A 144,179-nucleotide genomic window follows, 5' to 3' on the forward strand; every position below is an offset into this window, starting at 1 on the left:
AAAATACATACCTTGTCCTTATTTTCATTTTGTATTTTGAGAAGATGTTTTGTTATGTAGTCCAGGCAGGCCTCAAACTCATGATCCTCCTGCCTCAACCTCCCAAGTGTTAGAATTTCAGACGTGCCCACATCCAGCTCCCCAGATCTTCCTAGGCAGCACAAGTCAGTTGTTTAGAAGGAGGTCTCTTGATTTGGGTTTGTTTGGTGGTTTCACAAAATATGAAACCAGGCATGGTGGTGCATGCCCATAATCCCAGGAACACAGAGGTGGTGGGAGGAATTTAAAGCCAGCCTGGGGGCTGGTAATGTAGCTCAGTAGGAGAGCACCTGCCTAGCATGCCTGGAGTTCTGGGTTCAATTTCCAGCACCACAAAAAATAGATAAAAAAGAGATCTAAGTGTTTGCAATTAGAATGTGTCTTAAAGTTTTAAAGTGCTGGCCTTGTGCACAAAAGCTCAGGGACAGCACCAGGCCTCAAGTTCAAGCCCCACAACTGACTAAAAAATAAATAAAAACAAATCAAGCCAGCCTGGACTAACATTTCAATCCAGTTTCTATACCCCAGTTGGGACCAAAAGGTTTGTTGGGTTTTTTGTTTGTTTTCTTTGTTTGTTTGTCTTTGCCAGTCCTAGGGCTGGAACTCTGGACCTGAGTTCTGTCCATGAGCCTCTTTGTGCTCAAGGCTAACACTCTACCACTTGAGCCATAGCACCACTTCTGGCTTTTTCTGAGTGGTTTATTAGAGATAAGACTGTCAAGGACTTTCCTGCCCAAGCTGGCTTCCAAACATGATCCTCAGATCTCAGCCTCCTAGAGTAGCTAGGATTACAGGATTGAGCCACTGGCACCTGGATTCAAGGATTTTTTGTTTTGTTCAATGAGATTGCATAATATCCAGAGTGGTAGTACATGCCTGTAGTACCAGCAACTCAGGAGACCAAGGAATAGTAATATTTAAGCTCAAGAATTCCACGACCTAGCCTAGACAGCATAGGAAGACCCCTTCTCAAAAGAAAGAGCTTGTGCAGGGTGTACCCATGTCTGACACTGGGTGTGGAATGAGCCAGGCTGGTTAGCTGCATGGATGGTGTGTGCCTGCTCTTCTAGACTCACTGCCCCTTCCCCTTCATTTCATCCTGGAATGCAGGACAGCATCCAAAGAGGAGTTCCAAATGCTCAACATCAGAAAGTCCTTTTTTGTGCCAATCCTGGGGCTTGAACTCAGGGCCTGAGTGCTGTCTCTGAACATTTTTTTTTTTTTTGCTGGGGCGCTACCACTTCTGGCTTTTTGGTGGTTGATTGAAGGGAAGAGTCTCACTTTGGTGCCCCAGCTGGCTTCGGGCCATGATCCTCAGATCTCAGCCTCCAAAGTTGTTGGAATTCCAGGAGTGAGCCACCAGCTCCGGACTGAGACACTTCCTCTCCTAGGGGACTCCCTCACCAGATATTAGCTGTACCCCAAACCAAGCAAGCAACCCCCATTCATCCCCCTGTATGCGCCTCATAAAGATTTTAGGGAGCTGTTCAATTGCAGAACGATGCAGGCAATTAACCTCCATCCTGGTTTTATTAAGGGAAGATGTTGCAATTGCAAGAACAGAGCCAGCATCCTTGGTTCAGAAGGCAGGGCCACCGAGCCCAGGGGCCAGGCTGAATGGGTACACACAGGCCGGAGGCTCGTGGCTAATGGGCTGCTGGCATATGGCCCTCAGAAGGCTGGCACGCAGCCCTGGGGAAGGTTCTGGACAAGCTGGACTGAGCCAGCTCCCCATGTATGATGGGTGAAGGCGAGTTCACCCCGAGTGGGGTTTGAGTCATAAAAGTCTGCCTTGTTGCCTTTCTGGCATAAACTCGTCCTGGCACACATGGCTTCCACCCATGCACATGCAACTTCATGTCAGATGTATCTACAAGGAAGGGGAGGGAGAGGGAGAGAGAGGAGGGGGGAGAAAGGTGGAGAAGTGGAAGGAAGGAGGAGAGAGGAGAAGGGAGGGGAGGGAGAGGAGAGGAAGAGAGGAAAAAAGGGAGAGGGAGAAAGGAAAAGAGGGAGAGGGGAGAGAGGCAGAGGAGGGAGAGGGAAAAAGGAAAAGAGGGAGAGAGGGGAGAGAGGCAGAGGAGGGAGAGGGAAAAAGAAGGAGTGAGAAAGACAAGAGGGAGGGAGATAAAAAAGAAACAGAGAGAGGGCGAGGGAGATAGAGGAGAGGGAGAGAAGAGAGAGGGAAAGAGGGAGGGAGAAAGAAGAGAGAAAGGGAAAAAGAGAGGGAGAGAGGAAGAGAGAAGAGAGGGAGAGAGGAAAAGAGGGAGGGAGGAAGAGAGGGAGGGAGGGAGAGAGAGGGAGGGAGAGAGAGGGAGGGAGAGAGGGAGAGGGAGAGAACGGGAGAGGGAGGGAGAGGAGGGGGGAGGGACAGAGGGAGAGAAGGAGAGGGAGAGGAGGAGAGAGGGAGGAAGAGAGAGGTAGATGAGTCCCTGGAAAGCTGAGCTCTGACGTAGGCCAGCTGGGAACCCTGCCCCTCTAGCTGTAAATTGCATAGGTCTCCGGTTTCCTAGCAATGGTCTCTGATTGGCCCCAGCCCTGTCTGTCTGCCCACTGCCCGCCCCTTCCCTAGGGCGGGGCTAGTAAGGGTGATTGACACCGAAGCTGGGAGGCCCAACCCCGCCCCAGCGTCCTGGACGCAATTACCATGAATCCTGCCAATTCTGAAGGGTGCAGCACCTCCTCCCAGCTGCCTCCTTTTGGTGAAGCAAGGGTCTGGATGTGGGGGGAGGGAGGCGCCTCCCATCTAGCGGGGCCCAGGTTGGAGTGAGGCTGAGTTTGGGAGGCCCAGCAGGGAGGCTCGGCCAGGGAGGCCTGGTGAGGGGGAGGGGGGAGGAAGGGGAAGGGAAATTTGCTGGGGTTCCAGAGGGAGAAGTCCAGGGCTGGACTCCCACCACACCCCCGACCTGGGAGGAGCTTGTGAGGCAGTGACAAGCAGAACCAGGACCACCAGAACAGGGGCAGTGGACAAGGAAGGTCCATGTCAAAGCCCCTCTTGACCACCTCTTCCCATCAAGCCAAGGGCACGTTGGAAGTAAGGGTGGGAGCTCAGCATGAGACACTTCCCCCAGTCCAAGACAACTAGATGCCTATCTGCTATTAGAAGTGTGTGTGTGGGGGGGTGGAATTCCCGGGCCGAGCTTGGTAACACATGCATTTAATCCCAGTTACCATTGAAGAAAAGGGTCCTAAGGCTCCCCAGGAAAAAGCATGAGACCCTATCTGAGAAAGAATCTCAAATAAAAAAAGGGCTGGAAGCATGGCTCAAGTGGCAGAGCACCTGCCTAATAAGCAAGACATCCTGAGTTCAAACCAGCAAAGCAAAAAATAAAAGTCTTTCAAACATGCTCTCCTGGCTCCACTGACTTCTTACTCTGCCAACCCTTCCCTGATGCAGCTATATAGTCCTGCAGTCCAAGAACACAGCTTCAGCACCCAGAGCAGACACAAAGACACTGGCTGTGTTCAAGGCCAGCTGCCAGGTGCTCATCTAAATCCACAGTTTGGAAAGATGACCACAAGCCATCCTTCCTCCCCGAAAGTGGCTGTGGGGTTGCTGTCTGCTCAGAACTGTCTGCAGTTGAACAGACCCATGCCACACTTAAGACACAGACCACTGCTTTCCCTTCAGGACTTGCTGGCACCTGGCACTGCTTTTTATTTACCTTGTCCAGGACCCAAGTCCCAGGCTGGGAATTTAGTCTCTTCCCATCTCTTCCTCAAAAATTGGTCTGACCTGAAGCTTTGAAACTATTAGAGGAAACACTTCAAGACCACCAGGTAGGTGTGGTGGCTCCTGCCTGGAATCCTAGATACTTGGAGGCTACGAACAGGAGGACTAGACAGAAAAGTTCAAGATATCCTACCTTAACCCATAGCTGGGCACAGTGGCATATGCCTGTCATCTCAAGCTACATGAAAGGCTGAGATTGGGAGGATCATGGTTCCAGGCCAGCCAAGGCAAAAATAAATAAATAAATAATATAAATATCCTCAAAACTTCATCTGTACAGAGGGAAGTGGAATGGGGCAACCTGTTCTTGTGGTTCCAACAACAGAGCACCTAAAGCAGCCAGGACATGGGGAATGGAAAGCCTGCCCTAAAAACAATAAGCAAGGAATAAGGATGGAGGTGTAGCTCAGCAGTATTATGCCAGCTTAGTAAGTATGGGACCCTGAGCTCAAACACAAGCACAGAGGAGGAAGGGGAAGATGTAGGCACAGGCAATAATTTCCTAAGAAGGACTCTAATAGCTCAGGAAATAACTAGCAAGAACTAGCTAGGTACCCGGTGGCTCACACCTGTAATCCTAGCTACTCAGGAGGCTGAGATCTGAGGATCACGGTTCAAAGCCAGCCCAGGCAGGAAAGTCCCTGGGACTCTTATCTCCAACTAACCACCAGAAAACCAGAAGTGGTGCTGTGGCCCAAGTGGTAGAACGCTTGCCTTAAGCTGAAAAGCTCAGGGACTGTGCTCAGGCCCAGAGTTCAAGCCCCACCACCTACAGACCCCCCTTCCCCCAAAAAATCAAGGACTAACAATTGGGATTGCATCAAATTATGAAGCCATAGAGCTGGTTTGTTGTTGTACACCTGTAATCCCAGTACTCAGGAGATTAAGGAAGGATTGGGTAACCTAGTAAGATCCTGCCTCTAGAAAGAGGTAAACCTTCAGAGCAAGCAAGGCCTGCTGACACCTGGTTTGAACAAAGAATAAATCTCTGTTATTTAAAGTCACCAAGCCCATGAGAATTGGCTGTGGCAGGCTAGAAAAGTAGTACCATCCCCATACCGTCTCCCTCTCCTCAGGTGTCATGCCTTGGTTGATTCTCTGTGTCACCTTGACTGGGCCACAGGGTGCCCAGATATGTGGTTTCTGGCCTCCCTGTGAGTTTCTGGATGGCATTGGCATTTAACTTGGTGGGCAGAGTCCAGCCAGGTTGGGCTATGCAGGTGGACGTCATCCAACCCAAGAATAGAGCACAAAGGTGGAGGAAGCTTGATTCTCTCAGCCTGCCAGCTGGAGCTGACACCTTGCTCTTCTCCCCTTGGACTGGGACTGTCACCTCTGGCTCTTCCAAGTCTCAGAGAATCTGAACTCAGGCTGGAATTCACACTCTGCCTTTCCCAGGTCTCCAACTGACAGATGGCAGACTAGATTTCCATAACTCAGAAGCAAATTGCTGACGATAACTCTTACTATATACAGATGCTCCATGCACAGCCTAAGCCCCGACTTCCCATAGGGTTACATCCTAAGTCTCCTGTCAAACATTTTGACAGACTGTAAGTCAAAGATGCCCTTCATCCACCTACCCTCCCAGCCATTGTTGCTTAGCAACACAGCACACCACAGAGGGTCCCGGGGACGTGTAAGCTCACTGTCACCACACAATGTCATGGACATCACTAGCCAGGGGACCAAGCAAGACCTGCTGAAAGTGAACTGTTCTTGTGTTTGTCCCATGGTAGGATATGCCATTGAGAGTTCAGCCATCATAAATCAAGGACTGTCCACTCACCTACAGATCCATCCCTTGCATCACCAAGGAAGATGCCATAGATCTCATCTAAACAACAAACACAACTGCTCCAGCAGGGAGAGGGCCTGCTCTGTTCCCCAGGAGGATGGCTGTGGCGGAGCCAGTTCATGAGGGTAGAGGCAAATGAGAACTTGAGGGCCCCTGGAACAGAGGCCCATGCCATTACTTAAGGCTCCTCCTAGTGGCTCACTCCCTAATATCACCATTCTGGATTCAATGTCAACAGATAAATTGGGGGAAAGAGCATGTGGAGGCCCTGCCTGTGCCTGTCACACTAGCCAGTGGCTCTGAACACTGAGGTCAAGGTGGATCTGCAGACACCAGGAAGGTAGGGCTGGATGGAGGTGACCTAGAGCTACTTGCTCTTTGTATTTGAGGGACAGCTTATAGCCGAAGACCTGTGCTTTTATTATTGGTGTGTGTGTGTGTGTGTGTGTGTGTGTGTGTGTGTGTGTGTGTGTGTGTGTGTGTGTTTGTGTGTGTGTGTGTGATTAGTGCATGCACACACACTGGTTCCAGAAGCTTGAACTCAGGGCCCCACTCAGCTGCTTGGCTTTCTTGCTCAAGGCTGGCACTGTAGCACTTGGAACACACCAGGCCCACAGGCGACCCACCAGGCCACACATGGATGGATCCTTTTCCACTGCAGAGATGGGCCTGCGCAAGAGGCAGAGGCCCGTTTACTCCTTCACCCCAAGACAAGGAATGTCTGTTCTGTTTCTTGCACCAGTCACCTAAGACTTGAGGAACACAAAATTGCCTGTGGGGGCTATAAATCCTTTGATGTTCCTCTCCCATCAACATGTAGTGAGACAAGGCCCCTCCTCTTCTCTCTCTCTCTCTCCTCTCTCTCTCTCTGTCTCTCTGTCTCTCTGTCTCTCTCTCTCTCTCTCTCTCTCTCTCTCTCTCTCTCTCTCTCTCTCTCTCTCTCTCTCTCTCTCTCTCTCTCTCTCTCTCTCTCTCTGCCTCTCGGTCTCTCACTCTCTTTCTCTCTCTCTTGTTGGTCATGTGGCTTGAACTCAGGGCCTGGGCACTGTCCCTGACCTCTTGCTCAAGGCTACCACTCGGCCATTTTCAGCCACGAGATCCACTTACACTTTTCTGGTGGTTTATTGGAGATAAGATACAAAGGGACTTTCCTGTCCAGTCTGGCTTTGAACTGTGATCTTCAGATCCCAGCCTTCTGAGGATTACAGGTGTGAGCCAACTATACCCAGCTATGTCCCATCCTTTTGAGCCTAGGCTAGCTGCAGCGCCAGGTCTGTGCAGGGCAAAGCCATGCTGCGATGCACTGCTAACTCCAAGTCTCCTCAGAACATGCGTACTGCAGCCCTGTGCTGCCCTGAAGACCACGTGCTGGAAAGAAACACACACACACACACACACACACACACACACACACACACACACACACACACACACACACTGCGTATGACCTGAGCCAGCACAGCATGGCAGATGGCTCCAGCGGTTCCACATGCCTCCACCTCCACCCCCAGCCAGTTCCAGCCCCTTGGGGCCTGAAGCAGGTGGCAGAACTACGTGAAAAAGCACCTCTGGGATCCTGGCCCACACAAGTAAATTGGGGTTACACCACTCAAGTTTGGGGCTGCTCTATGGGAGCAATGATGCTCTCTTTGAGTTCCCTCAGTAATCAAAATTTCAACTTGACCTTCTCAGGGTCACAAGCAAGGCAGGAGTTTGCCTCTGGAAAATTCTAGAACCTTTTATATCATCATGGATCATGGGATCAATGGGACCATGTGACAGAGAGAGAGAGAGAGAGAGAGAGAGAGAGAGAGAGAGAGAGAGAGAGAGAGAGAGAGAGAGAGAGAGAGAGAGAGAGAGAGAGAGAGAGAACCAGTTAAACACAAAGAGAATAAAAAGAAGAGCCAGGCACTAGTGGCACATGCCTCTCATACTAGCTGCAACTCAGGAGGCTAAGATCTGAGGATCAAAGTTTGAAGCCAGCCAAGGCAGGAAAGTCCATGAGACTCTTATCTCCAATGAACCAACAAAAAATGGAAGTAAGGGATGTGACTCAAGTGGTAGAATAACAGTAGAATACCAGTGTAAAAGCTAAAAGACAGTGCCCAGGCCCTTAGTTCAAGCTCTAGGACTGACAAGAAGGGGTAAAAGTAAGAGGGAGAAGGAAGGAGAGGAGAGTGGAGGGGAGGGGAGGGGTGGAGGTGAGGAGGGGGAGGGAAGAGAAGGGAAGGGAAGGGAAGGGAAGCTGCAGCTCTGCGGGACAGGGGCAAATGCATCATGCTGACCACAAAGGGCAAGCCCTGGAGGCCAGAGGCAGCCAGAGAACTCTGTGAAGCCTGTCCCAGGAGGGAAGGAGAGGGGAAGGGAGGGAGGGGAAGGGAGGGAGAAAGGAGAGGAGGGGAGAGAAGGGAGAGGAGGAGAGAGGAGAAGAAAGGAAAAGAGAGAGGGGGAGGAAAGAAGGGGAAGAAGGAAGAAAAGGGAAGGGGAGAAAGAAGGGTTATAGGAGAGGAGAAGGGAGGAAAAGTGGGGAAGAGTGTAAAGGGGGAGCAAAAGGGAGAGAAGAAAAGAATGTAGGACAGAAGGACTGAGTGGCATGAAGGGAGCAGATAAGAGGAAGGAGAGGGTGGGGCTGCAATGATGGAGTCAGTGGCCTTAGAAGAAGAGACACAGTTCAGGCATGGTGGCTAGTACCTGTAATCACAGCTGTGTGAGAAGTGTAGGTTTAGAAGATCTCAATCAAGCAAAAGGGTGAAACACTATCGGAAAGAAAATAAGAAAGGAAGGAAGGCAGGAAGGAAGGAAGGAAGGAAGGAAGGAAGGAAGGAAGGAAGGAAGGAAGGAAGGAAGGAAAGAAGGAAGGAGAGAGAGAGAGAGAGAGAGTGGGAGGGAGGGAGGAAGGAAGGGAGGGAGGAAGGAAGGAAGGAAGGAAGAAAGAAAGAAAGAAAGAAAGAAAGAAAGAAAGAAAGAAAGAAAGAAAGAAAGAAAGAAAGAAAGAAAGAAAGAAAGAAAGAAAGAAAGAAAGAAAGAAAGAAAGAAAGAAAGAAAGAAAGAAAGAAAGAAAGAATATCCCCCTCCATCCATCTCCCCCATCACTGAGCCCTTCTTAAAGAAATCTCAGGCCCCAGGGTTGTGAGTTTCATCTGTAATTCCCGCTACTCCGGAGACTGAAATCTGAGGATAGATGTTGGAAGCCAGCTGAGGCAGGAAACGCAAGAGTTTCTTGTGTCCCATTATCTTAACAATAGAGCTCCATCCTTAAGCAGAAAAAACAGAGTTACAGGCCCTGAGTTCAAGCACCAGTATATACAAAAAAAAAAAATAAATGTGGTCTAGGCTAGCGAAAATCACAATCCTATCTCAAAAATAACTATAGCAAAAGTCAGTATACACTGTGGAAATTGAACTGTGTAACTTGCAGGCAGGCTGGGAGGGAGAAACTGAGGGAAAGCAAAGAAAGGATTGAAATGTATTCATTGCCTGACTTATGAAATAGTAACTTCTTTGTATAACACCTTAATAACTGAAAAAAATAACCACAAGCTGGGCACTGGTGCCTCATGCCTGTAATCCTAGCTACTCAGGAGGCTGAGATCTGTTGATCATGGTTCAAAGCCAGCCTGGGCAGGAAAGTTTGTGAGGCTCCTATCTCCAATTGACCACCAGAAACCCAAAGTGGCATTGTGGTCAAGTGGTAGAGCACTTGCCTTGAGCTGAAGATCTGAGGGACAGCACCCAGGCCCAGAGTTCAAACCTCACGAAGACCATCCCCCCCCCCAAAACAAAAAGGGTTTCCTAGGGGCAGGGAATGTAGCTCAGTGGTAAAGTGCTTGCCTAGCATGCATGGGGCCCTAGGTTCGATTCCTTGGTACCACATAAGATTAATGAAGAAAAAGAATCATTAAAAAATGTTTTTCCTAGAGTTACAAGGATTTTCTCTTATGTTTCTCTCTGGATATATGTATTTGATCCTAGGGCTTGAACTGGGCCTGAGTGCTGTCCCTGAGCTCCTTTTCTGCAAGGCTAACACTCTACACTTGAGCCACAGTGCCATCTCCAGCATTTACTGTGATAAATTGGAGGTAAGAGTCTTATCTCCAAAGTCCAGCTTGGCTTTGAACTGCAATCCTCAGCTCTCAGCCTCCTGAGTGGCTAGGATTACGGGAGTGAGCTACCAGCACCCGGTTATATTTTATTTTTAGTTTGCCTTTAATTCTGTGATCCATTTTAAGATCACTGGTCCAATTATGTAAGCTTGGTTACTGTTGTTGTTGATGATGATTAAGCAGATGTTTCAATGAAGTGTTTATCTTCTCTTCTGAATTTCCTCTGTCCCTACAGCCACACAGCTGTGCATTTATTTCTAATTTACTAACTTCTAATGCATGAACAGCAGGATAAAGATTTACCTGCTAAGAAGAAAGGAAGGAGAATTTAGATACAGAAAATTGTTGAATTTTTTAAACAAATATTCCTTGGGTGCCAGTGTCCAAAAAGAAATATAGTCATTACCTGACTTACATAACTGTGACCCCTCTGTACATCACCTTTATAATAATAGAACAATTTGTAGGCACCATGACTCATACCTGTAATCCTAGCTATTCAGGAGGCTAAGATCTCAGGATTGCAGTTCGAAGCTAGCCTGGGCAGGAAAGTCTGTGAGACCCTTATCTCTGATAAACTACTCAAAAAAAGCTAGAAGTGGAAGTGGCACTGTGGCTCAAGTGGTAGAGGTCTAGCTTTGAGCTCGAGCTGAGCAATAGTGCCCAGGCCCAGAATTCAAGCCCCACAACCAATAACAACAGCAACAAAAAATCCAATTGTAGACTCCTTATGGGCCTGAGACGGTGGCTCAGTGATAGAGTGTTTTGCCTTGCATGCTTGAGGCCCTGGGTTCAATTCTTCAGCACCAAATAAGCAGAAAAAGCTGAAAGGGTTCTATGGCTCAAGTGGTAGAGTGCCACCCTTGAGCTGAAGAGCTCAAGGGACAGTGCCCAGACCCAGAGTTCAGGCCCTAAAACTGACCAAAAAAAAAAAAAGCCAGAAGTGGCACAGTGGCTCAAGTGGTAGAATGCTCACCTTGAACAAAAGACACCTGGAGGCGACAGCACCCAGGGCTTGTCTCCAAGCCTGTGGGCAGACAAAAAAAAAGCAAAAGAGTAAAAAAGAATAATTTTTAAAATCCACGTATTTCAATCATGCTGCTATTGTGGTCATGGGACAGAGATAGGACATTTATCAAGAAATGCCCTCCAAACAAGTCCATGGAGAATTATTGAAAAAACTTGGCCAGATGCTGGTGGCTCACACCTGTAATCCTAACTACTCAGGAGGTTGAGATCTGAGGATCACACGTCAAAGACAGCTTAGGCAGAAAAACCCTGAAAGACACTTATCCACAATTAATCAGCAAACTACTGGAAGCAGAGCTGTGGATCAAGTGGTAGAGCAACAGCCTTGAGCAAAAAGGCTCAGTAAGACCACAAGGCCCCAAGTTAAAGGAGATGGAGGGAAAGAAGAAAGGAAGAAAGGTAGGAAGGAAGGAAGGAAGGAAGGAAGAAAGGAAGGAAGGAAGGAAGGAAAGAATGAAGGAAGGCAGGCTTATCAAATGTCTTCCTGAACAGAGAGCCAGGCAAGGTGGTGTGTGTCTGTAATCCCAGCAATCAGAAGGCAGGGGCAAGAGAATTATAAGTTCCAGGCCACCTGGAATGCCATAGCAAAACTTGTTTCAAAGAACAGGAGAGGAAGCCAAGTCCTGGTGGCTCCCATCTATAATCCTTGCTACTCAGGAGACTGAGATCTGAGGATCACAGTTCAAAGCCAGCCAAGGAACAAAAGTCTGTGACACTCATTTCCAATTAACCAAAAAGCCAAAATGGAGCTCAAGTTGTAAAGTAACAGCCTTGAGTGAAAAAACTCAGGGACAGCACCCACTCTCTGTTCAAGCCCCAGGACTGGCATGAGTGTGCGCATGCATGCACACATGCATGCATACACACACACACACCACCACCACCACCACCATGACTACTACCATCCAAGCTCCTCGCCAGGCAGACAATTCAGACAGCAAAATGAAGCGGCCATCACTATTGCTTTCTCTGAAATCCACATTGCTAAGTGGCTGGCTGTATTTTCCAAAGATGGCTAAAAGAATAGTTTCACCTATATACTTTTCCTTAGTTTGTTTTGATTTTGAAACAGTGTCTCACTATATAGCCCAGACTGGCCTGGAACTTCTGTTTCTCCTGATTGCCAGCACATACCACCATACTTGGCTTTGAATATTTTTTAACCAAGACCCATATTAAGAAATGGTTAGGCCAGGCACACACCTGTAATCTTAGCTACTCAAGAGGGTGAGATCTGAGGATCATGATTCAAAACCACCCCAGGCAAGGAAAGTCCAAGAGACTCTTATCTCCAATTAATCAGCAAAAAGCCAGAAGTGGCACTGTGGCCCAAATGGTAGAGAATTTGCCTTGAGCTGAAGAGCTCAGGGACAGAGTCCAGGCCCAGAGTTCAAGCCCCATGACCACCACCAACAAAAACACATTTAAGCTAGGCAATGGTGGCTCCCACCACCTATAATCCTAGTTACTCAGAAAACTAAGGATCTGAGGATTGGGGTTGGAAACCAGCCCAGGCATGAAAATCTATGAGACTCTTATCTCCAATTAACCACTAGAAAACTGGAAGTGGAGCTGTGGCTGACAAAAAAGAAAGAAAAAGAAAGATGGATGTTTAGGCCAGGTGCTGCTGGCTCACACCTGTAAATCCTAGCTACTTAGGAAGCTGAGGTCTGAGGATCATGGTTCAAAACCAGCCCTGGCAGACAAATCTGAGATTCTTCTTTCTTTCTTTCTTTCTTTCTTTCTTTCTTTCTTTCTTTCTTTCTTTCTTTCTTTCTTTCTTTCTTTCTTTCTTTCTTTCTTTCTTTCTTTCTTTTGCTGGTCAGGGGTCTTTCTTTCGTGTATGTGTGTGCATGTGTGTGTGTGCTGGTAATAGGACTTGAACTCAGAGAATGAGCTTTTGCTTGAATTTTCTGCTCAAGGCTGGTATAGCACAACTCAAGCCAGAGCTGTACTTCTGGCTTTTTGGTGATTAATTGGAGATAAATGTCTCAAGGCCTTTTCTTCCCTGGCTAGCTTGGAACTACGAGTCTTACTTCTTACCCTCCTGAGTAGCTCAGAAAACAGGCATGAGCCACAGGCACCCAACTAGCTCCATGATATATTTATCTATTTGGACAGTTTATGATGTTTCCAGGTTGGTTTTTGTTATTTTATTTTTTTGCCTTTTAAAAGAATCTGAAAGAGCACAGTTGTAGCTCAGTAATGAAAGCACATGTGATTCTTTCTACAGGGTGATTTCTTAGTGGTAGAATTTCTAGGCTAAAGGAGCAAATGCTTTTCTTTTTTTTTGGGGGGGGGGGCGTCCAGTCGTGGGCCTGAACTCTGGGCCTGGGCGCTGTCCCTCAGCTCTTCAGCTCAAGGCTAGCACTCTACCATTTGAGCCACAGTGCCACTTCCGGCTTTTTTCTTTTTGCTTATGTGGTGCTGAGGAATCGAAACGAGGGCCTCATGCATGCAAGGCAAGCGCTCTACCACTGAGCCACCTTCCCAGCCCCAGCAAATGCTTTTCTTAAACAAACAAACAAACTTATTTTCTGCCAGGCACCACTATAATCCTAGCTACTCAGGAGGCTGAGATCTGAGGATCACAGTTTGAAGCCAGCCAAAGCAAAAATGTCCGTGACTCTTGTCTCCAATTAACCACCAGAAAACCCGGAGTGGTGCTGTGGCTCAAGTGGTAGAGTGCTAGCCTTGAACTGAAGAGCTGAGGGACAGCACCCAGGCCCAGAGTTCAAGCCCCATGTCTGACAAAAAAATTAATAATTCTATACTCTTCAGAAACACACACATATACATATAACCTTACAATTTCAAAAGGGTGTTCTCATACTGTCAGTCACTAGTTCGTTCAATGCTCATGACTCCTCCAGAGGGAGGAGACCATTATGAATTGCAACTTTTCAGAGAAAGCAAAGAGGTTTCATTAAGTGAAGCCATTCGCTTAGTGTGACACACACAACCAGCCAGTGGCTGAACCTGCCTGCCCTTCATGTCACCTGTTCCACACCCCTCCATTCCACCACCTCATGTCCACTCCTCACTTCATAACATTCCTCTGATAGAGACCTTCTAGACCCTTCTAGATCCACAATGGATGGCTGACCTTGCCACCACCATGAATGAAGCAAGAACGGTTTCTGTAAGAGCAAGTGGATCTTGGCCAATTTAGTTTTGTAGGATGATGTTCAGGGGCTCCATTCAGCAAGAAGTAGATAATTTCTGGGGCACAGATGGTTCTAGCACTGCTTTCAAGGAGCCCAGAGAGATCCCTTTGGGCAATAGATACTTGTCAGTTCACTAGTATAAATTAAAAATTCCACCATAAGATTTATTTACTTATTTATTTATTTTTCCCCAAAGACAATCATTGTGATTCTGGTTAAAATGCAAACCTGCAAAAAAAGTCAGAGTCTGAACACTTGCTTACATGCCTCGATCTCCTAGCTGTCTTGGTTTCCTGACTGTCAATGCTACAGCATTGCAGTGCAGGTGTAGCCCTCAGCAAGGTGCTCACGACAGTCCCTAAGTGCTAAGTAAAACCAGGTCTTCTGGGTGCTGCTTGGTTTTGGTAGCTGCTGGGGAAAGGAGCTGCAGAGGGTCAGGACCGAAGAAATAGCAGTGCACCTGGGAGGAGCAGCTCATGGGCAGAGGAGGCCCTGGCCATGTGAGAAGGGATGTGGCCCTGGTGGGAGGTGGGGGCTGGTAGAGAGGATAGATGGATGGTTGAGAATTCCAAGTACTCTTGTCCTGTTGTCTGGGAAACCCATAAAGGTGACAGACCAAGGCTGCTTTCCTCTTTCCTTCCCATCTCAGCAGGTGGGGCCCACCCTGGGTGGCTGGGGAAGAGGGGGAGGAGGAGGAGGAGAAAGGCAATCAGGTTCTGGCTAAGGGTGGGTTCACACTCTCCAGGGAACTATAACATTGGCTCTAGAACAGTCTGGTTCAGAATTTGGAGCAATGTGGCCAGACGGGGCGCATGGCTGTGTATGATGGCAGGCGTGGGTGTTTTATGGCTGTGGTGATGCAGGTTTGCCGGTTTATATGACTTGCCTTTTAATGTTCTGCATCTCAGGCATTGTTTTTGCAGTGCTCTCTCTCTCTCTCTCTCTCTCTCTCTCTCTCTCTCTCTCTCTCTCTCTCTCTCTCTCCCTGCTCCTGTCATCTTTCCTTTGTTTCTGATCTTTTGCAGAGACATCACATAGAAGGGCAGAAGCAATGCAGTTCCTATGGCGTGCACCACACGTCTGTACACACAGGTGACCATTGTGGCCCACTTCATCCTGCAGCTCAAGGATATCCACACACATAGGACCAAGGATCAGGCTTTGTTAAAGCAGGAAGCAGGCAACTTGCAACTCAGACTTTGCCCTTCACCCTTCTCTCCACCAAAGATCTATTAAATGTGCAGACACAGAAATATGCTTATGCTGGCAATGAGGCTTGAACTCTGGACCTCATGCTCTTGCTTAGCATGTTTTGCTCCAGACTAGTGCTTTACACACCATTCGACTGACCTCTCCAATTTTGACCTTTTTCTGGTTAATTGGAGAGAAATTTTCCATGGATTTGTCTGCCCTGGCTGGTTTTCAACCTTGATCCTCAGATCTCAGCCTCTTGAGTGGCTAGGATTAGAGACATGAGCTATTAGCACTAATGTGAGAAAAAGTCTTTTCTATCAAAGGAGTTTTCTTCATTTTTGTTAATATTGAGAGATTTTCTTTTCTTTTTCCATTTTGTCCACTATGGGTCTTTAACTCTGAGCCTGGGAACTGTCTCTGAGCTCTTCAGCTCAAGGTGAGAGCTCTACCAATTGGGCCACAGTGCTTCTGGTTTTCTAGTGGTTTATTGGAGATAAAGAGTCTCATGGACTTTACTGCCCAGGCTGGCTTTGAACTGTGATCCTCAGATCTCAGCCTCCTGAGTAGCTAGGATTACAGGTGTGAGCCACCGGTGCCTGGTGAGAATTGTTTTTCTGAAGGGTTCCTGCTTTGGCCAGGTGGCTTGGCCCTCGTTAAGTACACTTTACTTACAAACTTCCTTTTCCTGAGCACCTGAGAAGCTCTTTGAATATTAATTACATCTACATCCCTTTCCACATTGTGAGCCTGAGCTCAGCCAATGGGAGCAGAGGGGTGGTGCCTGCTGGATCATGGATAGAAAGGGAACAGCCAGCCTGCCTGCTCTGTGTAGTTGCTTGCCAGCTTTTTGACTGATGGTGCATTCTTCTGTAGAAATAAACTTAGTCTTGATGAGTTCCGTTTGAGATACCCAGGAACTGAAAATCCACTTTACTGTACAAGTCCTTAACCTACACAACCTGGAAGTCTGCATGCATACAGAAGAGGTAGGGCTTGCTGCCTGTCCTGAGCACACCAAGGTTGCTCTATAATTGACCATAATGCACTTGTACTGAGACAGGAGACAGCATGGGCTAGACTAGAATCTCCATCAGCTCTGTGACCTTGTCTCTATCTCCTGGCTGTTCATTTGCCCATTCAAACAATGGAGTTCCTGCTTAGCAATCTCTATGTTCTTCTCCAGTCCCGTTGGCCTTGTCCTCTTGCTTTTCCCAGGCTCCTTCTTCTCTACTATATATTTAAGACATTTTTTTTTAAATTGTATTTTATTTTATTTGAGAACATACTGTACAGAGGGGTTACAATTACATGGGCAGGATAATGCATACATTTCTTACCAAGCATTGCAGCCTCCTCCTTTGTTTACCCTTCACTTCCCTTCCCCGCCTCCCCCCTCCCCCCACCCAATTTTACCCCCCTCCCCCCACCCAATCATACCCCCCTCCCCCCCCACACCGAAATTGTAAAGCTGGTTTTGACATGACATTTTGTACTTCTCATTGTTGCAACAGGTCCCCCTGAATCCTTAAACGACTTGTTTGTCCCCATCTCCTCCACATGTTATACTGACCTCAAATATAGTGAAAGCGGGGGTTACACTGTGGGGGAGGGACATACAAAGCAACAAAGAAATAATCTTATAAATGCATTAGAAACACATGCATGAAAGAAACAAAAACATTAAAATACATATTTAAGGGTTCATTTTCCTAACATCACAATATCTGGCCTTTTCCGCTTGACTCATACCTATACTAGATATTGCAAATAAGGGAAACCATGGGACCTATGCTTCTTTGGGCCTGGCTTACTTCACTTAATATAGTTTTTTCCAAACCTTTCCATTTCCTAACAAATTATTTAAGACATTTTTAAAATTTGTTTATTCCTGGTGCCAGTTATGGGACTTGAACTCAGGACCTGGGCACTGTCGTTTATCTTTTACTCACAAGGCTGGTGCTCTACCACTTGAGCCACAGCCTCACTTTTGGCCTTTTGTTACTCATTAATTGGAGATAAGAATTGCACAATCTTTTCTGTCCAGACTGGCTTTGGATAGCAAGCCTCAGGTCTCAGCCTCTTGAGTAGCTAGGATTACAGATATGAGGTATTAGTGCCCAACAACCAATTATATCTCTAAATGAAGTGAAACATACATAAAATATTAATTTCAATGTTGGACAATAAAGTGCTATAATGAATCCTCCATCTTAGACTGTCTCTTTGTCAATCATATAACTTTCTACTCTGTCAAGTCCCTTAATAATGGCAGCCCTTATGGCCAAATGGTTCCTAACAGGTGACAGCCCCCTCCCCACACACCAGGGAGGGACTCGAGGGAGACACATATTTTGTAAGACAGACATTCAGACAATGGCACTCAATCATCCCCCTAAATTCATGTCTTTTCTACTTTCAAAACACATTAACTCACCTGGCACCAGTGGCTCACACTTGTAATCTTAGCTGTTCAGAATGAGATCTGAGGTTCGTGGTTCAAAGCCAGCCCAGACAGGAAAGTCCATGAGACTCTTATCTCCAATTAACCACCAGAAAACCAAAAGTGGTGCTGTGGCTCAAGTGATAAAGTGCTTGCCTTGAGCTGAAGAGCTGAGGGACAGTGCCTGGACCTAGAGTTCATGTGCCATGACCACCAAAAACCCCCAAGAAAACAAAATAGACACATTAACTTCATCGTAGTATTCCCCATCCCTCCATCCACAAAAAAGTAAACTTTGTCATTTATTCCAGCATCAACTTTAAAGTCTAAAATCCCCAGTATGACCAAAGTCACATACAGACAGCTTTAAATAATGCTTCCTTCTGAGTTTGTACACCAGTGGAATCCAATGTATAGTTCTAAAACACAATGGCGAATTGGCATAGAATGGACATCCCCATTTCTAGAGGGCTACATAGAACAGAAGAAAGGAATAGCCATTAAGTCTCCCAAATCCAACAGAGTAAGCAACATTAAATCTCAAGGATGGAGATGTGTCATCTTAATGAAATTCCATTTCATGGACACTTAAGGCCTCAGGAAGACTTTCCTAGGTGATGCTCAAGTTTCTGCTCATGCTGAAATTTCATGCCTATGACTTCTTTAGGTTGAGGCTGTACATTGTGGCTTTGTGCTTGTGTGTGTGTGTGTGTGTGTGTGTGTGTGTGTGTGTGTGTGTGTGTGTGTGTGTGTGTGTGTGTGTGTATAGCCTGGTCTTCCATCAGTCCTCTCAATATTGTCGTAGCAGAGATCTTGATAAGACTCCAGTGTCACAGCCTGCTCTCTATAGCAGTTCTATGATAAAGTGCTTGCCTTCAGCTGAAGAGCTAAGGGACAGTGTCTGGACCTAGAGTTCAAGCCCCATGACCACAAAAAACCCCCAAGAAAACAAAATAGACACATTAACTTCATCCTAGTATTCCCCATCCCTGCACCCACAAAAAAGTCAACTTTGCCACTTATTCCAGCATCAACTTTGTCTAAAATCCCCATTGTGACCTAAGTCACATACAGACCAGTTTTAAATCATGCTTCCTTTTGAGGCTGTATGCCAGCAGAACCCAATGTATAGTTATAAAATACAATGGCAGACTGGCATAGAATGCACATCCTCAGGCTGGGAAGGTGGTTCAGTGGTAGAGAGCTTGCCTTGCATGCCTGAGGCCCTGGGTTTGATTCCTTAGGACTACAAAAGCAAAAAGAAAAAAGCCAGAAGTGGCACTGTGGCTCAAGTGGTAGAGCACTAGCCTTGAGCTGAAGAGCTGAGGGACAGCACCCAGGCCCAGAGTTCAGGCCCCATAAATGGACCCCCCCCAAAAAATAATGCACATCCTCATTTCTAGAGGGTTACATAGAACAGAAGAAAGGAATAGCCATTAAGTCTCCAAAATCCAACAGAGTAAGCAACATTAAATCTCAAGGCTGGAGATGGGTCATCTTTATGAGATTCCATTTCGTGGACACTCAAGGCCTCAGGAAGACTTTCCTAGGTGATGCTCAAGGTTTCGCTCATGCTGAAATTTCATGCCTATGACTTGTTTAGGCTGAGGCTGTACATTGTAGCTCTGTGCTTGTGTGTGTGTGTGTGTGTGTGTGTGTGTGTGTGTGTGTGTGTGTGTGTGTGTGTGTGTGTGTGTAGCCAGGTCTTGTCTTCCATCAGTCCTTTCAATATTGTCGTAGCAGAGATCTTGATAAGACTCCAGTGTCACAGCCTGCTCTCTATAGCAGCTCTGTCCCTGAAGTAGGACCCTGCCTGGTCATCAAGGCTTTTGCAAGCATCCTTTGAAATCTGGCAGGAGGAAGCCATGCCTCCATAACTCCCACCTTCAAATTGCCTGTGGAATTCACTGTATGTGGACACTATACAAACAAGGCTTGCATTGTGCTGGCCTGAGGCAAATCTTGGCCCTTGGAGCCACAGCTGGGGGTGTGGCAGAGGAGTGCTGTGGTAGAATGTAGGGATCAGACACAAGAACACCTCTGGGCAAGGAGCCCCGTAGGTCCCACAGGTACTCTGGGCCTGTGAGGGGATGGGTAACCCTAGAAATCTCAGACATGCCTTCTAGAAGCTTCTTTCTAGCCTTTGCTAATCTCCATATGATTACTTGTTCACAACTTTGCTTTTCTGTCCTCAGCACACTTTGTGTATGTGTGTGTATGTGTTTGTGTGTACGTGCACACTTACTTGTATGCATGCATGTGTGCATCCTGGTCTTGGGGTTTGAACTCAAGACTTTGTGCTCTCCCTTAGCTATTTTGCTCAAGGCTGGTGCACTGGAGCCACACCTCCATTTTTGGCTCTTTGCATGGGTACTAGGACTTGAACTGAGGACTTTGAACTCTTGCTTAGCTTTTATGCTCAGGGCTGGTGCTCTAACACTTGGGCCACATCTCCACTTCTGGCTTTGCTTTTTGGCTTATTAGATGAAGATAAGAGTCTCATAGATTTGTATATAACCAGCCTTGCTTTGAATCGTGATCCTCAGATCTCAGCCTCCCTGAGTAGCTAGGATTACAGGTATGAGCCACTAGTGCTCAGCTTGAACATTCTTTTTTGACTCTTTATAGACCGTCTCAGAACTTTCCAGATCTTTCCATGCTCATTCCCTCCTGAGTGTAAATACTGGGCTTCAGATCATTTGATAATTCCTCTTTTCTTGCATTTTACAAGAAGCTATTCAGAGAAGCCACATAGATTCATGAACCTTTGCTGCCTGGAGAGATTTCTCCTGCCTGATTCCAGAGCATCACCCCACACATTCTGCCTTCTATAGCTTCTGAGGAGAGGGACAGAATTCACCCAGCATCTTTGCAAGGTCACAGCAAGGCTGGCCTTTCCTCTTGTTTCTTTCTCACACTTTGCTCAGCACGTCTAACTGAGGGTCCATTTCAGCTGATTCTAAGTCCTGACTGCAACTGCTGAGAACACAGTTGTTTTCCCTCCCTACCACTTTATTCTCACAGAACCCATTGCCTAATGCTTCCTTTACAAAAAAGCAAGACTCCTCATGGCATTCATCTCCAAACCCTTCTAGCTTGGGCCCTGTATCCAGCTCCAAACCCACTTCCACATTGTTAGATATTTAGGAGAGCCACCACAGTGTACCCCATGGCTCTGGGCTCCATCTTTTGTTGTTTTAGTCCATTGTTATGACTATAACAAAATACCAGAGGCTATTAACAAGAGAAACTTGTGTTTTATTGCCTTGAAAATGGAGACAAGTTCATGGCCCAGCTGTCAGAGGCTCAATTGTCAGATGATGCTACACTTGGCTTCCAACATGGTGCTTGGAACACAGCATCTTTGGATGGGGACAGACACATGCTGAACATGGACACCAACGGTCAGACTCCCCTTAGATTCCTTTCTGCTAGCATTAATCTCTCCACAAGGTCAGAGCCTTCCTGGCCTAAACACCTTCCCAAGTCACCACCTTCTAACACTGAGAGAATGGGGATTAATTGTTCAGCATGTGAACTCGTGTGTGTGTGTGTGTGTGTGTGTGTGTGTGTGTGTGTGTGTGTGTATGTGTGTGTGTGTATGTGTGTGCACTCAGATCACAGTGATCTCACTTTCTGCATCTCTGATATAAAACATTCTGAGTGCTAAACAAGTATATTCAGGACTTCCATGTGAAATCATATGAGCACCAGGAAACATGCCAGGAACTTTAGATAGAGGGAGAAGGGATGATGGTTAGGATTTTTTTTTTTTTGCCAGTCATGGGGCCTGAACTCTGGGCTTGGGCGTTGTCCTTGTACTTTTCAACTCAAGGCTAGTGCTCTACCACTTGAGCCACAGCACCACTTCCTGTTTTTCTAGTAGTTTTTTGGAGACAAGACTCTCACAGACTTTCCAGCCTGGGCTTGTTTTGAATCGTGATCCTCAGATCTCAGCCTCCTGAGTATCTAGGGTTACAGAAGTGAGCCACCAGCGCCCGCCTTTTCTAGGATTTTTATCCCTTTTTGCTGAATAGAATTAAACACACTGTGAACAAAAGTGTCAGTTTGTCCTCTGTATCTTGGTATTATTTCCAGGCCACCATTGTGATTTCTGAGAACTGGGATAAAAAGATTCATGAAGCCAGCTTTCCAAATATATAGCTTGGAGCTATATTTGGTGATGTCCATTCAAACAGCATAAGCTCGTTTATGAATTCTAATTTGTATTTCACTCAGGAATCACATAGAATTAGACACCAGACTAAGGTGAGCTATATGGAAATGAAATGGACAGAACTCGAGACTTCAAAATTCTGTTGGTCAGCCAGGCCCTGGGGGCTTATGCTTGTAATCCTAGCTACTGAGGGGGCTGAGATCTGAGGATTGCAGTTCAAAGCCAGCCCTGGTAAGAAAGTCGATGAGACTCATGAACCACCACAAAACTGGAAGTGGTGCTGTGGCACAAAGTGGTAGAGCACTAGCCTTGAGCAAAAAGAGCTCAGAGACAGCATCTAGTCCCTGAGTTCAAGCTCCACAATAGACCAAAAAGAAAAGAAAAAAAAAACAAGACCAAGGATACTAGCCAGGCCCTGAGTTCAAGCCCCAGGACAAGCACAAAATAATAATAAAAATAGATGCAATCATGGTTCTAATGTCTGAATTAGCTCTTACTTGTTTGAATTCTCTTTATGAAGGGATTGAGCTACTAGGGGATACTGTGAGGAGGTGAGGAGTACAGAAGTCAGGCCATTCTCAACGTTTTTGTGTGACCCAACACTCAGTTCCATAACCTTGATGGCTGAGTTGTGGGGTGAGTTTTATAGTCCTTGCCTTCCCTCTCAGGGGTGCAAAGCATTCATTGAGTTCTTCAGGTAATGATGGTAGTGTGCATGCTCTTAGGAGGTCTCCTCATCTCTATCATCATGTGAATTCGAAATGGGGTTTACACAGCCATGCAAAACCACCTCCACCAGCACATTGACCCTATGGGAAGGTAAATATATGGGCATACTAACACTCAGGCTGAGTCTGAAGCAGTGAGACAGATGGCTTGCACCATGAACAGCTCCTCTAGGGTGGAAACCTGCAAGCTGGATTTCTATCTCTATCAACAAAATACTTGACGTCCTACAGGGTCTTCTCATGACAGACAGGGTTGCACCTGGCACCTGTAGGATCACAGATCAGCTCCACAACACTGATTTATGGTTTATAGTGGGTCTAGTAAAAAAAAGAAAAAAAGGAGACAAAGCATTCTCCTCCCTTTCTTCCTTTCTTCCATTTCTCCCTTCCCCTTTCATCGCTCCCTCCCTTCCTCTTTCTTCCTTCCTTTCCTCCCTCCCTCCCTTCCTAGCTTTTCTCCCTTCCCTTCCCTCCCTTCTGCTATCCCTCCTTCATTCTTTCCTTCCTTCTTTGTTTTTCCTCTTCCTCCTCCTCCTTCCTCTTCCTGTTTCCTTTCTCTTTTTCCTTATTTCTCCTTCCTCCTTCTTCCTTCTCCTCCTCCTTCTTTCTCCTCCTCCCACCTTTCTCTCCTTCCTCTTCTCTCTTACTCCCTGCTCCTTCTTCCCCTCTTTTGTCTTCTCCTCCTCCTCTTCCTCCTCATTTTCTTCTCCTTCTCTTGTTCTTCCTCGTCATCTTTCTTTCTGTGTGCCAGTCTCAAGGCTTGAACTCAAAACCTGGGCCTTGTCCCTTCATTTTTTTTAACTCAAGGCTAGTGCTTGCCACAGCTCCCCTTCTTGTCTTTTGGGTTGTTAATCTGTGATAAGTGAGTCTCACAAACTTTCTTGCCAGAACTAGCTTGGAACCATGATCCTCAGGTCTCAGTCTCCTGAGTAGCTAGGATTACAGGTGTGAGCCACCAGTGCCTAATTCTCACATTAACTTTTAGCCCACTTAAAAAAAATTGAATAAAGAATTTGGAATTCTCTCACATCTATTTTCCCCCTCTGTTTTCTCCCAACAGTGGCAGCTATGTGCTGCCTTAAATCAACGCCTTGTTACAGAGTCCTGGGAGAGAAGATGAGGCAACCTCCTGCCTGCTTCTATGCCTCTGGTCTCCATGCACCTTCCAGTCATAAGCTGAGCATGATTGCCAGACTCCAGTTTCTACAGCTCCCTCCCATCCTTCCTCCAAAGTATTCAATAACTCCCTATTGCCAGAATGAAGAGTGAACTGCAAAGGAAGTGCATGCCAGGTTCCAATGTCTATCTCTAATTTTCAATTTTTCATCTATCTATTTATCTATCTATCTATCTATCTATCTATCTATCTATCTATCTATCTATCTATCTATCTATCTATCTATCTATCTATCTATCTATCTATCTATCTATCTATCTATCTAATCTATCTATCTATATTGGTTCTGGTATGAGGACTTGAACTCACGCCCTAGACACTGACTCTGAGCTTTTTCCCTCAAGACTTGCATTCTACCACTTGAACCACAGTTCCACTTCTGGCTCTTTTGGTGGTTCAATGGAGATAAGAATCTCACAGACTTTCCTGCCTGGTCTGGTTTTGAACCAGGATCCTCAGACCTCATCTTCCTGAGTATCTAGGATGACAGACATAAGCCACGGTTCCCAGTAGATAGTATTCATTTCCATTCTTACCTATAAATAGATTTATTGACTGTAAGATGGGACATAGAGCATTGTCTTCAGAGTAATGGCTTTGCCAAGATCTAGGAAATGATGGAAGCATGGCCTCTGCTAGCCAGCCTCTAAAGAAAGCCCTTCTTCTGGCTTGCTCACACTAGAGATGAGAGTAGAGGAGCTCGGAATGCTGCTCCAGGAAGGACGCCATCATGTTCTTCTGTGAGGGGAGAGATGTGGCCCTCCATTGGGCTGTGTCTTCATGGGAGGAGAAGATTGTCTGGCCCAAAGCCCAGGTAAACATCTACTTCTCCCACCATGCATCATTCTTGACTGACAGCAGCTTTTATGAGTGAATAGCTAGGCGTGGTGATAGTCATGGGAAAGCCTGGGAGAGCAAGTGAGGGCCTTTGGCCTTGTGTAGTCTAACCCCCATCCCCTTCTGATGGGGAAACTGAGCTCCTGAGAGGTGCCTCTGTTCTCTCATCTTCTCTTTTCTTAATCTGAGGCACTGAGGGGTTGAGATCACCTTGAAAAAGCAGAGGGCTGTGTTGATCTGCTCAGCCAGGGGCAGAGAACATTCCAGATATACTCCTAAATCCAAGGAGAGCAGAGGCAGAGAAGAGAATAGGAGAGGAGAGAATAGACATGCCTCTGTTTCAGAGAAATAGAATGCAATCCCAGAGCAGAGACAAGAACAGGAGAGACTTCAGAACCTATGTGGAAACTTCCTCGCTTGCTTGCTTGCTTCCTTGCTTTCCTTCCTTCCTTCCTTCCTTCCTCCCTCCCACCCTCCCTCCCTCCCTCCCTTCCGTTCCCTACCTTTCCCTTCCTTTCTGTTCCTTTCACTCCCTTCCTTCCTTCCTTCAATTTCTTTCTTTCTTTCTTTCTTTCTTTCTTTCTTTCTTTCTTTCTTTCTTTCTTTCTTTCTTTCTTTCTTTCTTTCTTTCTTTCTTTCTTTCTTTCTTTCTTTCTTTCTTTCTTTCTTTCTTTCTTTCTTTCTTTCTTTCTTTCTCTTTTTCTCTTTCTTCTTTTTTTTTTGGGTCAGTGATGGGGCTTGAACTCAAGGCCCAGGCTCTGTCTCTAAACTCTTTTGTTCAAGGCTAATTAGCACTCTACCACTTAGAGCCACAGCACCACTCTGGTTTTTTGCTGGTTCATTGAAGATAAGAGTCTCAAGGACTTTCCTTCCCTGGCTGGTTCTAAACCACAATTCTCATATCTCAGCCTCCTGAGTAGCTAGGATTACAGGTGTGAGCTGCCAGCGTCCAGCTTAGAATTTCTTACTATAAGAACAGAGTCAGTGGCTGGGAAGGTGGCTCAGTGGTAGAGCGCTTGCCTTGCATGCATGAAGCCCTGGGTTCAATTCCTCAGCACCACATAAGCAAAAAGAAAAAAGATGGAAGTGGCGCTGTGGCTCAAGTGGTAGAGCGCTAACCTTGAGCTGAAGAGCTGAGGGACAGCACAAAGGCCCAGAGTTCAGGCCCCACAGCCAGACCCACCCCAAAAAAAAGAGAAAAAAGAAAAGACCAGAGTCAGGGGCTGGGAAGGTGGCTCAGTGGTAGAGTGCTTGCCTTGCATGCATGAGGCCCTGGGTTCAATTCCTCAGTGCCACATAAGCAAAAAGAAAAAAGCTGGAAGTGGCACTGTGGCTCAAGTGTTAGTGTTAGCCTTGAGCTGAGGGACAGCATCCAGCCCAGAGTTCAGGACCCACAAGCGGACCCCCACACACAAAAAAGAAAAACAGAGTCAAGCACCAGTAGCTCACACCTGTAATCCTAGCTGTTCAGGAGACTGAGATTTGATGATCATAGTTTGAAAACATCCCAGGCAGGAAAGTCCATGAGACTCTTTTCTCTAATGAATCAGAAGAAAACTGGTTGTGGAGATTTAGCTCAAATGTTAGCATGCCAACTTTGAACAACAACAACATAGAACTCCTCAGATACAGTGCTCAAGTTTCAAGTTCAAGCCCCAATAGTTGCACACACAAATGAAAAAAAAAAGAATATATTAAGAAGCAGTGATTGCTTTCTACCGAAAACCTGAAAAGGATGAAGAGGTGAACCTGTTAGGAATCTGTGTACCAGAGCTGGAAGTGTGGCTCTAGTGATACAGTACCTGCCTGTCAAATGTAAGACCCTGAGTTCAAATCTCAGTTCTGCCAAAAAAAAAAAAAAATCTAAGCATTTCTATGGGCAGTATTAAGTTGATCAGAGTGTTTGTCAAGGGGAGTGTTTGTGCCTTGAATCACAATGGGGGCAGGCATTCTCTGTCATTAAAATTTGAAGATAGATAAACAGTAAATATTGCTGGGGGTAATTCTTGCAGTGAGGAAAGACATGGAAGTTCCAACTCTGGCTGGCCCAAAGCCATAGTGCCAGGGGTATTTATCTAAAGCTTAACCAAACCATCTGAGCTGCAGAGGTGAGGTACAATTTGGAAGGCACTCTTTTTACACAGTTATGTTTGAGAGGTGTAATAATAACAGTTTGGCTGGATGCTTGTGTCTCATGCTTATCATCCTAGCTACTCAGAAGCCTGAGATCTGAGAATCGAGGTTCAAAGACAGCCCAGGCAAGATAGCCCGTAAGACTCTTATCTCCAATGAACCACCAGCAAAAGGAAGTGTATCTGTGGCTTAAAGCGGTAGAGTACTAACCTTGACCTAAAGAGCTCAAGGGCAGCACCTAGGCCCTTAGTTTAAGCCCTGAGACTGACAAAAGAAAAGAGAAAGTGGGGGAAGGGAGAAAGAAAGGAAAAAAGGAAGGAAGGAAGGAAGGAAGGAAGGAAGGAAGGAAGGAAGGAAGGAAGGAAGGAAGGGAGGAAGGGAGGGAGGGAGGGAGGAAGAAAGGAAGAAAGAAAGGAAGGAAGGAAGAGAGGAAGGAAAGGAGGAAGAAAGGAAGGGAGGAAAGAAAGAAGGAAGAGAACTATAAGAAGAGTTATTTTCATTCATGGAGGAAAGTGGCTTGAATGACAGAATGCTCATCGGATGCAGTCTTAACCACTGACTTTGGGAAATTACTTAATATCTCTGACTTTGAACGTCACCTTTACAGTGTGTGAATGAGCCTGGTGCATATCAGGATCATTGTGTGGATGGGCAGCACACAGTAGGATTTCAGTTGATGGCTGTTCCTCCTCTCCAAGTATCTGTTGTCCACAACATTCCACCAGAACCTCTCTGAGATGTCTGTCTGTTGAGGAGCTGGCAGAGAGGCCTCTCTGCCAACTTCCACAATGCTATATTATGGGATGCAGAAACAGCTTTCTGCCATTAAACCTGTGAGGAATGAACATTTGCTCATTAGAACTGCTCAGTGTGACTCTCCCAAAGGTCATCTCAGTTCTGCAATCCAGACTTGTAGGTTCTTGACATAGACCACTTTGTGCCTCTTGACCTATATAAATGAAAACCTGATACAAACATCTAAATCGAGATCATGGCTGCAGAAGTAATTTTCCTTTCTGGATGGATGGCACAGTCCCAGGTCTTTTGCAATTACAAACAAATGGAAAGCAGCAGGATTAATCAAGAATGGGGAACTTTTAAACCCACAGAAGTTAAAAGCAGGGGAAGTTGACTGACACATGTAATGATAAGATCTAGACTATTTTGGCTTCAAGTATGGCTTGATCCAGGTACTCAATATCATGATTTCTTAGCATTAAAAGTCTTATTGTACTTTTGATCACCCAAGGTAAATACAACTACTGGAATTGACCCATGAGTTATTAGGCTGTTGAAATTCTTCTGTGACCACCTGCCTAGATGATCATTGTCTTCCTAATTGATGGCTTTGATGAGACCGCCTCCAGGTCTCATTAGAATTTTAGAGGAATCTCACTGTACAGAACCATTAAAGAATATGATACTAGGGTAGAAAAATGTCAGTGTACTACACACCCCCACTCCAAACTCCAATGGTTTCATAGAGGATTAAATCGAGACTTAAAAAGTAGTGATTGCCTCTCCCACCCAAATATACAGAAATTCTATGACATATCTGGTGTTGTAATGTAGATTTCTTGATCTTAATGGAATCAGCTTTTTTTTACTTCTATATTTTTGCTGCAACTGGGGTGGAAATAGGGTTGATAATAATAGCCTCTTGAAGATGAAACTAGCTGTCTTTTTTTTTTGCCAGTTTTGGGGCTTGAACTTAGGGCCTGGGAGCTGTCTTTGAACCTGTGTGTGCTCAAGGCTAGTGCTCTACCACTTGAGCCACAGCTCTACATCTGAGCATTTTTTGGAGTAGTTTATTGGAGATAAGAATCTCATGGGCTTTCCTGCCCAGGATTGGCTTCAAACTGAGATCCTCACATCTCAGCCTCCTGAGTTGCTAGGAATACAGACTAGCTGTCCCATTCGGTTCCTTTGCTGAGAATTAGGACTCTTCTGGAAACTCTCAGCAAACAGGAGTCAGCTGTGGAGGGTAGTGTTGGCAGATGGCAGCAGGTGGATGTCAAGCTGCAGAGCACAGGGCCCTGTCCATGTTTGCTGACCCCTCTCCCCTGTGAGCCAGAGGCTCCTGGATCTGGTGTGACTTGTTCCTACTTACACTCTCCAACACGTCTTCCATTAAATGATAACATTGTCCCCACATCATCCACGGTGGTTTTGAACACTCAGATCTCGGTTCTGCTGTGCAGAAAGACCTACTGGGCTAGAATCTCAAATGTTGCTTCCATCTTTGTTTTGTTAGCATCAGGACTGAACCTCTTTGAGGGCTCACTTGGTCCTTTTAAGGGATCTTTTAATCAACATCACCAGACAAGTGAGACAGACCTTCCTTCCTTCTTTCAATAAATTATCTTCCAGCCTTCCTTATCTTCTTGGGGCTCACACCTGTCATCCTAGCTACTCAGGAATCTGAGACTTGAGGATCATGGTTTCCAAACCAGCTTGGGCAGAAAAGTCCGTAAGACTCATCTCCAATAAACCACTCAAAAGCTAGCAGTGGAGGTGTGTCTCAAGCAGTAGAATGACAGCCTGGAGCAAAACAGCCAAATGAGAGTTTGAGGTCTTGAGTTCAAGCCCCATTACTGGCACATACACACAAGAAAATTTGTCTTGTAGACTTGGCCACATATGTCTGAAAATTGGTTCTTCATGGGAACCTAGTGTCAAGTCTGTCTAGCCTTGGGTTTGCCTCAGGTTTGGCCTTTTGTTTTCAACATTTTGACTCTTAGATCTTAGATCTGTCATTCCTTCAGAGAGAGAGAGATCGTATTCCATTCCATTGCAACCTCTAAAATACTACACAGAATGCCACATTCATCTCAGTCACAACATCTTATCACATCTTCACAGGAAAAATGACTTCATGAAGTCTAATTTGCTTCAAGTTCTATTTGAACTGTGTGTGTTTGTGTGTATGACTCCTGGGGCTTGAACTAAGGGCCTAGGCACTGTCCCTTAGCTTTTTCACTCAAAGCTCAGTACTCTACAACTTGAGCCATATGCCTCACATCTGCAGGAGTATTTTGGAGTATTTTTGGTGATTCATTGAGAAATAAAATTCTTACAGACTCTCCTACCTGGGCTGGCTTTGAACTGTGATCTTCAGATCTAAGCCTCCTGAGTAGCTAGGATTACAGGTGTGAGCCACTAGCACCTGGCTCTGGCCCCATTTGAACTAATTCTGTCTAAGAGAGAGAGAGAGAGAGAGAGAGAGAGAGAGAGAGAGAGAGAGACAGAGACAGAGACAGAGACAGAGACAGAGACAGAGACAGAGACAGAGAGACAGAGAGACAGAGAGACAGAGAGAGACAGAGAGAGACAGAGAGAGACAGAGAGACAGAGAGAGGGACGGACAGACAGACAGACAGACAGACAGACAGAGATAGAAGGAAAGACAGAGATAGAGACAAAGATAAAGAGAGAGAGAATGACTTCTCTTTGGCTCCACTGAGCCTTCTTGGGTTAGAAGCAAAGTTTTCCCTTTTTGTTTTGATTTTGGTTTCTGAGGAGTTAGCAGTAGGTCTAATTAATGTCATCAAAAGGAGAGCATTTAATTAACTAAATAACATATTGAGTCTAATGAGAACATACTTCAGCACCCACTAGGTGGTAATGGTCTCTGAGACTAATTCCCAGGAGGCCTGTGATTGGATACAGAGAAATCTCTGTCCACCAGTGTCAGCGATCCCCCTAGAGTTGCCAGAAATGGGGCAGCCATGGTGCCATGCAGGCAGAAGAGGTCTTGGCTTTGCAGTCTCCATCTGGAGAGGGCAGTAGGGGTGATGGTGGCTTCACTTGGAACCCCACAGGCATGTGAAAATGAGCTTTGCTTTTCAAAAGCTCTTTCTATTCCTTGGTGTTTTCCAGTCCCCACTGAAGTCTGACCATGACCTGGTAAGGATGGGGCTGTCTGTCTGAAAGCTGTGATTGCCCACTTCATTCCCTTTGTTGCTGCTGAGTGTGTGGATGTGGGTGCCCTCTGCTGGACACTAGCGGATCAACACCCACGTTTCTTCAGACCCCAAAGCCCTTTTACCAGCTGGGATTAAACCTTCTGAATGAGAACTTTTAGGGGGCTTAAATAGGAACTACCATGATTCATTCATTAAAAGAAAAAAAAGAACAAATGATAAGGAACCTCAGATCTTTTCAGTCACAAACAGACCCCCTGAAAGGATATCCCAAAGAAATGAACTCTGTGTCTGGGGAATGATATGCATCTGTTCTCCCTGCGTTCACGTGTTTACTGAGAACTCCATCTTGGTCTCTCATTTTGTTTCCCCACAGATGTGAGAATATTTTCCTATAAAGTGATCCTGACCCATACTTTGGAGTCCTGGGTCCTGGGTTTGACTTTGTTATGTAAAAGCTGTGTATAGGGTTGTTGTTGTTACTATTATTTGCAAAAGAAGAAAGGGGTTTGTTTGGGATCTTCAGAATTGCAATTCAGGACACTAACATCTGCATATCTCTACAGCCATTTTCTGCAGAAAGCAGGAATGTGGGGGTGGAGCCTCTATTGAGCAGCTGGTGTTGGTTTCTTGCTAGGTGAGGGAAGCTGGTTCATGGGAAATCTTCTATAGGAGTTGGGTGGAGAGACTGTGTGACAGGAGCCATATTACTAATTGGAAGGAAACTCAAGAATGCAGATACATAGTCCAAGGGCCAGAAAAGTACGTAAAAAGAAAGCCTTGGAAGGCATTTTGAGTCATCTTGGCAGCCAGTCTTGTTCTAGATGAGAACGCAGAGGTGGCCCGAATTTACCTTCCCATCAGTGGCTGGTGTTCTGCCTAAGACCTGCTTCACAATGGTCTCCTGATTCCCTTTGGGAAAATCCTCTTCCAATGACATCTTCTCCATGAGCCCATGACTCGTGTCTGTCATCTGAGCTACTCAGGAGGCTGAGATGTGAGGATTGTAGTTCAAAGCCAGTGTAGGGCAAGAAAGTCTGAGAGACTTAAAAATCTCTAATGAATCACCCAGAAAGCCAGAAGTGGAGCTGTGTGGCTCGTGGAGCTAGTGGTAGAGCACAAGCTTTGAGTGAAAAAGCTGAGACACAACATCCAGGTCCTGAGTTCAAGCCTCAGTACTGACACCAAAAAAATTTTAAGGTGATTTTATCATGATTTTTTTCCTATTTTCCTCAAATTGAAGCATCTCTCTGAACACCTGTTTCCTTTTCTCAAGTGTCTCATGGGAGGAACTCTGCTGATGATTTACTTTTCCCAGATTTCCCCGTTATGATGGTGCCATAAAAGCAGCCTTGGTGCTAGCCATCTTCTCAAGCATCTCACATCGAATAGTTCACTGTTGTTATCTCAGGCCCAACTTCTAGCCAATGTGAGGTGGAGGAGCAGAGGGAGGAAAGCCAGGGCTCTCCACCTGTCTGTGTCAGTGTCTTTGGTTGACAACATGCTGGTTTGAGAGATCTCAAGCATTTGAAGTAGGGAAAAAGTTCAGCATCATGTCTGACTGATAGAAGGTGCTCAGTCAGTAAAATGTCTTATTCCTTCTAGGACTGGCCATGTGGATTCACTGGAAGGCATTGCCAGCGGTTCTGTCAAGAGTTCTAGAATAAAGTTCATTTTCAACAGTGTCTTGCACAAATAGACACTGTAGAACATCCAAAGTCTTCTAATTAAATATGGAAGTGTGCCCTCCTTCCAGGGAAGGGGATTCTGAGTGAGAGGGAGGGGTGCAGAGAGTTCTGGGAGATTGTTTGAGTGACTGATGCTTAGGCTTCAAGCTATGGCACACAGGTGGCAAGGAGTCTGGTGCTAGCAGATGGGCAGCTTTCAGTGCAGGGTGTAGCTGATTCCTGCATGGACTGAGGGGGCCCTGACTGGATACAGAACGAGGCCATTTTCTCCTTCCAGTTCTCTGTATGGCGTGTTTCTTTATAACTGGGATGCAAAGGCTGACAATTCTGCCCGCCCCACCAGTGATAGCTGTTCCTAGCATGCATGTGCACACAGACATGCCCACCGTCAACATTTTCAGTATTCCATTCACCTTAGTATTGTCACCAGGGAACACAGTGTGGCTCCCAGCCATGGCAAAAATGAACATTGAGGGCTGGGAAGGTGGCTCAGTGATAGAGTGCTTGCCTGAGGCCCTGGGTTTGATTCCTCAGCACCACATAAGCAAAAAGAAAAAAGCTGGAAGTGGTGCTGTGGGGCAAGTGGTAAAGTGCTAGCCTTGAGCTGAAGAGCTAAGGGACAGTGCCCAGGCCCAGAGTTCAGGTCCCACGACAGGACTTCCCCCCCCTAAAAAATGAACATTGAGCCTGGTTGTCAGGGTCGCCTGGAGGAGGGGTGTGTGGCTTTTAAATGGAAGGTTGGGGTGGGGGAAATCACTTGGGGAAAAAATGGCAAGATGTTGGTTATGGGGACTGAAAGGAGGTACCCATCGCCTGGACAGGGGGGATGGGGAAAGAGAGCTACCTCTCCACATCAGGGAATTGTCTGTGGGCAAGGAAAGCTTCTGTCCCTTCTGCTCCCTGAGGGTACAAAGAGGCTCCCGATGACTTCCCTCTTCCTCCTTTTGTGGGTGCCCCAGTATTGGGGCTTGAACTCAGTGCCTAGGTGTTATCCTTTAGATTTTCCTGTGCTCCAGGCAGCTGGTGCCTTACCATTTGAGCCAAAGCTCCGCTTTCAGATATATATATACACATATGTATTTATATCTGTATATATGTGTATATACATATGTACAAATACATGTATATGTATATATACAGATATATATTCAAATATATATTATGAAAACTTTATTTATTTAATATATTTTTGTAAAGATACTGTACAGAGGGTTACAGTTACATGAGTAAGGTAATGAGTACATTTCCCATGGAAGCATTGTTACTTCCTCCTCTGTTTTTCCCATACCATCCCTTCCCTCCCTACCGGCCCACTCCTCCCACCCCCCCCAGAAGTTGTAAACTTCATTTTCAACACAATTTCTTGTACACCTCATTGTCACAATGGGTCAACCTGTATCTTTATTTCAGCATTTTGTTATTTCCCTTCCCTTCCCCAAATTAGAAAATTGTATATACAAGATGCAGGGCACTACAATCAATGAACCAGGGGTTATACCAATGGGGAAAGAACAGACAAAACAAACAAAAAAATCACATAGTACATTATACATACATTAAAATAACAGCAAGAAAGATAAAACCTCTTGTTTCCCTATCTTGGGGGGGGGGAGGCGGAGTTAATTTCACTTAGCATCATATTATATGGTCATATGACAGGCTTTTTTCTAACCTGGGCTTTGAACTAAGATCATCAGATCTCAGCTCAGATTAAAAGTGTGAGCCACCCATGCTTGGCTTTGCTCAGAATTTTTATCCCAAGGGTCTTCTGCCAGCTCTCATTTGTCTGGGGGAGGAGGAGACACCAGTGGGAAAAGGAATGTGAGCTTTTGGTGGAGGGGGCTAGTGAAGCTAGAACTTTCTGGAAGATGGAGTTCTTTATCTCCATCAGGGCTTCAATGCTTTGGACTTCCAGTATCCACAATCACTTTTTGGGGGGGCTGTAAGTGGGGATTGAACTCAGGGCCTGGATATTGATCTTTAGGCTAGCACTCTACTACATGAGCCATAGCTCCACTCCCATCATTTTGGTGTAAATTGGAGATAAGAGTCTTATAAATTTTCCTGCTTAGGCTAGCTTTGAACCTTGAGCCTCAGATCTCAGTTTCCTGAGTAGCTTGGATTACAGGCCTGAGCCACCAGTGCCCAGCTTACAATGACTGTTTAGTGAGAGGTAGCTATAGGCAGCCTGTAGGTAGATGACTTGTTAGATGGGTTTGGTTTAGTACCAGCGAATTGTTCCTGGAACTTAAGCTTGGAGCTTGGGTGCTGTCCCTGAGTTTTTGTGCTCCGGGCTGCTGCTCTATCACTTGAGCCTCAAGTCTACCTCCAGCCTTTTGGTTAATTGGAGATGAGAGTCTCATGAATTTTCAGGATGGCTTTGAATCATGGTCCTCAGATCTCAGCCTCCTGAGTAGCTAGGATTACAGGCATGAGCCACTGGTGCCTGACTTAAAAATGAGATATTTTCACATGCAATTCACATGTGTTTCTGGCTCCTCTGGGACACCAGATTTTTTTGATAACATTGGTCTTTTTTTGCCAGTCCTGGGGCTTGAACTTAGGACACTGTCCCTGAGCTTCTTTTGATCAAGGCTAGCATGCTACCACTTGAGCCATGGCACCACTTCCGGCTTTTCTATTTATGTGGTACTGAGGAATTGAACCCAGGACTTCATGCATGATAGGCAAGCACTCTATCATTAAGTCACATTTCAAGCCAATATTGATCCTTATACGTCTTCAGTAGTATACTATGAGAAATTGGTTTGTGTGTGTGTGTGTTTGTGCATGCATGCATGTGTGTGCATATGTGTGTGTACATATGAATGAGTATACACCTTGCTTTGCACTTGCCCAGAGCTCTCTAGTTCCAGACCTCTTGACCTGTCTAGCCATTTTAATACTTGATGGCCCAATCATTTATGACACCTGATCCAGGCAATCATTTAACCTTAGAAGTAAGTACATGAGGCCCAGATAAGGTGTGTGACTTTATCAGAGTCACACAGCCTCCTCCACAGACAGAGTAGGCATTGTTTACATAATATGAAGTGGCCCTGTGGCTCAAGTGGTAGAGTGCCAACTTTGAGCAAAAGAAACAAAAAGTGCAAGATCCTGAGTTCAAATCCTAGTACTGACACAAAAGACAAGGCTTTCTCTGCATCTCTATGTTATGGCATCTCATTTACCTCAGAGATGATCGTTGTTAAGATTCCTGAGTGCTTACTTCAACATTTTATTTGGATGAATCTAATAAATTCTTTCTCCCCCAGTATTTTAACACAACAGTAATTAGGCCACTCATGGTGTGTGCAGACCTCTTCAATTTTTGCTTAACATTTTTGCTTTCATTTCAGCACACAGGACTCTTTCATTTATCTCTTTTTTTGGCCGGTTGTGGGGCTTGAACTCTGGGCCTGAACACTGTCCCTCAGCATTTCAGCTCAAGCCAAGTGCTCTACCACTTGAGCCACAGTGCCACTTCTGGTTTTCTGGTGGTTTATGGAAGATATGCCAGCCTAGGCTGGCTCTGAACTGTGACCCTCAGATCTCAGCTTCCTGAGTAGCTAGGATTACAGGTGTGAGGCACTGGCACCTGGCTTTATTTATCTTTGATGGTTGCTTATGACAGATGAACGTAGGCTATTAGTCAGGACCAACAAAGTTAATCCACTAAGAAGCACAGACAAGAAACTTCTTAGATTTTGTGGATCCTAGGATCTCTGGACCTACTCTTCTTCCTTCCTCTTCTTTTGAACACTGCTTTAACAATGCAAGGATTATCACTAGCTCACACCAACAGTCTGATGGGGCTACTACCTCTGGTCTCAAATCACAGCTCATTTACTCAGGCCTAAGGTAGAAAAAACAAAATGTATCTACCAGACACTTTGGGGACACATTTCAAGCAAAATCGTGACCAGTCTTGCCTCAACCTTTGCATCTATGAGTAAGAGAAGAAATCATGTGGAGACAGTGATTCACAGACTCCGGGCTATTCAGTGGGTACAGCAGAGCTGCTGGAAGCTCTTCAGTCATTCCTTCAGAGAGCTCTGTCCATTGTGATGAAGATTTGTCCCCTGCTAGAGGCTTACCTGGAACTTGTCTTGGAATACAAAATTGGAAAGACTCACCATTTTCTCAATTTGAGAGAGAGGCTCAGAGCATAGCCGCACCCCTCCCCCCAATGCTGCTTTATCACTTTCCTCCTTTTTTTTTTTTTGGTACCACTTCTGTTGTTCACAGTCTTTGGTGATAGCCCTGCTACCCACACTTTTAGGGCCAGTGAGTGGATCCATGTGGAATGGAGGGGAAAGGAGTTGTTTCATCACTTTGGAGGCTTCTGGCTACCATGAACAGAACCCTGTGGCACAAATGAATTTAAATAAACAACATCAGATATATACCACGTGCAGGTACAGAAGGAGGGATGTGTCAAGATAAGACGCAGACAGTAGCTGGGTGGGGATGCATCATGGTTTATTTTGGCATATCTATTCAACATATTAAGTCCATCTTTGGGAATAAGATGGTGGCCTTGCTCTAGGAGACATTGTCTGCTGTTGCTTCACAGAGACAGGAAACTTCTCCCCTCCTCCCTTACACCCTTGACATGCATTCCCTCATTCGCCAGAACTGCATCACCTGGCCAATTGCTGAGCCAATCATTGATAAGAGGAATTTAGAAAACAAGCCCTGGCTGAGAAAAATTCTCTGGGGTTGAACAGATAGCTGTTTGGGCTGCCACTGCCCTTTTTAAAAATTCACTGTGTATTTTTGTTTGTCAAGCAGATCACATCTGGGACACTGGCAGAGAGGAAAGTGGGTAGAACTTTTCTTCTTCAGGGGAGAGATAGGGAGAGTTCTTTCTCTGCAAATCCCTTATCTGAGCAAACCTAGGTCCTGGGAATGAATGGACTCGGAGGAAGGCATTAGAGTGACAGGGAGGAAGAGGAAGAGGTGTAGCTTCAGAGTGAAGCCCGCCTCCTACTTCCTTTTCCATCTTTCTTTACTTTTTCTTCTTCTAAAGTTTCTGTTCTCTGCAGAGACCCAAGCATCCAGAATAGAAGCTCCCAATAGATTTATCTACTCATTTATCCTTCTCTGGGAACAATTGCTTTGTTAGCAGTGAAAAGATTTTTTCACCCAATCTTTGTTTTCACCCTTGTGGGCTTTCTGCTTATTATTGGTTGTTTTTTTTGTTGTTTTGTTTTGTTTTCTTGCTTTTCCTTTTTGTACCAGTCCTGGACACTGTCTCTGAATTATTTTTTGCTCAAGGCTGGCACTCTACCACTTGAGTCACAGCTCCAATTCTGGTGGTTTCTTTTGTTAAATTTTTTGGGGGGGTCCGGTCATGGGGCCTGAACTCTGGGCCTGGGTGCTGTCCCTCAGCTCTTCAGCTCAAGGCTAGCGCTCTACCACTTGAGCCACAGTGCCACTTTCTGGCTTTTTTTCTTTTTGCTTATGTTGTGCTTAGGAATTGAACCCAGAGCCTCAGGCATGCAAGGCAAGCGCTCTACCACTGAACCACCTTCCCAGCCCTGGTGGTTTCTTTTGGTAGTTAATTAAAAAAGAAGAGTCTCACAGGCTTTCCTACCCAAGCTGGCTTTGAACTGCGATCCTTAGATCTCAGCCTCCTGAGTAGTTAGGATGACAGCGGTGAGCCACAGGCTCCTGGCTCTGCTGATTATATTTTAAGCTTAAAATGGAAAAGCTTCTCTTTGAAATCTTCGCTTATGTGTCAAATGTCACTGGAGAGTTGGAACCAATTTACCATGTGTTTATATCATTTCATTCATTCCCTAATGCATTAATTCATTCATAATCCTGTAATATCATAAGCACAAGTCCAATGCTGGCCCTTCTTTCTTGCCATAGGGGGGATTTGGGCATGCCCTTTGAGGCCAGACTCCCAGGAGAGTCAAATGAAGAAATACCAAGGACTGAGGCAAGTACTGAGAAATATAGTCCCCAAATTCCTTCCATGGAATTTTGCTCCAGAATCCATGCTGCCTAAATCCTGGAATAGGTCACCTGCCTAATCTTGTTTCACAGACAAAGTTGGCACAAGTCAGCTGATGCTTTCTGTTGATCTCTCCTCCACATCTTCAGGAAGGAGACCACATAATTACATGACCAGAAGATCATGTGACCGTGTGACCACACGTCTCTTTCGCTGCTCCAAAGATAGCAGACACGTGGGATGGGGAACCACATTGGTTTCTGCATCAGGCTGACTCATTCCTTCTGTCTCTACTCCTTTCCAGCATCACAAATCTTGAGATAATGTTTGCTTGTTCTTCAGTTTTCTGGTCTACCTAATGGGAACAAAGATAATGTTTACCTCACAGGGTGATTGCAAAGCTAACTCATGGGAAGTCTCTGGTCTAGGCCCTGCCTCTAACAGTGCTCAATACACTGTATTCTTTTTCCTATCTGAAAGTGTATTTTGGTCCCAAACAGTACTATTTTCATAAGCAGAGAAGCATGATCATATGCTGTTGCTGTTCAGAAGGAGGTCATCAGCAAAAGGTTGTTGCTCAGACTGGGTCTCTCTCCTGCTTGGGGGCTCGAGTTGTTTGGTCACCCCATGCCTGTCGCTCCCTCAACATGTTAGAATTGAGCTGCATGTCTCACTTTGAACTATGATTATTGCCAGTAAACACTGGGCATAAACTGCATTGGAAATGATTCTTGAAGAGTTTAGTGGGACAGAAAATACACAAATGCAGAACATAGGCAACTAGACTAAGAGCCTTGACCATTGCCAAATGTAGAGTAGCAAAGAGATCAAGGAGAAAACTCCATGATTATTTCATCCACATGAGTCTCTCTGCCTTCGCTTGTGTGTGTGTGTGTGTGTGTGTGTGTGTGTGTGTGTGTGTGTGTGTGTGTGTTTAAAAGAGACAATATTATGATGATATTATATTGTGCTATAGATCCCCCAGATTAGTACCCACAGACGGTTTTGCTTGACCCACAGAAGATTTTAGACTTTCAAATTAGTTTGTCAGGTCTGGTGCCTGTGGCTCACACATGTCATCCCAGATACTCAAGAGGCTGAGATCTGAGGATCAAGGTTCAAAGCAAGCCTGAGCAGACCAACTGGAGAGGCTCTTATCTCCAATTAATCAGCAAAAAAGACAGAGGAAGAGGTGTGGTTCAAGTTGGTAGAGCACCAATCTTGAATTTTTTAAAAAGCTAAATCAGAGCATGAAAACCTGAGTTCAAGTTTCAGTGCCCACTACCACACACAAATTAGTTTTCAACATTTAAAGAATAGATGGTTTCATTCTGCATCTGGAGGAATAGATAGCTGGAGTTGAAAATTGCTACCATTAAAAAATGTCATTCTAGCTGGGAGCTGGTGGCTCACATCTGTAATCCTAGCTACTCAGGGGGCTGAGATCTGAGGATCTCGGTTCAAAGCAAGCCGGGGCAGGAAAGTCTGTGAGACTCCTATCTCCAATAAACCACCCGAAAACCGGAAGTGGCGCTGTAGCTCAAGTGGTAGAGCGCTAGCCTTGAGCTGAAGAGCTGAGGGACAGCGCCCAGGCCCAGAGTTCAAGCCCCATGACTGACAAAAAAAGAAAAAACATCCTTGTAATTATAAAATAAATGATGCACAGAGGGGTTACAGTTCCATAAGTCAAGTCATGAGGACAATTCTTCTTAGCCAGTGGTCACCCCTTCCCATGCTCTCTTGCAGTGTTTCCTCCACTCCCATCTCCACCAGTAAGTTGGATAGTTCATTTAAAAGTGTCCATTGAGTACTGTTACAGCATTGGTTCACCCTTTGTCCCTCCATTTCTATGCCTCCAACTTCCCACCATTTGAAAGGCCAGAAAGGTGATTGGGGGGGGCAGGGGAAAGGGGGCGCTACATTTCCTGGAACTTCATCTCCACTCACCCATATGGCTCAGTGGAGTTTGCTGCCTGCATCCCTGAGCAGATCATCTGCTTAGCATGATCCAGATTCTTCTGAGGGTTCTAACTACAGCAAGGCTTGCTCCATTCTTCCAGCCAAAAGGGGAAATAAAGGCAGATTGATATTTTCCTGTCTGTCTGACATTTCACCCCCTGTCCCAGAAAGAATGTGTATCATTAACTTTATTGATCATAACAGCCATTATTTAGTAGAATTTAGGATGATTTCAGCACCTTCTCTCAATGGATTCTTTTGAATTGTAGGCATTAACTTCTCCCACTTGGTAGAAGAGGAGACAGAAGTTCAAAGAAGCTAAGGAATTTACTGGGCCAACCTCTGATGCAGATTGACTGACAAAACACAACCCCCTGCCCTGGAACATTAAGTAAATATGATAAACTGTACTTCTCTTCTGTTCTTTATCATATCTAAACTGCTACAGGCAAAAGAAATAATAATCCTTGGAGAAGTATAAGATGTTATAGTTGTCTAAAATGGTTCTCATATGGGGCTGGGAAGGTGGCTCAGTGGTAGAGTGCTTGCCTGCATGCATGAGACCCTGTGTTCTATTCCTCAGCACCACATAAGCAAAAAGAAAAAAATCTGGAAGTGGTGCTGTGGCTTAAGTGGTAGAGCGCTATCCTTGAGCTGAAGAGCTGAGGGACAGCGCCCCGGCCCAGAGTTCAGGCCCAACGACCAGACCCAAAATTTAAAAAAATGGTTCTCATACAACAAAAAGAGATGACTATAAGGTCAACAATTAAATTAAAACAATCCTTTGAAAGACTCATATTACTTAAAGAATAACCTAGATAATCATGTATTTACTACTGAAATTAAGTTTTGAATGTATAAAAATGGCACTGAAGCAATAGAGAATGGCCCTAGTTCTCTCTAACCAAATAGACTTAGGGTCCCATATGCAGTTCCCCCAAGAGATAGACAATAACGAATAAACAAACATGCAGAGAATCACAGGAATTTGCACACACAAAGATGGAAAATCTCAAAGTCCACCCCCTGACCCCTCATGGCAGTGCTGTTAAGCATTGAAAGGGGCCCACTGCTTGTGTCTTCAGGAACACCAGCCAATCTCAAAAGGCAGACACAGAAAACTCCCATAGCACTGGACACAGACCGGGCAGAGACCAAGACCAGAGACCAGGCACAGCAACACCCAGTCAGAGACAGCTCCCACTGCCCCACTGCTCAGCCCACAATTGATATGAAGGAACATAGTGGCCTACCAACCTGAAATCTGCAACAATAGATACAGAAATCTGCCACAGCACTGACAGTCATCCAAAACCAGTTCTAGGATCAGTAAGTATCAGGCTGGAGCCACTCACCCCACACAGGAGACCAGTACTGCAGCACTGGTTAGTGACCCACAGAGGTTGATCTGGACCTCTCTCCCTGCTAAGAAGGAACAACACACTTGAAGCACACAAAGAGGCCTGAGCCCTTCCATATTCCCACCACCCCAACTGCTGGCTTCCAGTGGAAGGCTACAGGAACTCCAACTAGACAGGTGCTAGGACCCTGTATCCCCCATAGCACTGGCTATCCAGAGAAAGGTCAGTGTGAGAACCAACGTTCACTCACCCACAGGGACATGCCCCCTCATCCCAGAGTAGTCCAAATCTCGGCCCTCCCTAACAGACAAGTCAGGCACTGGTAGAGGGCTCTCCTGTCAGAAAACACAAACATGTGTGCTAACCAGCCACCTGTAGAGCATTTCCACCAGGAACAGCCAAGTGAATGCATGCACCAGCCCTATACAGGAGTGCAAGCTGCCTAGGTGCCAAACCCTGACGAGAACTGCAGGCCCATTAAACATTTGCAGGTCAAATCACAGGTACATGCTGTCCACCAACAGAGCACACCCTTGTTGGTAGCTGCAGCACTGAACCCTGCCAGGACCCACTGGTCCCTGTCTGGAACTGCAAAAAGAGTAAATGTATGAGTAACAGGCAGAGCACATGTAAACACATACAAGATGCACCAGACCAACTGCTGGTCACTTGTTGGAAGAGAACCAACCCAGGGCCAAGGCACAAAAAAAGCCCTGTGCACAGTGAGGACCCCAATCCTTCTGAAGCCAATGCCTAACCCAGACTCCTGAAGCTAACTTCAGTCCCCGCTGCAGACCAGACCAAGCTCCTTTCAGTTATCCCAGGGCTGATTATGCACACAGGTGCTAGCCAGCTTGGGGACCCTGCTTCAGTTACCCTACCCAGTGTAAACCAGCCCAGGCAAAGTGAAGGCTGTTGGTACCTGACAGGCAAAAATTGGGCCAACAGACAAAGATTAGACTACAGCACCGACAATCCCTGAACCCAAATGCATATACCAAAAGGAAAGATTACAAGAGTCATGGACAGTCAAGAAAACAAACCAAATCCAAAAGCCAGCAGCAATCCAGGAAAGAACTACAGTAACAAGGAAGAAGAAATGGAGGACAAAGGAACCAGTAAAGAAATGATGGCCAAATTGGCCAATGAAATAAAAGGGAAGATGGAAAAGCAATTTCAAGAACACAAAAAGAAATATCAAAGAAATTCCAACACTTCAAAAAAGATACAGACAAAAATAGACACAGTATATACCTCATTAAAAGATAGAATTAACAATGAGACCTGATATAGGAACCATAAGTTGTCAATTTCCACAATGCAAACCATAATGGAAGCTATAGGTAACATAATAAGTGAGATGGAAAATAGAATATCAGGAGTTGAGGATAAAACAGAGAATCTGGAACAGCAATTAATAGGTATGGAAAAAAGAACTCAAAAATTACCAAAAGGAAATCCAAGAATTGGCAGAAAAAGCCAAGAACTCAAATCAACATATAAACTGGGATAGGTGAGATGGAAAAATTTCAAAAGAGTAATGGAACACCTATTCAATAAGATCATTACAGAAAATTTCCCCAATCTTAAGAGAGAAAATCTCACCTGCATAACAGAAGCATATAGAACACCTAGTAGACACGATCCTAGAACACTTCTATACATATCATAGTAAAACCATTAGACCTGAGTAGCAAGGAACTGATTTTAAATGCCACAAAATCAAAGAAGGAATTACATTACAATGGAAAAATCAAAATCGCTGAGGACCTTTCCACATAAACCCTCAATGCAAAGAGCCTGATAATGTAGTTTCCAACAACTGCCTACTCAAATTGGTGTACCCAGAGAAGCTATCGAAATGAAAACCTTTCATGACAAAAATTAAAGAAATTCATGAACACTAAACCCACACTGCAAAAAATAATAAAAGAAGAATAAAATCTGAAGAAAACAATTAAGATCAGGGAATCATATCAGACAGAAATCACTAGAAGATCAATTTAGTAAGTGCAGGGAAAGGAAAGAAGCAACAAGAAAACAAGAAAATGGCAGATAACATAACACATCTCTCTCTAATAATCCTAAACATTAACACACTCAAATTCTCCAATCAAAAGAAAAAGAACTACAGACTGGCTCAGAAAAGAAGATCCATGGGGGAGTTAGGGGGTGAGGGGAGATGGGAAGGAATGGGAAGGGATGGGAAGGGGAAACAAAGGAGGAGGCAACAATACTTGATAATAAATGTACTCATTACTTTGCCCATGTAATTGTAACCCCTCTGTACAGTATTTTCACAATATAAATAAATAAATAGCAAAAAAAGAAAGAAAACAAGATCTATTAATTTATTGTCTCCAAGAGACCCATCTCACAGCCAAAGTAAAAACAAACTCCAAGTCATGTTATGGAAAAGATCTTCCACCCAAATGTACCCTGTAAGAAGGCAGTAGTCACCATATGGATATCTGATAAAAAACAGACTTCTCATTAAAATCAGTACAAAAAGACAATGTAGGTCCCTACATATTAATAAAGGGAATGATCCATAAAGAGAAAATCATAGTGGTCAATGTCTGTGCACCAAACAATAGCGCATCTAAATGTGTTAAACAAAAACTCTTGGATTTACAGAACAAGAAAGACCCAAACAAAATAATAGTGGGAGAGTTTCACACTCCATTCTCACCAAAGGACAGGTCAATCAAACAAAACAAGCCAAGAAGCCTCTGAACTAAATGACACCATAACCTCTTCTCAGTAGCTTGTGGAACATTCTCCAAAATAGATAATTTTATAGTTCACATAAAGAACCTAAACAAATAAAGAGAATTGACATAATCCCTTGCATCCTATTAGACCATAGTGGAATTAAACTAGTTTGTAAGAACAAAGCATACTGTAGAAATTAGTCAAATACAGGGAGGCTGAACAGCACACTACTGAGTAAGACCTGGGTCACAGAAGAAATTAGAAAGTTCTTCCAATTCAATGAAAATGGAAACACATCACAACAGCACCTCTGGGATACAGCAATAACAGTGCTGAAGGGAAAGACCTAAGCATAAAGAAAACAGAAGCAGCTCAAGTAAATAATCTCATGATATAATTAAAATTGCTAGAAAAGGAAGAAAAAAGTTAAATCTAAAGGGAGAGAGATGTTAAAAAAGGTTATGGCAGAAATCGAGATAGAAATTTTTTAAATATACCTGAAATTAATACAACAAAAAGCTTCTTCTTTAAAAAGTGATTAAATTGACAGACCACTTGTGAGGTTACCAAAAATGAAGAAGGAGGAGGAGGAGGAGGAGGAGGAGGAGGAGGAGGAGGAGGAGGAGGAGGAGGAGGAGGAGGAGGAGGAGGAGGAGGAGGAGGAGGAGGAGGAGGAGGAGACAAAACAACAAGATCTGGGATGCCACATGAAAAATTACAAAGTAGGCTTCATCCCACAGATGCAAGAAACATACACAAGATATATACATACATACCTACATGCCACATATGCAAATCCATAAATGCAATTCAGCACATCAACAGAGCCAAGATCAAGAACCACATGATCATCTCAACCGATGTACAAACAGCCTTTGACAAAATCCATCCACTCCTATTCAAAGAATATAAGGCACTTATATTCAAAGAACAGAAGGAAAATTCTTTAAAGCAACAAAAGTAATATATCATAGACCAACAGCCAAAAGAATACTACATGGGGAAAAACTAAAACCATTTTCCCTAAAATCAGAAACAATGCATAGATGCCCACTTTCTCCATTCTGCTTCAATATGGTTACAGGATCCTTAGCCAGAGAAGTAAGGCAAGAAAAGCACATTCAAGGGATCCACATAAGGACAGAAGAAATGAAACTATCCTTATTTGCAGATGACATGCTGTTATACCTGAAGGACCCCAAATACTCCACTCCCAAACTCATAATAGACCACTTCAGCAAAGTAGCAGGATACAAAATTAATCCACAAAAATGAGCAACCTTTGTGTATGCCAACAATGCTCAAGCAGAAAGGGAAATCATGAAAACAACACAATTTGCAATAGCCTCAAATATATATATATATATATAGGAATTAACCTAACCAAAGATGTAAAAGATCTATTTAGTAAAAACTATATACATCTAAAAAAGAAATCAGACACTAGGAAAGTGAAAGACCTCTCATGTTCTTGGAGAGGTACAATCAATATTGTGAAAAAGGCTATACTGCCAAGCACCAGTAGCTCACACTTGTAATCCTAGCTACTCAGGAGGCTGAGATCTGAGGATCACAGTTCAAAGCCAGCTCAGGCAGGACCAAGGCCCCGAGTTCAAGCCCCATGACCAACCAAAAAAAAAATGAAAAAAAAATGGCCCAATAATATAAACATTCAATGAAATCCCCACCAAAATCCCAATGGTGTTCTTTACTGAAATAGAGAAAACAAATAAAAAAATTCATGTGGAACAACAAAAGACCTAAAATAGGCAAAGAAATTCAAGTTCTACAAGGAGCCATGGTAATAAAAACAGCTTGGTATTAGTACCAAAATAGAACCAAAGACCAATGAGATTAGAAGACCTAGAAATAACACCACATACTTTCAGTTATCTGATATTCAACAATGGATCCAAATACATACAGTAGGGAAAACATAGCCTCTTCAACTATTGGTGCTGGAAAAACCAGGAAGCCACATGCATGTTTGTCAACATGCACTAACATCAATTCAAAATGGATTAAAGACCTCAACCTCAGACTCAAAACTCTGAAACTACTGTAAGACAGTGTAGGAGAGACTTTAGAACTTATAGGCTCAGGCAGGAATTTCCTAAATCAAATCCCAGGGGAACTACAGATTGGAGAAAGACTGGACAAATGAAAAGACATAGGTACTAAACAAGGAAGACAGCCAATCAATTGGGAAAAATCTCTACCAGCAATACATCAGACAAGGCCTAATATTCCATATAAACAGGGAACTCAAGAAACTAAGCCCCTCCCAAGTCTAATAAACCAATCACTAAATGGGCAATGGACCTCAAAGGAGGTTTCTTAGAATACAAGGTAAAAATGGCAAAGAAACTGTCATCCCTGGCCATAAAGGAAATTTAAATCAAAACAGTCCTGAGATACCATCTCACCCCAGTTAGACTGGTCAATATTCTGAATTCAGACAAAAACAAATGCTGGCGGGGATGTGGAGAAAAAGGAACCTATTGCACTACTGGAGGGTGTAAACTAATACAACCACTCTGGAAAGCAGTCTGGAGGTTCCTCAAAAAACTAAACATAGACCTTCCCAAAATCCAGCCATACCACTCCTAGGCATTTACTCTGAGCATCATGAACCAGAATATGAACAGGATACCTGCACATCCAAATTCATTGCTGCAATATTCACAACCTCCCACAAGAAGCACTCAGATGTCCCACAACAGATGAATGGATACAAAAAATGTGGTACCTATAGCCAATGGAATTTTAAACAGCCATTACAAAGGATATAATGGCATTTGTAGGGGAATGGATGTAACTAGAACAAATCATGTTGAGCAAGGTAAGCCAAGATTATGGAGACAAAAGGTGCATGAGCTGGGCGTCAGTGGCTCACGCCTGTAATCCTAGCTACTCAGGAGGATCACAGTTCAAAGCCAGCCCGGGCAGGAAAGACTGTGAGACTCCTATCTCCAATAAACCACTAGAAAAATGGAAGTGGCGCTGTAGCTCAAGTGGTAGAGCACTCGCCTTGAGCTGAAGAGCTGAGGGACAGCGACCAAGCCCAAAGTTCAAGCCTCATGACCAACAACAGCAACAAAAAAGGTGCATGTTCTCTCTGATATGCAGATGTTAGATTTAAAGCACAACAAGATATGATCAAGTATACAGGGTTCTAGACACAGATATATAGTGAGACCAAAAGAGGATAGCCTTAGGAGAAAAGCACCAAAATGTAATACACAAGCAGCTCTTCATATATATATATATATATATATATATATATATATATATATATATATATATATATATGTATATATATATAAATCATAGACATATATATAAAATCATACACATATTGAAAAGAACTCCAAAGAAAACAAAGGACCTTTTCTTAATTTGTCTTATCATTTTTAGATGACTCTATTTTTTTACCTCATATATGGTGTATTCACATGCATATGTGAAAGAAGGTGGGGACAGAGCACAGAATCAGTGGAAGACAAGTAAAAATAGATAGCAGTGGGGCTCATCAACTGCATTGGACATTGATGTAAGTGAACCAAGCAACTAGTGGAGGAGATGGAAAGAAAGGCAAGAGAGAATGAGGGAACAGATGATACTAAGGAAAAGGAAAGAAATGTACTTATCACCTGACATATGTAAATGTAACCTCACTGTATATCACATCTAAAACATCAATAAAGTAATTTTTTAAAGCTATGTATAATGGGGAATGGTAATACTCAGCACTGTGGAGGCAGAAGCAAGGGGACTGCAAGTTCAAAGCCATCTCTACAGTAAAATTTTTTGTCTCAAAAAAACAAAAAAAGGATATGGATGTTACAGGTCTTGATAGACCATGTGAGGTTCTGGGTTAGATCTCTAGCACAAAACAAAACAAAACAACAACAACAAGAACTAGTCTTTGTATAATTAATTTACAGTGATAATTACTGAAAGAAATGGCCTATATAGGGCTGGGAAGGTGGCTCAGTGGTAGAGCGCTTGCCTTGCATGCATGAGGCCCTGGTTTCGATTCCTCAGCACCACATAAGCAAAAAGAAAAAAAACCCGGAAGTGGCACTGTGGCTCAAGTGGTAGAGTGCTAGCCTTGAGCTGAAGAGCTGAGGGACAGCGCCCAGGCCCAGAGTTCAGGCCCCACGACTGGACCCAAAAATAAATAAATTAATTAAAATGCCAAAAAATATTAAAAAAAAAGAAATGGCCTATATAAATAAAAACCAAGAAAGAAACCAACTAAAATGGTGCACAATAGAATCTGGCAGGGGGGAAAACTACAAAGGAAACATCACATCTGCAAAATCTGGTTTCAAGAAACATTAGTATGTATAAAAATCTTCAATATATAATTAATTTTTTAAAAAAGTTTTTAATTCCTCCTAAAACCTCTAGACCAAATTTTTTTTTCACTGAAGAATTCTGTCAGGTGATTTTGACACAGTAAATAATTTTACAATAAATGATGTCCTAGGAGTTGGCACTTGTAGTTATAAAATGTGGCATGGGAAAATTGGGAGGGAGCAGAGGAAGGGGTGATATTGTCCAAAAGAAATGGACTCATTAATTGCCTTATGAAATTGTAACCATTCTGTACATCAACTATATAATTATAAAAATATTTTTAAATATGCCAAGTTAAAAAAAAAACCTCATAGGTCTAAACATAACCCACAAACTACAACACTTTAAATGAAAGCACATGAAACTTCATGTATTTGTGTTGCTTTGAAAATGACCTCTGTGTACACTTTAGTGGGGTTTTTTGTTTGTGGTTTTAGTTTTGTCTTTGGATTGTTGTTCTTCATCACTGATGTCATGAAGCTTGGACTCAGCCTGGGTGCTGTCACTGAGCTCTTTAGTTCGAGGATAGTGGTCTACCATTTTGAGCCACATCTCTAATTTCAGGTTTTGAGGACTGTTCATGAGTGCGCCACTAGCACCCGGCTACACTTCGGATTTTATTATTTTTTGTCGGTTGTGGGCCTTGAACTTTGGGCTTGGGTGTTGTCTCTTCAAAATTCTACCACTAGAAACAGGGTCAATTCCGGTCTTCTGAAGATTATAGTCTTACGGACTTTCTTGCTGGCCAATACTAATACTGTGTCTTTGAGAAATCATTAACGACAGCCCGAGATTTCTATAGGTAACAAAGGCCTGGATATTTTTTCATGACAAGTTGATTAAAGACAAAGCATTGGGGAAGCTTTACAGATATTTAAGAAAAGGACACAAAACACCATCTCTAGAAAGATGGCTTACATTTACATTTTCATTCTAAGAAGGCACCCTCTAAAACTTCCTTTCTATTCATAAAGTACAAGTAATTCCATCAAAAGATAGCAGCAGCACATAAATAGTCTGCAATATGATACAAAAACAGCAAAGATGTAAGCCATAACATATTATGTAAAGAACTGAAAATATTCAAACAAGACCAAGAAAAATGATCCCATTTACACTATGTATCTCCTATAAGCTTACTTATAGTACAGCATTATATGGGCCAACCTTGTCTATCTGCTTGTTTTCATTGCCAATTAGGCAGAAAATAGCCACAAGTGAAGGTGTGATACAAGAGGTAGACCTCAAGCCTTTAACAAAAAGCCAAGTAAGAAAAGCAAGTTCCTGACTTCAAACCCCAGTACTAGCACAAAAAATAAAATAAAACTATTATTATCTCGATGAAAATAATAGGGAAGGTAGTGCCATTACATCAGCATTTTAGAGCTTAAATATAAATAAATTGATGTTATTTAAATGAAATTATGAATGTATATGGAGGAAACAGAGATTATGTTTTCTAACTGTGGAGTCAGGGAGGAACTTTAAAGCAAAATGTAAATATCAGAAACAAGAAAAAAAGATGGACTAATTTTGGCATAAAATAGTATGTTGGTATATATCACTAACAAAAACTAGAATAACATATTTGAAAAAAAATAATCTGCAACATATTTGATAGGTAATATATGTTGTAAAAATATTTTTAAGCTTTCAGATGCAGAGTGGTAGCTCAACAAAATGAAGCTGGAAATTGAAATATAACAGGGGAAAGTAAAGGGGAGGAGTGTAAATGAATGAAGAGTGGGTAGTAATGGCAGTATGCAGTGATAATATTCAATGCATATCCTATGAAATGAGGAAAGTTGAAGAAATGGCTTGGGTTGGTGAGAGGGAGGTGGTAGAATGATGATAGGATTGATATTGAGTAAGATACTTTGTACTTATAAACTGGTACATTGACAGATAAACCCTTTGTACAACTACTTGAAGATAATCAAAATATAAAAAACAAAAAAAATTTAGCTGGGTGCCAGTGGCTACAACTGTAACTCTAGCTTCTTAGGAGGATTTGAGTATTGAAGCCAATCTGGGCAGGAAAATCCATGAGATTTTCACCTCTAATTAATCACCAAAATGTCAGAAATAAAAGTTCTGGCTCAAGTGGTAGAGCACTAGCCCCAAGCAAAAAGAGTTCAAAAATAGTGCCCAGACCCCATTGTTCAAGCCCTGTACCAACAGACACACACACACACACACACACACACACACACACACACACACACACACACACACACACACACACACACACACACACACAAATGTCTCAAAACTCACTAAAAAGAAATCTTCCTAGGCTGGTAGTAGTGACTCACACCTCTAATCCGAGCTACTCAGCTTGATATCTGAGGCACTTAGTTCAAAGACAATCCAAGCAAGAAGATCCTTGAGCCTTATATGTAAATAAATAATAAAAAACCAGAAGAGGGGCTGTGGCAATACACAATACAGGCACAAAAGGCAAAACAAAACTTGTTTCAGTCAAATAACATCATATATTATACTCAGAGTAATATAAATTGTCAAAAAGACCTTTTGAAAATATATACAAAAAGCACTAAAAGTACTAGTACCCTTTAACCCACTGGCTGTAACAAAACAATAAAAGAGAGGCAATTGATAAGCTAAGATGATGTTTACCATGCTAATTCATAACTTAAAAAGTGAAGAAACATATAAACTAGCTAGTAGGTGATTGAATAATACAATACTTTTTATCATGACATTCAGACATACAATGTTAGTCTACGTATATATTTATGTAGATAGATGATAAATAGCTAGATAGGTAGATATATGAGCAGAAATATATTTGCTGCTAATTATTCAATATTAAAAGCCTCCACAAGCATTTATATATTCCTATTCTAAGTTCTTGTCTCCTGCCTCAACATAAAAGGAAAATAAACATCCATAACTAGCATTTTACTTTTACAGGAACTGAGCACAATCTTCTCAAACAGGTCACTCCATCTTTCACCACACAGTCAAGCCCTCTACTTTTTAAATTTACATATCTCCTTTTTAAATTTGAGGCTAGAATTCTTACACTTCTCCCCCCTCCTCTCTCGTGACAACTAAAAGTGTAAATGGTCATCATGTTTTTTAAATACGCTCATTGAAGCCAGGACCCAATCACCTTCTTAGTCTTACTTTATTTCCATTCTTTTTGTTGTTGTTGTTGGTCATGGGGCTTGGATGCTGTCCCTCAGCTCTTCAGTTCAAGGTTAGCACTCTTAACACTTGATGCACAGTGCCACTTCCAGTTTTCTGAGTGGTTTATTGGAGATAAGAGTCTTATGGCCTTTCCTGCCTGGGTTGGCTTTGAACCGTGATCCTCAGATCTCAGCCTCCTGAGTAACTAGGATTACAGGTGTGAGCCACCAGTGCCCAGCCTCACTTTATTTCCAAAAGAAAGCGTCCAGCTCTCAAAGCAGAGCCTTATACAAAACATGTACCAAATAAATTTATTCCATTAACATTTTCTATGTACTTACTGCATGACAGCAGGACAATACAATACTGTGTTTGGATCTCAAAAATCATGAAATATGTTCATGTATAAATATGACTAGTGCTTGGGAAAATTGGGAAGTGGAGTAGAAGTATCAATAGGTTATTGATATATTATTATCCTCACAATAGTATGTATATTAGCTCAAATTCCCAAAAATAGCTCAACAATGTCTTATGCATGTTTTAAATATTTGATAACAATATGTCTATATAAATATATCAAGTATCAATAGATATTTGGGAATAAGAGAGGTAAAATAGAGAAAAAAGGCTTTGATTAACCTAGACATAAACAATAAACAAGTACTACTATACTGAAGCCTGTATCTTGAGAGGTGGAGATTAACACTGTCAAATTCAGATTCACCATACATCTTCCAAGAATACAATTCTGAAGATATATAAGCAAAAGTTATGGTTATAGTTTGGAAAGAATCCAATGATAGATCTGAAGTTTGTCTTCCTTTCTTAGGGAAATAGAAATGTAAGAGGAAGATATCAAAACATTCCCAACACAACAGTTGATTTCCTCCTGGTATCATTTAGTGCATTTTTAATCTAACTTGACTCATTTTCTAAATTGTTACAGTTCCTCAAACTATGGTGCAGAATGACAATATGAAAAGAATGCAAATGCAGTGAGACAAAGGTAATCTCTACAAATTAGTTCATTTAAACTTGCTTGCTATTTTCTCATTCAAAAATGCTATACTGATGCATTTCACTCAAAGTGGATTTCACTCAGTATTCTTTTGCTTGCTTGCATTTTGAGTTCTGCTGCCTACTTTGTTAGCATAGGGTTGAGTAAGGGCAGTTCATGCTGCAAAACACAAGAAAAAAAACAGAATGTCTGTAATCTTAATGCAAAATGTTGCCATCTATTGTTATAGGAAATGATATTGAAATTTCAAAACCTAAATGAGTAAGATGAATCAGTAACTGAATAGAATTTGTCACATAATGTTTCCAATGGGAATAATAAAACAGTACAATCATCAAGGCATTTTTAAAAAGAAAAGAAAAGGTAGGCATGGTGATTCACATCTGCAATCCCTACTCATTAGACTGAGGAAGATCATTGTTCAAGGTCAATATGAGACAAAACTTTACAAGACCCTATTCTCAACCAGAAAGAGTGTAGAGGTGTACACCTATCATCTCAGCTAGGGCACGTAGACACAAACACACACACACACACACACACACACACACATACACACACACACACACACACACACACACACACACACACACACACACACACACACAAGAACAAGAGGATTACAGCCTATGCTGGCTCATGCCAAAACCAGAGATTTTTATCTCAAAACTCACAAGCACTTCTGTGCTCATAAGAGAGTAATTGAGGGGGCTGGGAAGGTGGCTCAGTGGTAAAGCGCTTGCCTTGCATGCCTGAGGCCCTGGGTTCGATTCCTCAGCACCACATAAGCAAAAAGAAAAAAATCCGGAAGTGGCACTGTGGCTCAAGTGGTAAAGCGCTAGCCTTGAGCTGAAGAGCTGAGGAACAGCTCCCAGGCCCAGAGTTCAGGCCGCACAACCGGACCAAAAAAAAAAAGAGAGAGTAATTGACTACCATGTCAAAGACTTGATTTCAAATCCTAGTATTTCCAGAGAAAAAATACTTTAAATGATGATAATATAGCAACTTTCAATTGACTATCCTTTGAAAAAGGGGACTTAAAGATAGATATTTGAGGCATCTGAACACTGGTTTTAAGGTGAAAGTTTCCAAGAGTTGGCTGGGAAGGAATTCTGGACATGGGTTCTCTGCAGTTTTTCAGTGCATGAAAATACCATGGCAATTCAGAAAATTTCGGCATGAGCCAAGGAGACCTAGGGTTTCTCCTATTCCATCCTGTAATGTTTTCGGAGTGTCTGCTTTGACTTCGAGGTCTTTGATCCATTTGGAATTGATTCTGGTGTAGGGTGATATATAAGGATCTTGCTTTAGTTTTCTACAAGTAGTTAACCAATTTTGCCAGCAACATTTACTGAAGAGGCTGTCTTTCTTCCATTCTATTTTTTTAGCTCCCTTTTCAAAGATTAGATGGCTATAGGTCTGTAGGTTCATTTCTGGGTTTTCAATTCTATTTTATTGGTCCTGAGGTCTGTTCTTATGCCAATACCAAGCTGTTTTGATTACTATGTCTTTATAGTAGAGTTTGAAATTTAGTATTGATATTCCTCCAGCAGTGTTCTTTCCGTTGAGGAGCGTTTTTGCTATTCGGGGTCTTTTATTGTTCCATATGAATTTTTGGATTGCCTCTTCTATTTCCTTGAAGAAAGCAGGCCAAAATTTTCTGAATAGAGACCTGGAAACACAACAAATCAAAGAAAGTTTGGACAAATGGGATTGCATGAAGTTGCAGAGCTTCTGCATGGCAAAGGACATAGCTAGCAAGATCAATAGAAAGCCCACCGATTGGGAGAAGGTCTTCACTAGCCATACAACAGACAAGGGTCTCATATCTAAAATATACTTGGAACTCAACAAATTAAACCCCCACAACAAATCCTCAAAGAAACAACTGTCCAATAAATAAGTGGGCTAAAGACTTAAAGAGAAACTTCTCTGAAGAAGAAAGAAGGATGGCCAATAGACACATGAAGAAATGCTCAACATCCCTAGCCATAAAAGAAATGCACATCAAACAACATTGAGATACCACCTCACTCCAGTTAGAATGGCAAAAATCAAGAACTCTAACAACAACAGATGCTAGAAGGGATGTGGACAGAAGGGATCCTTACTTCATTGTTGGTGGGAATGTAAACTTGTTCAACCACTTTGGAAAGCAGTATGGAGGTTCCTCAAAAGACTTCACATAGAGCTCCCCTATGATCCAGCAATCCCACTTTTGGGCATTTACCCAAATGTTTACAAACAAGACCACACTAAAGCTACCAGCACAACTATGTTTATTGCAGCATTATTTACCATAGCTCAGATATGGAACCAACCCAGATGTCTCTCAGTAGATGAAAAGATCAAGAAAATGTGGTATATATAAACAATGGAATTCTATGCCTCCATCAGAAAGAATGACATTGCCCCATTTGTTAGGAAATGGAAAAACTTGGGAAAATTATATTAAGTGAAGCAAGCCAGGTACAAAGAAACATAGGTCCCATGGTTTCCCTTATTTGCAATATCTAGTATATATATGAGTCAAGCGGAAAAGGTCAGATAATGTGATGTTAGGAAAATGAACCCTTAGATATGTATTTTAATGTTTTTTTTCTTTCATGCATTTGTTTCTAATGCATTTGTAAGATTATTTCTTTGTTGCTTTGTATGTCCCTCCCCCACAGGATAACCCCTGCTTTCACTATATTTGATGTCAGTATAACTTGTGGAGGAGATGGAGAAAAACAAGTCGTTTAAGGATACAGGTGGACCTGTTGCAACAATGAGAAGTACAAGTTGTCATGTCGAAAATGAGCTTTACAACGTTGGTGTGGGGGTGGGAGGTGGGAGGATTGGGTTGGAGGGTGGGGAGGAGGCTGGGAAGGGATGTGAAGTGTAAACAAAGGAGGAGGCTGCAATGCTTGATAAGAAATGCACGAATTATCCTGCGCATGTAATTGTAACCCCTCTGTACAGTATGTTCACAAAAATAAAAAAAAAAAAAATAAAATACCATGGCAAGGGCACTGAAAACCAGTGAAATAGAAATCTCCCTTTTATTTTACTGCAAGTCTTCAGAAATACAAGAGAAGCCTCATTGGTCTAAAGACTGTAACAAGAGTATTGTTTCATTAGGAGATAATGGTGTTTTTCAGCCACTGTCTTCTTCTAATACATGGAACAGATTTTAGTAAATATTGCGCAATTGATTCTGTACAACTTAAAATTTTGAGGCATGGAGTAAAACCAGATCTTTGGAATCAAGAATCAAAAATAGAGCAGTATAACTTGGCAGAGTTAAAGAGGGAACAAGAAACAAAGGAAGTAAACAAGAACGAATAAGGGAAGGGCTAAGAAAATATTATAAGTAAAAGAATCAACACATTAAAAAACTGAAGCCTATCAAAATACATCGAAGTATCCTATTGACTTGGTCAACCCTTCTACATTTAGTTCTATCCTAGTTATTATGGCTGCTCAGTCTCTGAAAGCTCAGATCTACAATGTTTAGAATTAAGAAGTAAATTGATACAATATAAAAAATAGGAAAGTAGCACATTTTTTTTCATTTGCAACTTATTCACATCCTTCAAATTTAAAATACATAATGGGAAAATACAGTTAAATAATTACCTGGTAGAGCCAATAAAATTTGACTCAGTTTGGGGGAAAAGATTAAGGTGGTTATGGATTTAGAATTTCTTACAATGACATTATGTACAAGACATTATGTCGAAAAATGAATCTTACAACTTTGGCGGGGGTGCGAGAGCACGGGATGGGAGGGCAGGGATGGTAAGGTGGAGGCAACAATGCTTAATAAGAATTGTACTCATGGGCTGAGAAGGTGGCTTAGTGGTAGAGAGCTTGCCTTGCATGCATGAGGCCCTGGGTTTGATTACTCAGCACCACATAAACAAAAAGAATAAAGCCGGAAGTGGTGCTGTGGCTCAAGTGGTAGAGCACTAGCTGTGAGCTGAAGAGCTGAGGGACAGTGCCAGGCCCAGAGTTCAGGCCCCATGACCGGACCACCCACCCAAAAAAAAGAATTGTACTCATTACCTTGCTCATGTAATTGTAACCCCTCTGTATGGTATTTTCACAATAATAAAAACTTATTACTAGTAAGTTTTAGCAATGTTTATCTTACATCTCTAATTTTGATGATCATCAAAAGAAGTCTGACTCTTAAAAGAACTTATGTTCTTATACAAATAGAATATTTATCTGAAAAGTAAAGCTTTCCTTTAAATGCTAATTTCTTCAATTGGCTACTTCATCATGAGATTTGAAGTTTATTGTCTTTCTTCTAGAGTTGATTTTTTGTTATCAGCAGTTATAAGAATAAGTCAAATGCATGATTTCAAAAGAACATCTGGATAGTAGAACATTTGCCTAGCACAAGTGAGAGGTCCTGAGTTTGATCCTCAGTAGCCCAAGAGAAGGTGGAGGAGGAAGATGTAGGCAGAAAGGGTGTAATGGGTGTGCAGAAGGATAAAAAGGAAGAGAAAGCAGAAGTAAAGCATCATATTATTCACTGTGAAACTGGTAGAAAAGCATGACCTTATTCTGTTATTTCTGCTGACACTATAAGCAGGAGGATTCATAGATTTCTCATAAGGAACAAAAGTGCTGAGCCATACCCAGGATTGGAAAAAGCAATTGTTCCTGTTTCCATCATGTTAAATGTTTGTATGTTGGTTACCCTGAGGATAATTTCTTTCAAAATTATCTCTATTTTTCCTGCAATTAACTTCATGTCTACGTATCTATAGGTTTAACTTACCTAGGTTTTAGTTTGATGTGTTTTCTCTCTTGAGTTGAAGAGGTAACTGTGAAGAGTATGGGGCTCTGAAATGGAATTAACTTTGTCCAGAATGTTATCTTGTGCTGTCAAAATAGTTACAATAAATATTTAAAGATCTGTGATGTATCATGCATCATATAGCAAGCAGCTAATGTATTAATGACATACTTCTGGTGTACATTAATGACTGAGATTTCTGATGTACTTATTAGTAAAGTTTTTTAATCTCTCTTGTGTACTTACTTGTAAAGTTTTTTTTACTGTCTTCAAGTATAGCTACATATGCATTTGTCTGACCATATATCATTGCAAGTATGGCTAATTTCTTAGGGTTCCTCATTACATGGTCATTTTATGGTACCTCCAAATTTTTTGGTTGTCAGAGCCAAGGGTGTTTTATTTCCCGTCTAACTGCCATGAATTCCCACAATGATGAAAACTCATTGGGTGGTTAGTTGAGATCCTCAGTAATCCGTGGCTTATATTTACATTTTTCTCTTAAGAAGAATTTTTTATTAATATCAGAACTTAATATTAATATTACAATATAATATAATCATATTATAATAACATTATTAGTATTGAGGCTTTTCTTGGCCATTCCTTGAGGATTTTCCTTGGAAATCTATTGTCTTTTTCTAGGTATAATTGTGTATCCTACCCCCAAGGATTTTGAGATCCAAGGTTTCAGAGATCCAAATTTCAAGCAAATCATTCAGAACTCTGTTTATATTGCCTACTTTTATATTAATTTACAGCACTATGCCTTCAAAATACTTTATAAATTTGCCCATTCTTCTGTCCTCAAGAATTTGGACAGGCTTTTAAACAATATCTTAGAAATCTATTCTCTTGGTGCTTTATGTACTACTTCACTTACCTTATTAGGATCTGTTAACCATAATCTTCTGGTACTATTGCTCTTATCTTTTTTCTAATCTTCTCTGTGGGGTATCATGTATCCCCTGAGGTGAGACCAATTTTAGGCCATATATGGTTCCCTCATCTGTCTCATCTTTCTTCCCAGACATAAGTATTAAGAACTAACTTAGCTAGTTTTCTTGCTCACCTGAATGATTTCTCAGTACAATGTAATTCAATAGTACATCTTACAGATGAATAATCAGAGATGTGTGATCTTAGATTTCCTTTTCTTCTTTCTGTTAAGTCAAATATATGCCTTCCCAGTTCTCCAAACCTCAAAACAATCTGTATAAAAAAATAAGGCATCAAAGGTATATGATAATTGGTTATTATTTTTCATGAAGTTTTTTTTTAATGACTGGTAGACAGGACAGACAGAAATGGCTGCCTTGCTTTTGAAGTTTTTTTTTTTTTTTTAATGACTGGTAGACAGGACAGACAGAAATGGCTGCCTTGCTTTCCCTTCATCTGGTTCACCTAATTCCATTTTGGACATTTTGAGATGTGTTATCACCTCAACCTACAGCTACATTCAGAAATCACTAATCATGGAAGTTATTTTGCTACTCTTATTCTGAATGATTATTCAATTATTTTACTGAATATCAATATAAGTTATGATATGCCACTTTCAAAATAAAGAACAGAAAACAATTATCACTCATACAATGCTATTCATTCATTAATCATTTAACAAATATATTTTGAACAGTTTTGTGTGTTGGGGGACATGGGTATATCTGCTGTACTGGAGCTTGAATTCCAGGCCTGGGTGCTGTCCCTGAGCTATTTTGCTTAAAGCTAAAGCTCTACTACTTGAGCCACTTCTGACTTTTACATAAGTTAATTAGATATAAGGGTCTCACAGGCTTTCCTGCTCAGTCTGGCTTTAAATTGTAATTCTCGGATCTCAGACTCCAGAGTGGCTAGGATTGCAAGAATGAACTATTGGGCCGAGCTGAGAGCTAGAGATATAGTGTTGAGCAAAAACATTATATCTAGTCTTATAAACTGTAAGTCTTCTACAGAAAAGGGTCATTAGACAATTACCACACAAAACAAGTAAAGAATAGCATTAATTCCACAAGGTGCAAAGCAATTGTACTCACCTATTCAAGTCCACAATTGAAGGGCAAGCTGATACAAAAAGTTTTCCCAACAGACAAGGAAAGTTTACAGGAACCCAGGAAGCCTGTGAATAACAACTTCCTTTAGATAGGTAGAGTTGAATATCAGCACTTTCCTGTTTCCTCTAAAGATGCTTTTGGTCTAAACCCTTTATCTCTGAGGAGTTAGGTGAGTCACAAAGGAATGGATTGGTCTCAGAGAGCCTTGTTTCCTAGTAGTGATCAAGAACCCTGAGTATCCCATGTTATAACCTCAGGTGAGGGATGTCTTTTTTATACTGTCCTGGAGCAGCTGGAGGTCTATAGACATAATGAGATAAGACAATATTCAGTAAGCTAGAAGACATTTATCTGCACTTGCTGTTAGCAAGGAAGCTTCTCCCCATAGTTTTCAAAGGTCTAGCCTCTCTAGAGTAGGTTCAGTTTTGGACAAGTGGGTGGAAGAGCCATGAAACCGGAGAATCAGCAGGAATTTTGCCAAAAAGAAATTGCCCATTCACTTTAGGGTGAAAAATGTATTTTAGTAAGACTTAGAAGAGTGTGGCTTCTCATCAGTGGCACAAGCTCAGCAGCATCATGGGACAAGCCACTGATACATGCTGCACTGCAGGAACTCCAAAACATGACAAGAAATGTTACAAATGCTATCATACATCATATCTTTTTTGTAATGTGTACAGAAAAGCTATATGCATATATAGAACCAGTAAGTAGTCTCTCTTGGGGCCAAGTATCAGAATGGGGTTTGCCACATTGACCCCAAGATGGGATGCATCATAATTGCATGGGGTATGGCATGGTAGGGTATGTCTGTAATCTAGGCTATTAAAAAATTAGAGGCAGAAAGAATTACTTGAGCCCAGGAACATAAGCCTAGCCAAATATAACATAAGCCAGACAAACAGCAAACAAAAAAGCATTAGTAGCTCCCCAACTGGCAGGGTAAAGAGGCTTCATGGAGGCAGTACAGGTACCAGTCCTTGTCTTTAATTGTTCCAGTCCAGGGACCACACATGAGAGTAATGAAGCCTTTCGATCTGTGAAGATTTGGCCTGAATTATCACAGCATGTAGCACCTAAAATGCATGACCAGTAATAAAACTGCACCATTATATACATCTAATCCAGATAAGCTTTCAGAGAGCAAAAATATTTTTAAAAATACAGAAAAGAAATTCAAATAAACACATGCTCCACTTTTGTATTCTTATTTATTATCTCAGTAGCAAGTTCATAAATAGATGAGGGAGCCATCTGGGGTAGAAATGATAAAGGAATGAAATAGAAGGAAAAAGTTGTTTTTTCTGACTACATTGCCTTATATTTTGTAACGAAAGATCTTCTCAGTCTATGTACTCTCTCAGAAGTTCGTATACAGAACCTTCTATAGAGGAGAAAGAAGATCAACTGACTTGTCTGGATGGGATCCTTACAGATCCCATTTCTCCTAAGCTGGTGGGTCTTAGGATTCTTGCACTGCATATGGAAAAGTCAGACCCATAAAAATACATACTTATATCTATTTTTTTCCAAAAACTTCCATGTATTTATTACTCAGTTCATTCTTAGAGCAAAGTAAAAGAAAAAGGGAAATCAGACTTTTAATTTAAACTACAAATATTTCTGGGTAGTATTAAATATTTCAGTCTGAATTATGTAGAGCATAAATATTTATGAATTATCTTGATTCTTCTCCAATGTAGGAGTTGTGCATAACTTTGTTATGAGCTTTGTATTTTTTTTCTAAAACCATTGGAAAATGGGCCATGTTTGCTTTTGTTTCTTGAATGACTACACTCACTTCATCCTGACAGTCTTTGTAAAAAGACCTGGTAAACAGCCCTTTTAAATATATACATCATGTTGAACGCATAGAAAAACATATCTATTGAAAGTTAAAAATCCATTGTTGTTCTATGTTAAGCAAATCAAACAAATTTGTCACACAATACCCAGTCTTTATAAATTGGTTCTAAATTGATACACTAAAAAAAATCTAGTGATTTTTCATTGTTTATATGGTGAATTTGTCTAAGTTGTCAAATCCCTTTGATTTCTTTTAATTTTATGTCCAAGACTGGAACTCTAAATCAGTATATTCTGCTTTCGCTCATTGGCTCTACCAACTAATCCAAGCTTCCAACCTCAATTTAATCCCCTTTAAAATAAGAATAACTGATTTAGGAGTTACTCTTTTGCTTACTTCTGTTTTTTTCTATAATGTTAAATAATTTTTGATGCAGTTAAATCATATTTCCATTGTTAAAAATGTTTTAGGATGTTGTTCCATTACATAATCCCTGTACTTGGTTTTCTAGAATGATTCTTAAATAACTCTAGTCATTTTAGTTGGACAGAAAGCTCTACAAACTGAGATTTTAACATATATCAAGTATGACTCTATAATCCACAAATCAAACTAATAGATTGAAAGCCAATAAGAGTCAAATTGTAGGTTACTGTCTAAGAACTTGGAAAAATCACCAGGATTGTTATGATGTTGAAAAGATTACGTTACTGCATTGTTGGTGGGATTGTAAACTTGTTCAACCACTTTGGCAAGTAGTATGGAGGTTCCTCAAAAGACTCCACATAGAGCTCCCCTATGACCCAGCAATCTCACTTTTGGGCATTTAACCAAATGTTTACAAACAAGACCACACTAAAGCTACCAGCACAACTATGTTTATTGCAGCATTATTTACTATAGCTAAGATATGGAACCAACCCAGATGCACCACAGTAGATGAATGGATCAAGAAAATGTGGTATATATACACAATGGAATTCTATGCCTCCAGCAGAAAGAACAACATTGCCCCATTTGTTAGGAAATGGAAAAACTTGGAAAAAAATTATATTATGTGAAGTAAGCCAGGCCCAAAGAAACATAGGTCCCATGGTATCCCTTATTTGCAATACCTAGTATATGTCTGAGTCACGCAGAAAAGGTCGATTAAGGTGATGTTAGGGAAATGAACCCTAAGATATGTATTCAAATGTTTTTTTTCTTTCATGCGATTGTTTCTAACACATTTATAAGATTATTTCTTTGTTGCTTTGTATGTCCCCCTCCCCCATAGTATAACCCCTGCTTTCACTGTATTTGATGTCGGTATAATTTGTGGAGGGAAAGGATAAAAACAAATCATTTAAATAGGGATACAGGTGGACCCATTGCAACAGTGAGATGTACAAGTAATTATGTCGAAAAGGAACTTTACAACTTTGGTGCAGGGGGGTAGCAGGGAGCATTGGGTGGGGGATGGGGGGAGGATGGGAAGGGATGGGAAGGGGAAACAAAGGAGGAGGCTACAATACTTGATAAGAAATGTACTCATTGTCTTGCCCATGTAATTGTATCCCCTCTGTACAGTATTTTCACAGTAAAAAGAAAAGATTAGATGATAAAAATGTATTTCAAGTTGTTTAGCATGATTTGTCTAGGCACCAGAGTTCTGTGAGGGGGAAAAAAGGAAATCTATGTTGAAGTTCACATAGATATATAAAAAGTGCTTCAAGTTTATTAGGCATAAAGCCAATAGGCCCCAAAATAAAGTTTAATTATAAAGCCAAGCTGGATATGAAAAACAATGAGGTAAAGTAGAAAATTCTTGAAGGAAATTAATATATAACTGAAATGGCTTCTGGAGCTTTTAAAAAATTATAACTGGCAGACTAAACTAGAAATCAATCATCTTATAAATATGTTAGAAACAATAGCAAGAAAGAAAAACAATTTAAGTCCTTATCTTGAGGTAAATGCTTGATAAGAAATGTACTCATTACCATGCTCATGTAATTGTAACCCCTCTGGTATGGTATTTTCACAGTAAAAACAAAACTTATTAATAAAAAATCAATCAATTGCCTTTAAATCAAACATTGGTTATTCTTCATCAGAAGTTCTTAAAACATGACTGGTGCATATTGTAGAAGGCATGAAATTTTTGTTTTGCTGTTTTCTGGCCCTTCTATACCATTAGGGATACTGTATTATTCTTTGTGTAATCACCTCAAATCCAGATTACTTTAGAATTATTCAACTTGGAAGTTCCTTTGCTATACTCATATCCTGACACACTCTTTAACTATTCTATACTGAGTATTGATATAGTGAAAAATATTCCAGTGTTAAAATAATAAAACAAATAAGCTACCACTAAATGAGAGCTATTCATTCACAATTCAATTAACAAATTATTTTAGGCAGTTTTATATACATAGCCTCTGCTAAGGGCTAAAGAAACAATGATGACCAAGACAAAGGTTATTTCTAGTCTTGTGAGCTGTAAAGTTTTGTATGGAAAAGAGACACTATGCTGGTAGCTCATGCCTATGGTCCTAGCTACTCAAAGCCTCATGTGGTAGAGAACTAGACATCACACACACACACACACACACACACACACACACACACACACACACACACACACACACACACACACACACACAACAACCTCAGGGACACTTTTCCAATCCTTAGTTCAAGCCCCAATAATGGTACTAAAGAAAGAAAGAAATAAGAGGCACAAAAAAATATCACACAACCCACATGACTGACATTGTTACACAGCAAGGAAGGAAAAGAAGGTACTCACCTATTCAGATCCACAGTCTAAGAACAAGTTGGTGAAAAAGTGTTCCCAGAAGACCAAACAGGAGACCCAAGAAACTTCCCAATAGCAACCTCTTATGGGTAGGCACAGTTAAGTATCACATCTTCCTTCTTGCTCTGAAGAATGCTATGACTAATTACAGAAAACCTAATGGGTTAGGTGATTCACAAAGGAATAGAATGTTCACAGATACCTTCTATAGTTTTCCAGTAGTGTTATCAAGTACCTTGAATAGGTCTGGGAAGTTGACTCAGTGGTAGAGTGTTTGCCTTGCATGCATGAGTCCCTGGTTTCATCTCATCAGCACCACATAAGCAGAAAAAAGCTGGAAGTGGTGCTGTGGCTCAAGCCACTCAAGCTGAAGAGCTGAAGGACAACACCCAGGCCCAGAGTTCAGGCCCCACAACCAACAACAAATAAAAAAGAAACGTCAGTAGTCCAATGTAATACCTTCAGATCAGAAATATCTTTTTCAGTTATCCTCAACACTGAACAACTCTACAGCCAGGGAATGTGTGGAGGCTGAGCAGGCAGTATTTGAAGGAGGAAGGACCATGCCTCCTGCATCTTTTACAGCAATTATATTCAAAACATAATAAAACTTCAGTAACAAAAAAAGAAATACCTTTTCTCATGATACTTGCATAGCTGGAGGACAGCTACACAAAATCCAACACAAAACATAAGTAAGAAATCCTTTCCTTGTTGTGCTTCACTATCCAGGCTTCTCTAAGGTGAACTCAGTTTTGCCTATTCCCCAGTCGATAGAGAAGCCATGAGTCAGGAGCAAGGGCACGACTTTTGCCAGAAAAAGGACTGCCAGTTTCCTTTAAGGAGAGAGGACAAAATAGGTCAGAGGAAAAGTGTGTTAAGAAATAATGTGAAGTCCCATGGTTTCCCTTATTTGCAATATATAATATATATATGAGTCAAGCAGAAAAGATCAGATAAAGTGATGTTAGGAAAATGAACCCTTAGATATGTATTTTAATGTTTTTTTTCTTTCATGCATGTGTTTCTAACGCATTTATAATATTATTTCCTTGTTGCTTTGTATGTCCCTCCCCCACAGTATAACCCCTGCTTTCACTATATTTGATGTCAGTATAACTTGTGAAGGAGATGGGGAAAAACAAGTCGTTTAAGGATACAGGTGGACCTGTTGCAACAATGAGAAGTACAAATTGTCATGTCGAAAATGAGCTTTACAATGTCGGTGCAGGGGTGGGGGGAGGGGAGGGGAAGAATTGGGAATGGGGGGAGGGGGAGGCTGGGAAGGGATGTGAAGGGTAAACAAAGGAGGAGGCTGCAATGCTTGGTAAGAAATGTGCGCATTATCCTGCCCATGTAATTGTAACCCCTCTGTATAGTATGTTCACAAATAAAATTAAATTAAATTAAAAAAAAAAGAAATAAGGTGAAGACTGGTTTCTCATCAGTGGAATGTGTTTACAGCCATGAAGTACAACCCTGTATAAATGCTGTACTATGGAGGAACCAATAGACAGCTGTCTATTTGCCTATGTGCAAATGGGGATTGGCTACAATGAACATAAGATCATATTATAGAATGATTAAAAAGAATTCTTTTATTAATTTTTTTTTGTCAGTCGTGGGGCTTGAACTCTGGGCCTGGGCGCTGTCCCTCAGCTCTTCAGCTCAAGGCGAGCACTCTACCACTTGAGCTACAGAGCCACTTCTGGTTTTCTGGTGGTTTATTGGAGATAGGAGTCTCACGGTCCCTCTTGCCCGGGCTGGCTTTGAACCGCGATCCTCAGATCTCAGCCTCCTGAGTAGCTAGGATTACAGGTCTGAGCCACCAGCACCCGGCTATTAATAAGTTTTTTTTTGTGAAAATACTGTACAGAGGGGTTACAATTACATGAGCAAGGTAAAGGTAATGAGTATGTTTCTTATCAAGCATTGTTGCCTCCTCCTTTGTTTCCCCTTACCATCCTTGCCCTCCTACTCCCCTGCCTCACCCCACTCTACACCCCCTTCCACTAATGCCCCACACAAACATGCCAAAGGGAACCAGGCACCAGTAGCTCAAACTTGTAATCTTAGCTACTTAGGAGACTGAAATCTAAGGATCAACATTCTAAACCAGCCCAGTCTGTAAGAACCTGATCTCCAATTAACCACCAAATGGCTGGATGTAGAGCTGTGATTCAAGTGGTAGAGCACTAGTCCTGACCAAAATAGTTGAGGGACAGTGCCCAAGGTCTGAGATTAATCTCTAAGACCAACATACCCACACACACACACACACACACACACACACACACACACACACACACACACACACACACACACACACACACACAAACACATAAACACACACACACACACACACCAAAAAACTGGATTGAGCCTAACATGGTAGGGGTGTTCCTATAGTCCCAGGTGCACAAAAAGCTGAGAAACTAGAAATAATTGAGACCTTGTACTAAAATGAACAGCAAACAAAAGGCATTAGTTGTTCCCCACCTCAGCTGGAGGGCCCCTATGGTAATAGTTTAGATAAAAGAATGATCTCTGTCTAGTTCAGCACAGATACTACACAGTGAGTAAATAAGTCTTTAGATGATTACACATAGGGCTTTCAGTCATCACAGTGTGTATCAGCCAGCATTAGTGATCCAGAACCTCAAACGCTCCATTATGTACATCTATGCTGACAAAGCTTTCAGATGATGTAGCCCAGAAAATATCTGATAGCCATTGTCTAGAAACTCACTAAAGTATTAAATAATACCTGTCTTGAATTTCTGATTCATAAAATTATGAGCAAATAGTTGTTTTAAACTGCTAGGATTTGGGTAATTTGTTACATGGCAGAAGCCAGGTGAAGGGAAGTGATAGGGTAGAGAGGAAGGTTAACCAAGAGTTAAGTCCTAAAAGATAGTTAAGTCTTCATGTTAGCTGAGAGATGTGGTTCATTATACTACTTCACTACTTCTGTTAATACCTTAATTTTGGCTTTGTAAAACACACTGACATAACCATATTATATACAGCATATTACAATATAGTACAAAATTATAATCACCCCATTTTGTTTATAATCAAAACTATTATCAGCCTATATTAGAATGTTGCAAATTCTACCAACATTTCACAGATTTTTTCAAGTAAAAGATTTTAAAAAGGGGGATTGTCCCCCAACAAAAAATCTTCAAAGAAACAACTGTCCAATAAATAAGTGGGCTAAAGATTTAAAGAGAGATGTTAAGGGAAGATGGCGGAGGAGAAGCTGGAATCTGAACAAGCTCTCGCATAGAAAGGAGTTTTAGAGTTCCAGTGAACAGTCCTAAGCCAGAGAATCACACCAAGTGTGTCATCACAGGACAGAGAGTTAGACAAGAGAGGGGAAACCAAGGAAACGCAGCAGCTGCCGCTCCGGCGGCGGGGCCGCGGCACCAAGGAAACGCAGCAGCTGCCGCTCCGGCGGCGGCGCCGCGGCGGCGGCGACCACCGCCGCGGAGACATACCTGAGACACAGAGAGTCGGGGACGAAGGAGCCAGACGCAGCGGACGAGCAGATTCTACTCAACACCAACAAGAACCGACAAGGAGCGAACATCTTCATCCTGCTGTTTGCAGACCAGAGACGACCCAGGATCCAAGACTCGGCGTGAGTACAAGCCCGACATCCTCACTCCTCAGGGAGCAGAGGAGGGAAGGCCACCCCTCCCCCCCCAGCACCGGTGATCTGCATCTTGGATACCGACAAAGTTCGGAGGAGCTGCTAGCTCCACCTCAGGCCTTGGAATAAAATGAGTCATTTAGCAGGTCACAAGAACTTAACGGCGAAGTGACCTGCCAGACTCAGCTCCATCCAGGGAAAAGTCACCCAGCTCAGGCTCCAGCCATCGGAGTGCCTTGCTTCACTGGGTAACCAGAGCCAGAGGCTGCCCCTCCCTCTAGCAGCCTCGACAATCAATTGAAAAACAGAAACCCTGAGAATGGCTCCAGGCTGGGCGCTGTGAGCTTTATCACAAAATAGCCCCAGGGAAAAGCTACTGTATATTGAAAGGCCTCAACTCTACCCAGAACCTAGCCTCATCACCACATCCCCCTCTTTTGTGACTCTCAAAGCAGACCACCCTCCCAGAAAACTAACCTGGGAGGGGGATCTCAAAATCTTGGGTAAAGCAGAGCATTTTTCTGCCTCTTCCAACCAACCGACTTAAGAAACCAATCAAGCCACAGGACCTCAAGCTGACCAGAGACTCCAACAAGAGACTGGTTGCAGACAAAAGGGAGATACAGGATTCTTCCCACTCCTCCCCCCCCAAAAAAAAAAATCAAAAGACTTTTTTTTCTTTTTCTTTTTCTTTTTTTTTTCTTTTTCTTTCTTTTTTCTTTTTTTCTTCTTCTTCTTCTTTTCTTTTTTTTTTTGCTTGTTTTTTGTTTTTTGTTACCATATATATATATATATATATATATAAATTTTTTTCCCTTCTAAAACTTTTATTAATCTTTAATCTTTGCCTCTTCTGAAAAAATAATTGTTTTCCAGTAACCTTTTTTTTTTTCTCATCTTATAATTTTTATTTTAGGAATACGTGAATAAGAGTTTTCCTTTCTTTTCTTGTCTTCTTTCTCTTTTTCTTTCTTTCTTAATTATCTTTTTGTTTTTTATCTAGCTCTACTGAACTTCTGATATATTCTTCTCCCGTTCCCATCCTTAAAGCTTTTCACAACTCCTCTATGTCCCTCCCCTTCTCTGAACATATTCACATTCCTCTCTAAATAGACGGTCTTTTAACCTCTATAATAACATTAATTTTTACATTTCTATTCTTTTTCTAGTCTCTCTTTATTCCCCTTTCCGTCTCTTCTTTTTCTCTCTCTCTCTACTTGCATCCTACCCAACTCATTTCCTGCACTGTGATTAGGACATAGTTAACTCTCCCTGTGCCTCCCCACACCAATCTATTCCTATTTTTTACCCACATCTCTCCCTAATCCTAATAATTTCTGGTTTTCCAAATTCTTTTCTGCGGTTCGAAGTCCTTTAACATATAGTCGTTTGATGTTGAATAGATGTATCTGTTGAACTAGATTGTATCTGTAGACTATTGACTGTACAAATGCAAACTTTGGTTGATGGTTGCCTTAAGATAGTGTTCTAGCACAAAACTGGTGCAATCTTTATCTCAAATGGGCCGAGTAAGCCGGAAAAACACAAGAAAAATGGCAAATTCGGGTATCTCAATTCCCAACCTTGATAATCAGGGATTAGAACAGATAAAGAATAATCCAGAGGAGAGTTCCCAAATAGCTCTACAAACACTAAGAGCAAACATGATAAATGAGAAGTTTGACAATGTACAAAGGACTCTGTATGAGCGTGATAGGGAGAGAGAGGAGGCATCCCAGAAGATTATACAGGAATATCATAAGCGTGAGGAAGCTTCTCAAAAACTGATACAGGATTTGCGTGAACAACTTGAGAATACTCAAAGAGAAAGGGAGGAATGGCGTGAGCAGGCAGAGAACACTCAAAGAGAACTGCAGGAATCCCACAGAAGGGAGGAAACTAATCAAAGAGTAATTCACGAATTAAGAGACCAGGTAGAGAATACACAAAGATCACTAAAGACATTCATGGAATCCATTAACAAAGAGCTGAAGGAAGTCAGGGAGACCACAAAGGGAATGCTGAATGGAACCCAACAGAAGGAATGGGAGTCCAAAGAAACCATAACCAATCAACTAAGTGATTTGAGAACAAACACTGAACACCAAATTAAGGAAGTAAAGAAATTCATACAAGACCTAAAACAGAGCTTCAACAAAGAACTTGAAGCCATCAAAGCTGACCAATTAGAAGGAAAAGAGATAAAAAACAAAGTAGAGAGTCTTGACAACAGGTTAGACCATGCACAAGATCGAATCTCAGGGATTGAAGACAGCCTAGATATTATAGAGAAAGAACATACAACCATCCAAGACAAGTCCAAGAAATATGATAGGTCTATCCAACACCTGGAAGACACCATCAGGAGGCCCAATCTAAGGATAATGGGTGTAGAGGAGCACCTAGAAACAGAAGTTAATGGTCTAGGAAATTTGTTTAACAGGATCCTAGCAGAGAACTTCCCAAACATACAAAAAGAGAGGCCTATTCAGATACAAGAAGCTTTTAGAACCCCAAATAGACCAGACCAGAATAGGACATCCCACCGTCACATTATAATCCACACAGGATCAACCCAGACCAAGGAAAAGATCCTTAAAGCTGTCAAGGAGAAAAGGTTAATCACCTATAAAGGGAAACGAATTAGAATTACCTCAGATTTCTCAGCAGAGACAATCAAAGCAAGAAGAGCCTGGAATGACGTATGCCATGCCCTAAAAACAAACAACTATCAACCAAGAATACTGTACCCAGCTAAACTCTCCTTCATAACTGAAGGCCAAATAAAAACCTTCCATAGCAAAGAAAAATTGAAACAATACATCTCCACCAAACCAGCCCTGCAAAAGATTCTTAAAGATGTCCTACACATAGAAAACCAACAAGAACGCAACAAAGGCCAAGAAACTGCACCCAAACTGAGAATCCAAGAACCTTAGGAAGAACCCAGATTTCACAGCCCCCAAGAAGGTGGATAACATGGCAGGAACTCCCAAATACCTCTCAGTCCTATCTCTTCACGTTAACGGACTGAACTCTCCAATTAAGCGACATAGACTGTCTAGTTGGATTAAAAAACAAGACCCTTCTATCTGCTGCCTGCAGGAGTCACATCTTGCCCGTAAAAACAAACACATTTTCAAGGTTAAAGGCTGGAACAAAATCTACCAAGCAAACGGCCCTCATAAACAGGCGGGAGTTGCAATCCTAATATCAGATAAAATAGACTTCAAATTAAAATTCGTGAGAAGAGATAAAGAAGGTCGCTACATACTAATTAAAGGATCTCTCCTTCAGGAGGATATTACAATTCTAAATATCTATTCGCCAAACAATGGAGCACCCAAATTTATCAAAGAAACACTACTTTCCCTCAAATCCAATATAGATCCAAAGACATTAATTGTTGGGGATTTTAACACACCACTCTCCCCACTAGATAGATCAACTCGGCAAAAACTCAACAGAGAAACCGCAGATCTAAACAGCTGCATAGATCAACTAGACTTAACAGACATTTACCGAACATTTCACCCAGCAGCATCAGAATACACGTTCTTCTCAGCAGCACATGGAACGTTTTCTAAAATAGATCACATTTTAGGCCACAAAGCAAACTTGTCTAAATTCAGAAACATTGAAGTTATACCTTGCATTCTCTCTGACCACAAGGGAATAAAATTAGAACTCAACACCAAAAGCCACCAAAGAAAGTCCGGTATCACATGGAGGCTGATCAACACACAGCTGAATCATGAGTGGGTCATGGAAGAGATTAGAAAGGAAATTCAAATGTTCATGCTATTCAACAAAAATGAACACACAAATTACCAGCTCCTCTGGGACACAGCAAAGGCAGTACTCAGAGGCAAGTTTATAGCTCTGAGCTCCTACATCAACAAATTGGAGAGATCGGAAACTAACAATTTAATGACACATCTAAACCTCCTTGAAAAAGAGCAGCAAGATAAACCCCAATCCAGTAGACGGAAAGAAATAATCAAAATTAAATCAGAATTAAATGAATTAGAATCCAAAAAAACTATAGAAAGAATCAACAAAACAAAGAGTTGGTTCTTCGAAAAACTTAACAAAATTGATAGACCCTTAGCAAACCTTATCAGAAAAAGGAGAGAACACACCCAAATTAATAAACTCAGAGATGAGAATGGAAACATCACCACGGAAACAACCAAGATTCAGAACATTATAAGGGAATACTTCTCAAAACTTTATGCTAATAAGTTTGAGAACTTGACAGAAATGGACCTTTTCCTAGCAAATATTGACATGCCAAAACTAAACCAAGATGAGTTAAACCAGCTTAACAGGCCCATATCAAGCATTGAAATAGAAACAGCAATAAGAGACCTCCCAGCTAAGAAAAGTCCAGGACCAGATGGTTTTACAGCGGAATTTTACAAGGCCTTCAAAGCAGAGCTCACACCAATACTCCTCCAACTCTTCAATGAAATTGAAAGAGAAAGCTCACTACCGAACACATTCTATGAAGCCATCATAACCCTCATCCCAAAACCAGGCAGGGACTCATCAAAGAAAGAGAACTATAGATCCATTTCTTTGATGAACATTGATGCAAAACTTCTCAACAAAATTTTGGCCAATCGACTTCAACAATTCATCCAAAAAATCATACACCATGATCAAACAGGATTCATTTCAGGGATGCAAAGCTGGTTCAATATATGCAAATCAATTAATATTATTCATCACATCAACAGGAGCAAGAATAAGAACCACATGGTTATCTCAATAGATGCAGAAAAAGCATTTGACAAGATCCAACACCCCTTTATGATGAAGGTTCTGGAAAAATTAGGAATCCATGGAACATTCCTCAATACAATAAAGGCTGTATATGACAAACCTACAGCCAGCATTATACTCAATGGTGAAAAACTAAAGCCATTTCCTCTTAACTCAGGAACAAGACAAGGATGCCCACTCTCTCCACTTCTCTTCAATCTAGTATTAGAATGCCTAGCTACAGCAATAAGACAAGATGCAGACATAAAGGGGATCCAAATAGGGAAAGAAGAAATAAAACTCTCCCTCTTTGCATATGACATGATCTTGTATTTAAAGAATCCCATAGACTCCACTCCCAAATTACTCAAGCTGATTCAAAACTTTGGCAAAGTAGCAGGTTATAAAATTAACCCCCCAAAATCAATGGCTTTTCTATATGCCAACAATGAGAAAAGTGTGGCTGAAATTAGGAAAGCAACTCCATTTGTAATAGCCCCACAAAAAATAAAATACCTAGGAATTAACTTAACCAAAGAAGTGAAGGACCTCTATGATGAAAACTTTAAAATCTTGAAAAAGGAAATCAACACAGAACTTAAAAAATGGCAAAACCTCCCATGCTCCTGGATTGGCAAGATTAACATCGTGAAAATGGCAATACTTCCCAAGGCTATCTACAAATTCAATGCGATACCTATCAAAATTACACCCTCATTCTTCAAGGAAATAGAGGAGGCAATCCAAAAATTCATATGGAACAATAAAAGACCCCGAATAGCAAAAACGCTCCTCAACGGAAAGAACACTGCTGGAGGAATATCAATACCAAATTTCAAACTCTACTATAAAGCCATAGTAATCAAAACAGCTTGGTATTGGCATAAGAACAGACCTCAGGACCAATGGAATAGAATTGAAAACCCAGAAATGAACCTACAGACCTATAGCCATCTAATCTTCGATAAGGAAGCTAAAACAATAGAATGGAAGAAAGACAGCCTCTTCAGTAAATGGTGCTGGCAAAATTGGTTAACTACATGTAGAAAACTAAAGCTAGATCCTTATATATCACCCTGCACCAGAATCAACTCCAAATGGATCAAAGACCTTGAACTCAAAGCAGACACTCTGAAAACATTACAGGATGGAATAGGAGAAACCTTAGGTCTCCTTGGCTCAGGCCGAAATTTTCTGAATAGAGACCCGGAAGCACAACAAATCAAAGAAAGATTGGACAAATGGGATTGTATACGGTTGCAGAGCTTCTGCAGGGCAAATGACATAGCTAGCAAGATCAATAGAAAGCCCACCGTTTGGGAGAAGATCTTTACTAGCCATACAACGGACAAGGGTCTCATATCTAAAATATACTTGGAACTCAAAAAATTAAACCACCCAACAACAAATCCTCAAAGAAACAACTGCCCAATAAATAAGTGGGCGAAAGACTTAAAGAGAAGCTTCTCTGAAGAAGAAACAAGGATGGCCAATAGACACATGAAGAAATGTTCAACATCCCTAGCCATAAAAGAAATGCAAATCAAAACAACATTGAGATATCACCTCACTCCAGTTAGAACAGCAAAAATCAAGAACTCTAACAACAACAGATGCTGGAGGGGATGTGGACAGAAAGGAACCTTACTTCATTGTTGGTGGGAATGTAAACTTGTTCAACCACTTTGGAAAGCAGTATGGAGGTTCCTCAAAAGACTTCACATAGATCTCCCCTATGATCCAGCAATCCCACTTTTGGGCATTTACCCAAATGTTTACAAACAAGACCACACTAAAGCTACCAGCACAACTATGTTTATTGCAGCATTATTTACCATAGCTAAGTTATGGAACCAACCCAGATGCCCCTCAGTAGATGAATGGATCAAGAAAATGTGGTATATATACACAATGGAATTTTTCTATGCCTCCATCAGAAAGAATGACATTTCCCCATTTGTTAGGAAATTGAAAGGTTTGGAAAAAATTATATTAAGTGAAGTAAGCCAGGCCCAAAAAAGCATAGGTCCCATGGTTTCCCTTATTTGCAATATCTAGTATAGGTATGAGTCAAGCGGAAAAGGTCAGATAATGTGATGTTAGGAAAATGAACCCTTAAATATGTATTTTAATGTTTTCGTTTCTTTCATGCATGTGTTTCTAACGCATTTATAAGATTATTTCTTTGTTGCTTTGTATGTCCCTCCCCCACAGTGTAACCCCCGCTTTCACTATATTTGATGTCAGTATAACATGTGGAGGAGATGGGGACAAACAAGTCGTTTAAGGATTCAGGTGGACCTGTTGCAACAATGAGAAGTACAAAATGTCATGTCAAAACCAGCTTTACAATGTCGGTGTGGGGGGGAGGGGGGTATAATTGGGTGGGGGGAGGGGGGTATAATTGGGTGGGGGGAGGGGGGAGGCGGGGAAGGGAGGTGAAGGGTAAACAAAGGAGGAGGCTGCAATGCTTGGTAAGAAATGTATGCATTATCCTGCCCATGTAATTGTAGCCCCTCTGTACAGTATGTTCTCAAATAAAATAAAATAAAAATAAAAATAAAAAGAGAAGAAACAGGAACTAAGTGACATAGGGTTGACTGTATTGGTTTATAGAATATGCAAAGTGAGAACTTCACATAAACAGAGGAAAGAGTTTCCATCCAGATATATCTTTGTCAGCTGGAGACTTGACAGGTTAAGATAAACTTAACAGATCAATGTCTCTTCATCCTAATTGGAACTGAAAAAAAACCCAGTAATAAATGTTTACCTATCTACCAGGTCAGCACAGGCTACACACAGGAACTCAGAGTCGCCTATATCATAAAACAGTGAAAAAGCTATTTACTACAGTTTGGGGAGGTCCTTTATCAATTTTATGCTATTCTAGTAATGGCTTAATCTTTTAGCTTTGCATAAAAGATTTAAAACTGCCTTTTGAATGACCATCTATTTCACAAAGATTCCAGAGTTTAAACTTTTCACCTCTGGCTGCACAGAATGAATCAGTAGTACCTGAAATTTACTAACCACTTATAAACTAGGTATATGGAATGAAAGGGTACAGAATGTAATGCAACACAGGCAGGTTTCAGCAGCTCAGCGTGACATTTAGCCAGTGATACAAATTAAACAGCTAGGTGACATGGAAAGACCTAAACGAATCTAGCAAGGTGCTTATTCTTAAACCAAACAGAAGGAAGTTTGTCAGGTGAACGAACACAGCAACACTGTTATTTCAGAGGTCAGAAGGCTTGCTGTCCAAGCACCAGCTATGTCTGTACTTTCTAACATGCTTAATGCATGATACACACCACTATGTGCACAAGTACACACACTTACACACACACACATTGAAAAACCAGTTGCTTTCATTCTAGTAATTTTTATCTTTAGATGTTCTCTCACTTATTCAGAGTATTCTGAACTGTAAGAGACTTGAAAGCTACTATATTATCTAACAGAAGAAAGAAGAAAACTAAATTCCCATATCTTGGTTCTTTCACTATATTCTCAGAAGGGGATTTCGATATATATAAACATAAACTGCAGACTGTGAGTGTCCTGTAAATGTACAAGTCATTTTTACTTTCTTTCTTTTTTTTTTGGTCGGTCGTGGGGCTTGAACTCTGGGCCTGGGCATTGTCCCTCAGCTCTTCAGCTCAAGGATAGCACTCTACCACTTGAGCTACAGCACCACTTCCATATATATACATACATATACATATACATGTATACATATACAACATATGCATGTATATACATGTTATATATTATGTATGTATATCTACATATATGTTGCATGTGTTATATACATGTATATATGTTATACATACATGGATATATGTTATATACATATATACATGCATGCATAAACGTGTGTATATGTGCATACATACATAAACATGTGTGTATATACACATATATACATGTATACACACATATATACATATACATATATTCATACATCTATATCTTCTCCTGAAGTTGCTTTTTAATCAAAAAAAATGTTTAGACTTCAATTTTGTTAATTTTTTTGAAGAACCAACTCTTTGTTTTGTTGATTCTTTCTATAGTTTTTTTGGATTCTAATTCATTTAATTCTAATTTAATTTTAATTATTTCTTTCTGTCTACTGGATTGGGGATTATCTTGCTGCTCTTTTTCAAGGAGGTTCAGATGTCTCATTAAATTGTTGGTTTCAGATCTCTCCAATTTGTTGATGTAGGAACTCAGAGCTATAAACTTGCCTCTGAGTACTGCCTTTCCTGTGTCCCAGAAGAGCTGGTAATTTGTGTGCTCATTTTTGTTGAATAGCATTAACCTGTGAATTTCCTTTCTAATCTCTTCCATGACCCACTCATGATTCAGCAGTGTGTTGTTCAACATCCATGTGTTACCGGACTTTCTTTGGTGGCTTTTGGTGTTGAGTTCTAATTTTATTCCCTTGTGGTCTGAGAGAATGCAAGGAATAACTTCAATGTTTCTGAATTTAGACAAGTTTGCTTTGTAGCCTAAAATGTGGTCTATTTTAGAAAACGTTCCATGTGCTGCTGAGAAAAACGTGTATTCTGATGCGGTTGGGTGAAATATTTGTTAGATGTCTGTTAAATCTAGTTGATCTATGCAGTTGTTTAGATCTGTGGTTTCTCTGTTGAGTGTTTGCCAAGTTGATCTATCTAGTGAGGAGAGTGGTGTGTTAAAATCCCCAACAATTAATGTCTTTGGATCTATGTGGGATTTGAGGGAAAGTAGTGTTTCTTGGATAAATTTGGGTGCTCCGTTGTTTGGCATATAGATATTTAAAATTGTAATATCCTCCTGAAGGAGAGATCCCTTAATTAGTATGTGGCAACCTTCTTTATCTCTTCTCACAAATTTTAATTTTAAGTCTATTTTATCTGATATTAGGATTGCAACTCCCGCCTGTTTATGGGGGCCGTTTGCTTGGTAGATTTTTCTCCAGCCTTTAACATTGAAAATGTGTTTGTTTTTATGGGCAAGATGTGACTCCTGAAGGCAGCAGATAGAAGGATCTTGTTTTTTAATCCAACTAGACAGTCTATGTCACTTAATTGGATCGTTAAGTCCGTTAATGTTGATAGATAGGACTGAGAGGTATTTGGGAGTTCCTGCCATGTTATCCACCTTCTTGGGGGCTGCAAAAACTGGGTTCTTCCTATGGTTCTTGGATTCTCAGTTTGGGTGCAATGTCTTGGCCTTTTTTGTGGTCTTGCTGGTTTTCTCCTCACTCCAGTTAAAATGGCAAAAATCAAGAACTCTAACAACAACAGATGCTAGAGGGGATGTGGACAGAAGCGAACCATACTGCATTGTTGGTGGGAGTGTAAGCTTGTTCAACCACTTTGAAAAGCAGTATGGAGGTTCCTCAAAAGACTTCACATAGAGCTCCCCTATGACCCAGCAATCCCACATTTGGGCATTTACCCAAATGCTCACAAACAAGACCACACTAAAGCTACCAGCACAACTATGTTTATTGCAACATTATTTACCATAGCTAAGATATGGAACCAACCCAGATGCCCCTCAGCAGAGGAATGGATCAAGAAAATGTGGTATATATACACAATGGAATTCTATGCCTCCATCGGAAAGAATGGCATTGCCCCATTTGTTAGGAAATGGAAAGACTTGGAAAAAACTTATATTAAGTGAAGTAAGCCAAGCCCAAAAAAACATAGGTCCCATGGTTTCCCTTATTTGTAATATCTAGTATATGTATGAGTGAAGCAGAAAAGGTCAGATAATATGATGTGAGGAAAATGAACCCTTAGATATGTATTTTAATGTTTTTTTCTTTCATCCATTTGTTTCTAATGCATATATAAGATTATTTCTTTGTTGCTTTGTATGTCCCTCCCCCACAGTATAAACCCTGCTTTCACTGTATTTGATGTCGGTATAGTTTGTGGAGGGGAAGGGGAAAAACAAGTTGTTTAAATAAGGATACAGGTGGACCTGTTGCAACAATGAGAAGTACAAGTCGTCATGTAGAAAACGAACTTTACAACTTGGGGGGGGGGAGAATTGGGGGGAGAGAGAGGATGGGTATGGATGGGAAAGGTAAACAAAGGAGGAGGCTACAATGATTGATAAGAAATGTACTCACTATCTTACCCATGTAATTGTAACCCCTCTGTACAGTATTTTCACAATAAAAAAATTAAAAAAAAATTTGGACTTCAAAGATTGCAGAGGCGCACCTAGGAGCTAACTGAGATATCATGAAGAAACCAGTTTTAGTGTTCCAGTGAAAAATCCAAGGCTCAGAGTCACCCAAGTGAGCCATCATAGTACAGAGAGTTTGGCCAGAGAGGAAAATTTCAGGCAGCCTGTTTAAGGAGGCAGATTTGAGCATACACCAGTGACCGAGGTGGCAGTGGCTGTGGCTGCCAACATAACAGTAGACCGAGCCTGAGGAAAAGGTGACAGAAACAGAGTGCAAGCAGCTTCTATTCACTACCAGTCTGAATTTACCAGGAGCAAAAATCTTCATCCTGCTGACCACAGATGGATGCAGATCACAGATAGCCTGAAAAACCAAGGGAAGGTAAGTACCCAAAAAGGCATTCCCATTCCTTCTCACAAAACAGAGTTTGGAAGGTAGCTCTTCCCCTATCATCCCAGAAGAATGTCATCTTTCATATTGGCAAAGACGGAGCCAGGGCAGCCAGTAGATACCTCAGGCCTTAGAATTAGACACTGCTGAGCCATTCAACAGTGCAAAGCAACCCAACCACTGGCACTCAGCTCCATACTGGGGAAAGTTGACCTTTCCAGATGGGGGAAGGACCATCCAAGGCAGGGCAACTTTCTTCACAGAGTAAACAGAGCCAGAGGTGGCCCCACCCTCTGCGGCATGGCAGCAGCAGCTCTCCATGCTGCAGGATGTTAAAAATAAATAAATTCAAAACTGGAGAGTAAGAGAAAAGTCCAGGACTAGATGCATTCACAGCTGAATTCTACAAGGCCTTTGAAGCAGAACTCAATTGATACTACTCCAACTCTTCAATGCAAATGAAAGTTCACTACTAATCTCATTCTAGGAAGCCTGCACAACCCTCATCCTCAAAACAGACAGGGAATCATCAAAGAAACAGAACTCAAGACCCATTTCTCAGATGACCATTAATGCAAAACTACAAAATCCTGGCCAATCAACTTCAACAATTCATCAAAAAAATCATACACTATGATCAAACAGGATTCATTCCATGGATGCAAAGTTGGTTCAATATACACAAAACAATAAATGTAATACATCACATCAACAGGAGCAAGGATAAGAATTACATAGTAATCTCAATAGATGCAGAAAAAAGATTTGACAAGATCCAACACCACTTTATTAAGAAAGCTCTGCAGAAACTAGGAATCCATGGAATGAACATTCCTCAATATAAGAAAAGCTGTGTATGACAAACTTACATTATAACTTATACTATAACTAGTATTATACTTAATGGCAAAAGTAAAGCCATTTCCTCAAATTTCAGGAAGGAGACAGATTGTCCACTCTCTCCATTCCTCTTCAGTATAATATTAGAATACCTAGCTAGAACAATAAAACAAGATGCAAACTTTAAGGGGATCTAAATAGAAAAACTCTTCCTCTTAGTAGATGACATGATCTTGTATTTAAATAATCCCCTAGACTCCACCCTCAAGTTATTCGAGCTGATCTGAAACTTTGGCAAAATGGAAAGGTATATAAATTAACCCTCAAAATTCCGTGGCTTTTCTGTATGCCAACAATGAGAGTAACCCTATATCCTCAAATAGTTATACTTTCTTTCTGTTAAAGCAATCAAACTCCTCTCATTGCTCTTTTGGAAACATGTATATATTTCCGTAGTCAGTCTACCATGAACACTACAAGTTACTTCTACTGAATTATAACTCTCTACATACGGAGCAATATTTTTCCATCTCTCCATTCCCATTCCTAACTTCTATTTCTTATAAAATCACTGTTCTATTCTCAATTTCTGAACATTTAAGTCCTACCACGAGTGAGATTATGCAGCATTTGCTTTTTTGTTCTTGCCTTACCTCACTTAACATGATTTCCAAAGGTCACAGTAATGTCAGCATCAAAGGCCAACACTGTTCCAACCACAATAGAAAACAGTTCTATTCGACGTTCTAAGTAGGTGAGTGACTAGTGTCCCTCCATAGAAAACAGTCACAGCTTCTGGTTCTAAACCTTTGAAAGGCAACTGTAGCCAGAGAATAGGATGAATTAAGCAGTTAATAAAATTTAAAATCCCTACCTAAGTCCTAAGTAACATATTAACCTCAGATTCCTAATTAGAAAATGCATGGCTTGCAATAAAAGCATTTGCTATTAATGAATGTAAATTAATGCAACCAGTTTAATAATGTTTAACTATTGAAACTAATATTGAAACATTTGTTTGCCCTCTTTCTTCACAAGTTAATAAAAAACCAAGTAAATTAGAGCACTGTGACATATCTCAATTGAAGAAAGAAAATCCTTCCTTTTAGAATGACGGATTAATGAAACGAATTAAAATCAACCTCAAAGAAATTATGAGTGAAGGGGCTGGGAAGGTGGCTCAGTGGTAGAGCACTTGCCTTGCATTCATGAGGCCCTGTGTTCGATTCCTCAGCACCACATAAGCAAAAAGAAAAAAGCCGGAAGTGGCACTGTGGCTCAAGTGGTAGAGCAGTAGCCTTGAGCTGAAGAGTTGAGGGACAGTGTCCAGGCCCAGAGTTCAGGTCCCATGACCGGACCCTCTCCTCCCCCCCAAAAGAAATTATGAGTGAAAACTATTGTCTACACTACTCTAGAAGACAAAGCCAATTTCAGTGTAGAACTTTTCTGGCATACAAGAAATTCTTACAGTCTCACTGAATTATTTCACTACTATAATATCCTAGGTGTTACATATAGAAGGCACATAGGATGCGTATACAAATAAGAGATGGTGTTAATAGTCCTGTAGTTAGACTTTTCTTCATGTATCCCATTTCAAACACATCTATCCTCAAAACCTTACCCATGGCTGCACATTGGTGGATATCCATAAAGTAGGCAAATAGCTCTCAAGAAAATTCCACAGCAAGGTCAGACTATGCTCAAGAAAACTCTTAAAACTCATTTTAATAATATTTTGTTTCATTTCTCCTCAGTACTATTTCCAAGTTCCTTCCAAAATTTTCCCTTGTCCTTTGATTGTCACCTAATTAAAACTATTAGTTAATGCACCTAATTCTACGTTTACGAGCCTATAATCATAAATTTAGAAGAGATGTTATAGATGTTCAATACATTTTCCTAAAATTGAACTACACACTATGGAAGCAATAATATCAGGGAAATCTCTAATCTTTTGCCAACCTAATTACTTCCTCAATGTTCTAGTGTCAGACTATTTTGAAAGAGCTATATAATCCATTCCCTGAGAGCTTCTATCTACTGATTGAATCTTGCCATTTGAAGCATATATCGTGTTCTATAACTTTGTTTTCCTAGAGTTTCAGAAAACATAAAATTTTAGCTTCGTTTCCTATAGCACAATAGGAAATTTCTTCCTATCTTGATTTCATTCCTCTGAATATTCTGAGACAACCTTATACTTCTTCACTAAAAGCTATTGTTGGGTTGAACCTGATGCCATCCCTTTCACCTATTAGACTCATTTTTGTAACTTGAGTGCACATTTACTGTATGGGTAAGCCCAGGATATTTTTGATACTTGGTGCTAAGTAAAATTATTCTGCTCCACAGTGAGTGAGATAGTTAACAGTTCTAAATAGAGAATATAACATTTACCTCTACAAAATTTAGTCATTTCATCCTGTTCAAATTTCTTGAAATTCAAATTCCGTAATCCAGCATTAAAAATATAAGTAAGTCACTATTTAAACTTACGGAGTTAGATTTGCATAAATAGGTAAAACATTCGTGTGTGTGTGTGTGTGTGTGTGTGTGTGTGTGTGTGTGTGTTTTAGAAAACATTGGTTTTCTGTGGTTTTTGCCTTTTCTAAAAGTCCATTATATATGTCTAAAAATACTATTTTTAAAAATACAATAATAAGTAGCTTTCAACTGCTATGGATCTTAATATTAAGACTCTATTAGCCTTTGAAATTCTAAATTTAGTCACATATTGTTAATCTAACAAAACTATGTACACCTTCTTTGGAATTAATCTATGAATTAGCAGAGTATGTCAACATATATAGAAATAAAATTAGTTCTATTATTAACTTCATCATGTAAATCATATTAATGATTACAATGTCATGTTCAATTTCAGAAGACACATATGATTTTTGGTAAGATTCTAGAAGTCGTTGATAAATACTCAACAACCAGCATAAAGTCTTCATGCTCTGTGCCAAGCAAGTAAGGTCTAGTTAAAGTGTGATGGGAAGAGTCAGAGTACAATATATCCTAAAGCCATCCACAGCAATTCAGAGCCAGTAAGTCCCCCAAGATTATTCATTTTTTTTGGTGGGGGGAATCCGGTCATGGGGCCTGAACTCTAGGCCTGGGCACGGTCCCTCAGCTCTTCAGCTCAAGGCTAGCACTCTACCACTTGAGCCACAGCGCCACTTCTGTCTTTTTTCTTTTTGCTTATGTAGTGCTGAGGAATCGAACCCAGGGCCTCATGCATGCAAGGCAAGTGCTCTACCACTGAGCCACCTTCCCAGCCCAAGAATATTCATTTTTTATGTCTTAAAAATAACCTGAATTTCAATGGCTTTGCAGTATCCCACTGTATTTGATTTCAACTAGAATTTATGCCTGAAAACTCTTAACTTCTAATGTTAAAACATGTTAGTTTTATGTACCCAAACATTTTCTTAGTGCTCCAAATGAGGAGTTCTGGTCCTCTGACCTACCCCATGAAAAACATTGTGTGGTCAAATAAGCAGAAAATCTATTCCTTTTGGGTATCTATAATCCTCTTTGTCTATAATCCTCATTAGCTTTCTGTTTAAGATGGGTAGAACATTCCTTAACTCACCTAACCATATTAACTTTCCACAGGCTACCCTCAACATTTATTAACATTTCACTGACCTACAGAAACGTGGGGAAATTTTTACTTCTTTTCTTTAGTTATACATTTATCCCAGTAATATTCCATAGAGCTTTGTATTTCGTATTTTAAATTTGTCCAGATTTGTGAAGAAATCCCTCCTATTCCTTTAAGACCCTCTAAAGGTTAGATGCACATACTATTTCTTTTCTAAAAGAAGTTGGCAATATAGGTGGGAAAAAGAAAGTTTAGTGATAATCCTTATCATCTGAGACACTGAAGATCTTTAATTACTTGGATCTTTCTAACATATTCAGAGAGACTCAGAAAAGACATCAAAACGAAGAGGAGTCACCAATACTTTCTGGAAGTCCCTTAAAAGCACTAAAACCCTCATTTCTGTTTGGCTAAGAAAAATTCCCTTTCTCATTACCTAAAATGCTTGACCAACCTTACCTCTCTGAAATGAGGTTCCCCCCCCCTTTTATTAAAAAAAAAACAGTCTGTTACAGATTATTTTGTTTTATTATTTGTAGTTTTTTCCTAGCTGTTCTGAAAGAAAAGGAATTTCTAAAACCATAGAGAGCTAATGCTATTTTTTCAGAAGTACACAGCAAAGAAAAATGAGTTTATAAATAAAAAAAATGTTTTGACAGGACATGTAACTTCAAATTCCAGACTTGTTTAGAGCTTGTACAAAGTTTTTGATAGACTGATAGAATCAAAAGATGGTAAAATTCTTTAAATGACTCTATGTGTGAAAGGATCCATTTGAGAAAATAATCATAGGTTAGCTGAAGAGGGGGGGAAGGAACAAATATCGAGAGTTCTTTTGGACTTTACCCTGAAGCAAGCCAAGTAAAACGAAATGTTTAATGAAATCTGTCTAAATCCAACCAACACATGCAGAAAAATGCCAAGAGGTCACTCACCCGGAGATACTACTAATGGTGGGACAAGTAAAGCAAAGGATGGACTTAATTCTGGGGTGATTTGAATCATAGCCACAATTAAAGCTTCAGTACCATGTCAAATACATTTCAACACTTTAAAATCCTTTGCTTGCATAAAGGTTTTCAAGTCAACTAATGACTAATGACTACGTGGAACAAAAGCAATGTATGAGAATTGCAATTATCACCACAACAAAGGAAAGAAAGCATAGGTGATATTAATGACCCACTGTACAGAACTCACATTAATTTATCTCCATGAGTAAATGAAATAACTCCTTAAATGTGACTCCCTGCCAACATTCAAGCTCAATGCAATCGATCTTTCACACTGTAACCAGGGGAACCTTACAAACCTCATCATGGTTATTTCCCTACCTAAATAATGTCACTAGCATCCTGCTTCTCCAGAACTAAACTACAAATCACTGGTTTAACCTGAAAATCCTTCCCAGTTTCCCTTTGTCCCACCCTCTTCAGCTACATCATTTGCCCTAACTTCTCCATCCTCACCCCATTTCCACAATTTATCCAGAGCTCCACACATAATACACTTCTTAAATTTTTCATACCTGAACCATTTCATCAGCTTTCTCTCTTCTTGGATTGCCTTCCCTTCATTGCATCCCTTAGGAAATGATCTGTTGATCAAATTTATGTTCAAAGATCATTATCTCTTTAGAGGTCTTCTTTGCTCCCCTAGGTCAAATTAATGTTGATCTTCTTGTACCCACAGGAACCCCTTACAATAGATAATAAATTCTAACACATTAACATTATTAAGAAATGATTTTCTAGACATAGTTTTACTCAATTAAATCCTAACAATAACCTCATGAGGCTGGTACTATGATTATTATAATCAATTTTCAAATAAGACAGTCTGAGATATACAGACACTGAGTGTTCTAGATGAGGTCATTCAAGCATTCGCTGACAAACACAAATTTGGATACAGTTGGTCTGTCCCATTTAAAGATTATCCCACAGTTCCATCGCTTGAGGTTCTCCTGGGATCAAGCTAAAAAGAGAATCCAGGGCTTTGTTTGACTAGAGGTTCCATGAGGCAGGAGTCAACTTCCATAGGAAGCCTCAAAATCAGGGGGAAAAAGCAGATCCATGTTCTAAAATGGGCGATTAAGTCAAGCAAACCAAAGAGATAAGATTTCACAAGCCCTCAAATAAAGAGCAAATACAAATGTCAGAAACTGGGCTCTGAAATAAATAAAAAGTGAGAATAAGTCTGGTTCCATAAGCAGGGTAATTTCTAACTCCTTATGTCCTGAAAAATGAGTTAGGAGAAGTTCTCCCTTAGAGGAAGTAGAAATAAATCTATCCATGTGCTTCAAAGTGTCAGGAAACTATAAACTCCCCCTTCAAAGCTTCTTCACTTCCCTGTTCAGGATAGAGGAGGTCAAATTTTGAACAGCTCCTCACTGGCCTGGGCAAGGTTCTCTCCCATCTGAACAGCACATTCCCCATACAGCAAAACAAGAACCACAGTCATTTATTTATAAATCATAGACTACTCAATTTTAAGATTTCTGTGCATGATGCTGGAATTAACTTCTTGTAATTGCTAAACAAGCACTCAATACTGAGCCAAGTCCCTAGCCCTCATTTATAACTTTTATCAGCTTGCTATTTGTCTTAATTGGCACTGCATTTCAGGTCAAATTTCACCAAATTTCTTCAGCAATATCCTTGTTCCCTCTGGCACCCTATTCTGCAAATTGCATTTTTCTTCACAGATTTAGTGGAAAAGGAACACATTTTTTAGGACCCTACTCAAATGCATTTTTCTTCATGAATTGTTACTTTTTCAACTTTACTGAAAGTAAGCTGATTCTCTCAAATTCCTATACACATTCTTTGTACCAATTAAAGGTATTCTCTGTATTTTTCATGTCAATAGCCATGATTGATGATTCTATTCCCAGTGCAACTACCACTAATACTAGAATCTATCTCTTTTTTTCCTGTGCTAGAACTGAGTTTCAACTCATGGCTTGGAATTCTCAAGTTCTCAGTTGACCATACCTTCACTTCCAACATTTTTCTGATTAGTTGAAGGTAAGAATCTCACTGATTTTCCTACTCCAAACCCCTCTTGAGCAGCTAAGCTTATACATGTGAGCCCCCAGAGCCTGGGTTCACTTCTTAAGAATATGCTATGGGGGCTGGGACGGTGGCTCAGTGGTAGAGCGCTTGCCTTCCATGCATGAGGCGCTGGATTCGACTCCTAAGCACCACATAAGCAAAAAGAAAAAAGCTGGAAGTGGTGCTGTGGCTCAAATGGTAGAGCACTAGCCTTGAGCTGAAGAGCTGAGGGACAGCAATCCAGGCCCCAAGTTCAGGCCCCACAATCAGAACACCCCCCATCCCCCCAAAAAAAGAATGTGCTATGTGCCTTTACATATAGTCACTTATTCAGCAACCTGAAATGCAGTTGTTGTTTCATGTCAGTAAATAAGAATAACTTTGAAAAACTATGAAATAATCTTTTGCTGAAAAGACATATTCTTTTTTTTTGGGGGGGGGGTCCGGTCATGGGCCTGAACTCTGGGCCTGGACGCTGTCCCTTAGCTCTTCAGGTCAAGGCTAGCGCTCTACCACTTGAGCCACAGCTCCACTTCAAGCCTTTTTCTTTTTGCTTATGTGGTGCTGAGGAATTGAGCCCAAGGCCTCAAGCATGCAAGGCAAGCGCTCTACCACTGAGCCACCTTCCCAGGCCTGAAAAGTCATATTCTTATCCTTATTTTATAAACAAGAAAACTAAGATACTAAATTATTGACAATCTTGTCAAGTTGACACAGCAGTTAGCCGTAGAGATGTGAAGTGACTCCAGGCCTGATTTCTACATACAGTTATACTTACTGTGTGCTGACTCACTTTTCTTGTCTCCATGTAATAAGGCTAATATCATGTGAACATGGACTGAAAGCAGAACAAATTATAATCAGTAGAAAATGAGTCTCTCTTCTAAGCTGAGGCATTTTAGAGTACAACCCTGGAAACCACAAAAGAAAGAGCCTGGATCTAAAAAACACATTACACAATGCAGATGTGTTTTACATCAGACCTTCAGAAAGCAAAAGACAAACCAGCGATGATCCCTTAGTTCTCTAATTTGTTTTTCTTGTTGTCAATGCTGCTATAATAGAGACTCTCAAACCTAGTTTCTCAACTCTAACTCTACTCCAACTTCTCATTCAACATTTCAGAGTATTTTTCAGCTAACACAGGCAGAAGAAAGAAGAGAAGGAAATGAATACAGTAAAGGCTACTAGCTTCTTCACATGGAAATAAAACAACAGTGAAGCAATCAGATAGAATATGTGAGGAACTCATGGAGAACCTCACAAATCCTATAGTACCTCAAGTGTAATCTCAGATTCCACAAGATCATCTCAGAGTAAGAGAAGAGGACTGAATGCAAACAAGTTATGCAGTTGTCTTACTCCAACAAAAATCTTTTCTAGTCTTTCTACCTATACTACATTTACATATTAGTTTCATTTCCTGTGTATCCTGTGTATCAGGAAATCTTGTCTAACATTGGAATACAGAGACTAACATTGGAATACAGACTCTAACATTGGAATACAGGAGTCAGAATAGCTTTTAGAAACAGCACAAATTCATTCATGGACTTCTTTATTTCAGTTTCTATAATAGTAGGCATTATCCTCTCTACTGCCTTTCCTATGCATTGGTCATAATAGATACACTCTTTCCAATACTATTAAATTTAGAAATATTAAATGTGTTTTCCTCCCTCCAAGCAAATTCACCATAGCAATTTACACTACTCACAAAAACCCAAATATATACACATTAGTTAATGGCAGTATTTCTCACAATGGTGAAAAACTAGAAACCTCAGTGTTCCACACTAGTTATATTATTGTATTTTCTATAAAAGATTATTTCATAGTGTTTTTAAAGTGATTCTTCTTTACAGACATGAGACAACCACATTTCAGGCTTGTGAGTAAAATTGTAAATTACAAACATCTGTATTTTGATTCTATTTATGTGTGTGTTTGTATATATGTCTGAGGACTATTTTGTGTATGGAAATAAAGAAGGCATAAAAATCTACTTCAGAATTTTAACAGTTCTTTATTATTGATAGGTTTTGAGATGCACTTCACTTCTATACACTTCTGTGTTGCTTCTGTTTTAAATGTTCATATATCTTTGTGTATATATATATATATATATATATAAAGGATATATATATATATATATATATATATATATATATATATATATATATATATATATGGATTAGAGATATAGCTTAATGACAGTGCTTATCTACCATGCTTAAGATACCAGGTTCAATATCCACTAGCACAAAAATCACAAATGTAATACAGATTCATATTGGGAAAATGTTTAAGCTGTATCTTAACTGCCACTTTCCAGCACACCAAAATTTCATTCAATGGATACACTAAGTGAAATAAACTAAGGTTAGCAATTTAGTTTACAGAGATCATTTCTACCTAGTTTCTATAATCAGAATGTTGCCTGTTATTACTCAATCTATGATGAAAATAATGAGGTTTCAAAAGTACATTCAGAGTTAATTCTTTCACTTCAGATTTCAACATTAAACCATCAAGGTAGATTCTACATATAGACCATAATTCCAATGAAATCTTGGGTAAAAATCTTGTTGCAGAATGAGTTCCTAAGTGATAATGGTTTTCTCTTTCTGACCACATTTCCAATTTATGAAGTCATAAATGTAACAGTACCAGAAATCTTACTGGCTGTCAAATAAAGAAAAAATAAGAGAGGCTCTAAACTATATTTGTTAACACACCAAGCAGTATATCAGACAAGATATTGTAAAATAAGATCTATACTTTAAGCCTCTTTTACCAGTTAAAGGATTTTTTTCAAATAAGAAAGTAATAGACAAAATACACCATCAAGTTTTCTATTTTAAAATCTAACCACCAGAATTTACCAACTAAGATTGAAAAATAGGAGAATAAACAGGAAAAGGTTCTAAAATCCTATTGGAACAATAACCTGTGATATCACGGGTTATTCCACCAGAGTATGAATGAAGTTTGATTTTAGGGCTAGCCCATCCATTAAACAGATGCTACATTAAACTTAAAGTTGCTTAATAACAAAGTATTTGTGTCATTGGCTATTCTGGTTAAATACACACTATGTTCATTATGGTTAAAACAATAAATATTAATTTGTACTTTAAGTCATAGTTCAGTTGGTTGCATAGCTATTCAGGAAAGCTCTCATTCATCTAAATGGTGACTTACAGAGACAGGATTCTTCCATATTGCAGTTTAACATTTGGAATATGTAGTTTCCAAGGTTGCCACAGAACAGATGCTGGGGAATAAAATACAGGATTTTATGGATTGAGCTGGAAATTGCATATACCATTTACAACTATGTGCTGTTGTCTAGAATTTAACCATATTATTTTACCTTGCTCCAAGAAAGGATTGAAAATATAGTTTATGTACCTAGGAAGACAAAATGGATTTGTGAACATGAGGAATGCTGCTGTAGTTTGATGTTAACTGTTCTTTTTATCTTTGTAGAACATATTAGATACTATGGTAATTTCTTTCCTTTTCTGTATGCCTCAAACTCATGTGGCAAAGGAACACTCACTGCTCTAAAGTATAGACCTAAAAGTTATCTCCAGCTTCTCCCTTTCCTCAGTGCTCCCACAGTCATCAACATTCCCGTGGCTCATTTTTTTCAGCCTATTCCTTTATCACCAGCACCACCAGCTCACGTGTTCAACTAGCCTCTCCTGGAAAGAAATCTCTGCCTCCACTCTGACCTCAACCACAATTTTCCCACCCCATCCATTGTCACTTCCACCAATGCAGAAACAATAACAAATCTTTCTTATCCTAAGACATATTACCACTCTCCTTACCTTTACACTTCAGTAGGTTTACTTCAGGCTCTATAAACTGAGACAACTAACTTTTTGATCCTTTTGCTCAATATTATAGTTTAACCAGTTGTATTATATTCTGACTCCAGGACGTCTTTACTGTCTATATTTTGCTGCACCCTACTTTCCAGACTCTTGTTCTCTATTACTTAAACATATGCTTCTGTGGCAGAAAAACAAACATTTTATTCTGCTGAAAATTTTCAGACTATTTTCTTCTAGTTTCAGGGAATAACCAATAAATTCTCATCATCTAAATCACCTATCTCCATAATGGCACATCAGAATTTCTTGATCCTAACTGTAAGTTGGTACTTACTGTTGAGCCTTCCTCTATGGTCACATTCTCCTTATTCTCCCCAACTTCTAGTAACTACAATTCTATTCTCAACTATGACATCAGCTTGGATAAGGTGGGGAAGTGAGGGTGGGGACGTTTTTTCTTTTCATCTTCTCATGACAGTTAACATGATATACTGAGTTTTATTTTAGAAAGGTATATTGTTTTGACTAATAAACCAAAATTAATAAAAAGATAATAATGATAATAACAGTGATTTGAAGAACAAAACTAAAAAATCAGTGGCTTGACAAAAGTTTGTTTCTTCTCTCCTAAAGTCCAAATTAGGTATTCATGATAGTCAAGCAGCTCTTCTCTTGATGTAGGAATACAGATTCTGCCACGGATTCTGCTTAACTTTGATATTTGGCTTCCAGTGTCACTAGTGCAAGAAGAGAAAGGATAATGATTAGGAGAGTTTTGTAGATGAGGCCTGAAAATAGCACATATCATGGGACTGACAATATTACATGGCTAGAACTCTTTTACATGGCTACACATAAAAATCAAAGTAAGGTGTGAACTCAAAGGATACTGGATCTGAAAAATAGCTTTCCTTTAACTATTTTCCTATCACTCCAGCTCCTTCCTCCTCTGCATATTTCTAGTATTTTCTAGAACCTTCCTGATATGCTGCATCAAACTCTGAACTGGACTCTGTTAAATATCTCACAATATCTCCTACAACTACAAAACTGCTCTGCACACTAAATGAGTTCCTTACATATGGACTAAGGAGACAAACAATAATCTCTTAGGAGCTATTAAAGTATATATAGGCATTTCTTCATATTCTAAGTGGTCCCAGACTTCTAGAAATAGAGAGTTTGGCTCTACACATTTTATTATTCCTTTCCTTGCCATATAGATATACACTTGCAATATTTTAAAATATGAAATGCTTTAGCAATTTGTTTGTCATCCTTATACAGGAGACATGCTAATCTCTGCATCATTTTGATCTTAGTATACAGTATATGTTGCTGTAGCAAGTAGTTGATATTGCTTTCTATTGCCTTCAGCATGTTGATGCTCTAGTCAGCCCTTCTTTACTGTTTCTACAATATGCAGCAATGGATTCTACAACATATACAATCAAATAAATACAATCTCTAACAAATGTAATTATTCCATATTATATATTACATTGTTATATATTAATGTAATTACTAACATATATTTGATTATAGTTTACAAGAGAATAAATAAATGCGAAATTGTTCATGCTGTGGCCCCTGGGAGCACTTGTTCACTTTGCTGATGCCCATCCCTAAAATAATATAAACTTGTCTTCTTTCCTCTCTTCCTACCATTACCATGTGTTCATTGAAGAGTATTTAATAAATGAAGTCATCTAAGAATTCTAACCAAATCTACAATTTTATCAGCAATTCACCTTTATATTATCCCAATAAATCAAGACAGAAAGAGATGAAGAAGAAGAAATTAGAGAGCTAAAGAAGTCTTAAAAGTGTGGTGGATATTAAAGCAGATAGTTGTGACAGAGCTATGATAGACTTTTCAATAGCATCCTAGTTAAACCATGACAAGTCTATACATCCCAAGAATTTCATAATGCCTCTTCTTTAAACACAACATAAATATGGAAACATACATATAATTGCATCAAATCAACTTCATGAAGAAATAATATGGCTTGTCAGAGGTGTCTATCTGAATAGCATTGAATAGAGGCACAAATCTATTTCTAAAAGGAAACTAGAAGAATAATTCATGTATTTTTTAAACAAAAGTGGTAACAATTTCCATGATAAAGGGAAAAATACTTCAAATATTTCCAAGAATATTAAAGTCCATGGGCTCAGTCAAAATTTCTATGTACCAAAATCAATATCATTGTATAAGATAATGTTTGTAGAAGTTGTCATTTTAATTGACTTCTGTTCCCTTGGCCATTATTTTTATCATCACAGTGATTAAGGTGCTTTGAACTAAATGTTAATTCAATGTAGTCTGAAATGAAGCAGAACAAAATTTCTTTAAGCCACACTGACCGCTAGAGACACAAGATTATAAATATGCTGGAGTAAAATAAAAATGCATCTCAACAACATCAACATGAGTAAAATGGGTTTATATTTTGTCACAAGTAAGCACAATAAACTGAACTGTATGTAATACTCCACTAAATATACAGCATTGCAAGTTATTAAAATTTCACTGCAAAGACAAAAAGACAGAGGCAAAGAGAAATAATCTAGACCAAAAAAGACTTTGCAACAACTGAAAATGCCCAACTTTGCAAACAATTGAAATGTATGTACCGATTCAAGCCAGCCCAGGCAGGAAAGACCGTGAGACTCCTATCTCCAATAACCACCAGAAAACTGGAAAAGGTGCTGTAGCTCAAGTGGTAGAGCGCTCACCTTGAGCTGAAGAGCTGAGGGACAGCACCCAGGCCCAGATTTTAAGCCCCACGACTGACCAAAAAAAACAAAAACAAAAAACTATTTTCCAATTTGAAAAGCAACAACAAAATCAAAAAGAAATCTACATTAAATTTACCTTTTAAAAATCCTCTATTAGCCAGGTGCTGGTGGCTCTTGTCTGTAATCCTAGCTACGTCTGTAATCCTAGCTACTCAGGAGGCTGAGATCTGAGATTCATGGTTCAAAACCAGTCCAGACAGGAAAGTCTGTGATACTCTTATCTCCAATTAACCACCAGAGAACCAAAGTGGTGCTGTGGTTCAACTGATAGAGCACTAGCCTTGAGCTGAAAAGCTCAAGGACAGCATCCAAGCCCAGAGTTCAAGACTCATGACCAAAAAAAAATCCTCTATTATTATATAATTAAACTGGTTCATAGAGTACATCACTGGTAAAGATGGTTATATTTGGTGTTGAATGTCACTGTAACAAAGGATAACAAAGTGAGCAGCTTGCAGCACACACACAGAAAAATGAACACTCTCACAGTTTTGGAGATTAGAAGGCTGAAGTCAAAGGTGTCAGCAGAACTTTGCTCCTCCTGCTTATTTCTAGCTTTTGTGGTGGCCATGAACTTTTCACATTCCTTGTCTTGCACTTTACCACTCTGATATCTTCTTCTAGTATCTTCTCTCTGCATGTATCACTTTATTTGTCTCTTTCCTTTTAAGGATGCTGATCATTTCTGATAAATGTACCACTCTACTCTCATGTTAATTTTAAGTAATACTACTTCCAAAGAAGGACATAGTCTGAGATACTAGGTTAGCACTTTATCATACTTTTGAGAAGCATACATTTAAAAATGATGATATCAGGCAGGCACTGGTGGCTCACACCTGTAATCCTGGCTACTCAAGGGGCTGATATCTGAGGATCATGGTTCAAAGCCAGCATGAGCAGGAAAGCCTGTGAGATTTTAATTTCCAATTAACTACCGGAATTGGTGCTATGTGCCGGAACTAGCCGGCAACGAAAGGAACTCCTGATTTAGGGGGCGAGGACGGAAAAATAAAGACATAAGACAAAGGATGGGGTTGGGAGGTCTGCAGCTCAAGACTGCAGCCCCGTTTATTTTTAACTCTCCTTATTTATACTATTAGAAGTCAAGAGGTAACCTAAGGTCACCATAGTGCAGAAAAGCAAGAAAAGTCTTTAATAAAAACAAGGGTGCAGAAAGAAACAAGACAAGGTCAACTGATAGAAAGTAAAGAAAATTCTACAGACATAGCAAGGCAAACCCGGACACCTGGTGTTATTCATGAAAGCCAGGTCCTTGTATGTGCCTTCAAGTGAGCACAAGGGTCAAGATGACCTTGGAGTTTTACTGTCGGCTCCCAACAGCTATGGGTCCAAATGATGTAGTGCTAGCCTCAAGTAAAATAATCTCAGGGAAAGCACCCAGGTCCTACGTTAAAGCCCAAGACCAGCAAAACTAATGATGATACCTATCACTGATTATGGGAAAATACATGTGCAGAGAAACCTGACAGATCTACTCTAATAACAACAGAGGCTGGAGGGGATGTGGACAGAAGGGAACCTTACTACATTTTTGGTGGGGGTGTAAACTTGTTCAACCACTTTGGAAAGCAGTATGGAGGTTCCTCAAAAGACTCCACATAGAGCTCCCCTATGACCCAGCAATCCCACTTTTGGGCATTTACCCAAATATTTACAAACAAGACCACACTAAAGCTACCAGCACGACTATGTTTATTGCAGCATTATTTACCATAGCTGACATATGGAACAAACCCAGATGCCTCTCAGTAGATGAATAGATCAAGAAAATGCGGTGTATATATACACAATGGAATTCTATGCCTCCATCAGAAAGAATGACATTGCCCAATTTGTTAGGAAATGGAAAGACTTGGAAAAAATTATATTAAGTGAAGTAAGCCAAGCCCAAAGAAACATAGGTTCCATGGTTTACCTTATTTCCAATATCTAGTATATGTATGAGTCAAGCAGAAAAGGTCAGATAAGGTGATGTTAGGAAAATGAACCCTAAGATATGTATTCAAATTTTTTTCTTTCATGTGATTGTTACTAACACATTCATAAGATTATTTCTTTGTTGCTTTGTATGTCCGTCCCCCACAGTATAATCCCTGCTTTCACTGTATTTGCTGTTGGTATAATTAGTGGAGGGGAAGGGGAAAAACAAATCATTTAAATAGGGATACAGGTGGACCCATTGCAACAATGAGATGTACAAGTCGTTATGTCGAAAACGAACTTTACAACTTTGGTGGGGGGGCAGCGTGGGGAGGATTGCGGGGGCGGGAGGAGGATGGGAAGGGCTGGGAAGGGGAAACAAAGGAGGAGGCTACAATGCTTGATAAGAAATGTACTCATTAATTGTAACCCTTCTGTACAATATTTTCACAATAAAAAAAAGAAGAAAAAAGAAACCTGACAGTTCTAAAATAGGAAACAATTTGGGCATGATGGCACTCACCTGAAATCCCAACTCTGGAGGTAGAGGCAGGAAGATGAAGACCCATAGACCAGCCTGTTATTAGTAGTTGGACATCATCAATAATACAGATAATAACAGATTCTAGTATGGATGTGAGTGAATAGTAACTCTAGTACAATGTTAGTAAGAGTGTAAACTTTTTCAACTACACTGGAAAACAATATGGAAGATCCTCAAAGAACTACAGTAAAATCCAGCAATTCTATTCTTAAAGATTACAAACTAGGATACAGTAAAGTCACTTGCACAACCATGTTTATTGCAGCACTGTTCACCACAGCCAAGGTATGGAATCAGCCCAGGTGGCCCTCAATAGATGAATGGGTAAAGAAATTTATATAACTAAATTTTACTTATCCTTTAGAAAGAATAATATTGTATCATTTGCAAAAAAATGGAAAGACCTAGAAAATATCATACTAAAAGAAATCAGGCTCAGGGAGTCAAAGATGTATGTTTTCTCTCATATATGAAAGCTAGAATTCATTTATAAATATAAGTAAACATCTTCAATGTTATGCAAATATACACAAATGTATCAGCCAAAATCTGGTAGAATCAGGAATGAACTCAGAGTGTAATTGCTAAGAAAGGCTGACTCACAGTCCAACAAAATAAACAACAGGAAACGAGTATTCAAAAGTGAAAAGGATCAAAGAAAGGGAGCTAGACAAATGAAGAACAGGGAAGAATGCAGTCATAAAATTCAATGTTTATCTTACAAAACTGAGAAAGGGGTGAAATTGGGAGGGATGGGGGAAATGATGAAATGGATAATATTAATCAAGATGCATTGTACTCATATATTGCTTTGTTGAACGGCAATTCCTTAACACAACTACTTTAACATACTAAAAATACACTAAAAATAAAATATAAAATAAACATAAACATAAAAAGAAAAGTAATGTCATTTGTCAAAGTGGCATTTATAGGACAGAATCTATGTACTGAGTTTATCTCTTGCAGAGAGTAGAGTTGCACTACAATGTATTACAATAAAAATTATAACACTTAAGGTTGGTCAAGTGGCTTAAACCAGCTCCTTAAATATTGCTAGTGAAGGTGGATATGGCCCAAGGTAGATATGTTCCTGTGTAGTACAGACTGGGATCCAGAACCAGTGCTTTTTGAAGTCCTGTAGTTAATAATAATGAAGAAACTCAAGTTCACATTCTAACCTAAAAAAAAAATCAGTATTTTTATTTTCCCCTTAAGTCTGGTGACGAGAAGGAAACATAAAAACTAAACCTGGAAGATATTTTCTTGCCAAATAGCAAAGAAGTTATCAAAGATTACTGACATCAAACCTGACTGAAGTAGCTCATGTCTGTAACCCTTACTACTCATCAAGTTGAGATCCAAGGATCATGGTTATAAGCTAGCCCAACCAGACAGAAAATATCCATTACATACACACACACACACACACACACACACACACACACACACACACACACACACACACACACACACACACTCACACACACACACACCAGAAAAATCCATGTCACATTTACCTCCAATTAACATCACCAAAAAACAAGAAATGGTGCTGTGGCTCAAGTGGTAGAGTGCTAGCCTTGAGCAAAAATGCTCAAGGACAATGCTCAGGCCCTGAGTTCACGCCCTCGGACCAGCTCAAGAAGTAAAAAAGTACTAACATTGTGTCATGGGGATTCAGGAGCAAGTAAAGGACGTGAAGTGTGCAAAGACTACAAAATAAGCACATCAATAAATATAAATGGATTAAGATACATCAAATTCATTTAAATCTCAAGAGATCCTGTGATATTCAAAGTTATTATAGCTAAGGGTCTCTGCAGAAACAAGTGATAGATGATACATAGATAGCTAGATAATTAGATAGACAGACAGACAGACAGACAGATAGATAGATAGATACATAGATAGAATTTAAAAATTACTATAAAAGTTCAGATAATCATGGAATCTTAGGAAAATGAAACCTAAGATATGTATTTAAATGTTTTTTTCTTTCATGCTTTTGTTTCAAACGCATTTATAAGATTATTTCTATGTTGTTTTTATGTCCCTCCCCCACAGTATAACCCCTGCTTTTACTGTATTTGATGTCGATATAATTTGTGGAGGGGAAGGGGAAAAACAAGTCGTTTAAATAAGGATACAGGTGAACCCGTTGCCACAATAAGAAGTACAAGTTGTCATGTCGAAAACGAACTTTACAACTTTGGTGGGGAGGGAGGATTGGGTGGGGGACGGCAGGGGGAGGCTGGGAAGGGATGGGAAGGGGAAACAAAGGAGGAGGATACAATGCTTGATAAGAAATGTACCTTGCCACAAATAAAATAAAATAAAATAAAATGAAAAAAAAAAAGAAAGCAGGAAGTAGAACTGTGGCTCCAGGTAGATGTCTAGCCTTGAGAGAAAGAGCCAAGCCAGCATGCAAGCCCTGAGTTCAAACCATAATACCAGCAAAATAACAAATAACGAAAAATATTGTTTTTCCTAGTCTTTCTTTCTTTTGATATATTTTTTGTCAGTCATGGGGCCCTAAACTCTGGGCCTGGGCCCTGTCCCTCAGCTCTTCAACTCATGAGACTCTTTTTTTAAAAATACTTTTTTATTTTAAAAATACTGCACAGAAGGGTTACAGTTACATGAGCAAGGTAATGAGTACATTTCCTATCAAGCATTGTTACCTCCTCCTTTGTCTTTCCCCTATACTCTCTTCCCTCCCCACCTCTACAACTACACTCTCCCCTTCTCTCCTCCCCCCACTCCCTGCCTAAATTGTAAAGTTCACTTTTCAACAAAGTGTCTTGTGCATCTCATTGTTACAATGGGTCTACCTGTATCCCTACTTAAGCATTTTGTTTTTCCCCTTCCCCTGCCCAAGCTAGAGAAGTGTATAATCAAGATGCAGAGCACGGACAACAAATACTGTGGGGGAGGAACATACAAAGAAACAAAAAGATAATATGGTACATTATAAATATGTTAGAAACAATAGCAAGAAATAAAAAACCACTTTTGTCCCAATCTTGGGGTTCATTTCATTTAACATCGTCTTATCTGGTCATATTTACAGAGGGGATGAGGCCAGAAGGGAATCCTACTGCATTGTTGGTAGGAGTGTAAACTTGTTCAACCACTTTGGAAGTAGTATGGAGATTGCTCAAAAGACTCCACATAAGCTTCCCTATGACCCAGCAGTCCCACTTTTGGGCATTTACCCAAATGATCACAAACAAGACCATACTAAAGCTACCAGCACAACTATGTTTATTACAGCATTATTTCCCATAGCTAAGATATGGAACCAACCCAGATGCCTCTCATTAGATGACTGGATCAAGAAAATGTGCCTCCCTCAGAAAGAATGACATCACCCCATTTGTTAGGAAATGGAAAGTCTCTGAAAAAATTATATTAAGTGAAGTAAGCCAGGCCCAAAGAAACATAGGTCCTATGGTTTCCCTTATTTGCAGTAACTAGTATATGTCTGGGACAAGCAGAAAAGTTCCAAAGCTATGTACATATGACCAGATAAGATGATGTTAAGCAAAATGGACTCCAAGGTAGGGACACAAATGTTTTTATTTTTCTTTCTTGCTAATGTTTCATGAGACTCTTAACTGCAATTAATCATAGAACAATCTGGAAGTGGCACTGTGGTTCAACTGGTAGAGTGCTAATCTTGAGCAAAAAATCTCAGAGACAATGCTTAGGCCTTGAGTTCAAGCTCTATACCCAATAAAAAAAAAGAGGAGGGATATGATAAGATTGGGGTTTGAATGCAAGACCCTGTTTGTGTTTTCTTTTTTATAATTTTTTATTGTAAAAATAGTGTACAGAGTAGTCACAGTTACACGAGTAATATAATGAGTACATTTCCTGTTGAGCATTGTTACCTCCTCTTTTGTTTTTGCCCTACCATCCCTTCCTTCCTCACCTCCCCAAATTCCCCTTTTTCCCCCTCTAGTTGTAAAGTTCATTTTCAACATAATATCTTGTACATCTCATTGTTACAATGGGTCAACCCGTATCCTTGTTTCAACATTTTGTTATTTGTCTAGAGAACACAAACAGGATAACAAAATCCTGTTTGTGTTTTCTAGACAAGTATTCCAATATATGAGCCACCAGCACCCACAACCTGTTCTGCTTTAGTTATTTTTCTAGATAAAGTCTTTCATTTTTGCCCATGAAAAAGAAAAGAAAAGAAAAGAAATGTACCTTGCCCATGTAATTGTAACCCCTCTGTACGGTATTTTCACAATAAAAAAAAGGTGATCTTTACTCAATCTACATATCAAAATACTAATCTCTCATGTGAACATCCTCATATTCACCCAAAAATAGCTTTGTCAGCTATCTGGAAATCTTTAGCCCACTCAACTTGATGCATACAATTAGCCATCATAATTAAGGCGATGTGGTGAGCCTTTTCTTTTTTTTCCTTTTGAAGAATAATAGAGAAGTACATCATTTTGAAAACTTGCCAATAAAAGTCAAAAATAAAATATCTGTCCTCCCTTTTTTTTCTGTTGGTCATGATCTGTTGGGCCTGGAAACTGTCCCTGAGCTCTTCAGCTCAAGGCTAGTGCTCTACCCACATAAGCCACAGCTCCACTTCAGTTTTCTGGTGGTTTATTAGAGATTAGAGTCTGACAGACTTTTCTTCCCAGGCTGGCTTTAAACTGCGATCATCAGATCTCAGCCTCCTGAGTAGCTAGCATTACAGGCGTGAGGCACCAGTGCCTAGCTTGGTCTTTCTTTAACTACACAAATTACAACCGTGTTTTTAAGCAAACAGTGCATGTTTCTCTTTATAAATGTATTCTGGACACTCAGCAAATGAAAGAGATCATAGAATTATAACATCACCATTGGGCAGCCCTTAGTGATTTAATGTATCTATGCACTGACCACCATTTTTCTCATGTTAGAAAGACACAGAGAGAGAGAGAGTCAGAAAGGCAGAGGCAGAACCAGACCTTGTAAGTCTGTATCTTTCTTATACTGAGGATGGAGGGCCACCTCCTAACCTATGAGGTAGATATAACCAAAATAGTCTAACCATAATTGGATAAAACCTTGAAAACTTAATTATCAATTTGCAGAAAATAAACAAGGCAGAAGAATTTATTAAACTATACCGTGAAACACTAAGAGAACAATCATAGAGAAAATCTGGGCATGGAAAATTCTAAAGGGCAAACAAAAACTAGGAAGAAAAAAGATGCAGGGGGTGAACCTACAAAGATTAAAAGGTGTCAAACAATTATTGGGGTGTATTTATGTCATTTATAAAAATGTCAGCATGTTAAATGGCATTAAGATGCTGCTGTTAGCTGCTAAGAGTAATAACTATTCTGTTTTTTGTAGAGTCCTGTCATTTTTGGTTGCACCATGAAGGTTTCCAGGTAAAGTCATATGTCTGAGATTTGATTCAGTATCAATTAGTGTGAAAGGTAGAGGACAGAACAGAATTTGCCACATTTGATTGAAGATAGATATAGAGAGGTCACTAAAGAATTCTGTTTACTTTTGTATGAATGTTTAACTTTTTCATAAAAACTTGCAATTCACTGACATAGCTCTTCCTTAGCCTGGGTAAGGCCCTATGTTGAATCTCCAGCACCGCCAAAGACAATAAATGAGAGAAAAAAAATCACTTCAATTTTTTTTCATATGTAGAATAAAAAGGAAACTAAGAACTAAATTTCTTCTATGACTTTGTGATCTGGGAAAGTCATACAAGGATAAAATTTCCTCTTCTGCTATCAAACCATAAACTCTGTGAGTACAAAATCTGTTTTCTTCCTTTTCTGTATTCTTGAGAGATAATTCAGTGCCTTGTATACCATGGACATACAATACATATATGTTGAATTATGTTGAAAAACCTGCTAATATATTAGCTGCTTCAACGAAAAATCCTTTTGAAATTCTCTTTCAGATGTGATCTCTAAACCTGTATAGGAAATATTGTTACCCAATGATAATTCTACCGGAGACCTTGATTCCCACCAAATGTAATCATAAATGAATGAACTCATATAACATATGCACTACTCAGGTAATATTCTATTTTTAGCAAGGTCTAAAAGTGAAGAATTTTACTGCAGTTAGTAGAGACTCTCAACATACATTTTACATATATATTTTTTCAGTGTTTTAAATATGTTGTACTAAAATGAAGCCAGGGAATCCAGGATTGGGGGAGAGTCATTATAGGCAGCCCAAGCAAGTCAGGCCTGACCTCTCCACTACCATGATACATACCACAGCAAACAACTTTACTTTTTCCACCTATATTATTATGATAGTTTCATATAATGGTGTCAATTTTTTAAAGTTTCCTTATTTTAAAAAGATTTTTTAAAAAAAACATTTGTTTTCAAAGAAGTTAGAAACCCTGAGCAGGGTACTGGTGGCTCATACCTATAATCATAGCTACTCAGGAGGCTGAGATCTGAGAATCTTGGGTTGAAGCCAGTCCAGGGAGGAAAGTCGATGAGCCTCTTACCTCCAATAAACTACCAAAAAAGCTGAAAGTGAAGCTGTGACTCTCAAGTGGTAGAATGATAGCCTTGAGCAAAAGAATCTAAGGGACAGTGCCTCTGGGCCTGAGCTTAAGCCACAGGACCAGCCCCCCCCCCAAAAAAAAGGAGTTAGCAACCTTATTTCAGAGTATCATTATTATAAATTTTTCTTCCCCATAACTGTATAGAACTATAACAGAGCAATGGGGTAACTAGCATATTAAAGAACAAAACCTTTGGGGCTGGGAAGGTGGCTCAGTGGTGGAGTGCTTGCCTTACATGCATGAGGCCCTGGGTTCAATTCCTCAGCACCACATAAGCAGAAAAAGCCGAAAGTGGGGCTGATGCTCAAGTAGTAGAGTGCTAACCTTCACCTGAAGAACTAAGGGACAGCGCCCAGGCCCACCTTTCAGGCCCCACAACCGACCAAAAAAAAAAAAAAACCATTTGTTAAAAATATTTTTATATAATGTAAAGTTTTCTGACAATCAAAAATGCCCACTTATTTTACCTTCTTTAATATTCTTGTTATTCTGTATTCTAATTAACACAAATACATAAATCGTGTTCACAGTCTGTAATTAGGCAGTGCTTCTGACATATCCAAACTATGTGAAATTAATAACACAGGGAAAAAGTTCTCAGAGCAAAGCTGATTCTGTTGAGTATTGAAAACCATTCTTCTGCTGTGAAATATAGCCCAAAACAGTACTGGGAATTCAGTATCTGTAAGGATGAACAGTATTTTTTATTATTCAAAACTATTTCAGCGTTTGAATTATTATTATTCTAACTCCAGAGAACTAGAAACTTTAAGATGTCAAATGTAAAACCTACATAAAACCATGTATTTTTTTGTTTAAAAGGAGATCCAATAGCTTTTCACTGAAGAAAAACAAAGTATTAACATATCAAGGCAGAAAATGAAAAAGAAGAAAAAAATTGGGAAGAGATCATAGTGAAATACAGAAAGAGGTAGAGAATATCTAAGAAACCAGATCAGCTGAATCTTAGTTACAAGTATATCCACACAAGCATTTCAGAACTCATTGTCAGTGGGAGTCTTATCTCTGCTTCCTTGATTTGATCTCCATCTGGTATTATTTTCAGAACATATCACTGTGATCTCATAACTCTTAGTAAGCCATTATAAAGTTGAAGATTTGCTTTTCTGCTTTAAATAAATGTCAGGATTATTAAATATACTATAAAATATTATGTCAAAAATCTGCCAGTCAAGAAGAGAGGACTGCACTGCACTTGCAAAATCAATAATGGCTCTCTGTGTGTGTGTGTGTTTAGTGTGTGTGTGTTTATGTACAAACGTGTGCATGTGCCATTAATGAGGCTTAAAATCAGGGCCTGGGAACTGCCTCTCAGCTTTTTTTTTTTTTTTTTTTTTTTGGGTCCGGTTGTGGGGCCTGAACTCTGGGCCTGGGCACTGTCCCTCAGCTCTTCAGCTCAAGGCTAGCGCTCTATCACTTGAGCCCTAGTGCCACTTCCGGCTTTTTTCTTTTTGCTTATGTGGTGCTGAGGAATCGAACCCAGGGCCTCATGCATGCAAGGCAAGCACTCTACCACTGAGCCACCTTCCCAGCCCCATGCCTCTCAGCTTTTTTGCTCAAACCTAATGCTCTCCCACTTGAGCCAGAGCCCCACTTTCAACTTTTTCATAGTTAATTGGAGATAAGAGTTTCATGGATCTTCCTGTCCATGCTAGCTTTGAACTGTGGTCTTCAGATTTCAGCCACCTGAGTAGCTAGGATTAAAGCATAAACCCTAGTGTCTGGGTAATAACAGACTCTTAATCAGAACACCGGTTAAATGGTCTCACCACCCACTCTATGACATTAATGTTTTGATCAACTTTTTAAGAAGAGAAGACCTTAAGTCAGTCCTACATTTCCATATAATATTAATAGACACAAAATGTAGAAACTCAAAGCCTAAATCTAAACCTATATACCAGAATAAATCATAGCTTCCAGCATTAAAGTACTCAGTTCTGTTTTTTGAAAACTATTTCTCTTAGGGTGAGATTGTGATTGGGACACATTGTATACATGTACAGAAATGTCACACCAAAATTCTTCTTGTGTAACTAATGGATACTAATAAATTAAAAAACAAAACAAAACAAACCTCTCTTGAGCCAGGCATGGGTGGCTCACAAATTCTAACTACTCATGATCTAGGATCCCAGTTCAAAGCCAGCCAGGGCAGCCATGAGACTCTTTTCTCCAATTAAACACCAGAAAAACGGAAGTGGAGCTGTGCTCAAAGTTTAGAGTGCTAGCCTGGAGCAAAGAAGGTCAGAGACATTGCCCAGGCCCTAAATTCATACCTCATGACTCACAAAAATAAAAAACAAAACAAAACCCCTCTCTAATTTTTTTTCTGGAATCCTAAATACGCTTACCAAAGCAAAAATTACACTGAACAAGAGATAGTCAAAATGGCATCATTGAACATTCTAGATCACCACAATAATCAACAGAACCATCATCTTAACCATAATAAGCACAAGGTTCTAGGGTCAGATCTACACTGAAGGCCAGTCACAGGGCCTTAGGCCTCTTATCTATCTCTAATTTCTCATCTCTAAAATATATAAATTGGATACAGCCCTATATAACACTAAAATACTCTGTACAGTTATGTTTCTGCAACTTCCTATGAAGTGCAAAAAAAGTATTCAAACATAAATATCTAAAGTTTACTGACTTTATGACTTACAGTGACCTTACAAACAGTTTTACCTAATATAAGTTTTTGAAAAGCTATAGAAAATGTTATCACAAACATACATTCTCTATTAATAGGGGTTAAGTTATTTCTTTCTTGAATTAAGAAACTATAACAAAGGGACTTAGAAAGTTATAATATTGGTAAAAGCTAATTTGTGATAAGGTATGAACCTGAGCAACCAATGTCCCTTCATATATAAAATTACAACTGGATATCTGTTGCTACTGATCTATCAAAACATCCTATCAACTTAAACTCTCAGAAGAAAACTATAAATTCACTTCTTTTATGATTCTATGATGGTTTAATTATTATTTATATTTATTCAGCATTTTGTAACTACTGAAAATGAGAATTCATAATTAGGAACTGAAGTCCAAAAACTCTGGATATGAGTAAATTCAACTCTTTCACATTAGAGGCCATCTATGTTTCTATATACACATTTATGCAAACAAATATCTACATATACAAATAAACACACCACCCTCCAACTAATTAACTGAATTTCCCAATATTCCATAGCTATATATCCCAAGGCTATTGCTACTATAAGCATAATAGATCAATATATGCAGTTGACAAGGTTATCGTCAAAATTCTTTCGGGGCTGGGAAGGTGGCTCAGTAGTAGAGTGCTTGCCTTGCATACATAAGGTCCTGGGTTCGATTCCTCAGCACCACATAGGCAAAAAGAAAAAAAGCCGGAAGTGGCGCTGTGACTCAAGTGGTAGAGCACTAGCATTGAGCTGAAGAGGTGAGGGACAGCGCCCAGGACCAGAGTTCAGGCCCCAAGACCGGACCACCCCCAAAAAAATTCTTTCTTGACTAAAATCCTAGGCTCCTTGGAAATACTCACTGTCCTGAGAGAAATTAGATATTCCATTTTCTAAAGAAATGAGCTGAGAAGTTTCCTAGCCTTTGTAGTTTCTTAGTGTGTGTGGGGGGGCGGGGGGCGGAGGGGGATGATCCCAGACAGTTTAAAAAAGAAAGGAACATTTTGAAGGATTATTTGGTAGCTTCCAAAATAACAGGATACTGACTGTGAAGTATAAATATGAAGATAATTGCTAGCAAAATACCCATTATAAAGGAAGCTAGGCAGCTTCTAAGGCCAAAACAGAAATGAGGTCATAGAGCAATAGGTGGGCACCCCAGCACTGTAAACCATGCACACCGGACTTTGGGTAGGACTATAAAGCAAGATGAAGAACATCTAGAACTTTCAGCTCTGTCCATAGAAGGCAGGTTTTGCACGGGACTTCCCAAAACAAAGGGTCCAAATCCAGTGAAGTCCGGCACAAAGAAAATTGATATAGGATAGATAGGTGACAGAAACTGACATTATTATGAATAAGAAGACTTCATTAGCCTTTCAGGAGAAGAGGGGGAAGGAGATGAAATGAGGACAGGAAGCAGGGGAGGGACAGGGGGTGGAGCAGGATAGAGGGAAGAGAGGAGGGGGAAGAGAGGCAGGGAAGGGAAGAGGAGGGAGGCAGCCATGGGCTGTAGTGGCTATGCCAGGCCAGAAGAGAGAACAGCAGCGTGAAAGCTGAGCACAGAGCGCAGAACTGAGGGCTAGTGGGAGAGCAAGCTGCCTGCCAAGCCGGCCTCTGCTGCCTTCTCTTGCAGGTAGCAGCTCCAGCCAGGGCACCGGCCGCCTTGCAGCTCTGCAACAGGCATCCAGGTCCAGGTTGAGGGAGCCTAAGAGCCAGGGAGTGGGCGAGCAATTGAGCCTGGGTATTGAGCACTGCAGCAGGAGGCAGCCAAACCCAGCAGGCACAGTGCTGGTGGCCTTGGGAGTGGGAGCCCATCCCTTGGCCTGCTTGGCCCCTTCTTCGCCTTCCCTGCACTCCCGCCCACAGCACCTGCACGGCCCTACACATCTTACGTAGAGCCAAAAATAGTGATTTAATTCATAACTGATCACATGATTGGATATTAGAAATAATCATCTTTATTTTACACTCATTTACAGTGAAACAATGTTCCAGTTAGCTTTAAAAGGCATATGGTGCCAATTAGTAAAATACTGAAAGCAATATTTTACTGCTAGCTTGCAAAATCATAAATGTTTAAAAAAATGAAAACATTTTTTAAAAAATAGCAAAAGTAAGCCTAAATTTTTAAGAAGAATGTTACAGGTATCAGGAAAACACACTTCAAATTATGCTACAGAAACACAGTATACAACCAGATTGGTACTGGCACAAAAATATACCCAAATACTAATAAACCTTAATAAGAAGATCAGGAACAAAACCACACAGCTACAATCACATAATTTTCAACAAGGAAAATAAAAACGTGCAGTAGAAAGCAATAGCATCCTCAACAAATAGTGCTAAGAAAACTGGTTATCCACTTGAAGGACACTGAAAGTTGACATCTCTCACTTTCTCCAAAAATTAATTCCACATAGTCTGAAAATCTCAAAAATATGACCTAAAACTCTCAATCTACTACAGGAAAGTCTAGAGATTTCCCCAGAAGATAAGCGGCACATCTAATTATTTTCTGAGTAAGATTCCACTTACCCAGAAAACAAGAACAGTAACAAGTGGGACTGCACCAAATTAAAAAGTTTAAGTACAGTAGAAGCAACAATCCACTGAAAACAAACAATCCACTGAATGAGAGAAAATATTCACTAGCTATTCAGGTAAATGAGTAAATGTCCAGAATATACAAAGCTCTGAAAAAAATAAACAGAAAATGAATAAATAATTCAACGAATTAATGGGTAAGAAAACTGAACAGTTTCCAGATTAAGAAATCTAAAAAGTATTTTAACATCCTTAGCTATAAAGGAAACATGAGTTAAAAGTCCTAAGGAAACCTCAAAGGTTCCATCTCACCACAGTCACAATGACAATCATCAAAAAAGCAAACAACAAATGCTGGTAAGAAGTCAGGGGGAAAAGACCCTCAAACATTGATGGTGGGAATATAAACTAGTGTAACCAAAATTATTATGAAGCTTCCTCAAGAAAGTAAAACTAGAACTATCTCCTAACTCTGCCAACCCACTACTAGGCATATATCCAAATTAGTGTGAATCAAGAAAACCATCTGCATGCCAGATACTGTTTATTATGGTCCTATTTGCAATAGCCAAATGACTAAATCCTCTGAATTAATACAACAGATATTGTACATATACCATCAAATATTATACATCCATAAAAAATATGAAATGCCCTTTGGAAGGGAAAATGAATGGAATTGGAAAACATCATTGTGAGCCAGGTAAGTCAAGCGAAAAAAGACAGCATTGTGTGTTTTTGTCTATATACATATGTCTATATTCCCATATATATATGTATATATATATATATATACATATATATATATATACATACACTTATAACATGATTCTAATTACGTAGAAGGATAAGGGGAAAGGGAGGTAAAAGAAAAAAATGATGGCGAATAATTTTTGGTTATGTTTATTCCCCCTCTCCAAGTTGTATAGTTCATTCCAATATAGCATCTACTGGGTTTCACTGCTGAATTGGTTCATCTTATGTCCCATCATTTCTGTCTTTCCCCTTCCCCTCACCAAGTCAGGTAAACTTTACATAAGAAAAAGGGTACAGAAATCAAAAACAGCAGCAGAAGGGAATAAACCAACAGGGGAAAAAAAGGACAAAAAGAAAAAATAGAACACCAAACAGTACAATAAAAATCTCTTGCTTCCATTTCTTGGAGTTCATTTCTATAAGTATCATTTTATATAATCACACATAGCCATTGAGCTTTTGCAATCCTCTCCTAATAATATCCTCCTTTGTGAATGTCCAAGTGCAATTACCAGTCTTTTACTATGCATTGGGATTACTTGTAGATTTATAGGCACATTCTAATTACCACATGCAACCTGTTAACTTTGGGTTAGTTTGTTACTTTGCTTAGTATAATTTTTCATAAGAAAATGAAAAGATGGAAAAAGTACAACTGTTTATAATAACGACATAAAGAACTTCAATGAAAGCTGTTCATCACTAGGAGATTGAGAAAGCAATTGAGGCTTATTCTGTGTAAAGCACATCTGAAATAACACAAAAAGAAATTACCTTAACAAAAGCTAAATACAACAAAGCTGAAGCCAAGATCATACTAAATGAGGAAAACAAATCATTTCCCCTAAAAATCAGATGAGAAAAGGCAACTTCTCTAAGTACTCTTATTCAATACAGTGTTGGAATTCCTAGATGAAGCAATAAAACAAGAGAAATTAAAAAAAATAACTCAAATAGGAAATGAAGAACTCAAATTATCTCTATTAGCAAGTAATAGCCTATATTTAAAAGGCCATAAATATTCCACCAATATTCCCCCACATCTTATAACTATTTTTGGCAACCATAGCAGGATATAACACCAGCACTCAAAAAGTCAATAGCTTCTTTATGTACCAAGGAAGAGCAGGGTGAGATGGATCAGGACAGAGGGACTGTGCCAGACCTGCTCCCATGGGGCCCTTGGCAGCAGGTTTCTCTGGCCTCTGGATAAGCCTGGGAATGCAGGATAAATACAGGAACAGGAACAAAGGCCTGCAGCGGTGAACCAGCGATCCTGGGATGTGAGCTATGGACCCTGGGAAAGGCCACAGCAGAGTGACTAAGGACAAGCATTCAGCAGAGCTCCCCAGGGATCCTTGGTCAGGCCCTCCACAGGATAACCCATGGACAGGCCTTTGTAGGGTGACTGGAGACACAGGGACAGACCTCAACCTCTATCCTGGAGCCCTCTATTCCTTGCCTAGCCCAGGGGAGGGCCCCGCCAGACTGCTGACAACATGGCGTCCATGGGCTGCCGAGGGCTGGCAAGGTGAGAAGAACAGCAGAGGCCTTCCGGAGATGGAGGACAGAGAAGGCGGATGACCTAGAAAACTCACCGGCATTCTTGGCTTGGGAGCTCGCTGATGCATTGCCTGGGGTGTTCTCCTTGTCCCAGAGAAGAAGATTTCAGCCCATAACAAGGGCAGATGAAGGTCTTAACAGTCCTGGAAGGTCAGCCAAGTCCCAGATGATGTCAGGTGCCACGTGAGGCCCTTATGGTGGCAGAAAAGAAATCCCTGATGATGGCAGATACACCACAAAACCCGGGCATCATAAGAAGGCCCTGATGGTGGTGGGTACAAGGAGAAGCCCCGGATGATGGTGGATGCATCACAAAGACCCGGATGACTAGGGTGCAGTGAGAAGCCCTAGAGGATGGCAGTTGCAACAACAAGCCCGATGTTGGCAGGTGCAACCATGAGATCCCCGTTGATGGATGATGCCTGTCTGATGCAAGAGGTAGGGAATATACCACGAAGCTCCAGATAACTGGAGTTCAATGAGAAGCCCTTGATGACAGCAGAACAACTCGAAGTCCCAGATAACTAGTGTTAGAAATAGCTCTGGATGTCAGAGTGTCGCATAGGAAAGAAAGGAAATCTGCAAAGCAAAGTTTACTTCTGCAAAAGGGTAAGTCATAGACAGGCATCTGGCAAGCAAGCACACAGAGCTAACCAAGCAAGCCCTGCCCCTCTGCTCACATTGGCTGAGTTCAGGTTCACAATCTGCAAAAGCATGTGGCCTAATTAACAGGATGTAATTACACTTCAAGGAGCTTTAAACAGGATGTCTTAAAGTGCTCAGGAAAACTAAAATATGATTAACAAGACCCAAGCCACCTAGGCAAAATCAAAACCCTTCAAAAACAAAAAAATTCTCCTAAGATTAACAAAGGAAACAAACTACTGTACTTGTATAGAAAACACTTTTTCTTACACTGGGTGCAACATTAAACTCTGGATGGAGCTGGGACTAGTGAATCAGGCTTTGATCCTAGCTATTCGGGAGACTAAGATTTGAGGATCACAATTGCACGCTAGTCAGGGCAAGAGAGTCCTTAAGATTCTTAACTTTAATGAACTATGTGGAAAAAGTCAGAAGTGGAACTGTAGCTCAAGTGGTAGAGTGCTAACCTTGGGCAAAATGAAGCCCAGAGAGAGCACCCAGGATTGGCACCAAAAAAAAAAAAAGGAGGAGGAGGGGGAAGAGGAGGAGGGGTAGAAGGGAGGAAGAGAGGAAGAGAAGGAGGGATGGAAGAAAGGAAGGAAGGAAGGAAGGAAGGAAGGAAGGAAGGAAGGAAGGAAGGAAGGAAGGAAGGAAGGTAGAGAAAAAGAGAGAAAGACTGAGGTGCAGTGAGAACTGCTGGCCCTAGACAACTGGGGTGAAACTAGAAGTCCTGGATGACAGCCTGTGCAATATTTCATGGCCAAGACAGTAGTGCTGGTGCCATCCAAGGAATACTAGAGTGACAGCCACATATGCCCACCAGAATCCCCTGAAGATTCACTGTGGATTTGATATGAAAAGCCTTCTCTCAAGTTCTCCAAACCTTTTCAAAGACCACATTTAGTCCATCTAGACATACCAGATATGAAGAAGTTGTCATTCTGTGACAAAGTAGAGGGACAAAAATCAAACTTGCAAATACTCACTCATTTGTTTGTAGAAAACAGAAATGTCTGCTGGAAGTGATTTTGAATGAATATGTTATACCACTGCTGGACATGTCAGCCAGAGCAACATTCCTGTTTGCTCTGTGGGCTAGAGGATGAGGAAAAGAATACCTTGTGAAGGAACAGGAGGGGCCATGCCACTCATGGAGGGGGGAAGATTTGAGAGAAAGAGTGAGAGAGAGAGAGAGAGAGAGAGAGATTTTTACACTTTTTTTCAAAGGTAGATTAATTAAATTAAAAATCTTACTACCTATGAATTTTATGGTTATGCGCAAATCACTTACTGCTTCTGATATCAAATGTGTATAGCAACGGTATGCTTTTTATGGAGTCATAGGTAAAATTAGTGCTCAGAGCGATATGTATTAGTATGAGAAGAAATATGTTTGATCTTTGTCCTTGATTCCTGGAACAGAGTTCCTAAAAATCTCAGAATTTCCTGAGTGATATGAATGTCTTTTTATTTATAATGAATTTATTTCAACAACACCTGAATTTATGCTAGTGCAATTGCTTAGAGTAGAAACCCTAGATAGCTAAGTGATTAAAAAAACATTGGGGGATTGAAATCTTTAGCCTTTACCCACCAACCTCCAGGAAATGGAGAGTAGAAAACAACACCATTCCATGCCCTTCCCTATCCCTTTAATCTAATTGTTCCTGAGCAATCATATGATCAGTATTGCATTGAATGTGGGATTCCTAGATGATGGGAGCTAGAGAATAATTGCTTGGTGTATGTAGAATAAGACAGGACTAGGGAAAACTTTACATCAGGTCAAAATGTATTATTTTTTTTTGAAAGTATAACCTTTTCGTTTGTGTGGTTCCCAGCCTGGAAAGTAGTAAAGATGTGTTCACTGTAGTTATTATTGGAAAAGTGGTTGCCACAAACACTGTCAAATGTTAAAGAAATTAAAAACTACACTTTGTGAAAATATCTACTCAGAATACAGCAGAAACACTCTTGTAGTTGTGCTTATACACTTCAAAGCAGAACACGACACTATTTAATAAATTAAATTAATGTAGACAGTTAATCGGCCTAAAAAATCCAGGTCGAATTTAGACCTGCATTGGATCTTGTAATATCCAAATATCTGTATCAGCTCTCCATGCTACCCACTTGGCCTGAATATTTCTAATTAAATAATTATTTGAAAACAAAAACAAATATGCAATAACAAAGTATTCCATTTATGGCTCTTCATATACTGTGGTCAATCTTAGTTTAAACAGCCTTCTCTACCTGGGTCCTGTTGTGTGTGTGTGTGTGTGTGTGTGTGTGTGTGTGTGTGTGTGTGTGTGTGTGTGTGTAGTTTAAACAGCCTTCTCTACCTGGAACCTCGTGTGTTTGTGTGTGTGTGTGTGTGTGTGTGTGTGTGTGTGTGTGTGTGTGTGTGTGTTACCAGGGCTTGAACTTATGGCCTACACACTATCCTTTAGCTTTTTTTTTCCCCAACCCTGGGCTTAATCTCTGGGCTTGGTGCTGTCCCTGAGCCTCTTTGTGCTCAAGCCTAGCACTCTACCACTTGAGCCACAGTGCAACTTCCAGCTTTTTCTGAGTAGCTTATTGGCAATAAGAGTCTTCTGAACTTTCCTGAATGGGCTGGCTTTGAACACCTATCCTTAGCTCTCAGCCTCCTGATTAGCTAGAATTACATGTGTGAGCCACGAGTGTCCAACCTACAAATATCAGTTGTAATTTATAAAGATGAGAGTATACACAAACATTAGATTATAATATATGCATTCCATAAATTCAGTAATGAGGAAATACATTGCATGAATGCCACTGAATAAAGTAGAGTGAGGCTTAGCTATCTGTCTTGGAAGTACCCTAAACATTGTCCAAGAGAACAGAAATCCTAGCCCATTGGCTCTAATTAGAACATGGAATCTGTATCCAAAAGAAGAGCTTGTCTCTAGGCTTTTCTGGTTCCAAAAGGCTCTGTTAACTCCATAATAGTTATTAATACAATTCTTGGAGACTCCCAGGACACAGAAAGACAATGTATTGTTAGATCTGATAAATCTAATAAACTGGCCACTTCACAATATGTAAGGCTTTTTAAACTGCCAGTAGTGTAATTTACAAACTTTTTGGTTTGCCAGTTCTAGGACTTGAACTCAGAGCCACCCCCATTCTTGCGAACCTTTTTGTTCAAGGCTAATGCTCTACCATTTGAGCCATATCTCCACTTCTGGCTTTGTAGCCATAATTATAGTAGCTGGAATTACAAACATAAGCCACTTGCACCCAACTAAATATTCCAAACCTTTTCAAAATGTAATCTTCAGAATTGAGGTATTTCATGAAGCAAGGAGGCTTTCCAACTATGGTTCTTTTAAAATGACCAGCTTAAAAAAATAATTTGAAAAATGACCAACTTTTATGTTCTAGATATTCTCATAGAAAGAGATTGGTATTACAAAAGATCATTTTCAAGTTTCAAATGGGGTTACAAAGGAGACAGTAATAAAATAGTCAAGATCAAAATTTTGCCATACAATAAAAAGTATCCAAAACCTAGAGGTCAAATTGGGAGCTAAGTTTCTTCATTATCCTGTTCAAAAACCGGTTCTTCCTTATTTCCAAATTGGCTTCCATTAACTAAATTTATCCTTTAATAAGGTAAACTTATTCTTTAGTAAGGTATAACAACTTGAAAAGGATTTTTTTTTCTATTTAAATGTTCACTTCAAAGATAAAACTGAGGCCGGGCGCCGGTGGCTCACGCCTGTAATCCTAGTACTTAGGAGGCTGTGATCTGAGGATTGTGATTCAAAGCCAGCCTGGGTAGGAAAGTCCGTGAAACTCTTATCTCCAACAAATCACCAGAAAACCAGAAGTGGTGCCCTTAGCTCAAGTGGTAGAGCCTTGAGCTGAAGAGCTGAGGGACAGCGCTCAGGCCCAGAGATCATGATCGACAAAAAATAAATAAATAAAGCTGAGCACAAAACTATAATGCATAAGCAGAGCAATATATAATGTCATCTATTTTGGGACCAATGGAAGCATTAAACTGAGAAATATTCTCAGAGAAAATAGTGGATTAAAAGTTAAAAGTGTACTCTATAATCCTGAACGCTGATGGTCACTAACTACAAAACTCTGGGCAAACACTACTTCTCTTTAAAACTACAGTAATGTATGATCAGATTGGATCAGACTGAAAAGTTCCTTTGATTCTAAAACTTTTTTTTCACCAATCTTTTTTACTTTCTCTCTTCTCTTTTCCCTTTCTTTTTTCTTTGCCAGTCCTGGAGCTTGAATTCAGGACCAGGGCACTGTCCCTGAGACTCTTTGTGCTCAAGACTAATGCTCTATACCATTTGAGCCACAGGGCAATTTCTGGCTTTTTCTAAGTAACTTGTTGGAGATAAGAGTCTCATGAACTTTCCTGCCTGAGTTGGCTGAGAACCACGATGTTCAGGACTTAGCTTCCTGACTAGTTAGGATTAAAGGTTGGAGCCACCTATGCCAGGCTTCCTTTCTCCCTTCTTTTCTTCATTCCTTTCTTTTCATTCTTTCATTTTTTTACTTTGGCTAATCTCCAAATCCTGGACACAAATGACATTCCTAACTCATTCTCTCAAGTAGCTACTATTTCTACTGCCTAGAATGCTCTTCCCCAGACACCCAGCTGCTCACTCCCACATACTGTCCCATCCTCACCCCCCCACCAAAAAGGTCTACTTTATGATACCCTGCTCAAAAATACAACCTTATGCACATGCATGCACACACACACAAGCATACAAACACACAGTATTCCCACTACTCATCCTACTCATTCTTTCTTCCTTACATCTTCCTTCTGATGTATTCTGTTTATTACTTTTGTAAATCTGGGTAATGTCATTCTCCATGCTTGAGTTAAAACTCACAAGGAGAGATACTTTTGTGCTATTCCCAGCATTGTGTAAGTCTTCAGCATGATGTCTCTCACCCTGTGGTCACTCAGTAAATATCCATTGAATGAAGGCCTACTGATTCCCTCACACACTTATTTGACAAGTATCTTGCTGCACATGGTCAAAGCTCTTTCCCACTACTTTCTCAAGATTCCCCTCCACAGCCCTTCTCACCCTTGCCTCATGGTCTCCTCACCTGTGTTTCCTTATCCTTTGCCTGAAGCCTTTTGTGCCTCAATCTCACACATGGAGATGGAATGCACACACCAGCTCCCCTGCTCCTCCTCTGGGAAGCCTTTCCATCCCACATTGGCTCCTCCCTCTTCAGTTCTTCCAAGTCTTTCCTCCAGCCCTGATCCAGTCCTGCTGGCTAGAAGCCTTCATAATGGTCTGTGTGATATTCTGGCTAAGCGGTGGTAGCCTCATTCTCTGGGCCAACTTTTGGTCCTGTCTCCTTCACCTGCTGAGCCAAATGAACTGCAGCTGTTCCATAAAGGTGTTCTAGCATGCCTGTGCATCAGACCATCCATTGAAAAGTCAAAGGTAGACCTGAGTTTTGGACAGAAAACTCATCTTGCCCCTTAAGACAAGGCTGGCATGGAATCATAAAATGACTTGCCTCCTGCTTGGCATACTGCCCCTTTCCCCAATCTCCACAATGCAACCCAACACTGAAATCACAGCGGCAATGAGGCACACTCTCTACTGCACTAGGAATACAAGACACTAGCCTCATAAGCCAAACCCACAGATGTGAATTGAAGTCCACTCCCTCACTCTGAGCCTCAGCTGCACTTATTGGGGCAGCAAGGCCTTGTCTCCTGGAAGTCTCTACATCACTAAGAGGAGATCATTTCTGACACATCTAGCTCTGCATTGAGAGCTGAACTTGAAGGAAGAAAAGAGCACATTTTCCTTCCTAATTCCCTCTCGACGTGCACATCAGGTTGGGTTTGAAGGAGGCTGATTTCCAGAGGAATTCCTGAGCAGCCATCTGCTTGTGTGCTTCTGAGACATCTTGGTAAAGATAGAAGGAAGCTGCTATTCAATCATGCTGTTTCACTAGGAAATGGGGGTGCACATGTCCTTGAGTGTGCACATGTTCTGATATTCTAAGGGTGTTGATAGTTGATACACTTACACTATACATGTCCTCTCCCTGTCCATTCTGCACAGCAGACTAACACCACCTAACTTCCACACCCATTTTTAATGTGTCACTGACAAAGCTGTGTGTCAGTGACAGATAAGTACACAAATCCCTTTCATAACAACAGAGACACCAACCTGTGCCACAGGAGATGAGCAAAGTCAAGTGCATTGCCTGATGCTGGAGGCTCTGTAATCCTAACTATCCTAGAAGCTGATACCTGGATTGCAGTTACAGCCAGTCTGAGAAGACTCCATCTTCAATTAACTAGAAAAATACAGACATGGAGGTGTGACTCAAGTGAAGATCACCAGGCATGAACATGCAAATTGAAAGAGAGAAAGAAAAAGAAAGACTGAGACAGAGAAATGGACAGAGTTAGAGACAGATTTAAGAACAGGAAGAAAAAGTGAGGTAAGAAAAGAGGAAGATGAGGGGAAGGAAAAGTAGACTAAGAGACAGTATGAGGTAGAGGAAGAGGAGGAATGAGAGATGGTAGAGAGGGGGAAAGGTGGGGAAAGATGAAAGAGAAAATTGAGGGAAAAGGAAACAGAAAGAGAATTAAGGAAAAAAGCACTGAGATAAAGCCTTGGTACCAGCACACACTCACAAACACATACACACAACCAAGAAACAAAAGGAAAAAAATATAAGGCATGGAAACATCATGGAATTTAACATTACTTCCCTCCCCACGTACCCTCTTCACTGAACACTGGACCATGAGTAGTTCAGGATTCCTCAGCTCCCTTCATGACCTTCCGCCTCTCAGTTCTCCTCCAGCATTAATGTTAACCCTGTCATTCACCAGGTGCCTATCCTTTACCCTCTTTAGGCCTCACTGCTTCTATCATCAGAATCCCACCACATTCTTTGAGGAGCTCCCCAAATAATCCTGAACTGCACTTGTCCACCAGGAGACCCAGCCCTCCTCTTGCTACAAATATCATCAGTCAGCTCTGCAGGCTCAGCCTCCTGACCCCAGTGTCCACAGAGCAAAATCCAGCTGTGCCCAAGTCCTTCCCATCGCACACTTGTCACCCAAGACAGCATCAGCCCTCAGCACTTCCTCTGTGTGAAAATCTAATGGCCCTGGATGAACCAACACAAATAACCCAGTGGTGGAGGGTCACATCCTATCTTACTGAATCGCCACTCATGTCCAGAAGTAGTCATCCCAGGCAGGGTCCATCCTCAGACCAAGTCCACAGAGGCCTGTTCCATCCACAGGCACCACTATACCTCCATGTTCTCTTAGGTCTCCTGCTCTTTCAGAGGTTTCTCCAGCTCTCACTGAAAGGAAGAGGAAATATTTTAATTAATATACTTTGTGATTCCAAAAATAGGCTGTACATGTTCACAGTGGTCTCATATGTGAAACTCAGCACTCACAACACTCTGTTTACTTGAGGAGAAAAATTGGGCTAACAGAGGAAGTTGCAATAATGACTTCAGGGTGTATGCATTAGGGTCTTTCAAATATATGTTTTATCTTTTACCACTGTGAGCCAATAAGTGTGAAATCGGGTCCTCCTGGATGATGGATGTTGGGATACTGATGAGTGGAGGATTATAGCGAAAACAAACACAGAAGAAACTGCATTGAAATGGAGGAAAGTGGGGCAGAAAACCACTGACATGGTACATGGAGACAGGTCCCTCTTCTTTCCCAATGAAGACTTGCACTTATGCTCCAACCTAACCAGTATAACGAGTGTGCTCAAGAAAAGTTGGACCCAGTCATCTAGAGCCCACAGTAGGAGAAGCAGAGTCCAGGATGCCTCCTGACCCTCAGATCTATGGGCTTCAGCTCAAATGTAAAAAAAAACAAATAAGTATATAAACAGACAAGAAACATACATGGAAGGTAATGTGATTACCTGCTGTAGCATTTGGAACAAAAACACCTCAAAGGACAAAGGTAAAAGGTTGTCGGATGAAGTCACCATGTGATCAAGCTGCAACCCCTACCACCTCTGAAGGTAAAGATACCTTCAGGCTATTTTTCCACTTGTCTTTCAGCCTGGGAAGGCCAGCTCAGTGTCAGATTTACTTTGACCAGAAACTCGGCTGCAGAATCCTTTAGCACCAGGCACTTGGCCTGAGTGTGTTACACGGAGACTATGCCAGGTATGCTGGGCTCACAGCACTAGTCATGCCTCCTGAAATGAATGAACTAGTGTGTAAGGGACTGATAAATATTCACAAGAATCAAGTCTCTGTGAGAGCTTGGTGGACTCTACTACTACTCTTCCATGAGGCCTAGCGGACCATTGCCAAGGACACTGGGCACATGGGAGGATGCTGCTACTGGTACCTTGGAAACCATGTGGTAACCATGAGGACATCGACCAGAGACAGGGAGAGAGAGACAGACAGACAGACACAGAGACAGGGGGACAGAGAGACAGAAAGACACAGACAGAGAGACAGACAGATAGAGACAGAGCAATAGAGAGAGAATGGGCTGATCAGGCAAGTTTGAATCTCTTGGCAAGTATAAATTTAACAGACATAACAAAATTTCATGAAACCAAAAAACAAATTTGGAGCTAATCCCCAAATAATGTACCTATTAAATCTGATTTTTTAAAAGATGGTTTTACTGTAGCCCAAGCCTGCCTTGAACTCAAGACCCTTCTGCATTATCCTTCTAAATGCTGGGATTAAAGGTTTGCACTACCAGTCCATCATAAAAAGATCATCTCCCATCCTGAGCCTATCCAGGTGTACATCAAGGGTTGCACCTCTTAGAACATGCTTTTGTGACAGGAAATTCCAAAGGATTCATAGCTCTGGGTCAGATGCTACTACAACTCAGGAAATTACTAAGGTCTTAGGAGCTCTGATTGAGCACCCAGGGTCAATGACCAAGTAGTAGAACTAAAGATCGTACTACCACCCCTGTTACTCCGGAAAGCATGAGTGTTTTTGGATTTCTATGTCAGGAACCATGGAAAAATGCCAAATACATTATTTTACAACATCACAGGCAATCACAGGAGATTGTTTACAAACAGAATAAATGACTCAGTAAGTCATCCTATCAAGGGTAATGGGTTTCTTGGTAGTTACAAATATGGAAAAGAAAAAAAATCCTGGAAGAATATTTGGGGTGAGATTGCAATTGGAGGTGTCAGTGTGAACTCATGATTTTGAGTATACATAGATTGGTGTACCAATAAGAAGTTGAGAAACTCAGGAGGTTAAGAGCTTGAACACTGAAGTTTGAGACTAGTCCAGGCAGGAAAGTTTATTAGACTTCACCTCCAAACCAACCAGCAAAAAGCAGGGCTTAAAGGGTGGCTCAATTACTAGGAAACAAGCGAAGCAAGCAAGAGGCACTGAGTTTACATTTCTGTACTACTAAAAGAAATTAATATAAATTTAAATGTGTGTATGTGTAAATATACATGTATGTAGTTGTATATATCAATGCACACCCACATACATGCATACATGTATTTTGTATATTAATTTTATATATTTTCCAGTTGTCTTCTCCAAAAGGGCCTAGGAACAATAATATCTCAAAAGAAAAGATGTTGGTTTCTAAATGCCAACCAGCCACAGCTCCTGGGATAATAGTTTATTCAAAGGCCAGAGCATGGAAGGTACTAAATAAACATCAATCTTGAGTATTAGTGAAGAACAAAAGAACTTATGAGGGCTTAGGGGTAGAGTGCTTGCCTAGCATCCATGAAGCCCTGGGTTCTTCAATGCATAAAGAGGAAAAGCTGGAAGTGGCACTGTGGCTCAAGAGGTAAAGTGCTAGCCTTAAGCAAAAGAAGCTCAAGGATAGTGCCCCCAGGCCCTGAGTTCAAGCCCCAGGATTGGCAAAAAAAATTAAATTAAAGCACTAATAAAAGTCTTTTAGAAGGAGCTCCCACTGGCCAAGTCTGGAACCATTTGCACATCAAAACCATGACAGGAGTGGAATTACAACCCAATGCATTCAACAGGAATCCCTTAGCCAGTTCAGATATGAATAAATATGTAAATACATAAGTAAACTGTCAGTGGTGTGAGGAATGGTATATTTCCACAGCCTTATGTGTTTTCCCACACATCACTCAGTCACAAAGGGAGAGGAGAATTTTTACAGTAGAAAAACAGGCAAATTTGGCTATCTTCAAGTGATCAAAATTACCGACTTCAGGGGCTGGGAAGGTGGCTCAGTGGTAGAGCGCTTGCCTTGCATGCTCAAGGCCCTGGGTTCGATTCCTCAGCACCACATAAGAAAAAGCCGGAAGTGGCACTGTGGCTCAAGTGGTAGAGTGCTAGCCTTAAGCTGAAGAGCTGAGGGACAGCACCCAGGCCCAGAGTTCAGGCTCCACGACTGGACCCCCCCCAAAAAAAATTACCTACTTCACTGCTGGGACAAACTGATGTCCCCAGCCACCTGGTGGGATGCAGTGGGAGGCACACAGTGTCACTTCATGACAGCTTTTCAACCATGCAAGACCCAAGTCAACTCATGATAAAACTTCAGACAAGACTAAGTAGAAAAACAATCGATAAAATAGAAGTGGCATATAATTTTGAAAACAGTCAAGAAAATCTTGAAAAATTTTCAAGATTGAAGAAGACGGCAGAGCCAGGACCAGTGAAGGCCATCTTGACTTCTGGACAGGATCTTTTCACTATCAAAACTATATCATGAGCCAGGCATTGGTGGTTCACGCCGGTAATCCTAACTACTCAGAAAGCAGAGATCTGAGGATCATGGTTCAAAGCCAGCACAGGCAGGAATGTCCATGAGAATCTTATCTTTAATAAACTACCAGAGAACCAGAAGTGGTACAATGGCTCAAGTGGAGAGCCCTCGCCTTGAGGAAAAAGAGTTCAGGGACAGAGTCTAGGGTATACAACTGACAAGTAAACAAACAAACAAACAAAACCCCATAATTTGAGCTGGGCTACTCAGGAGACTGAGATCTGAGGATCATAGTTCAAAGACAGCCTGGACAGGAAAGTCCTTACCACTCAATAAACAGCCAGTATCACACTCATCTCCAAACTAGGCAAAGATCCAACAAAAAAAGAGAACTACAAAATAATCTCTTTGATGACCACATATACAAAGCTACTCAATAAAATTTAAGTCAAGTTTGTAGAGACCATAAACCTTATAGACCATGATAATGACAATGCGCCTCATGAAGGTTAAAAAGTGTTTGTGACTTTAAGTATCTCTATCCCACAATACTGTGGATTTTATGAAATGTATGTAATCACTTAATCTCAATTAAAAAATTAAAAACTTGAAAAAAAAGGTGTTAAAATGTTTGACAAATAATGACCTCATGGGCTGGGAAAGTGGCTCAGTGGTAGAGCGCTTGCCCTGCATGCTCAAGGCCCTGGGCTCGACTCCTCAGCACCACATAAGCAGAAAGAAAAAAGCTGGAAGTGGCACTGTGGCTCAAGTGGTAGAGCACTAGCCTTGAGCTGAAGAGCTGAGGGACAGCGTCGAGGCCCAGAGTTCAGGCCCCACGAACGGACCAAAATTAATTTAAAAAATTAAAAAAAAAAAAAAGAAATGAACTCATTACCTTACTCATGTAACTCTAACTCCTCTGTATAGCCTCTTTACAATAAAAGTTAAAAAAAATAAGTGAAGGGACAGAGTTCACACTTTGAGTTCAAACCACAACATTGACTAACACACACACAGAAAATCCTGGTGCAGGAAAACAGCATAGATATGGTAGAATAGAAGTAGTGATGGGCTAGGAATGTGGCTTAGTGGTAGAGTGCTTGCCTAGCCTGCATGAAGCTCTGGATTCAACTCTTCAGTACCACATCAACAGTAAAAGCTGGAAGTGGCACTGTGGCTCAAGAGGTAGAGTGCTAGCCTTAAGCAAAAGAAGCTCAGTGACATTGCTCAAGCCATGAGTTCAAACCCCAGGAAGAAGAAGAAGGAGGAGGAGGAGGAGGAGGAGGAGCAGGAGGAGGATGAGGAGGAGGACGAGGAGGACGAGGAGGACGAGGAGGACGAGGAGGACGAGGAGGAGGAGGGTGGTAATAAAACTCGTTCCCCCACCCTGCCCCCTCTCACTGAGTAGGTTGAAACCAACTAGTTTTTCATGGCATTGGCAGACTTGTATATTCAGAATAAAGTGAGACTTCTGATGGAATGCCTGGAAAGGAAAATACCACCTCTAAGAAATTTTCAGGGATGTTTCCAGTGGCAGTTTAGGCTGTGATCAGATTCTAGAAAAATTGCGCTTAAAACTCAAACTTTCTATCACCAATAGAATAATGTTTTCATTCATTCAGTACAGTGTTTAGGATAACTACAAATTGCTAGAAATTTTCTCAAGAAATACCAAAGCCACTTAGGGCCAAAGCTTTTACATTCTAGCAAATAGCTACAAGAAAGGGGATGCTAGTGAATGGGAATGCTAGCTAGTGCTTTGGAAAATTGAGAGAGGACCTAATAATTAGATTTAGGTGACTTTGAAGAAAGGCACAAAAAAGAAGAGGAGAATGTTGCATGAGAGAAAGAGGAATGTGGAATGTTGAATGGAAGTGTGACGGAAAAGCACTCCTGTGTTGCAGTTCATGTGCAGGAGGTCAGGATTGAACCAAAAGTTCACCTCTGGCTGGGTTCTGGTGGCCCACATCTGAAATCTTAGCGACTCAGGAGGATGAGCTCTGAGGACCTGGTTCAAAGCCAGCCCTGGCAGGAAAGTGAGACATTTCTAATTAACCATCAGAAAACCAAGTGGAACTGTGGCTCTAAGTGGTGGAGTTCTAGCCTTTTGTGAACAAACAGTCTTAGAAAGATTCATGAACAGGAAGAGAGAAAGAGAGGTAATGGAAAGGAGAGAGGAGAGGAAGATGAGAAAAAGGGGAAGTAGAGGAGGAGATGGTATAGGTTAGAAGAGGAGGGAAGAGAGATGATGGGGGGAAAGGAGGAAAAAGGGGAGAGAGTGAAGTGAAAGAAACAGAAAGAGAATAAGAAAAATTACACAGACATCAAGCCCCAGCTCTAGCACGTACTCACATACACACACACAAACAAAGAAAAAGGGAAAATAGTGAAATCAAGAGTACTTCTCTTCCACCCATCCTCTTCACTGAACACTGGTCCACATGGAATTTAAGATTCTTCAGCTCTCTTCATAACCTGGATCTCATCATTTCTCCTTTATTATTGCTGTCTACCCTATCATTCACCATGTACCCATCTTTGCCCTCTTGTGGCCCTCATTGCTTCGTTCACTAGAATCCCATCCATTCTTTGAGGGAATCACTGCTACTCAAATTTCCCTGAGCTGGATCAATGACAGCCCAGCCTTCCTCATGCTGAAAATCGCATCAGTCTGCTCTACAGTCTCAGCCTGCTATTCCCAGTGTACACATAGCAAAGGCCAGGTCTGCCCAATTCCTCCCCGTCATATGCTTGTCACCTAAAGGCAGCATCAGTCTCCACATAGCCTCTCTGGGCAAAGCTAATGTCCTGCCTAAACCAACACAAATATCGCAGTGGTGAAGGCTCATATCTAATCTTCCTGAATTTCTGTTCATGTGGGAATACAGTTAGCCCAGGCAGGATGTGTCTATAGGCAGAGTCCATCCAGGCCCCGTCCATCCACAGGTACCACTATATCTCCATGCCTTCTCAGGTCTCCTTTTCCTTCATATATTTCACCATGTTTAGCTGAAACAAAGGGGTTATATTTTAACGTATACACTTTGTGATTCCAAAAATGCACTCTTGGTGTTCAGAATGATTGACTATTGAACATCAGCTCCCCCAGCACAGTGGTTCACCCAGCATAAAAATTAGGGTATACTCTTCCATGAGGCCAATAGTCTTTCCCTTGGAACTGCCAAGGGAAAGCACCATACCCAAAGCCTGGTGCTCTGGGGAAAGGGTGTCAGCTGGCGGCCACTCTGGGGACTCATTGTGTCTCTACCAAGATAAGCTAACACTCAGTGCTGATCCACTTGTACAGTGCACATGTCCCTCCCTCCCTGTCAATTTGTTTACCAGCCCACCACCCCCTTTCTCCCACAACCATTTCTGAGGTCTCACTCACACAGCTGTGCCTCACATAAGCACACAAATCCCTTTCATAACAACACAGAAAACAAGGTATGCCACAGCAGACTAACAAAGTCAAATGCACTGCCTGATGCTGGAGGAGCTGCCTGTCATCCTAACTATCCCAGCAGCCTGTCTGGGAACACTCCATCTTCACTTAACTAGAAAAATGCAGGCCGGGAGCTATCATGTAATGGTAGTGTAATAAACAGCATGGCCAAAGGCATCCTCCTCCCCCCCACATGCTGAGCTCATTGTTCCCCTGGGCCTAGCTGTAGGGGGGGGTCAAGAAGGGATGGAACAGTGGGCTTCGTGGGGGCAGGGCAATTAGTGGAGGTTGAAACTTTTATAGCTGTTGGAGTGGGGGAGGGGCCCAGCCTATATATAGGCTGTCTGTTCTGAGGAGTAGGGGCTGGGGAGAGACAGACAGCAAGAGGCTCCATCCAGAGCAGAGCAGAGCAGAGCAGAGCAGAGCAGAGCAGAGCAGGGACACCCTGTGAAGAGCTCTGAGGCCTGAGGATAGGCCACTGGAGAGGCAAGCAGAGGAGGAAGGAAGCAAAAGGCAAAGCCTTCCCCTTTGGAGGTTTGCAGACTATTTGGAGGTTTGCAAGTCTGGAGGTGTAACTCAAATGATAGTAAACAAGACATGACCATGCCAGCTGAAAAGGAGAAAGCCTGAAAGAGGGAGGAAAAACCAGAGAGAGTCAGAGTCAAATTCATGAGCAGGAAGTGAAGGAGAGAGAATGGAAGTGTGCATGAAAGGAACAAGAAGTGGGATAGGGGAAATAGAATAGTAGAAGTTATGGGAGAAAGAAAAGGGAAGAAGATGGTAGAGGAGGGAATGTGGGAAAAGGGAAGATAGGAAGGAGAAAAAAAGGAAACAGAATAAGAAAACAGCACTGAGGTCAAGCGTCCAAGTACCAGCATAAGCATACACACAAAAAGAAAAAGGGGAAAAAAGCATGGAGGAATCATGGAAATCAAAAGTACTTCCTTCCACCTACCCTCTTCACTGACCACTGGTCCATGTGGAATTCAGTATTCCTCAGCTCCTTTCATAACCTAGCTCCTGTCATTTCTCATTTAGGTTTAGTGTGCATCCTGTCATTTACCAGGTACTCATCTTTGTCCTCTTGTGGCCCTCAGTGCTTCTCTTACCAGAATCCCATCTCATTCTGCACCCCAAATAGCCCTGACCTGGACTCCTCATCCACCAGGAGGCCCAAGCCCAGCTCTAGCTGCAAATTTCAAGTCTTCTCTTCAGGTTCAGCCTCCTGATCCCAGTGCACACATAGCAAAGGCCTAACTCCTCCATTACACACTTGTCACCAAAGGCAGCATCAGCCTCAGCAACTGCCTCTGTGTGCAGATCTAATGTCCCTGGCTGAATCAACACTAATAGCCCAGGGGTGGAGGATCACATCCAATCTTACCCAACTTCTGCTCATGTACAGATGCACTCATCCCAGGCAGGGTCCATCCAATATCTTCATGCTTTCTTAGGCTTCTTGCTCCTTCACAGATTTCTCCACCTCTAGCTGAGAGGAAGGAAAAGTATTTTAATTCATACATTTATGTGATTCAAATTTGGTGGGGGGGGAGGATTGGGAATGAGGGTGGGGGGAGGATGGAAGGGATGGGGAGGGGAAACAAAGGAGGAGGCTACAATGCTTGATAAGAAATGTACTCATCTTGCCCATGTAATTGTAAAACCTCTGTACAGTATTTTCCCAATAAAAATTTTAAAAATAAATAAATAAAAAGAAAAAAATGAGCTCTGGATGTTCAGAATTCTGCTCACCAGCACTCTGATACCCTAAGAACAAAAACAGGGCTCTGCTATTCTTCCATGAGGCTTAGAGCCTTCTCATGGGAACTGAAGGGGAGAGGAAGAACAATGCCCAAATTCTGGGTGTTAGCTGGGGGACTCTGGGAACTCACAGAATCTCTACCCAGATATGACATCACTCAGTGTTCAAACCCTTCAATTTTGCACCTACTTCTCAACCTGTGCATTTGGCATAGCAGCCTACCACACCTGTCCTTCCCCCAACCATTTTCAAGGTGTTCCTCACACACCTGTCCCTCAGATAACTACACATCAGAGAAGCCATCCTGTGCTACACCAGTTTAACAAGATCAAAAGCATTGCTGATGGTGGTGGATCATGCCTGTAATCCTAACTCTTCCAGAAGCTAACACCCCGAAGATCACAGTTAAAGCCAACCTGGGCAGACTTCATCTTCAATTAACTAGAAAAATCCTGGCTTGGAGGTGTGACTCAAGTGGTACAGCACTGGTTATGAACATTCAAACTCAAAGAGAAGATCTAGAGAGGTGTAGGGAGCCGAGGCGAGACTCCGCCCACTCCCTTGCAGCTTTGAGGTAACCACCCCAGACGGTGCTTGGCGGGATGTCTGGGCTGTGCGCGTGCGCGAGCCAGGTAGAGTCCCCAGCCAATCCCATGACACCTGGTGACGGTGAAAGGCAGGCGACCAACAATAGAAAGACCCGCGTTCCGATTCTCCTATATAAGCGGCTGTGTTTCGGGTGCACGCTCTCTCGCGCCCAAGCTCTCCTACAACTAAAAGGCTCTCCAATAAAGCATGATCTGAGAAGACTCCTGGTGTGGTGGTCGTTTTTCCTCGCTGGTCGAGTAGACGGTCGCTACAACTGGTGCTGAAACCCGGGAACGAACCTGGGACGGGACCCGCGCGAGAGGCCGAATTGGAGCCAGAACTCAACACGCAGAGAGGAGACATCGGTAAATATCCCCCGGTATGCTGTTCACTGTAGATTTAGATATTTATTGGTTGCTTGCATTGCTTCTTCCCTTGTGGCTTGTCTTTTTGATGGTGCGCACTTGCCTCGACCAGGGAGGGTTTGATTTAATCCAGGAAGGATGCAAAGTACTAACACGGCATCAGGATAGTCTATCAGAGTCAGCATACAGTAAGGGGGAGGAAAATAGGCCTAAAAGAAAAAGGGAAAAAAGACAAAAGGATCCTAAAGAATTAAAGCAAGAGGGGCTGCAGCCCTCACAAAAGGAGAAGGGTTTCAGAGAGGAGGAGGTCTCAAGGAGATCCCCGTGCCCTTCTTTAAAAGCAAACCGGTTCTCAGCCCTACATGTGGAAGGGCGGGACCAAGAATATAGTAATCTTGTGAGTGACTCAGAGGAAGAAATGTTAGAGGAGGAGGGAGAGCAGCTCGATCCAGCTGATAGTGAAGAGTTAGAAGAGGCTGCGGTGTAGCACGAGGCAGACAGATATGGAGGGTGGCGCCCCCTAGGGGTGGGAGTACTGCAGCAGCCAGGAAGAGGAAACAGAGCTGGCCCTCACCCATAGGCCCCCCGGGCGTGCCCGCCGGCGGGGCGGAGTCACTTTATAAAAGGCTGGTCGCCGTTAGCGGCAGCCTTTCCAGTTTTTGAAAATCCCATTACTAATGAGAGAATTCTTGAGCCGGTTTCCTACTTCCAGCTTAAGGATTTAGTTGAGGCAGTCCGGACTTATGGAGTGACGGCCAATTATACCACTGCCTTGCTTCAAAGGCTAACTATTAATGCTATGATTCTGTGGGAGCAAAAACTGTTCAATATTTTCCTGAATTAGTGGCTAAACAGGCAATTTTGATCTGAGAAAAAAAATAAAAATAAAAAAAATAATAAATAAAAATAGAGGCAATTTTGGGTATAAAGTATTGTTTGATGCACTTTGCAAAAATTCCAGATAAATTAATTATTCCATACACCCGTGAGCAAGTTGAAATTTTAGCAGCCACAGTGGATATGTGGGCAATTCTTGTTTGCTCATTTCCAAATGTAATTGATAATCATTATCCTAAGCATCCTCTGCTTGCCATAGTTAACAAAAATTTAGTGTATTTTCCTGTTGTCACATCAAAGGAGCCCTTGGCTGATGCTCTAACCATCTTTACGGATGGATCAAAATCTGGACAAGGTGCCTTTTTTGTTCAAGGACACAAACAGCCGGTAGTCTTTAATTTTCGGCCGAATGTCCCACAGGCTGTTGAATGTTTAATTGTGCTTGAAGTTTTTAAAAGATTTGATCAACCTTTTAACTTATTTTCTGATTCATTATATGTTGTAAATGCCGTTGCTTCTCTTGAAGTTGCTGCTTCAGTTAAGCAGGCCAGTACAATTTCTAATGTTTTGTTACAGATTCAATCCCTTATCTTAAACAGAAAACATCCTTTTTTTTTTTTTTTTTTTTTTTTTGGTCCGGTTGTGGGGCCTGAACTCTGGGCCTGAGCACTGTCCTTCAGCTCTTCAGCTCAAGGCTAGTGCCCTACCACTTGAGCCACAGCGCCACTTCCGGCTTTTTTCTTTTTGCTTATGTGGTGCTGAGGAATCGAACCCAGGGCCTCAGGCATGCAAGGCAAGCGCTCTTCCACTGAGCCAACTTCCCAGCCCAGAAAACATCCTTTTTATATTGGACATATTCGCACCCACTCTATGCTGCCGGGCCCGATGGCAAAGTGTAATGATTTGGTGGACCAGGCAACTCGGGCTGTGGCTCTGGTTGCTGCTGATCCTGTAGAATTGGCAAAAGACTTTCATAGATTGTATCATGTACCTGCTAATACCCTTAGGAAAAGATATAATTTGTCCAGGCATGTGGCAAGAGATATTGTTAAAGCCTGTAAATCTTGTGTTACCTTTCTTCATTCTCCCCATGTGGGGGTAAACCCCAGGGGGTTGAGACCAAACGCCCTATGGCAAATGGATGTTACTCATCTGACGGAATTTGGTAAGTTGAAATATTTACATGTGTCTGTGGACACCTTTTCTGGTGTCATTCATGCCACACCTTTGGCAGGAGAAAAGGTGTCTCACGTCAGAATACACTGCTTAGAAGCTTGGGCAGCTTGGGGAAAGCCCCTTAGACTTAAGACGGATAATGGCCCTGCTTATACTTCCCATGGTTTTCGCGCCTTTTGCGCACAAATGCAGGTTGCCCACACCACCGGATTGCCCTACAATCCTCAAGGACAAGGTATAGTGGAAAGTGCTAATAGAAGCATAAAAGAAATGCTTCAAAAACAAAAAGGGGGAATTGCTGAGTCCGCGTCCCCCAGGGAAAGACTTTCTCTTGCGCTCTTTACCCTTAATTTTTTAATTCTAAATGACAACGATCAGTCTGCCGCAGATCGGCATATGACAAGAGACTCCATGGATACTAAAGACATGGTTATGTGGAAGGATGTTATTAATAATAAATGGTATGGACCGGATCCGGTAATAATGAGATCCAGGGGAGCTGTTTATGTTTTTCCACAGAGTCAAGAAGTACCTCACTGGGTGCCAACGAGACTGACCAGGCCGGTGGAGACTGCAACAGAACCCCCTCTTGAAGATGCAGCTGATCTTCCTGCTGTTAGCAACAGTGCTAATAGCAATCCCTGTGATAGCTAAACCGATGATGCTGTGGGCTGTTACAATTTACTGACTGGATTGCCTCTGCGGTGTCCTTTTCCAAAGAGCGGGTGGGAGTCGGAATGTTTTTAGCCTGCTGCTTGGGAGGATGCGTTGTCTGCCTATGGTTGGTCTGTCGCCTTCGAGCCCAAACCAGAAGGGACAAGGTTGTTATCTTGCAAGCATTAGCCGCTTTGGAGAGTGGATCCTCACCCCAGATTTGGCTGTCGGCCCTAAGAGGCAGTTAAGCCTTACCATTCTGCATAGCCTTAGCACCCCAAGGGATCAGGGGATCCCATTGCACCGGGACAGGTATGCAATTTGCAATTTGGGACAGGGTGCAAGGCAAGTGCACTGCACTTGAGGAGATGGTTCTCATCTCCTCAAGAAGAGCATGCTGGGTTGCAAGTGGGTTGATGCCCAAGATCCCACCTCTGCAAAAAAGGCATCGGACGGGCCTGGTCATCACTGGGGAAGGCGCGCCCCTCAGGCGAAGGCCAGTGCAAGGTCCTAATGTCTTAGACAGAGGCCCAACCTCTACTCTTACCTGTTGCCATAAAACAAAGAAGGGGGAACTGTAGGGAGCCGAGGCGAGACTCCGCCCACTCCCTTGCAGCTTTGAGGTAACCACCCCAGACGGTGCTTGGCGGGACGCCTGGGCTGTGCGCGTGCGCGAGCCAGGTAGAGTCCCCAGCCAATCCCATGACACCTGGTGACGGTGAAAGGCAGGCGACCAACAATAGAAAGACCCGCGTTCCGATTCTCCTATATAAGCGGCTGTGTTTCGGGTGCACGCTCTCTCGCGCCCAAGCTCTCCTACAACTAAAAGGCTCTCCAATAAAGCGTGATCTGAGAAGACTCCTGGTGTGGTGGTCGTTTTTCCTCGCTGGTCGAGTAGACGGTCGCTACAGAGAGGCAGGAAAGAAAAAGACAGATTTATGAGGACAGAGGAAGGGAGAAGGGAAGAGAAGATGAAGAGAAGAAGAAAGAGAATAGGAAAAGAGGAAGAAGAGGAAGAGATGAATAGTCTGGAGGGAAGTTACCTGGAAAAGGGGAGAGAGGAAATGGGGAGAAAGAAGAGAGAGAAAAGGAGACACAGAGAAAATCACCCAGTTCAAGTGCCAGTACCAGCACACACTCACAAATACATACCCACAACAAAAAGAAAGGAATGGAAAGGACTGAGAAAATAAGGAAAATAACACTATTTCCCTTCCCATCCACCCTCTTCACTGGAGACTGGTCCATGTGGAATTCAGGAGTCCTTAGCTTCATCTTCTCAGCTGTCTTTCAGCATCAGTGTCAACCTTGCCTATCAGGAAGGTGCCCATCCTTTGCCCTCTTTTGTTCTGCATTGCTTCTTCTCAATGGAATACATTCTCAACCTGTTAGCTGTGCTCTATTCCCCAAATAATCCTGAGCTGGATCATTGATCCAACAGAAGTCACAGCCCACCTTCTGCTGCAAATCTCATCAGCTGCTTTGCAGGCTCAGCCTCCTGACCCTTGTGCACACATAGCAAAATCAGGTGTGCCGAAATCCTCCCTATTACATGCTTGTCAGCTGAGGCAGCATCAGACAAAAGCACTTGCTATGTGGAAATCTAATGCCGCTGGAGAAGCGAACACAAATAACCCAGTGATGGATCATATCCAAACATACTGAATTTCTGCTCATGTCCCAATACAGTCATATCAAGCAGGGCCTATCCATAGGCAAAGTCCATCCAGGCCCCGTCCATCCACAGGCACCAATATATCTCCATGCTCTCTCATGTATCTTGCTGCTCCTTCCTAGGATTCTCCACCTGGTGCTGAAAGGAAGGGTAATGTTTTAATTCATAAAGTTTGTGGAGCTAAAACTGGGCTCTGGATGTTCAGAAGGTTCTAATATTTTAGACTCAGGTCTCCCAGTAATCTTTTTTCCCTAGGGGAACAAAATGTACTTTGCTATTTCTCATGAGGCCTAGAGACTTCAACAGAGAAAAGCCAAGAGAAAGGAAGCACTGTGCTGAAGCATGGTGCCCTGCAGAAGGGGTGACACCTGGGGGCCTCTGAGGGGACTCCCAGAATCTCTATCAAGATATCCCAATTCTCAGTGCAGACAGTCTTGAACAGTATACATGCCTTGCCTCTCTATTGATTGTACACACTATCCCACAACCCCCTTCAACATCCATTTGTAACTTGTCCCTCACACAGCTGTCCCCCAGACAAGTACACAAATCCCTTTTTCCACATTAGAAAAGCCAACCTGTGTCTCACCAGATGAACAAGGTCAAAAGTACTGCCATGTATGTATGGTTCTAGACGGAAATCCTAACTATTCCAGAACTTCACACCCAGAACAGAGTACTTAAAGCCAGCAAAAACACAGCATAGAAATGTAGGCTTGGCATCTAATCTTCAATAATGGAGCTAAAAAGATAGAATCGAAGAAAGACAGCCTCTTCAGTAAATGGTGCTGGCAAAATTGGTTAACTACTTGTAGAAAACTAAAGCTAGATCCTTATATATCATGCTGCACAGAATCAACTCCCAATGCATCAAAGACCTCAGAGTCAAAGCAGACACTCTGAAAACATTACAGGATAGAATAGGAGAAACCCTAGGTCTCCTTGGCACGGGTCCAAATTTTTTTAATAGAGACCCAGAAACTCAACAAATCAAAGAAAGGTTGGACAAATGGGAGTGCATGAAATTGCAGAGCTTCTGCATGGCAAAGGACATAGCTAGCAAGATCAATAGAAAGCCCATGGATTGGGAGAAGGTCTTCATACAACGGACAAGGGTCACATAACTAAAATATACCTGGAACTCAAAAAATTAAATCCCCGGGGCTGAGAAGGTGGCTCAGTGGTTAAAGCGCTTGCCTTGCATGCCTGAGGCCCTGGGTTCGATTCCTCAGCACCACATAAGCAAAAAGAAAAAAGCCGGAAGTGGCGCTGTGGCTCAAGTGGTAGAGCGCTAGCTTTGAGCTGAAGAGCTGAGGGACAGCGCCCAGGCCCAGAGTTCAGGCCCCATGACCGGACCCAAAAAAAAAAAAATTAAATCCCCCAACAACAAATCTTCAAAGAAACAACTGCCCAACAATTAAGTCGGCTAATGACTTAAAGAGAAACTTCTCTGAAGAGGAAAGAAGTATGGCCAATAGACACATGGCCAATAGACACATGACCAATTGACACACCTCCCTAGCCATAAATGAAATGCAAATCAAAACAACATTGAGATACCACCTCACCCCAGTTAGGATGGCTAAAATCAAGAACTCTAATAACAACAGATGCTGGAGTGGAACTTTACTGCATTGTTTTTGGGAGTGTAAACTTGTCCAACCACTTTGGATAGTAGTATGGAGGTTCCTCAAAAGACTCCACATAGACCTCTCCTATAACCCAGCATTCCCACTTTTGGGCATTTACCCAAATGCTCACAAACAATACCACACTAAAGCTACTAGCGAAACTATGTTTACTGTAGCATTATTTACCATAGCTAAGATATGGAACCAACCCAGATGCCCCTCAGCAGATGAATGGATCAAGAAAATGTGGTATATATACACAATGGAATTCTATGCCTCCATCAGAAAGAATGACATTGCCCCATTTGTTAGGATATGGTAAGACTTGGAAAAGATTATATTAAGTGAAGTAAGCCAGGCCCAAAGAAACATAGGTCCCATGGTTTCCTTTATTTGCAATAACTAGTATATATCTGAGTCAAGCAGAAACAGTCAGATAAGTTGATGTAATGGGGAAATGAACCCTAAGGTATGTATTCAAATGTTTTTTTTTCTTTCATGGGATTGTTTCTAACACATAAGATTATTTCTTTGTTGCTTTGTATGTCCCTCCCCAACAGTATAACCCGTGCTTTCACTGTATTTGATGTTGGTATAATTTGTGGAGGGGAAGGAAAAAAACAAATCTTTTAAATAGGGAATACAGGTGGACTTATTGCAACAATGCGATGTACAAGTCGTTATGTTGAAAACAAACTTTACAACTTTGGCAGAGTAGGGGTGAGGGGAGAGGAGGATTGGAGGAGGTAGGATTGACTGGGGGGGCGGAGGAAGGATGGGAAGGGATGTGAGGGGAGACAAAGGAGGAGACTACAATGCTTGATAAGAAATGTACTCATTATCTTGCCCATGTAATTTTAACCCCTCTGTACAGTATTTTCACACACAAAAAAAGAAATGCAGGCTTGGAGGTTGGAATCAAGTGGTAGAGCACCTGTGATGTACATGCAAACTGAAAGAGAAAGAGAGGAGAGATAGAGACAGAGACAGAGGCAGAGAGACAGATTCATTCAAATATCTGCTCATGTGTAGACACAGTCATCCCAGGCCTGGTCCATCCACAGATATCACTATATATCCATGCTTTTTCAGGTCTCTTGTTTTTTAACATGTTTATACACCTCTACCTGAAAGGAAAGAAAATTAGCTTAATTCATACACTTTTCCAGTGTAACCAGGGACTCTGTTTGCTCAGAATGTTCTCAAATTTGAAACTCAGCTCCCTCAGCACTCTGATTCCCATTAGAGAAATTTGGACTCCCAGGGCAGTTGCAATTGTAAGTAACCTGTGTAGGAAATCGGGTCTTTAAAATTTACTATTTTTTTTTTTTACTGTGAGTAAATAAGTCTGAAATAAGGGACTTTTGGATGATGGCATAATGTTAGAATGGTGATTAGGTGTAGACAGAACACACAAGAAACTGCATTAAAATGGAGGAAAGTTGGGGCAGAAACTACTCTCATGGTCCATGGAGACAGTTCTATTTTCCCAATGAAGATGTGCCCTTGAGTTTCGACCCAGCCAGAGTAAATAGTGTTCTCAGGAGTTGTACACAGTCACCTAGAGACTGCCAAAGGAGAAACGAGTCCAGGATGCCACCTTCCCCTAAGATCCCCCTGAAGCCCAAGGGCCTCACTTTAAACCTAAGTAAACAAACTAGGTAAATAAGTAGGAAAATATGCAACATATCTGGAAGGTGAGATGATGACCTACTGCAGCATTTGGGACACAAACACCTTAGTGTTCGGAGACAAATGGGAAAAGTTGTTTAATAAAGTGACATTACTTGAAAGTAAGGGATTGAGGTGTATTCACCAAGCTCAGAAGGTACAGACAGCTTGAGGCCACATTTCAGCCTACTTTTCAAAATTTAAAAGTCAGCTCCTTGTCAGCTGTCCTTTCACTAGAAAGAATGCTAGCTGGAGAACCCCCTAGCTATGCTAGGACTATGCCTGGCTATGCTGGATTGAGACCTTTGCTGAGGATTCTGGGCACACAGCAGTGTGAACTTCCTGTATGACTCCCTCCCCTCCTGCAGCTCTTCAATTCCACATCTCTCTGATTTTCCACACCCTAGTGCTGTGGCAGAGTTCTGCACATCTTTCTCTGGAACAGCTTTGTTCTTAAGCTGTGGACATTAGTTTTTGGGCTTCACACAGTACCAGAGTTTGTGAAAAATGGTGACTATCCTGTGAGCCACACTCTTCTAGCCCCATCACTTATTCCATCTGGAGGCTATGGATTCCCCGTGTGGCTGCCAAGAGGGAAGGGCATTTTCAACCAAGTGTCAACTCTCTAGTCTGCTCAGCCAGCTAAAAGAATCCTGGCCCCAGATTAAGCTAGTACTGGAGCTTTGTGGGGAGCAGAGTGGAAGGACAGGCAGACTAGGACCTTGGCCTCTCTTCAGAGGCAACTGTTTGTTATCATCTGGCAATTGAAATTCTGAGGGCAAACTGAAGGTGTTAAGTTGTGCAGCGAAGCTGACTCCCCTTCATTGAGAGAGGGCTAGTGCAAAGTTCCTGAGGAGTTGTACACAGTGGAATAGCTAAAGTCATCATTTTCCACTCCACACTTCTGGCACTCTCTTTTTAGTTTTCTTGGATGACCAGATAAGTACTCATGGCTTCATTGAATGCCCTGTCCTGGATTGCCTTTTCAATGTCAGCTATATTGTACCCCATGTCACACAGAACTGTGACACTAATGGAGTCCAGCTTGCTGGGCAGTGGCTCATCAGGAAGCAGGCCAAACCCCACATCTACAGCCAGCCATGGGTTTCTCAGTGACATCCACAGTCAGCAGTTTGGAAAGTAGATTGTGTCTCTTCGCAGATAGATAAAAGGGAGCTGTGTACATGGCCTCAAGGATGTGTAGCCATGTCTGCCATCTTCCTCCCTTCAAATGGGAACTTTCCTGTTGTCCTCACATACAGAAGCATACCTGGGATCTAAATGTCCTGTTTATAGACATCATACATTTTGTAAAGGAACATTTCACGAGGTCTGAATATCAAGGCTCCACAAAACCCCTTTAGCAACTGCCCCAGCAACACCGTGATGCTCAGCCCCAAATCACTGACTTTGGCATTGCATTTGCCATCCAACAGGATGTTCCTGGGCTTCAGGTATCTGTGTGTGATTTCGTTCTTGTGAAGGTATTGCATAGCACTCACCATCTGCTTGAACAGCCTCCTGGCTTCATAATTGACTAGGTGGTGGCAGGAGGATTTGCCAGTCAACCCTATCCTGTACTGGCTGTTTTTACTACATTTTGTCACAACTCACTTTCAAGGCCTTTTGAGTCAGGGTGGGTGGAGTTCCTGCCTCTTGTCTCTTGAAGGGTTATTCATTTGCTTTGAAATTAAAATGTCATCAATTTGAAATTATTTACATTGTTTCAAAACCAAACAAATTGATGTTCGTATGTTTTTTGGTCATGTGCGGGCTTGAACTCAGGGCCTGGGCACTATTCCTGAGCTCTAATGCTCAACCACTTTGAGCCACAATGCCACTTACAGTTTCCTGGTGGTTAACTGAAGATAAGTGTCTCATGGGCTTTCTACTCAGGGTGGCTTTGAACCTAGAACCTCAGATCTCAGTCCCCCAAGGAACTAGGATTACAGGTGTGAGCCACCAGTACCTGGCACAAATAGGATTTTAAAAAGATGCCAAGTTTAACCTTAGGATAAGACCATGAGGTCCGAAGGGCTGAGACCTTACCATAACTGTTGCTGAGTAGTTCAAGTTCTTGTCTGCCATTGCTCTGTAAAGGACTCTCTGTTTATCTGAGTTTGCCCATAGCAATGTTTTTATTTTGTATTTTATTTCATTTTTAAAAGGTTTCAGTGACATTATTTTCCAAATATGTTTATGGAACAGCCACCATTGTCAATTGCCGGAAGTGGAAAAGTTCCCAAGGTGTTATTCTTAATAAGTCATTACTAACTATTATGATGCAGGATGGAACTCTTAATGGCTCTTGAAGGAAGATAGAATCTTTCCTAATTAGGTTTTTATATTCTATAAGTAATTGTACAGGACTCAGAATGTGCGTTAGTGGTAGAGTGCTCACCTAGCATGCACAAAGCTCTGCTTTTGCTTCCTCAGTTCCACATACATAGAAAAGCCAGAAATGGAGCTGTGGCTCAAGTGGTAGAGTGCCTCAAGCAAAAGAAGCTCAGAGACAGTGCCAAGGCCAAGTTCAAGACCCAGGACTGGCAAAAAAAAAAAAGAGACAGGGGTAAATGATCTGAATAGAAATTTCCAAAAAGAAGAAATGCAAATAGGCAAAAATATATGAAAAAATGTCCAGTGTCTATAGCCATGCTGGAAAACTTTTAAAAAATCAAAATGATAGAAAGATAACACATGCTGGCCAGGATGAAGAGAGAACTCCTGTCAGACAGATTGTAAATTGATACAAGCATTATGGCAAACAGTTTGAAGGTCTCTAAATAAATACATGAACTCAAGTACAATTATAATATGTCTATTTCTAGATTATTTATAGCAGCTCAGGTATAGATTCAGTCTAAATGTCTATCAATGGAGAAATTGGTAATGGTCTCTCTCTTTCACACACATATATACATGCACACACACATACATACTCACACACACATACACACACACACACACACACACAAACACACACAAAGGAGAATTTTCCAAGCATAACAGTGATTGGAAAGCTATCATTTCGTGACAAATGGAAGCAAAGATTAAGTAAAGTTATCGAGACAAATGGCCCAGGATCGCTCAGATATGTAGAGAATAATGTTGACCATGGACTAGTGCTGGCCAGAGGTTGGGAAGGAGGGATGAAAAGGGGGAAGGTGAGGTTTGTTTGATCAGTGTGTGTCATGTCCTGTGTACGATTACTACTTGCTTATAAAAAGCATCAATATTAAGATAGTCATCTTCCATTTCCAGAAGAGAACCATTTCTCTCTGCCTAGATGACACCACTGCAGCCTAGGCCCCTGCCCCTGTCCCTAGCTGGTCTTCCCATTCCCCCTTCCCTGTCCCTCCCAAAATCATCCTTGTAAACACAACCCACAGCATACTATTCTCTGTCTGTTTATGAGTGTGGGTGGGTGCAAGCACAGGCCAATACGTGGGCTTGAAGTCCATGTTCAAGGTGAGTGCTCTACTCCTTAAGCCACAGCTCCACTTCCAAGTTTTCTGGGGTCATGCACTTTCCTACACAGGATAGATTTTAATAATGACCTGGCAGCAGCCAGCCATAGAATACTTTTTTATCTGCATGCATGTTGTTTTTACTGTAGCACCATTCACAATAATATAGGGTATCATTCAAGTGTCAATCACTGGACCAATAAAAAGACAGTACATACATATTGTAGTACATTATTCAGCCTAAAAAAATAAACAATAAATTTTCCTGGCTCTGGTGGCTGCTGCCTGTCATCCTAACTATACATGAGATAGGAGGATTGAAGTCAAAGCCAGCCCAGGCAGGAAAGTCCATGAGACTCTTACTTCAAATATCCATCAGAAAACCAGGAATGGAGCTGTGCCTCAAAGAGGTAAAGTGTTAGCCTTGAGCTAAATGCTCAGGGACCACTTACTGGCCCTAATTCAAGCACCAAAAAGGAACCAGAAAAAAGAAACCAACACTCAGACACTATGGATGGAACTGGAGGACACTCAGTTTCATGAAGTAATACAGGCAGAGGAACACCAATATCAAACATACCCTTTCATATTGGAAGAAATGTGGCTTTAGAATAGACAGGAGAACTACAGGACATTGTTGAAGCATGATGGGTCACCCCTCTGCCCACAGCCTCCTTTGGTGAAGGAGGCTTCTCTGATCCTGTCTCTCTCCACTGAGCCCAGGCTTCCTTGCTGCAGCCACACTGGCATTTGTACTGTACCAGCTGGGGGCCACTGCTATTCCAACTGCCTGGAATGCTTTTCCCAACACCCAGCTGCTCAATCCCCTATCCTTCCCCAAAACCCCCTTGCCAAAAAGGTCTCCTCTGATACTTAAAAATAAAACCTTGTGCACATGTGTACACAACACACATCTGCAAACGCACAAAAACATAGAGTATTTCGAACACTCATCCTGAATTTTTCTGCCTTAATCTTCATTTTCATATATACTATGTGGTATTTTTGTAAAGTTTGGGTATTCTCATTCTCCATGCTTGAGTGTAAACTCACAAAGAGAGGTATTTTTATGCTGTTCCCAGCATTCTGTCAGTCTTCAGCATGATGTGACTGATCCTGTGGGCACTCAGTAAATGTCCATTGAATGAAAGCCTACCTATTCCCTCACACACTTATTCAACAAGTATACTGCCATACATGGTCAAAGCTCTTTCCCACTGTTTTCCCATGACTCCTCTCCACAGCCCCTGTCACCCTTGCCTCGTGGTCTCCCCACCTGTGTTTCCAAGCCCTTTGCCTGAAGTTTCTGCCCCTCAATCTTACATATGGAGATGGTGTACACACACCAAATAACCTGTTCCTCCTCTGGGAAGCCTTTCCATACATTAGGCACCCTCTCTACTGCTCTGGGACTACTAGAAACTAGCCTCAAGACAAACCCACTGACATGAACTGAAGTCTACTCCCTCATTTCAGGACGCCTGAGACAAAGAAAAAGAACTTAGAAACCATGGAAATTCACAGTTCTTCCCTCCCGACCCACCCACTTCACTGAACAATGATCCATGTGGAATTCAGGTGTCCCTAGTTTCCTACTCTCAGCTCTCCTTCAGCATTAGGGTCAGCCCTGTCTATCAGCAAGGTGCCCATTTCTTGTATACTTTTGGCTCTCAGTGCTTCTGTCACAAAAATCCTATCTTATTCTCTGGGAAGAGCTCTGTTCCCTAAATAACCCAGAGGTATACCCTGTTTCACTGGGAGCCTCAGTCTTCTCCTGCTGCAAATCTCATCAGTCTGCCCTACATGCTCAGCCTCTTGACTCCAGTGAACATACAGCAGAGGTCCAATGTGTCCAATTCCTCCTCATCACACACCTGTCACCCAAAGGCAGAATCACCCTCAGTACTTCCTCTGTGTCCTCTAATGTCCTGCTGAACAAATATCCCAGTGGTGGAGGTTCATATCTAATCTTACTGAAGTTCTGCTCATGTCTGCATGTACTCATCTCCATCCACATGCTCCTATATTTTCATTCTTTCTTAGGTCTCTTGCTCATTCAAAGGTTTCTCCACCTCTAGTTGATAGGAAGGAAAAGTATTATATTTCCTACATTTTTTGGTTCAAAAATGGGCTCTGGAGGTTTATAGTGTGGCAATATTTGAAACAGCTTCCTCCACACTATGTGCCCTAGGACAATAATCAGGCCCTACTCTTCTTCCATAAGACCTAGAGGCTTCCCCTGAGAACTGCCAGGGAAAAGGAAACACCATGTCCAAAGCCTGCTGCTCTGGGGAAGGGGGGTGTCAACTGGAAGCATCTTTGGGGACTCAAAGGGTCTCTCCTAAGAATCTGACATGTCTCAGTGCTGAAACCCTTGTATTATGGAAATGTAATTCTCTGTCCATTTTCCACAGCAGCCCAACCCAACACCCTTTCCTTCCCCCAAACATTTCTAAGTTGTCCCTCATACAAGTATACAAATTCCTTTTGTAATTACAGAGAAACCAACCTGTGCTGTACCAGATTCACAAATTCTAGGTGCTGGAGGTTCACCTGTATAATCCTAACTACTGCACACGCTGACACTGAGAAGACTGTAGATAAAGCCAGCTTGAGCAGACTCCATGTCCAACTCAGTAGAAAATCAGGACTAGAAGAGTGACTCCACTGGTAGAACATCAGCCAGAAACACATTCACACTCAAGAGAGAGAAAGGGAAAGAGGGGGAGAAGGAAAATGGACAGAGAGAAAAACAGAGGGACATGCATACATACCTAAAGACAGAGAGACAAAGAGACAAATTCAGGAGAAAGGATTGAGTGAGAAGAAATGGGATAGGGAGAAGAGAAAGATTAGAGGGAGGAGAAAAGGAGAGGGTGTAAAAAAGGAGAGATTAAAGACATTAGAGGGGAGGAGGGCCCAAGGAAAGGCCACAGAGGGAAAAGGACACTGAGAAAGAGAAAAAGAACAAAGTTCAAGCCAGCACACTCCCAAATGCATACACACAACAAACAAAAAGACAAGAAAAAGCATTGAGAAATCATGGAAATTAATAGTACTTCCTTCCCCACCCACCCTATTCACTGAACACTGTTCCATGAGTTCAGCATTCCTTACATTCCTCCTCAGGTCTCTTTCAGCATCAGTATCAACCCTGTCTTAAACCAGTTATGCATCCTTTGCCTATTTGGACCCTTATTGCTTCTCTCACAGGAAACCCATCTCATTCTTTGAGAATAGCATTGCTTCCCAAATACCCCTGAGCATTACCACTGATCTATCAGGAGCTCCAGCCCTCTTCTTACTGCTAATCTCATTAGTCTACTCTGCGGGTTCAGCCACCTGACCCAGTGTACACATAGAAAAGGCCAGGTTTGCCCAACTCCTCCCCATCACACACTTGGCACCCAAAGGCAATATCAATCCTCAGCACTGCCTCTGTGTGCAATTCTAATGCCCTGGGTGAACCAATACAAATATTCTAGTGTGAAGGCTCACATCTTACCGAATTTTGTTCTTGTGGGGAAGCAGTCATCCCAGGCCACCCAACCACGGGTGTGGTCCATATACAACCAAAGTCCATCCAGGCTATGTCCTTAAACAGATCCCAGTTTATCTCCATGATTCCTCAGGTCTCCTGTTCCTTGATCACCTCTAGCTGAAAAGAAGGGAATGTATTTTAAATCATACACTTTGTGATTCCAAAAATGGCCTCTTGATGTTCAGAATGTTCAAATATTTAAACTTGGCTCTGATAGCATTCTTTATTCCCCAAGGAGAAAAATTGGGCTCTGCTAAAGTCTTTACTGGGAAACAGATGCACCATGTACAAGCTGGGTGCTCTGGGAAAGGGGGCCTCTCTGGGGACTCATAGAGTCTCCACTAAGAATCTGACACCTCTCAGTGTACTTGTACAGTGCACATGTCATCCTTCCCTGTCCATTTACACCAACCCATCACCCCTTCCTTCCACAAACAATTTTTTTTAATTTAATTTAATTTTATTTGTGAACATACTGTACAGAGGAGTTACAATTACATGGGCAGGATAATGCATACATTTCTTACCAAGCATTGCAGCCTCCTCCTTTGTTTACCCTTCACATCCCTTCCCAGCCTCCCCCCTAACCCCCAATCCCAATCCTTCTCCTTCCCCCCCTCCCCCCCTACACCGACGTTGTAAAGCTCGTTTTGGACATGACAACTTGTACTTCTCCTTGTTGCAACAGGTTCCACAAACAATTGTAAGGTGACTCTTACACAGCTGTCCCTCACATAAATACACAAATCCCCTTTCAAAATAGAGAAACTAACCTTTGCCACACCAGATTAACAAAGCCAATTGCATTCCCTGATGCTGTAGGCTCTTGTCTGTAATCCTACCTATCTCCCAAGGTGACACCTTGAAGACTGCATTTACAGCAAGTCTGGGAAATCTCCATCTTCAAGGAAATAGAGAAATGCAAGCCTGAACTGTAACTCAAGCAGGAGAGAACCAGACATAGCCATGAAAACTGAGAAAGAAAAAAAGAGGAAGACAGAGAGGGAGAAAGGGAAAGAGGGAAAAAAGGGAGAAGTGCACAGAGAGAGGAGGAGTGAGGGAGGTGGATGGAGAGAGAGACAGATTCAAGGGCAGGGAGAGAGTGAGAGGGAATGGTAGAGGGTAGTAGTAGAACATCAAGAAGAGGAACAGGAGAAGTAGAATAGGAGTAGTTATGGGAGGAATGAAAACAAAGGAAGAAAAATGGTGGGCAGGGGCAGGGAGAAGGTGAGAAAAGTGGAGAGAGAACAGAGAAGGCAAAGGAAATAGAGCATAAGAAAAAAAGCACTGAGGTGTAGCAGCACACATTCACAAACACATACACACAACAAACAAAAGGAAAAAAATAAAAGAATAGGAATTGAGAAATCTTACAAATCAATAGTTAATTCCTTCCCAACCACTGTCTTCACTGGGTGGAAAATGTCTAGTGTGCCCGACCAGCTAAAAGAATCTAGGCCCCAAATGTAGCTGGAACTGGAGCTCTGCAGGGTGTAGAGTGGAAGGACAGGCAGACTGGCACTTCGGGCTCTCAAGAGGTAACTGAAATTTTGAGGACAAGCTGAAGGTGTTATATCCTGAAGAAAAAGTGACTCTTTTTCGTGGAGAGGGCTGGTGGGATTGTCATCAGGAGGTGTGCATGGTGGACTAGCCAAAGGCATCGTTTTTTATTCCACACTTCTGGTATTCTCCTTCAAGTTTTCTTGGATGAGCAGGTAGGTGCCCATGGCTTCATTGAATGCTCTGTCCTGGAATGTCCTTTCAATACCAGCTAGGGTGTACCCCATGTTGCCCATGACTGTGACAATAATGGGGTCCAGCTTGCTGGAAAGTGGCTCATCAGGAAGCAGGCCAAATCCCACACCTAGAGTCAGCCATCAGTGCTCCATTATCTCCTCAATAGCAGGCCTCAGATTGAAGCCCACAGTCAGCAGTTTAGGAAGGAGATCATGTCCCATTGCAGTTGGTAAAGGGGACCGGTGTACCTGGCCTCTAGGATTTGTTTCCGTATCTGAGTCATTTTATT

General features: G+C 41.4%; 1 long non-coding RNA gene and 1 pseudogene across 14 annotated transcripts; both read right to left on the minus strand.

Annotated features, from left to right (window-relative positions):
• Positions 1-36,413: 36,413 nt before the first annotated feature.
• LOC138822494 (uncharacterized) lies at positions 36,414-80,839 on the minus strand. 14 transcript variants are annotated; one of them, XR_011370497.1, is made up of 10 exons: positions 80,666-80,839; positions 64,796-64,997; positions 64,397-64,536; positions 64,153-64,302; positions 59,534-59,616; positions 58,570-58,709; positions 57,480-57,583; positions 44,940-45,058; positions 40,076-40,245; positions 36,629-38,483 (listed from the first exon to the last, which is right to left on the minus strand). It is a non-coding gene; the product is annotated as an uncharacterized lncRNA (long non-coding RNA). The 14 variants fall into 14 exon arrangements; XR_011370499.1 differs by lacking the exons at positions 36,629-38,483; positions 44,940-45,058 and adding an exon at positions 36,414-36,529; XR_011370496.1 differs by lacking the exon at positions 44,940-45,058.
• A 10,929-nt stretch (positions 80,840-91,768) lies between these two features.
• LOC138822495 (U6 spliceosomal RNA) lies at positions 91,769-91,866 on the minus strand (annotated as a pseudogene).
• Positions 91,867-144,179: the final 52,313 nt, after the last annotated feature.

This window comes from Dipodomys merriami, unplaced genomic scaffold (genome assembly GCF_024711535.1).
Source record: "Dipodomys merriami isolate MVZ:Mamm:240054 unplaced genomic scaffold, mDipMer1.0.p SCAF_1105, whole genome shotgun sequence".
NCBI classification, from domain to species: domain Eukaryota; kingdom Metazoa; phylum Chordata; class Mammalia; order Rodentia; family Heteromyidae; genus Dipodomys; species Dipodomys merriami.